This window comes from Eulemur rufifrons, chromosome 3 (assembly GCF_041146395.1).
Source record: "Eulemur rufifrons isolate Redbay chromosome 3, OSU_ERuf_1, whole genome shotgun sequence".
Taxonomy (NCBI): domain Eukaryota; kingdom Metazoa; phylum Chordata; class Mammalia; order Primates; family Lemuridae; genus Eulemur; species Eulemur rufifrons.
The window spans coordinates 24,675,907-24,811,721 of record NC_090985.1 but is presented as its reverse complement, the minus strand read 5'-3'; the positions used below and the strand labels follow the sequence as shown (position 1 = coordinate 24,811,721).

The window sequence follows — 135,815 nt, the reverse complement described above, 5'->3', positions numbered from 1 at the left end:
GAAGACCCCTCCCCTAATGCCTCACTTTGGTTACAATGGCAGGAGCTTCCGCTTACTGGGGGCGACTGCCAGCCACGGGGCAAGCACCGCACCCTGGGGCTCCACTGCAGGAAGCTGTTCTGGAATTGGGATTTGTCAGGGCAGGGCTCCCCTGTGTCAGTGGCACCCGGAGGTGACATGGACCCACTGCCCTCCACGTGCACACATGACCGCTCCTGCCCGGTTTCCCTGGGCCCCCGCCACACACCAGCCTTCTCCCAGCCGTAGGCCCTTTGTCCTGGTTGGCCCTGTCCCTGGAAGCTCCCTCAGCCCTCATCGTCACCAGCTTGGCTTCTTGCTGTCATTCATGTGACCTTAAGGGTCACCTCCCTGACCATCCCAGCTAAAGGCACCTCCCTGCCCTCCCCACCCTAATAACTTTCTGTCAAAGTCTCTGTTCTGTTTCCTTGATACTCTTGGTTATTTATGGTCTTCCAAAATGTTTCAATGTGAGTGTTGTTTTTAACTTGAGTGCTCACTTGTGTACCGCCTGCCTTCCTCAGGAGACTGTGAGCTCTTTGAGGGCAGGGAGGCTGACCGCTGGTTCACTAAAGGGCTCCTGAATGAATGGATTGTGGCGCTTCAAAGGTGTCACTCAGGCTGAGTGCCTAGTACATAGCAGGTGCCCCCAAATATGCATACAATGCATCAGTGGACTTTTGGGGCGCCCCTACCATGTGCCAAGGCAGCATGGGTGGGTCCTGCCACACACATCAGTTCATTCGAACTTTCTAAACAGCCCTGTGGGACAGGAATCATCATGTCCATTTCACGTATCTGGAAACTGAGGCTCGCAAAGGTTGAGACCTGGAGGAAGGCACTCAGCTAGCAGGAGTCAGAGGTGGAAGAGCCAGGCTCTGCCACATGCACCTGTGCTCAGGCATAGGTAGGGGCCACGTGTCCGTGCTCCAGTGCACAGTCCCAGGTGAGTTCGGCATTGGGGTCATCCAGTGGTGTGCCAGGCTTGTGAGTGAAGGTGCCCCCAGATGATCCTGGCAGCCCACTATCATGTCATCCTGGCCTTCGAGTCTGCCCAGCTGAGACTTTGTGGACAGTGTCCTGTGTATCAGCCCCAGTGTGTCCTGCCCCAGTTCCTGAGCCACTCCCAGGGAGCTCAGTTCGCAGACCCAGAGAGGAACTCTGCACACGGAGGCATGGACACTGCCGCTCCTAGGGACTGGACAGTCCCCAGGTGGCAGGCGGGATAGGTCTGCGCAAACAGGGAACAGGTACTCTGAGGGAGGACGTGCGCTGGCAAAAGCATAAACTGCTGCTCAGACATCTAGCACCACCCACTTTCCAGGGACCCTCAGACTCCCAGAGCTCCTTCTCTGGCCAACTGGGACAGGTAGGGTGGGGGTGGGGTGCAGAGAGGAGGGAAGGACCCGGCTGTGGTCCTGGCTTGGTGTTCCTGCTGGACCTGGGGTCCCTAGGTCCGTTCTGAAGGGTCCCTGGGATAGGCTGACCCTTGCCAGCAGCTGGCCCTCTCAGAGTCCCCCAGGCTGGAGCGTCCCTGCTGGCTGTCTCATGTTCTGGGGGCTTCCACATTCACATGTTCTCGGGATGGCCGGCGCCCCTGCTGGAGTCTTCTCAGGCGTTCACCTGCGGGACGCCTTTGTGCACCCACTGGGCCTCTGGGAGAGGCTTAGCAAGTTGATGGCCGGAAGCAGCTGGAAGGTGGCGGTGCCAACTTTTCCTGGACACATGGGGAGGGCACACAGGGGGCCGATACCGCATCTGGAGGTAGGCCATGCCCAGGCTGAGAAAGAGGTGGCCCAGGCAGCGCAATGCTTTCCTGTTCGGAGTCCCCGCTGGCAGCCGGGCAGCGCGCGGGCCAGGCTGTGCTGATGCCGTGGGAGGTGGGGCGCAGAGCGGGCCGGGGGTAGGTGGGAGCCCGCTCGCACCCACCCGCCACCAAGGAGCATCGCAGGGTGATTGGGCGTGCAGAGGCTGCCCTCCGGTGGAGGGGATCAGACTGGGCCCAGAGCCCTCGTGCCTTGGCCTGCTAGCCCGGCCCCTTCCGAATCGGGGATCTGGGGGTGGTAGGGCACACCTGATTCCCCAACCCAGGCTTCTGAGTCCAACTTCAGGGGAGCGCGCCCCCTTCTGCGGAGCTGCTGGCCGAGCGGGTGTAACTGGCTCAGACTATTCCTGCCCACCCATGTCGATTCGAGGGGCCCGGGCAGCCTCTTCTAGGGTCCTTCTGTCAGCCGGCGACCGGAGTGGGCCGAGGCCGGGTTGCCTGCGCAGCGCAGCCATGGGATATCCGAGCGCCCAGTATGCGGGCGCCGCGGCCTCTCCAGCGCGCTCGCGGCGACACCAAGCGGGCGTGGCGGATGGTGCAGCTCCACCTCGTTCCCGGGAAGGACCGCTCACAAGCATGGCTGACCAAGATGCTGACCTCTTCCTTTGATGGACACCCGGTCCAGTGAGCTGGGGGTATCGGACTGGGCTCCAGGTGGGAGGTGGGCGCTGGAGGACAGAGCAGAAAACTCAGGCTCAGGCCACCTGAGCAGCACAGGGAGGCTGGGGAAGGGTCTGTGCCGGGTGCCTAGTGCTGACTTACAGCTGTTGGGGTGGAACTAAGTCTTCCGACACTTTGCAGGGCTTGGTTAGCCCTGGCTTGGGGTCTAAGAGTGTGGCCCCCATGGGTGATCAGGGCACAGGGAGGCAGGGCCATTGTGCCAGACGTCAGCCATTTGCCCCCAAGATCTGCCCACCACCCTGCTCCAGCCTGCTGTGTGTCTGGGGAGGTGGCCTGTATGGCTGCGTCACTGGACTCCCTTACCCTCTGGCTTCTGTTAGGTCTGGTCAGTGGCAGGATACAGAGTGAGGGAGAGAGATGTTAGGGTACTTAGTCTCCCAGCTCCCTCCCTCAGGGTCACCTGGGCTGGCTGCATGCCTGGACCACAGGTGACAGCTCCTGTCAGGAGTCCTCTCCACACAGCTGTCTCTGGAAACCGTCCCCTCTTCCCACGCCCTTCAGGACTAGGGCGGTAGTGAAGGAGTCCCTGCTTTTGCTTGCGTGGGGAGCTGCCCCGTCCTTTGAGGTTTCCCTGCTTCTGCCCATACTTTTTTAAAGTGCTCCTGTGTTAAGCCCTCTTCAAATGACAGGGGTGTCCCCAGGGTGCTGGCTGCTCCACTCCCCCAGAACCGCAGGCCAGGGAAATTGGAAAGGGACACTGGAGGAGGGCAGCAGGGCCCGACTCGAACTTTGTCCAGAGCCCGACTCGATCTTCTCACCCTTGATTTCTCAGGGGGACAAGCGTGGCCTTCTCCCTCCAGAAGCACAGGCAGAGGGCAGGAAGCCCAGCCAGGCCTGGGAGATTTGTCTCCTGAAAGGGCGGCCCACCTGGGCTTTGAGGGTCACAGCACCGGACACCAGAGCAGGGGCTGCAGACTGGAGCACCCACGGGGGGCACACAGGTGGGACTGGGGACCATTTGTGGGTCTAAAAGGGACAGCAGCCCTGGCTCCCACCCTCACTGTCCTGCTAGCATGTGGCCCAGAGAGGCAGCCCTCCCCAGAGGAGCCAGAAAGCCCGACTTTTGCATGAAATCCCTCAGTTTCTAAATACTGGGATTGGTTCAAAGAGTAAATTCTTTTTAATATAGATTTAGGGGCACAAGTCCAGTGTCATTACATGGATGTGCTGTGTAGGGGTGAAGCCTGGGCTGTTAGTGTGGCCATCACCCAAACAGCGTGCACTGTACCCATTAAGTAATTTCTCACCCCTAACCCCCTCACCCTCCTGCCCTTCTGCATCTCCAGTGTCTATTGTCGCACGCTCTATGTCCCCGTGTACCCACTATGTAGCTCCCACTTATACGTGAGAACACGCAGCATTTGCCTTTCTGTTTCTGGGTTATGAATTATTTCACTTAAGATAACGGCCTCCAGTTCCATCCATGTTGCTGCAAATGACAGGATTTCATTCCTTTTTCTGGCCGAGTAGTATTCCATGGTGTATACGCACCACGTTTTCTTTACCAATCTTCCATTGATGGGCAATTAGGCTGATTCCAAATCTTTGCTATTGTGACTAGTGCTGTGACAAACATATGAGCGTGTGCAGGTATCGTTTTGATACAATGATTTCTTTTCCTTTGCGTAGATACCCAGTGGTGGGATGGCTGGATCCGAATGGTTGTTCTATTTTTAGTTCTTTGAGAAATCTCCTTACTAGAACAGTAAGTGTTAAACACTGTTTCAGCCAGATCTGAGTCCCTGGCCACCACTCTGTGACCTGGAAAATATAAGTCCCCTGACATTGTTTCTGATCTTGTTTTCTTGTGGGGTTCCCTCCTCAGAGCGTGAGCTGAGAGCCCTAAGGAGACAGTGAGTGTCACAGCCCAGAGTCCAGGTTCACCTGGGGGATTTAGAATCCCTCTGGCACCTGTGGGAACTCCCAGGTGATAATCAGCCAAACGACTGCTTTTCCAGATTTCTCCACCCTTTCAGGCTCTGTGCTGGGCTCTCCCCTGCCCAGGCTTATTCAATCCTCTCATTAGGGGATCAGAGAGGTGAGGCACCTGGCCAGTGTCACACAGCCAGTATGTGGGCAAGCCAGGCTCAGACCTGGCAGACTTGGGGACAGGGCTCTTCCTCTTCCTCCACCAGCGGCCAAGCCAGTGTCGCATCTTGTCTTTGGGTGAAGTTGAGAAAGACAGAACATCAAAAACAGTATGAGATTCACCCCCGAATTACCAAATTAAGTATTTCTTAACACAAAGACTTATGGGAACAGCAGAGGGGTGTGTGTGTGCGTGTGTGTGTAGACTCTTTCATTGTGCTTATATTTATTGAGCACCTACATTGTGCCAGGCCCCGGGGACATAGCAGTGACTGAGGCAGACATAGTCCAAGCTGTCAGGGAGGCGTTGGGGTGGGTACCTGGGGCAAGGTCTTACACACAGGTCTGTACAAACACACACATACGCGTGCATTAGTGTTCCACACTGATGGGAGACTAGACGCGTTTGCCTAGCACAGACACACAGACACACGCCCCCAGGGCTCACACACGTGCATACGCGTACCCCCCATGCATGTATTCACCCACAGGGTTCAGACCGACTTCCAGCGGGAACTGAGGAAAGGAAACCGGGCCTTCAGCCCCATACAGTAACCAGGAGGGTGCGACGTGCCTCCCGCCCGATCTCACCGTAAAGACCAGCACAGGGCCTGAATCCCGGCTCTTCCCCCAACCTGCCGGCCAGGGGCGGAGCTCCCAGAGTTAGATGGTGCGGATGGCAGCTGCGCCCAAAGACTCTGCTAATAGTCACTGCCACCATCTATTAAACACAAGCCAGGCACTTGTCACGCATTGTCTCCTTCACATATACACTGGCTCTGGAGGTGGGTCTGGCATCATCCCCATTTTACAAATGAGGAGACTGAGGCTCACAGAGCTGGGATGTCTCACCTGGAGCCTCACACAGCTCACAAGTGGCAGAGCCCGGGTTTGAACCCTGATCTCCTCTGTTGGAAACAGCATCCCAGTGCTGGTGCTGATCAGATGTCCCTGTCCCCGGAGCCACCTGGGACGGTGGAGTCCTCAGGTCTTTCCTGCTACTTGCTGACAAGCTGAGGGCCCAGCGCTGGTTCCCAGGGTCATCGCCAACTTTTCTCCCAGCCTGGCCTCTCTGGGCAGTGACCTGTCAGGTGGGAAGAGAGAAGGACTTGGAGCCTGACAGAGGGGCAAGGAGATTACTGCTTGGGGCAGGGGGGTGAACAGGCAGCTCTGGAGCCTCCACCCTGGCTCCAGTCTCTCCACCTGTAAACTGGGTGATAACAGCCCACGAGGAGTTCTGTTGTGTGTTCAATGAGAGCACGTGGAACATGCTTGGCCTGGAGCCCGGCACATTGGCTGGTCCTGTTGCTGCCGTTGTCTCGTTACTGTTAACACCTGCCCATCCACCCGTCGGCGACTTCCTGAGGGCCTGTCTGCTGAGGGAGTGAGTGTGCTGAGCCCTAGAGATATGGCATGGGCTCGTGTTCTAGTGGGAGAGATGGAAGTATCAGTAAATAAGGATGCTTTGGTGCAGGGGATGCCTGGAAACAGGTCTGTACTGGGCACAGGGGGGACACAGAAGGCTGTGGTCCATTCTGTCAAGATGCAGCCAGAGCACTGGAGTGGAGTCTCGTAAGAGGGAGTGTTTGCCAGTCAGACAGGGTGAAAAGGGCATTCCAGGAGGAGGCATCAGCAGCAGCACAGACCTCAGGACAAGAACAGCCGAGTGCACTGGAGAAACTGTACATGGGGCGGGGGAGCAGGATCTAAAATCCACAGGGCCCAGGCACATGAGCTATGTGAGAAGAGCAGGCTGGGTGTGAGCAATATGGAGTGGTGGAGACTGCAGCCAACTGGAAAGTGCTTTGATGGCTCTAAAGGGAAGTAGAACTCAGCTCCATGCAATTGCTGCTGTGAAGGAAAGCTGGCCTAGTGTTGCCAGGTCTTCCAAGTTTTCAAGAGATGCCTGGGACCCAGGATTTCAGGTGGTATCTTCCTGACTTTGAAACACTGGGCCTGGCCAGGCACGGTGGCTCACGCCTGTAATCCTAGCACTCTGGGAGGCTGAGGCAGGTGGATTGTTTGAGCTCAGGAGTTCGAGACCAGCCTGAGTGAGAGCAAGACCCCATTTCTACTAAAAAATAGAAAGAAATTAGCTGGACAACTAAAAATATATAGAAAAAATTAGCTGGGCATGGTGGTGCATGCCTGTAGTCCCAGCTACTTGGGAAGCTGAAGCATTAGGATTGTTTGAGCCCAGGAGTTTGAGGTTGCTGTGAGCTAGGCTGATGCCATGAGACTCTGTCTAAAAAAAAAAAAAAAAAAAGAAGGAAAGAAACAAACAGTGGGCCAACACTGGGAAACCCAAGCAAACAGACCTGGGCACTGCCAGTTTGCAAACTCTGGTTTAAGCCCTAACAGTGGGGCGGGCGGTGGCGGTTGGCATGAGGGGGGATGAAGCCGTGGATTCCAGATGATGCTCCTCCATGCAGGCAGCCTGGGTCTGACAGTTGGGGCCAGGACGTGCCCAATCCATACTTGCTCTGCAGATGAGTTGGGGAGTTTGAACTTCATCTGGAAGGTCAGGGGAGACTGTGAGCTTTCGGGCAGAGCAGTGAAATAACGGGAAGTAAGTTGCATGACTTTCACCCCACCTGCCGAGTGGAGGCTGGCTTGAGAAGGGAGCTGGGGGGCCAGGAGGTGGCCACAAGGCTTAACAGGGCCCAGGCAGGAGCTAACGGTAGCTCCGGCCAAGACTGTGGGGTAGGAGGAGAGGAGGACTCGAGAGGGTCATATCTGTGCAGAGATGGACTTGCAGAGCATGGGAGAGGGGAGAGCAGGGAGCCCGCCCACCCCCTGACCCCCGGGGGGCAGCTCAGCGGTGCTTCTCCCCAAGGCGGGGAGAGAGGGATGAGGGGTGGGCAGGGAGGTGATGACTCTCTCGTGGGCCGTGTTAACTGTAGATGCCCGTGGGACACCCAAGGAAGGCGTGCCACCAGGCCTAACACGCAGCTCTCAGGAGAGGGAGGGCTGAAGACACAGGGCGACACCTCCGCCTGGACGGGACCCCTCCGTCTCTCCAGGGGCCCCTAAGATGTTCGTTCTCTTTGTGGTTGCCCTGTGCTCTGAGAGTTAATTTGACCTCTTGGGCTTAGATTTGAGTTTTGTTCCTAGAGAGTCTGAAGGGGGGGGAGATGAGGCCGAGACTCAATGCCCGAACACAGATCAGCGAGCACCTCGCTCTGATGGGTTCCTCCCGCCCCCACGGGTGACCACCCCGGGATTCCCCCCGCAGATGCCTCCTCTTGACTCACTGTTTGGTCTCCTGGATCTTGCCGACTATGCCAGGGCCCCCAGCCTGCTCTGTCCTTGGTGTGTCCATGACACCCTCAGTGCCTTTTCACAATCAGGGCTGTGTGGAAAAATCTGTGTATGACAAAACTCCATGAAAAGAAGAGAGGAAACAAATTTTTTAAAAATCACGGTAGCTTATGTCTGTAATCCCAGCAGTTTGGGAGGCCAAGGCAGGAGGGTCACTTGAGGCCAGGAGTTCAAGACAAGCCTGGGCAATGCAGCAAGATCCTATCTCTCAAAAAATAAAAATAAAAATAAAATAATAAATCAGCCAGGCATAGTGGCATGTGCCTATGGTCTCAGCTACTCAGGAGGCTGAGGCAGGAAGATCCCTTGAGCCTAGGAGTTGGAGGTTGCAGTGAACTATGATGACACCACTGCACTCCAGCCTGGGTGACAGACCAAGACTCTTTCTCTATAAAAAAACTAAAAAGCAGGCTGGGCACAGTGGCTCATGCTTGAAATCTCAGCCCTCTGGGAGGCCAAGGTGGGAGGATCACTCAAGGTCAGGAGTTCAAGACCAGCCTGAGCAAGAATGAGACCCCATCTCTACTAAAAATAGAAATTAGCTGGACAACTAAAAATATATAGAAAAAATTAGCCGGGCATGGTGGCGCATGCCTGTAGTCCCAGCTACTCGGGAGGCTGAGGTAGGAGGATTGCTTGAGCCCAGGAGTTTGAGGTTGCTGTGAGCTAGGCTGATGCCACAGCACTCTAGCCAGGACAATAGAGTGAGACTCTGTCTCAAATAAATAAAATAAAATAAAAAGCAAACAGGTAGTTTAATTTCAACATCTGTTGAACAGACGCTGGTGGAAGCAGCAGCCCTTACTCCAGCCATGGGCATCTCTGCACCACAGGACATGCTCCTCCATGTCTGTCCAGCAGCCCAGCTGGCTGCGGCCTACACCCTGTCATGCCTGAGCTCGAAGTTTCCTAAAGTGGCCTGAGGCCTCTCGCCTGGACACACGACTCAAGGGAGAGGAAGCAAGGCTCAGATGACTTATAAATTGGACGGAGGAGAGAGATCTCAAGGGAAACACCATGAAGTATTCTGGGCCACATCTTTGTTCACCTTCCATGGCAACTTCTTAATGAAGCTGACAGTGAGCATCTACTTCGTTCTTTAGGGCAGCTCCCCCTGGACAAATACGCATCTAGTCCTACTATTTTCCTGATTCAGTTTTGTCCCCTAATTCTACAAATAGAGCCCAGCCCTTTGGCATTTGTTACAGACACGGTGATGCACCACTTAAGTTCCCCTACGGGTCTGCCCTCCTGGCAGCTGATCAGTGTTGTGTCTAGCATTCCTACCATCATGAGGGACAGGATGCTGGGAATGATGTACATCCAGTATATGGTGAAAAAGGACTTCTGCTCCTGGGAGTTCTTGGCCTTCAGGGCCTGCTCCATTACCAGGTGTGTGATGAAGGCTGCCATCTCGGGGCCAGGGACTGTGTCTAGGTCCATGTCCTCCGCCTCAAGGCCCCTGCACCCCCTGGGGTGCATCACCACCGACATGCCCACTACATTGCTGGCAGGGTCAGCTGGTCTGATGCTGTGACTCTACCAGGGAATACATGGGGACAAAGGAAGCACTCTAGCCACCAGCTTCTGGGCCATTGGCCCCGGGCTGCCTTGGAACCGACCGGGACACAGTATAGGCCATTCAGGGCTGCCACATAGCTCAGCCGCACTGAGCTGCTGCTGTGACAGGGATCAGGTGCCCTCCTGCTGGTTTCAGAGCAGCAAGCCCCACTTCTGAACTGGGCATTGCCATTGATCTCAAACAAGTGCTCCAGCAGCAGCCCCGATAGGCCATAGCCCTGGCCCTCTCGGCTTTCCATCTGGTCTCCTGCACAGTGGCCTGAGAGCTATGGTAAGAATATTTTCTCCATAGCAGATTTCCTGATTTTGGTCATGGTACTGTGGTAACGAAGGAAACTGTCCTTCTGATCAGGAAATACACACTGAAGTAGGGGGTAAGGGGCACAATCACGCCAACCTAATCAGTCTCAAAGGGCCTAGAAAAATAATGCACATGCACACAGACAAAACACACAGGGTGAAATGTAAGCTGTTAGTGCATCTGGATAAGCAGCATATGGGAGTTCCCTGTGTTATTCCTGCAACTTTCCCTAAGTCGGAAATTTGAATATAAAAATTACCCCAAAACCCCCAGTAGTTTAAACGTAAAGCCTCCCTGAGGCACCGAGAACAAAACCCATGTGTGCTACCTGGCCCTGTGGGACACAGCAGCTCCTTCTACGCTACCTGTCTCTGCTGCCAAACTTCAGTTCCTCAAGGACAGGCCGCCAGAATTGCCAGCGTCCCCTACCCCTGCAGGCTCAGGCTGGGGGCTGCTGTCCTGCCAGCACTGACAGTCCCAGAGGACACACGGGGAAAGGAGGCAGCAAGCTCCCTTCTTGCTAACTGGAAACATGAATGAGGGGCCCCTGAAGACTGGACAAGCTAGGTCACATCTTTATTAACAATTGCAGCCACCTAGTAAGCGTCCTGCACCAGCCTCGCCCACCCGAGCCTCTTTGGCCTTCCTTGCTGTTATCAGGCTCTCCCCGAGGAGGCTTCTGCGGCAGTGTCAGTGTTCACGCCTTCCTCTGACTGTGGAGTGAGAACCTGATCACGGGACAGACCCGAGGGAGTCTTGGGGACAGACTTCGCGGAGGGGAGGGTATCCTGCGAGGCCACACGCAATGAGGACTGAGAAGACATCCTAGAGCCCTCGCCTGACTGCCCCACCGAGAGGGTCCGGGAGCTTCCACGAGATGGGGTCAGGGATGGAACCCGGGAGCCCGCCTTCGAAGTGGCCAGCGATGGCATCCTGGAGCCCACGTGCGATGGGACCAAGGATGGAACCTGGGAGGCCATGCGCGACAAAACCATAGGTGCGTCCCTGGAGGCCATGTGCGAAGTAATCACAGATGGGACCCGAGAGGTTGTGCGCGACCAGACCACAGATGGGGCCTGGGAGGCCGCGCGGGACTGGACCACAGACCGGGCCCGGGAAGCTGCGCGTGACGGGACCACAGACCCGGCCTGGGAAGAAGCGCACGCCGAGCCTGTGGGGGCGGCTAGCGAACCCGGGCGCGAAGCGGGCTGCGGGGAGTCCGGCGGCTGCCAGAGCAGCGGGCCACCTGGGCCCCTGCGCAGCCAGCCGTGCACGCGCACTAAATCCCGCGTGTGCTCGTGCTCGCGCCGCAGCTGTTCGCGCTGTTCTAGCAGCTGGCGCCGCGTGTGGTGCAACAGCTGGGCCCGGCGGAGCAGCCGTAGCAGCTCCTGCCGAAGGCGCCCGTTGTCCACCTTTATGGCCTGAGTGTGCGCGATGAGCGCGCGCGCCGCCTCCCGCTCCGCGCGCCGCGCCAGGGACTGCACACACTGACGCGCCTCGCGCTCGAAAGCTGCCTTGTCCTCCAGGAAGCGCCGCTTCACACGGTGGAGCAGCTGCGTGTGCTCCACGCGCATGTGCAGCAGCTCGCGCTCCAGCGCCCGGATCCGAGCCAGCTGCTCCATCTGTAGCTCCTGCGGGTCGGGGGGAGGCGGCGCGGGTCAACGCTGGACTCGGGGCGACCCCATGGGCCCCGCCACCCGCGCCGTTCCGCCCTGTCCGCGGGAGCGCGCACTGGCCTTGAAGGGCTGCAGCTCCTGCACCTGCTGCGCCATCTGCGCCGCACGCGCCTCCATCTCCAGCAGCTGCGCGCGCACCCCGTCCTCGCGCCCGTGGTAGAGCGACGCCAACTCCGCACGCTGCCAATGAATTTGCGCCAGGTCCAAGCGGTTCTGCTCGTCCAGCCGGACGATGGCGTTGGCGCAGCGCTGGGCGCGCGTGCTCACATAGCTGGCATAGAGCCGGTTCTCCTCGCGCAAGCGCTCTGCCTCGCGGTCCAGGAAGGTGTTCTCCCGCAGCACCTTGTCCACGCGGTCCTCGCAGGCGTCCAGCTCCTCCGAGAGCGCCGCATATTCGCGCTGCAGGTACTGCGCACGCTCCGACAGCGGCGGCTCGGCACCCTCGCGGCGCCCAGCGCTCGCCCCGCGTTTCTTCTTGGGCGCCATGGATTGGGGCCTGGGGCACCGGGACTCGTGAGGGCAACGACCCCTTCCGCTCCCCCAGCTTAGTCCCTCCTCTTTCCCAGCCCAAATACGCGTCTTAGGGTAAGGAGGTTTGGGAGAGGCAGAATCAAGGGTATAGGGTCTTGGGGGTCAGGGCAGCATCGCCAACCTTTACTCGTGGGCTCCGTCGGGGTGCACCCAACATTAGTGATGTTGATGCTCAGCGCGCACAGTCTCCATGGAGACAGAACTTAGTCGCCCTCCCCCAGCCCTACTCCGTTGCTTGGACAACGCCTGGCTGCTCCCCACAACTCCTTCCCTCTTACGATGCGCCCCCAGGGGTAGGGCCTGAGACCTGCTGGACTTCCGTTTCGGGAGGACGACTCTGGACTTGGTTCTGAATCTAACAGCCTCGAGCAACAGCCTGAGCGGCCCCAGCTCTCCACGTGCTGGGGACTTAGTGCCCTTCGCCTTTCGTACACCAATGGGCTCTTATCCGTTTGCCCCCCATATAAGGAGAGGCTTCACGGTTCCTCTCCAGCCTCGAGCAAGCCCCTCCCCACCCGTCCGTGTGAACCCTGTGGTATCCGGGCGCTGCGCTTCCCTGGGGCTTCTTCACTGGGAAGTGTCGAGTCCATTCGGATGTTAAGAGATTAGCCCGCGTACAGAGCATTTCTCTCCGGTTCCTAAGCCCACACGTGCCGCACCTCCTCTGCTCAGCCCATGGGTCCGCACCGGGCTGGCCGCTTCCCTTTCCGGTTTGCCCGGTGGCTGGAGGGGATAGGGATCCATTAGGGATTTGGCCGTTTCTCTTTTTGCCGTAGACTTTATTTAACTCAATCTTGACTAGAAAATGGGAGTGGGGCTTCCTGCGGTGTCCGGCTCCGGCCCCTGTTAGGTCAGAGGTTACCTCTGGTTCATACCTACACCTGCTTTGTGTCCTGTCATCATAGAGTTGAGTTTCTGCCTAGGTTTGTCCCCATTGCTGGGATATGGGCAGACCTGAGGATCCTTGACTGGTACTTTGTGAGGGGCACGGTTTAAGAAACCACATTTGTAGAAGGTCTGTGTTGGAAGGGTCTTAGAAGGTTGATTTTAGAATGTTGGCGATTCACTGGCCTCGCTGGACCTGCTCTGATTAGCTAATCTGCCCGAAAGGTGTGGCAGGGCCTCTTAAAATTAGGAACACAAATGAGGCTTTTTCCACCTTGTAAAAATGTAATTTGTAAGTAAAAATAAAATGATACGAACTGCAGACAATGCAGAATCTGTGTTAGCATTAAACCCTTAAAGACATTTTGATTTATAAATTCCTAAAACAGCATCTTAATGTTGGCCTTAAAATATGGGCTTTTAACATGAAACTGGTGCCTAACTTCTCACAGAAAACTGAGAAAAGACCAGGTAGAATCCCAGGAACACATCACCCTGCACCCCTGCAGTGGGGGCTCATTTGCAGGGGCTTTCCAGCTCCTCCCCAGGTCCCCATGCTGCCACACTCCACCTGCTGCCCTCAGGGCTCCCCTAGCCTCACTGTCTTCATTTGACAGATTGGGAAACTGAGGCAGCAAGAGGCGGAGGCCTGCCCACATGAGCCAGTCTGGTCCCCCTCAGTCTTGGACCCTGTGCTGTCCCAGGCCATGGCACAGCTTGGCTCTGGCTCACTCTGGCCCTCCCCAGACCCCCTATCCAGGCTCAGCCCCAGCCCCGCCCTTGCACTGGCCTCAGCCCAGCTGACCCACCCACTCCCTCAGGCCTCTGCCCAGACCAGTGCTTCAACCTCTGCCCCCTACCCGAGTCCTGGCCTCCAGCTGCCAGGCTTGGCCTCTGACTCGAGAGGATTAGAGGCAGGAGGGGACCTTGCCCTTTGCCTGCTGGGGCTTGCCCTGCATCACTGGCCTCAGAGCGCAGAATGATTCCTGGAGGTGGGCTGAGATGCCTCCCCAGGACCGCCCCCAAGCCCTTTCTCCCATTGTGTTAGGAAGGGGTGCCCCTAGTGTCCATGGGAGACAGAACTCACCTGTGAGGCTTCAGGATTCAAAGCCAGGTATTACCTGTGATATTTCTCCCACCCTTGAGGGCTTCCCTTTCCCTCTCTGAACAGGGTGGTGGCCTTTGTCCACCTGGGGCCAAAAGCCACGCCTCCCTTAGACTCAAGCTGGGGAAGATCTCAGGGGTCACTCACCGGCCCCACAGCTGGCAATGCACTGGAGGAGGGTGAACACTGTCTGCTCAGGGGCTACCCAGCCAGCCCACCATGCTGGCACCTGCTTGGACCCTGAAGGCTGCATCCCTGTGTCACTCTTGGCCTCTCCCTGGGAAACTGCTCGCTGCTCTCAGCCTTCCTGTGGGTGCACCCTCCATGGCCCTGGCTTGCTGTTCCTGCTGCCTTGAATGTCCTTCCCTCCTTGTCTCCAAAGACTTGGCGTGAGCTCCCCTCCTCTAAAAGTAGCTAGTGGGGCCGGGCTGTGTGCCTGACCCTGGGCAGAGCTCTCCCAGCAGTCTCTGCTTCCACTTCACAGATGGAGAAATCGAGGTGCACAGCAACTCGTCCTAGGCCCCGTGGAAGCGTTGGGGCTGTGACTGGGACCTTGGAGGGCTCTTCCTGCTTCCCTGTGCTTGCTGTCTGTTTTAGAGTCCTCTCCTGATCCCTGCCATGTGCCCTGGGGTAAGGGGCAAAGCATTCTGGGCCATCTGTGACCAGTGCCTGACAGCCCTTCCACCTGCCCACAGGTGGAGTTGGGCGTGGGTTCAGGTGTTGTCAGAGATCCTGTCCCTGGAGCTCAGCCTTGGGCAGGACTCTGAGAACCACGGGGCGGCCAGATGCTGACCAGTGGTCAGACAAAAGGACCCCCGGAGGCCTGGTGGGAGGAAATGCCCCAGCTCCACCCTGAGTGACTTGTCCCCTGATCAGAAGCACAGAGCTGATGGCGATCACCACGGCAAAAGGGACGACAGGCAAGAACATGAGTGAGATCCAGCAACGCCTGGTATCTAGTGTGTCCTCTGGTTGGGTCAAGTGCTAGAGACCCCAGTCCTGTTTGTTTTCTGTGTCCCAGGTCCAGCCTGAGCTTGTTCCCTTCCCCTATCCCTGCAGGCCTGACCCCCGCCCCCAACCTTGGCTGGCTTAGGGAGGAGCGCTGGGGTAAGGACCCTCCCCTCCATGGCCAGGTACCTCAGAGCTGATGCCAGGTCCACATGAGGTTCATGGTCAGCCCCACTTGGAACATCCAGACCCAGGCCACAGTATGCATTAACTCCTGCAGCCACGGCTGCCTCTGGAGGGCGCAGTGTGCCGTCCCCAGCACAGTACAGTGAGGGCCATGAGCCACCCCCCTCCCAGGTGTAAGGACCAGGCCTGTGCCCGCAGGAGCCCTGCCCAGGCCATTCCTGGTCCTCCCTGACTGGGGTAGCTCGGGGTTGAGGTATGGTCGGGGTGGGCCTGCATGGGCCCCAGGGTGCTGCCCCACCTCTGTTTGTGAGGAAGAGGATGGCCATCAAGAGGCGGCCCAGGTCCAGAGCCCCACACAGGTGGCCTTGAAGATGTCCACCCCCAGCTGGGCACCTCCGTGGACCCTCACTTTTGAGTCTGTGCCTCTGGACCCATGATCTCAGAGACCACCCTCCCGGGAGAGGCCCAAGTAAGTGACTGCAGGAGCAGGGTGGTGGGGCCTGAGGCACCTGAGTCCATAGCTCACGCTGGCAGCAGGAGGGGAGAGGACGACATTGGAACCAGTGCTGGAGGAGCCCACTAGGTCCCCCAACTAGAGCAAGGAAAGGCTGTGCATGAGATGGGGGATGGTGGCTGAGACTCTGACACAGGGGGGCAGAGTTATGACATCTTCTCTGGCTGTGATGCCCAGGGACAAGGTGGGGCCTCGGTCCACACAATAGCAGATGGACGGTGACACCCATGGCAGGGGCTGGGCCCATTCAGTGGACTGTGGCTGCCGGGAGGTGGGGGCCATGGAAGTTTGGTCTCCTGGGTTACAAAGAGGCTAGGGCCACACTGCACTGCTCCAGCCTGGGGGATTTGGACGGCTGCAGGCCCACTCCCCAGACTCTGGGTCTCCTGGACGTGCCTCCCAGAACCACCCATGACTCCGGAATGGATTGGCTAAAAATTAAATACAAGTAAATACAAAGTCTGGGTCAATGCACTCAAAATAAAGCTGAAGGTTACAACTGTATGCAACAAAATTTATTGTTGACTGACAATTGATTGGAAAATAAGATCATCTTAACAAAATTTGTACCTGCAAGGATATTTGGACAGGGAAAGCTGGATTTGGTAGAAATAGTGGTCCCAAGAGAAAATGCATAATAGCAGATTTAAAAAAAACAACAGTAAATCAAAGATCCACTGAAAAGAGTAAATAGGAAAGAACAAATCCAAGTGAAACTAACTGCAGTAAAATGAAAAAGGGAAACAGAAAAAGTTGGAAATGGTTTAATGTTGCCATGTAGAAAACTGATTTAATAATGAAGTTCACTGTGAAGAATTCTTTTTTGCTGATGTTTGTATAATTTGTATAATTCTGCTTATCGGCCACATTCTCAGGGGCAGAATTGAGATAGTGTATGAGGTGGACTTTGGCTGCCTGCCTATCTTGAGCGAAAGCGTAAGTCTGCTTACGATATTGAACAAAAGCTTTGAAAATGATTAATACCCAGCTTCAATAGAAGGCAGTTCTGCTTTTTTTTTTTTTTTTTTTTTGAGACAGGGTCTCACTCTGTCCCCAGGCTGGAGGGCAGTGGCATCATCATAGCTCACTGCAGCCTCCAACTCCTGGGCTCAAGTGATCCTTCTGACTTGGCCTCCCAGAGTGCTGGGATTACAGGCGTGCCCACCACCAGTCCTGCTTTCTTTAACAGGACGTGGCAACCATTGGAGCAGGGGTCTGCCAGCCCCCAGTCAAAGCCAGCACAAACTGGGTGCTGCCAAGATGAAGCCTAAAGTTGACTGCTCATAAACCTTTTCCCTCATTTTAATGCTAGAAATCACGCCCAAGGGTGGAGATTTAACATGGTAATAACACAGGCCATGTATGAAGCACCACGACCACCGGAAGGGCAGCTGCCAACAAAACTCCACCTCTGCATGCTGTGATTTCAGTCCTGGTGTTCAACTTTCTCTCTCTCTCTCCCCTTTAAAAGTTCCCCAGCGCTCTGTTCAGATGGCCGGGCTGGTTGCTCTTAACCAGCACTGTCTCCCTTGTGTTTGAACCTGAGCCCAGTGAACAGGTGTGACTCCCTTTGGGCCTCTGGCAAATTCCTGTTGCATGGAGAGCCCAGGGGCTTGCGCAGTGACACAGTGGCAAGACCTCCTCTCCCTGAGGTGCATGGGGAAAGGTGAGGAATGGAGGGGGCTGCCCTGCCAGTGGTCACTCTCTTCCCGGTTCTCCTTGATCAGGTTTACTAAGGCTCCTGCTGTCCGCTGGAAGTTCCTGCTGCCCAGGGCGGCGGGGCCTGGGGGTGTCTAGCTGCAGCATTCTAGGTCAAGAGTGATGACTTTCCTGGCCTCTCCGGCTCAGACCCTTCATGTCCTGCTCTGATTTCCTTCAGCCTGCCCAAGCCGTTATCATCCCCCTCCATTTCTATGTGTTCTCTACTCCTCTCTTTGTCCCTGTGGGCACATAGCTTTTCAATTCATATCTCTATTGATTATATTTCGGGGCTACTCCCACTTGTTCAGTAAACTTGCCATTTCATCTAAGTTGTCAAATTTATTGGTGTAAAGTTGTTCATAATCTCTTATTATATTTTAGTGTTTGAAGGATTTGGTAAGGATACACTGTCTTTCATTCCTGACACTGACTGGCTCTTTTAGCCTTAATGACTAAAGACCCTTATTAAGACTAAGAGAGTCTTAATGAGTCTAGCTAGATTTTACTCCATTTAATCAAAGAATCAGCTTTTAGTTGGTTTTCTTCTTTGCTTGTCTGTCTTTCATTTCAATTATTTGTACTCATCTTTATTATTTCCTTCTTTCTACCTATTTTGGGTTTAATTAACTCTTCTTTTTCTAGCTTTCTAAGGTGGAAACTTAAAAACTCTCCTCTGTTCTAATACAAGCAGTTAGAACTACAAATTTCCGGCCGGGCGAGGTGGCTCACGCCTGTAATCCTAGCACTCTGGGAGGCCGAGGTGGGCGGATCGTTTGAGCTCAGGAGTTCGAGACCAGCCTGAGCAAGAGCGAGACCCCACCTCTACTAAAAATAGAAAGAAATTATATGGACAGCTAAAAATATATATACAAAAAATTAGCCGGGCATGGTGGCGCATGCCTGTAGTCCCAGCTACTCGGGAGGCTGAGGCAGGAGGATCGCTTGAGCCCAGGAGTTTGAGGTTGCTGTGAGCTAGGCTGACGCCACGGCACTCACTCTAGCCCGGGCAACAGAGCGAGACTCTGTCTCAAAAAAAAAAAAAAAAAAAAAAGAACTACAAATTTCCCTCTAAGCACTGCTTTAGCAGCAACCCCACAATTCTCATACGTTATGTTTTCATCATCTTTCAGTACAAAATAGTTTCTAATTTACCTTGTGATTTCTTTGCCCCATTGTTTATTTAGAAGTGTGCCATTTAATCTCAAAATCTTTGGGGATTTTTCTAAATGTCTTTCTGTTACTTATTTCTAATCCAATTCTGTGGGATCAGAGAACATAATTTGTATGTGTGTATTCTTTTAAATTTATTAAGCTTTGTTTTATGGTACTTAGAATATGTTTTATCTTGTTCATACACCCTTGAAAAGAACGTGTATTCTGCTTTTATTCAGAGCATTGTCCTCTAAATGTCAACTAGGTCGAGTTGGATGACGTTCAGTTCTCCTACATTTTTATCTTCTGCTTACTTGTTCTATCAATTATTGACAGAGGGGTGTCTCCACCTGTAATTGTGGGTTTATTTTGCATTTCAGTTATGTCAGGTTTTGCTTTATGTATCTCAAGTCTTTGTTATTAGGTGCATACACTCTGAGAATTACAATATCTTCTTGATAAATTGACATTTTTATTATAATGAACTATTCTTCTTTATCTGTGGTAATATCCCATGGCCTGAAGTCTACTTTGATATTCATGTAACTACTAAAGTTGTCTTATCATTAGTGTTTACATGACATATATTTTTCCATCCTTTTAACTATGTCTTTATAATTAAGGTACTTTTCTTAATTGTAACATATATTTAATATATGTATTGTTTATAATTTGTATGATTTGTATAATTAAAACATTTCTTGGATTTTACTTTTTTAAAATAAAGTCATACAATCTCTGCCTGTTAATTGGGGTATCTAGACCATTTGTATATAATGTAATTATTGATATGGTTAGGTTTAAGTCTACTATCTCACTATTTGTTTTCTATTGGTCTCATCCATTCCTTGTTCTTTTTGCTTCTTTTTCTGCCGTTTTTTTTTTTCTTTTTTTTTTGAGACAGAGTCTCACTCTGTTGCCCGGGCTAGAGTGCCATGGTGTCGGCCTAGCTCACAGCAACCTCAAACTCCTGGGCTCAAGCAATCCTCCTGCCTCAGCCTCCCGAGTAGCTGGGACTACAGGCATGTGCCACCAGGCCTGGCTAATTCTTTTTCTATATATTTTTAGTTGTTTAGATAATTTCTTTCTACTTTTTAGTAGAGACAGGGTCTCACTCTTGCTCAGGCTGGTCTTGAACTTCTGAGCTCAAACGATCCTCCCACCTCGGCCTCCCAGAGTGCTAGGATTACAGGCGTGAGCCACCTCGCCCGGCCTTCTGTTCATTTTTGAGGGATATGGTCTCTGTGTAGACAACTCTAGATTGGCAGAGGGTTCTCCCCACCTTTTTTTTTTATTTTTGTACATTAATGATGTCATTGCTTTGTCTTCTGGCTTGAAATTTTTTCTGACAAGAACTCTGAAGTTATATGCTGATTTTTGTTCCTCTGTAAGTTCCTTTGGTTGCCTTTGACATCTTTTCTTTATCACTATTTTTCAGTAATTTAGTTATTACTTGTTACAGCTTCCTCTGTGTTTACCCTGCCCACACCTCCTTTAAATTCTTGGATCTGTCAGTATATTTTTTTCTTCAAATTTGAAAAAATTTCAGCCATTACTTTCTCCAGTATACTTTCTACACCACTACCCAGTTGTTGAAACTGTCCCACAGGTTGTTGAGTATTTTTTCTCTGTGTGTTTCAATATGGATAGTTTCTATTGCTGTGTCTTCAAGCTCACTGACCATCTCTTCTTTTTCAAAAAACTTTTTTAAACAAAGAGCTTTTTGTCGCCCACATTTTTTTTTAAAAAAAAACTGACCATCTCTTCTGCTGTTAAGTCTATGCAATGAGTTTTTCATTCCAGATATTTTATTTTTAAGCTTTTGACATTTTATTTGGTTCTTATTAATACATTACCTTTCTCATCTCACTATATTCATGCTTGTCTTTAAATCCATCAGCACATTTATAATAGGTGTTTCTAAAGTCACCACTAGTCCCACCGTCTCCCTAATATCTGGGTCTTTTTTCCTCAATAGGTGTTTCTCTGGGTTACAGCTTATACTTTCCTGATTCTTCACAGCCCAGTAATTTTTTTATTGAGGCAAAATTCACATAACAGAAAATTAACCATTCATTTGGGTTGTTTTCACCTTTTGGCGTTTGTGACTAGTGCTGCTTTGTGTACTCCTGTACAAGGATTTGTTTGAATACCTGTTTTCAATTCTCTTGTGCATAAACTTAGGTGTGGAATTGCTAGCTCATACCGTAATTCCACGTTTAACCTTTTGAGGCATTGCCAAATCATTTTCTACAACAGCGGCACCATTTCACATTCCTACCAGCAGTGTACAAGGGTTCCAGTTTCTCCACATCCTTGCCAAGATTTTTAAGAAAATTATAACCATCCCAGTGAGTGTGAAATGGTATCTCTTGTGTCTTTGACCTGCATTCCCTAATGACAGTGCCACTCAACATCTACTCACGTGCTGTCGGCTATTCATATATCTTCTTTGGAGAAATGTCTACTCACATGCCTTTGCCCATATTTTTAATTGCTGGATATTGTGAATTTTATGTTATTAAGTGTTGTTTTGTTGTTGTTTCCCCTTAAAGAGTATGGAAGTTTGCTTTGGTAGGCAGTTAAACTATTTTTGTATCATCTTATTCCTTTCAATGCTTGTTGTCGACACCCAGGGTGGGGGTAGAGTAGCCTTTACTCTAGAGCTAGTTCAACAGATCCCTGAGGTGGGACCTGTTGGGGTCTCTCCTGAATATTCTGGTGTTCAGCAAGGTCTCTCCATCCTGGCTCTTGGCATGTAAAGGTCCCCTCCCGATGTGATCTCTGGGAATTGTCCAGGTTGCACCCTGGCCTCACGATGGCTGTTCTTTGCCTGGCCTCAGGAAATGCCTCCGACTCCTCCCTGACCTGATACTCAGCAGCAGGGCCAAGAGGACTGTCACCCAGCCGTGTGGCTTGTGTTCTGACATGGCAGTCCTGCACTGTTTCATGTCTAGTGTTTGTAGATGTGACTTTTGTCACATATTTGTCCATTTTTCTAGCTGCTCATGGAAGGGGGTCATGTCCAGCACCAGCCACCCCATCGTGACCAGAAGTCTCTCGTTCCTTCCTCTTTTATTTCACTTATTTATCCCCATTCCTCCACCTCTATACGGAGGACTAACCAGAGTACCATAAACTTCACATATTCAAAGTGCATGATTTAAACAGTTTTGACATAAGTATACACCCCTGAAACCCTCACCCCAATTGGGACATTTCCATCACTTACAAAAGTGTTTTCCTACCACTCACAATCGTCTCTGCCTCCACCCACCCTCAGGCCACCACTGATCTGTGGTTGGCATTTTCTAGAATTTTGTATAAATGGCATCATACAGGGTACTCTTGTGAAGGGGGGTGTGTGGCTTTTTCCCGTCAGCATGATGATGCCACCCGTATCCATAGTTTCTTCCTTTTTATTGCTGAACAGCGGTCCATTGTGTGGATGGGCCACAATTTGTTTAGCCATTTCCCTGTTTCAAATGTTGAAAGCAACATCTGGGTTGTTTCCTGCTTGGGGCTGTTACAAATAAAGCTGCTATGAACATTCACACCCACTTTTTTGTGTGGATGTTTTCATTTCTCTTGGGTAAGTTCCTTAGAGTAGAATGTCTGGGTGACAAGGCCTATTTATGTCCAATATTTTGAGAAACTGCCAAATTGTTTTCCAAGGTGGTTGTAGCATTTTATACCTCCATGGACAGAGCAGGAGCATTCTGGCCCCTGCACACCCTCACCACACTAGGCGAGTAGCCATCCCAGCAGGCACTAGTGGGATCTCAGGCTCAGACTCTTGCTCTCATTCCCTGCACACCTGCTTCGTAACCCACGATGTGTTACGGGTCCACGGTGTGGAAAGTCAGAAATCTAGGGGAAGAGTTAAGAAACTTACAGCTGTGGCACAGGGTAATTTTATGATTGCTGAATCTAATAAAAAATTCGGGCTTTATTTTGTATATCTATGGCTTTTAACCTTTTTCTAGTAATTCATTTTTACTGCATTTTACAAAATTATCGATCTGCAACAGATTTAAAACTTTTAAAGATGATGGTTCTTGGGCAGTTCCAAAAGCTCACTCTGAATGCCCAGGCGCAGGGATCTGCACACACCGGTAGCTGCTGCTTTAAATGACACCGGACACCGACACCCAGTGTCTGTCACCTCGTGCCTCCAAAGTCACGTCTAAGACTTCCACTTGGATATCTAAACAGCATCTTAAACTTAACATGTACTAATTCTAGAGTTTCTTCGCTAAACCTGCTCTATCCATCGCCTTCCCCACCGCAGCCCTGTCCCTCCAGAACCCACCACGAACCTGGGGCAGCCGACATTCCTGTCTCATGACTACAGCCCATCCTGCAGTAAATCCAAGGGCTGTGCTACAGCCAGGTGCAGCCCTCACGCCTCCCACGTGGTCTGCCCTCTCCTGCTTCCCCTGCCCCACGACCCCCAGTCCACAGCGACAGCCCTAGGTCCCGGGCCCAGAGCTCCAGCCCCGCAGACCCCACTTTGCCGCAGAGGCGCCAGGCACACTCCCACCTCGGGGCCTCTGCCTGGCCGCCCGCCCGCCCAGTCTCTTCGTCCAGCGTCCAAAGCGTGGCTCCACTTCCCTCCCTGGGCGCCCCCGCCCCGCAGCCCCCTCACCTCGCTTCCTCTTCCCGAGGTGCTGCCCACCGTCTGGCACGCCTTGCCCAGACCCCTCCAGCTTGCCCTCCCGGCCTCCTCACGCGGGACCCCGACCCCGGGCTTCCGCGCTCAGGCTCCCGCCGCGCCCCGGGACCTGCCCGCCGCAGGCGCTCGCACGCGCTGGGTAGCAGCGGTGGGCGCGCGCAGCCCCGGCCCCAAAGCTCGGGACCGAGTCGTCGTCTGTGCGCGACACCCCCGCCCCCGGGACCACTCATAGAGCCCCAAGCACCCAGGAGAGGCGGAGCGCGGAGAGGGGCCCCAGAGAAGCTGGCGCAGGCGACCCGGGCGGACCGGGGCCTCAAAGGGCCGGGAGAGCCCCGGGGCGGCGCCAACACAGCGGGACAGAGTAGAGGACTCTCCGCGCGGCCCGGAGAGGGCGGGGCTTGGGCCACAGCCCGTCTCCGCCCCTGGCGCAGGCGCGGCGCCGCCGTCGGGTCGGTTCCCGAGGCAACAGCGCCCAACAGGTCCAGGCCAGCGGAACCCAGGCCACCCTCTGAGCCGGTTGCCTCCGCCGCCATGTGCGCCGCCGAGGTGGACCACCACGTAGCCCGGAGATACCTGCTCAAGCGGCGGCTCGGGAAGGGGGTGAGCGCCGGGGAAGCGTCGGGCGTTCACTCGGGGGTCTGCTTTGTCCGACGCCAGCGCCCTGCTTCCTCCACAGACTAGGGGGTGGCCTTGAGCAAGCCGTTGAGCCCTCTGTGCCTCAGTCTCCTCTCGAGGTAACAGGACCCTGACAGTGGCCACACCAGGGCCCTGGCTCCTGGAGGCAAGTGACAGCCAGGGCCCCATCCGCCCACAGATCCCTGCTTCCAGGGCCGCCTTTCCAATGGCCCACAGGACACCGGGGTCAGCTTCAGTCGCTAAGGGAAAGGACCCAGGCTGGCCCACAGGCTCTCCAGCCCACCAGCATGGGCCAGGCCCAAGAGAGGCTCAGCGGGGAAACGGGTGGGCATGGAGGGAAGGCTGGAACCATGTGTGAGCCGTGTGTATTTGCGATTGTGTGTGTGAGCACGTGAGGCTGTGTATATGAAAGTGTGTGACTGTGTGAGTGTGTTTGGGTGTGCAATGGGGGCAGGGAGGAAAAGAAGTCCAGGTGGTGCACACGGCATGTGCAAAGGCCCTGAGGCAAGGCCTGCCTGTCCTTGGAGAAACCACAGAGTTGTGTGTGTCTGGATAGGAGTGAACTGGGGGCGGGGGGGGGGGGAGGAGAGAAGGGGGAAAAGGGAGAGATGTGTGTCCGATTGTGTGGGGGGCTTTGGGGAACTTCAAGGACTTTGGCTTTTACTGTTATTGACACTGGGAGCTGTAGCAGCCGTTGGTACCACTTTACAAGGCTCACCCTGCCCCCTCTGTTGAGGGCCCATCGTGGGGGTGGGCAGAAGTGGCAGAGGGAGATCAGCTAAGAGAGTAGCGTTGCTGCCCAGCGAGAGATGCTGGAGGCTCAGACCAGGATGGTAGAAAGTGGTGAGGTTCTGGATGAATCTGAAGGTGGAGCCAGCAGGTTTACTGGCAGGCTGGATGTGGTGTGTGTGAGAGAGAGAGGGATTGAGAATGCCCGGGCAGCTGGAAAGATGGAAGGCCATGCCTGAGAGGGGCAGGCTTCAGTTCCTGCCCAGAAGTTCCCTTCTGTGACCTCACCTCCTCCAGGGGCCTCTCCAACTCTCCTCTGGAGGGTGCGGAGTCCCACGCAGCAGCTGGGCAGCCTGCAGGTGCAGGGTCCAGAGTGCCAGGCCTCGCCACACTCCTGTCCCCTCCTAGGACCCAGCATGGGAGTGAGTGGCCTCTGTGTGGAGGGGCAATCTGGGGGGGGGGGTGCAGGGCATGGCTGGGCAGGCTGACCGGACTCCTCCCCAGGCCTACGGCATTGTGTGGAAGGCAGTGGACCGGAGGACTGGTGAGGTCGTTGCCATCAAGAAAATCTTTGATGCCTTTAGAGATAAGACAGATGCCCAGGTAAGGGCGGAGGGCAGGGGTGGGACTGACGTTGCTGGGTGCCTGGAAGCCCAGGTATACAGTTGACACCCAATCGCAGCAGGTTTCCTGGTATTTCCCGTAGCACACCCCCTTTGTGACCCATGGTCCAGTGGGTGTTTGGGTGACGGGCACCAGCCCCTTTGGGACCTTTCAGGACTTGGGCTTCTTGCTTGCTCTGTCCACCCCACACCTGTTTCTGTCTCTTCCAGAGAACATTCCGGGAAATCACGCTCCTCCAGGTGAGTGGCCTAGGCTGTCCTGCTTGCTCCCCTTCCCCAGGTCCGGGTCTCTCCAGACAAGGGGAAAGCTGGCCCTCAACCCCCAGGGCACAGCCCTGGCCTCGCAGCAGCAGCAGCCAACTCTCTCCCTAGGAGTTTGGGGACCATCCCAATATCATCCGCCTCCTTGACCTGATGCGGGCAGAGAATGACAGGGACATTTACCTGGTGTTGGAGTCTATGGGTGAGTTAGGCCTCACTCAGCCCCCAGCCCCACCTCTGTCCTGGCCTTTGGACCCCACCTGGTGGCCTGACTCCCTCTTTATGTCCCTTTGCTGCCTGGGTCCCTGTAGTGGGTTGTACCTTCACCTGTACCCTGTACCCAAGGACAAACAGCTGACAAGTGTCAGCCTCCAGAGCCTGGCAGTGACCACCTTGATCCCACCTGCACGAGGCTCCTGCTTTGTCCATGGTTTGCACCTGCATTTTCCTTTTCCTACTCATTTTATAAAACAAAGGCAACATGAAATAAAGTATGAAAACAATTCCATGAACTTTTCTTGTTGTACCAACAAAGATAGTGGGCAGGACTGAGAAGCCTGAAGGGTGGCCAGGCACTGCAGGCCATGGGCAGATTCAAAGTGGGACAGACCTGCCGGCTCTCCCCAGGTGCCCCTCGTCTGGCCCCAGACTGACCTGCATGTCCTTCCCTGGTCCCCACACCCCCAGACTGATGTGCATGCCTTGTTCCCAGACACTGACCTGGATGCCGTCATCAGGAAGGGCGGGCTGCTGAGGGATGTCCACAAGCGCTATATCTTCTACCAGCTCCTGCGGGCCACCAAGTTCATCCACTCAGGCCGAGTCATCCACCGGGACCTGAAGGTGCAGCCCCACACTGCCTCTGCACAGCCCTCAGTCCCCATCCCCCAATGGCCTGCTCAGCCCTCAGCCCACCTCCTCTTCCAGCCGTCCAATGTCCTCCTGAACGCCAACTGCATGGTGAAGCTCTGTGACTTCGGCCTGGCCCGCTCTGTGAGCAACCTCCCTGAGGGGCCCGAGGGCCAAGCCCTGACCCAGTATGTGGCCACACGCTGGTACCGAGCTCCGGAAGTGCTACTGTCCTCGAGCTGGTAACAGTGAGACACCCTCAAGTCCCCTTGTCCCTGCAGGACCCCAGGGATGCCCTCCTGCCCCCTTAGGGCTCCCAGGCCTTCCTGTGCCCTGGGCCTGCCTTGGTCCCCACCCCCACTGTGCCCTCACCTTACTCTCCCAGCACCCCCCACCCCCGTCTCTGGGTCTCCCTCATGCCTACACCCCTTCCTGCCCCAGGTACACCCCTGGGGTGGACATGTGGAGTCTGGGCTGCATCCTGGGGGAGATGCTTCGAGGGCGGCCCCTGTTCCAGGGGACATCCACGCTCCACCAGCTGGAGCTGATCCTGGAGACCATCCCGCCTCCATCCGAGGGGGGTGAGCATGTGTGCAGGGGTCCCAACCTCAGCAGCCTGGCGCTGGGCACCAGGGATGCTGAGGGCCAGAGGATGCAGCTGTGGGGAGACAGCACCTGACAGGCCAGGGCAGCGCAGAGAGGAGGGATGGGCAAGGGAGGAGGTGGGGGCAACTGCACAGAGGCTGCAAGGGAGGCAGCACCTGGCCACGGGGACCATGAGGGCCACACAGTGACCATGGAGGGCCAGCCAGGTCAGAACAAGGTCCCTGAGGGTTGCAGTCTGGCAGGGCCAAGGATTGTCACTGTGCTGGGAGCTGGGCAGGGCAGATTGGGGTGCTGAGCCCTGCCAGACAGCAGAAGCCCAGAAGGGATGGCTGGCCCAGACTCCCCACCTGCCCAGGCCCCTGATCCCGACACCCTCTGCCACCCACCGCCAGACCTCCTGGCCCTCGGCTCAGGCTACAGCACCTCCATTCTGCATGGCTTGGGGTCCCGGTGAGTGGGGGCACTTTGGTTCAGGGCAGGGGAAGCCTATCTTGGGGGGGCCTTCCTGCCATGTTGCTGGGGCCAGTCTGCTGGGTGACACCCTGCCCTGCTTTTGTGATAGGTCATGCCAAAAGCCAGGAGTCCCCAGTGCTGGCACCAGGGGCTGTGGGACAGCACCCTGGCCTGGATGGCTGGAAGGAGGCCTGGAGGAGGGTCCAGAGGGCAGGCAGGGGTCTCCCACCCTCCCAGGTGTCTGCAAATCAGGGATGGGGGTCCACAGAGACAGGAAAGTGGGGTGGGGCCAAGGGTTGGAAGCTGTGCCCCAGGCCACGGACACGGATCTGACGAGGGGCCCGCAGGCCCTGGAGAGGAGATGACGGGTGGCGCCCACAGGCCACGGCAGATGCTAGATGCCATCCTGCCACCAGACACACCCCCAGAGGCCCTGGACCTCCTCAGGCTTCTCCTGGTGTTTGCCCCTGACAAGCGGCTCAGCGCTGCCCAGGCACTGCAGCACCCCTATGTGCAGAGGTGGGGGCGGGCCCCCAAAGCGCGCGGGTGGGGTGGAAGCTGCAGGGGCTGCTGACCTCAGCCAGCTCTCACCTCTCCTGCATGGGCCTCCCTGGCCCTCCACAGGTTCCACTGCCCTGGCCGAGAGAGGACTCCGGAGGCGGATGTGCAGCTCCCGGTGCACGAAGGAGTCCAGCTCTCCGCAACTGAGTATCGCAACCGCCTCTATCAGGTGCTCCAGCCTGAGACCTTCCTCATTCCCTATCCATGCATACCCTTGAGGCCTTCTCCTACCTCAGTGACCCCCAAAGCCTCCCGCCATACACCTCTGAGCTCCCTCCCCTCCCGCAGATGATCCTGGAGCGGAGAAGCAACAGCCACATTGGGAAAGAGGAGGGCTTGGGGGATGCCGCTCTGCCAACAAAGCCCAGGGCCTCCGGGCCTCAGGTGCACCCGCTCAAGCCCAGAGCAGGCACCCAGCTCCTCTCAAGGGCGCCTGCACAGAACCCTGGACTCAGGCCTCAGAATAGCCCCGGTCCTCATCTGGAGCATGGTGTGTGGTCTTTGTCCCCCACAGAGCATGGCCTGGCCTCTTCTGTGCAGGGCCCCCGACTACGCACAGCTCAGGACTTCTAACCCCAGGGTTGATCTTCCCACCCCATAGATGCCCCCAGCACAGCCAGGAACATTTCCAGGCAGAATTCGGCCCCCCTGCCCCAACCTGTGCCCCCTGGGACAGAGGCAAAGCCCCCCTTGGCACCCTCTCGGGTAAGCTGTGGTGAGGTGGGCACAGGAGGAACCCTTCTTCTATACCTTTCAGTGACCCTATCATGCGCCCCTTTCCAGGTGAAGCCCAGTGTGAGAGGGGCGGTGCCTTCCCTGACCTGGCAGTCTGCAGCCCAGGTAGCCAACCAAGCCCTGATGCGCAGTGACTGGACCCGGTCCTGTGGGGTGAGGGCAGCTGGCGTGCCACTGGTGAGCCCCAGCCCCAGTCCAGCCCCCTCCCGTCCCTGGCCTTCCCATTCCCCCCAACCCCTCAAGGGCTTCCCTTCCTCTTCTCCCCCTAGCCTGCTCCCCCTCATGCTGACCCCCAACTGCCTGCAGGTCCCTCCACGGCTGCCCCCGGAGCCCCGGCCTGGCCGGAGGATGTTCAGCTCCTCTGCCTCGCAGGGGGCCCAGGGGGCTGCTCGGGCCACGCTTGGGGGCTACTCCCAAGCCTATGGTACCATCTGCCACTCGGCACTGGGCCACCTGCCCCTGCTCCCAGGACCACACGCCTGAGCTGCTCTACCCGCCTTGGCCCCAGCCTCTTCAGTCCCCTCCCTCTCTTGGGGAGATTGGACCTCTTTGGGGGAGTAGATGAGGACCCCACCCCTGCCCCAATGACTTCCTCCAATAAAAGCTGTCTGTCCCCCACCTAACCATCCATCTTTTCATCCACCCCCTTCTGAAGGGCTCCCTCTAGGGCCACATCACTTCCACCCCTTTCCTGGAGCCCACCTTCTTCTGAGGACCCCGCTACCCCTGAGCCCAGTGGGAAGCTGCATTGGCTACCATCTGCTATCACCCTGTGGCTCCTGCCACCCCCCACCCCCGCCCACTGGCACCTAGCACAGGGCTTTTCTCCAGGCTAATGCCACCAAAGGCCAGCCTGGGGGAGCACCTTGGCTCTGGCTTCCTGTCTTCTGTCCACAGTGCCTTGCTGCCTGCACCATCAGACTCCAGCCTGGGGCTGCTACAGGGTCCAGGCTGCACCCAGGGTGGGCCCACCGTTGCCTGGGTGCAAGCCACCACAGAACCACATTTGTGACCCTACGCCAGAGCCCTGCTCCTGCCCCAGCCCCCAGATTCCCCCTGCCCTTTCTCCACTTTTGGTGGCCACAGCCTGTGCCCTGCCATCACAGTGACTGCACCGGGCTTGTCTCCAGGTCTTGGTAGGGGAGGGCGGGGAACGAGGTGTCTTGTGGGGCTCAAGGCTACCTCCTCTGGTCCCCCACCAGGCAAAGGACCTGGTGTGAGTTCAGGCCAGGGGTATGGTGGGCTGAAGAGATGAAAGGGGCCCAGTGGACACAAAGCTGTGTCCCATGGTGCCATGGGTGCCCCCAACCGCACCTGACCCTGGGCTGGAGCCAGAACGCAGCAGGGCCACATCCCAGCTGCCTGGCAGGAAAGCTCGAAGTCCAACAGGTGCAGGTGCTGCGGTAGGAGTGGGGCTGCCAGGAGCAGAGAGTCCTTCTCTATGATAAAAGCCACTGGCCACGCTGGGGAAGCCAAAGGACAAGGTGTGGGCAGTGGGAGCTGAGCAGAGGGTGGGAGCTTGCACCACAATATGCTGGGTCCAGACTGGGTGACCAAGAGAGATTTGGGAAGCAGAGAGAACTGGGCGTGGGGATGATTTTGAGGAGGCAGAGGGAGAAGGAGGGCCCAAGGGTGAGCCAGAGGTGGGGCCAAGGGGCTTGTTCCTGATGGGCAGCTGAGGGGGTTGAGCTTCTAGAGCCTGAGGCATAACCCCATGGTGACCGACAAGCAGGACAGAAGAGGCCAGGGAGGGACTCAGGCTGGACATGAGGCTGGGATGGGCCAGCTGGACTTGGTGTGCAGGGGGCCCCAGGTGAGTGCCCACACTGAGGGCTGAGCATTGTGAGGAGGGGCACAGGCACGCAGTAGGCAGGGGCAGGCGGCAGAAGATGCGGGTGGAGGTGTTGGAAGGACACATGCGGAGGGGTCTGTAGTGTTCCGACAGGGATGGGCGGTGCTGTCCACAAGGGACATTGGGAAGGTCACCAATTTAGCTGAAGGTTAAAGGCTGTGACATATAATTAGGTGATTATATATATTTGGGAATACATTGGAATAATTTGTGTACTGTGTTTTATTGTTAACACCAAAATGTGCCAGATCATGTTTTGGGAGACGTCTTACTCAGCAAGATGTGGAGGGTGCAGGCAGGAGCCTCTGAGGGCCCCGGCTGGGCGACCAGCCTCTGGCCTCCCCATGGGCAGAATGCTGCCCTTCCTCTGGGGGCCCGTCTGTTCAGAACAGTGACACACCAGGCAGTACCGAGACAAACCTGTTAGTACATGGGCAGACCTTTTCCACCCAGTAAAAGTCCTTGCTGTCACCCGCACATTGATGATGGCTTTAGTGAACTGTCAGGGAGTGAAAGTGGGCTCATTTCCCTTCCTTCTCCAGCTGCTGGAGTAGGAAATACTTTTTAAATTTTTTTTTTTCTTTAGAGACAGGGTCTTGCTCTATTGCCTAGGCTGGAGTGCAGTGGCACAATCATATTAAAATAGCTCACTGTAACCTTAAACTCCTGGGCTCAAGCAATCCTCCTGAGTAGCTGGGACTACAGGTGTGCACCACCAATGTCCAGCTAATTTTTCTTATTTTTTTGTGGAGATGGGGTCTTGCTATGTTGTCCAGGCTGGTCTCACACTCCCAGCCTCAATTGATCCTTCTGTCTCGGGCTCCCAGAGTGCTGAGATTACAGGCATGAGCCACCTCGCCCAGCCAAAACAAAAACAAAAACATCTATTTGAAGAAAAATAGTAAATTACAGAAACTAATTTCACAATGCTAACATCTAACAATGGGGGACTTTATAAGTATTTGGTACCAAAATGTATCATTCCAAGTCAATTAAAATTACTCTCTGAAGGTACAAAAAGATGTAAGATAGGTAAGCCAGGAACCCTGAACACATCCTGTATGTTGGTGACAAAGAGGAAAGGATCCAAGGACAGGGTGGAGTCAGGGTCTGCTGGGCACCTACAGGGCAAGGACCACTCCAGCCTGCAGGACCTGTGCCTCCTGGGGTGGTGGTGGGACCCAAGCTCTACCACAGCTTGTCCCCTTGCCCTCACCTGGCCCAATACCCGTCAAGGACAGTGCTTTGCATCCAGCCTCTCTCTGGGATATGGCTTGCGATGGCACCTATGCAGGGGACACTTCATGAAGCTGGGCCACAGGTCATCTGTCCAGACTATGTTTTATTGTGCTGCAAAGCCCAGTGCTGACCAGGGCCTTGTTGCAGGAGTGGTTGGGCCTGGCCCAGGCAGCTTTGGTTTGGGCTGGCAGGGCAGCCCCTCGGGGTCCCCTGGATTCCCCTTCTCAGTAGCCCACCCTATCCAGCCTGTCCCTCTGAGAAAGGTTTCCTTTGGGTCCAGCTCCACCCCTCCCTCTCAAATTGCCTGCAGTCAGCCCAGCCCTCCCTGCAGCAAGAGGACAGGCCACCTAGAAAGAAGCCAGGAGAACACATGCCGGGAAGGAAGCAAGCCGCAGCACTCGCGATGGAGTCGAGAGCGATGACTGCCAAGCGAGAGGCCCTGAGAGAGGGAGGGTGGGGCAGTCAGGAAACAGTAAAGAGGATGGAGCCAGGGGGCCGTGCCTGAGGAGAGGGAACCCTGAGAACAGAAGCCCTGAGGAAACAAAAAGCTCCAGAAAGAATGGGGAGTTAAGGCACAAAGAGATGGGTCCCTGAGGTGAATGAAGGCCCAAAGAGGACGTGAGCCCAAAGAGGTGGCGGAGGCAGGTGCATGAGCCTGGGAGGCTGAGGATCCTGAGAGAAGGGAGCTGGGGAGAAGCACCGCAGTAAGGAGCTGGAGCCCCAAGGTTGGGGAGGCCAGCAGGTGAGCCCCAAGGGAAGCCCCGCTCTGGCAGCACTCACCCCAAACTGCCCTGGCACGAGGGCCTGGCAGCCGCCACTCAAGCACAAAAGCATGGCTCTCCTTGCCCAGCCATGCTCTGGACGATGGTGGCAGTGATTTGGCCACCCCAGCCTGGGCTGCTGGGCTAGGAAACTCATTTCTTGCCTTTGAATGTGCCCAGGATCTTGGGCACGAACTTGCCAACCTTGCTGTCCCTGGTGCCCTCCTCCGCCAGGTTCTCCCCTGACCCAGGCCCGCCAGCCTCCTCTTTTTTGCAGAAGACCTCGAAGCGGCTGTACACGCGCTTCTCCTTGCGCATGCTCTCCATGCGGCGCAGCAGCCGGTCGCGCTCCTCCGCGCTGGCTGGCAGAGTGCGGCTCAGCCGGCCTTGGGTCCCCAGGCTGTCCGAGCGGAAGATGGCTGAACACTTGTCCTTGTCGGACATATCTGGGGCCAGGCCGCCAGCAGCTGTTGGATGGCCTAGTTCAGGGCTGCTGTGGGCCGGGCTGGGGCCTGGGGGAGGGACCCCACGGTGCTTCTGGCCGTGGGCGCTGATCTGCTCCAGAATTGCCTTCGTGTCATCCCGCAGGTTGCTGCTATACAAGGCATTGGCCGTGGCTGAGGCCAGGCGCGCCCGTGGACCCCGCTCATCTCCTGTGGCAGCCTCTGCGCTGTCACCTCGGCCCAGCGACCGCCTCCGGGGACTCTCCGGCTGCCCGTTCTCCTGCGGCACTGGGAAACCACCCTCATCCTCCGAGCGCCGCTCACCCTTGGGGCTCAGCAGCTGCCTGAGGCGCAGGGAGCCCTTGCGCAGGACTTCCATGGGGCCGCCCACGGTCTCCTCCGTTGGCCCGGTCTTCGGAGACTCCCCGGAGAAGGTGAGGGTGAGGCTGCCCCTGCGCTCAGGCACTGGGGGCACGGGACTGCCCCTGCGCTCGGGCACGGGGGGCACCGGACTACCCCTGCGCTCGGGCACTGGGCTGCCCCTGCGATCGGCCACAGGGGGGACTGGGCTGACCCTGCGCTCGGGCACCGGGCTGCCCCTGTGCTCTGGGTAGGCTGAGGTGGGGCTCCCTTTCTGCTCAAATCCTGCAGTTGGGCTGCTTCTCCGAGTGGAAAACCCAGGTGTAGGGCTCCCCTTCCGCTCAGGGTAAGCTGAGGTAGGGCTCCCTTTTGGCTCAGAATGGGGCACATGTTGTGCCCCGGTCCCCTCCAGCGTCAGGGGCTTGTCCGGCCCTTGCGGGGAGGTGGAGCTGCCCTGGGCAGAGAGGAAGCGGGAGGGCAGGCGGTCAATGCCACCCCGGCCCAGCGTGTCGAGCAGCTGTGCAGCAGTGACCGTGGCGGCTCCTGGCTGCCGCTCGGCCTCCTGGTGCAGTCGCTGCGCAAAGGAGTCACGCAGGTCTAGCAAGCAGCTCTCGAGGCTGCGGCGCTCACCCCCCGCGCCACCTGCTGCGGGTACTTCTTCCCGCCACGCCTGCGACACGACAGCCTTACTGTGGCTGGAGACAGTGACGGCACCCCCAGCGCCATTGGAGTCACGGGCCGGGCCCTTGTACTTCTCCAGTAGCTCCGCCACTTTGGCGGAGGCCGAGGAGCGCACAGCTTCTCCTCCGGGACCCAGCGTCTCGCTGACGGTCTGTTCTTTGTGCAGCAGCTGCACTTTTTCAGTGGTGGTCGCTGCGGCCCCGCCCGCGCCCTCGGCCTGTGACGCGCTAAAGATGAGAGAGGAGCGCAGCCTTGAGCTTCGCTGGATGACTGGGTTCAGGCGCGAGCGGAAAGAGTCCTGCTTGACCAGGCCTGCCTCCTCTGGGACCTCGCCGCCACCGCTGCCTGAGCCTGGCAGCGGGCCCTTGGTAGGGAAGGCTGTGGGGACGCGGAAGGCCGAAGGGAGCAGGTCCCCGGCGGCTGCCCGGCCCCCAGAAGCCAGCACGTCGTCTTCATAGACCTCGGCTTCCATGGGCACCGGCAGGCCCTCGTCGCCCGCATCTTCACCGTGGCAACCGCTCAGGTAGGAGGCCAGGCGCCAGTGCCGCAGCCCTGCCCGCCCCTCGGGCCCGCCCCTGCGCTCTGGCTCTGCCTCTGCCGCGTGGTCTGGGCCGGCCCTCGCCGCAGCCTGGCACGGGAAGCGCTGGCCCAGGTTGGGGCGCAGGGCCCCGCCAGGTTCCAGGGCACGGAGGCCAGGCCCAAAGGCGGGGTCCGAACCGTGGCGCACCTCTCGCGACGCGCTAGACGGCACGTAGTCCAGCCGCTGGTGCCCGTCGGGACCGAGCTCTGGGAAGCGCGACCCAGCGCCCAGTGCAAAGTCATCCGGGTCGGCAAAGCCTGGACGGCCACCGCGAAGCTTCTCGAACAGGCCCTGCGGGCGCGCAGGCGCAAGCTGCGGGTCCCACTGGTAATGCTGCTGGTAGAGCTGGTCGCGGTGGAAGTGGCTGGTCTGGAAGCGGAAGTCGTCCCCGTGGCTGAGGAACGTCTGCCGTGACACCTGCCGCGCAGCGGCAAAGTTCTCCACTGCGCCCGCGCCGTCCGCGGTGGCGTAGCTGTGCCGCTTGAAGGCGTCCATCTCCAGGTGCCGCGCCTGGAATAAGCCCCGCGGGCCCGCGAACTCCCCAGACGGCCCGGCCTCAGCATCCAGCCGCCGCGACAGCGGCCGCAGCCCTGCGTGCGGCTCCAGGGCGCCCCCCGGCATCCGCGGCTCCTCCCGGCGGAAGGCAGACAGGAAATGGCGGTCGGGGTCGAGAAAGGCGGGGAAGCCCAGACCCTCTTCCCGGGGTGGTGGAAACAGGAGGTGTGCTCGTTTCGGGAAGGAGAAAGGGGTTGACGCCCCGACCCCAGGGACACCCACCAGGGGCCCGGCCCCTGCGTACGGAGCCATGGCGTAGGCGTCCATGCGGGCCAGAGCCCCAGCGGAGGGCACCAGCGGCTCAGACTGTGCGAAGAGGATGCGGAACTCCTCGTCGAAGCTGGAGACCAGCTCTCCCTGGAACACGTGTGCCAGGCTGCGGTGGATCTTCTCGAATGACCACATGAAGCTGTGGACGGGTCGGGCCAGAGTCAAGACAAGGGAGTGGGCCAAGTGGGCCGGGACGGGCTCGGGGGATGTGAGGTCTGCAAGGACCAGGGCGGGACAAGCCCGGCTATGCTAGGGCTGCAGCAGAGGATGGCCCTGGTGGGGTGCTGGGGCTCCAGGAGGCAGCCCTCGAGGAGGGGCTGGGGGCAGCGGGTTGGGCATACCTGTAGCTCCCACTCATCACCACAGCACAGTCCACCAGCAGGAACTTCTCCTTCACGTGGCCCTTGAAAGACTTCCCAGTGCGGCAGTAGTAGGTGGGGCCTGCCACAGTGCGCACACGCAGGAACTAGGGAGGGAGGGGAGTTAGGTCTCTGCCTGGGGTCTTTCCCCTTTCCCCTAACCTCCCCTCCGCCGGTTACTCACATCCACGTGGTGCAGGTTGACTCGGCACTTGTCGGCCATGTCCAGGAAGTGCTGCGCGTTCATCTCATCCAGTAGGATGTAGACTGGGACCCGGCGGGCAGCAGCCTCCAGCACTTCACTGAGCAAGTCCACATCGGTAAACATGTCCATCACCACAGCCACTACCTGGGAGCGGGGGCAGGTCAGGACAGAGGGCCAGACGCCCCTGCTGTCCCTATGCCATTCTCCAGCCTTACCTCCAGGCCCCTGGATCACCCACAAACACCGTATGACGGCTACTCGCCCCTCCAACGGGAGAGTGGGGCCATGTCTGTGAAGGTGGGTGAGGAGGAAGGAACCCAACAGAGGGGGTGTGGGGCTGCTGCCTGGGTTGGTGGTCCATAAGGGAGCCCAAGGCAGAGCAGGGTCTGTAGGCTCACCCCTGGGCACAGAACCCTGGTTGGGGATGGCCAAGGCAGGGGGAGTCTTGAAACACCTGTGCCCTACAGATGGCCAGGCTGCCCCAGCCTCAGTTCTGCCCTGTGAGTGGCTCACTGCTCACTGCTCGGGGCAGGGGGCAGAGGCAGGGGTCTTTAGCATCTGGCCCTGCTGCCTCAGTCTCCATGGTTTAACAGGCTTCCTCCACTGTTTGCCAACTACCAAGGGCCATCCAGGCTGGGAGGGTGCCCCTCCCTCCCAAAGCACCTGAGTTTCCAGGGACTGGCTGTCACCATGGGCAAGCAAACCTGTGTGGAACTTGCAGCCTGCGATGGCCACTCCCTTGGCGGCCCTGGAAGAATTCTGCCAGGGAGCCCCTGCTGCAGCTTGAGCCCTGGGCTCACTCCACCACAAGCTGGTCATGCTTTGTGGCCCCCCCCTCACTCCACTCCTGCGTGCCCTCAGGCCGCCCTTCCCCACTGCCTGCCCGCCACGCTGGCACACCTGCTGGGCGGAACGGATCATCCTGCGAGCCTCCTCCTTGATGCTGGGGCTGTCAGGTGGTGGTGGCTGCACCAGTGTGGTTACCTCTGTGCCCTGGAAGCCGAAGGTCAGGGGCCAGCCCAGGTCAAGTTCAGGCACGGCCTGGTCTGAATTCACTGGCCAGTAGGTGCCTGAGGAGCCATCCATATCCACATCAGGAGGGCTGCCTTCAGGGGGCTCTCGGGCCACATACTGTGGGGGCCGCAGGTGGCGGCTCACATGTTCCAGCTCCTCAGGGCACAGGAAGTCAGGTGCCCCCTCAGATGCCAGGAAGCGGCTGTAGGCCTCTGACCCACCCTCAGCCAGCGCGTCCACTGCCAGGCGGTAGTACTCTTTGTAGTGAGGGGGCAGGTACCCGGGTGCCAGCGGGTTGTCCCCCTGTGAGGAGCTCTGGGAGCGACGGGCCATGTTGGGGCCAGGGGCCTGGAGGGGCAAGGAGACGAGTTACCAGGGGCACTGGGGACTGCATCGCCTACCCCCTCAAGTGGACACACACTGTAGGGGGGCTGTCGGTGACCTTGGGTGGGCTGGAGTTTAGCCCCTGCCTGGGAGGCCTTCCAGGGGACCAGCCAAGCCAGGCTCACAAACAGCGCCCCAGATCCTAGTATACCCTCTAGCCGGGGGGCATCAGCAGAGTGCCAGGGCACAGGTACCCCAGTCCTGTCTCCCTTTCCTCAGGCCTCGCTGGCTGGGCCCTGGCTCTCACCAGCACCCAGGGGCTGCCCACCTCACCCTTTATGACTTTTGTGACCCCAGATGTTTTTGCTTTGTTTGTCTCTTCCTCCATAGATATATTTAAAATATTTTATGACTGTTGCTTTAAACACAAATATAATCCAGGTTGGGGCCACTGTTACGATATTCACTTTTTTCTTCCTATTTTGAGACATTAACATTTTCATGGGCCCCTGGCACTACGTCTGCAGGACAAGTTGGTGCTGCCCACACCGCCTGTGTGTCTGTCCCAGACCACCTCAGACACCTGGGCAGGTCAATGTTCCTCTCTGGCCTGTTACCTCCACTGTATAATGTAGTTGAGGGGTGGCACGACACCACACCTGGCCTAGGTGAACGGTGAGTGCAGCACACAGGGCTACGGGATGGCAGCCTTCGGCCCCACCCACAGCTCCTCCCCATCCTCAGGGTCTCACACTCTGACCTCCTGGCCCTCAGAAGGCTGATCCCTAGACCTTGTCCCTGTCCATCAGCCCCCTTTCCTTTGCCCCACTCCTTGACCTCTCTCTTGCCACTGTCCCATCCTACAGAAAACCTCCCTGGGCCCCACCCCTCCTGCCCTGGTGTCTACAGGTCCCTGCAGGGCCTGCACTTCACATCCTCCCAGATGTGGCTCTCCATGTGCTCAGAGTCCTGTTCCTGCCAGGCCCAGCCCTCTCCAAGTCCTGGGGCCACCGCCCTGCCCCTCGCTGCACTCAAAAAGAAGGCAGAGCCTTTCGCTGTGGCTGTGGGGCTTGTCCTGGGCTCCCCACCCTCATGCCATCATCCATGCCCCCCAGCCCACCCTGTTCTCCAAAGGGCCTCTGTGGGGGTCTGGTCTCTATTGGGCTCCTAGAGCTCATCAGCACAGGATCACTTAACTACCTGGATACCTGCCCAGCACCAGCCCAGGAAGGAGAGTCCTAGGGATTGCTCACCCCATTTCCACTGCTCCTCAAGTTGGGGCAGGGCCCAGCGACACCTGTCCTGCCTAGCACACGGGCTCCCAAATGTTGGTCCTGGCTGGGGAACGAAAGTGGTTCTGCCCAGATGGAGGTGTGTGTCCCTGACGTGCAGCCGTGTGTGGCTGACAGGGGCGCTGGCCTGCTGGACTGCACCAGGGTTGGAAGGAGACATTTGCCTGAGCATGCTGGGCTCGGGAGCCTACAGTATACGACCGAGGCAGCTGTCCTGTCTGGTTTCCCTGGGGGGTAACACACTAACTGGACACTGAACATGACATGGGGACGGGAGGTGGGGGACTCCCTTGTGTACCACTCAGTCCACCAGGCCTGGAGATGCTGCCAGGCCCAGTTGTCTTAGGAAAAGCTATCCCAACATTTCTTGACTGCACCCACTTCCCCTTTGTGTCTGACGTATGGGGGCAGGGCACACTGTCCAGGTTGTCCCAGGAGCAGACTGAGGCAGACCACGTGGGGGTGAGAGGTGCAGGCCTGTCTATGCTGGGGTCTCACTGTCCCTTCTGACTTCACTGTTGAGGGGAATCCACATACGCTGTCCAGGCTGTGCGAACAGGGGCGGGCCCCTGTGGTGAGAAGCCCTCGCAGCAGACATTACTGGTCAGCAAGGGGAGCCCCAGGCCTCAGGGGCCCCACCAAGTGCCCACTCAGCCTCCAGCAGCAATACCCACAACCTCCAATGACTTCACTCCTTGCCTGTTTCCTTTCATGGGTCCTCCCACCCCTGGACTGTGCACTGGAGACCCCCAACAGCCTGTTCCCCACACATTTGCCTACCAATGCCTGCCCTAAGGGAGAGAGAGGGTTATCCCACCCTGTCCAGTGACTCAGCAGGAACCAGCTCCTCTGCCGCTGACCTCTGCCCTGAAGCCAGACAATGTCTCTAGGGCCTCACCTCAGACTTCAAGGGCCCTATCCTTCTCACCCTGGCAGGAAGTGGGGTGCCTAAGTGCCTGGAAGGAGGATCTCATGAAAACAATCTGGAGGTCCTACACAAAGTGGGATGACCCTGTGCCAAGTACCCGTGGGGGAGGAGGGGGTAGAGGCATTAGGCAGCGGGGAGGTGGACCGAAAAGCGGGATTCAGGCATATGGGGTTCACAGACCGGAAGTCGGAGTTACAGCTTGCGGGTGGTCACCAAAGAGCCGAAGGAGGTTAGTGTACTCCAGCAAATTAGCGGCTGCACGAGGTGTATATCCCATCCGCCCACCCCAGTCCAGGAATGTGGGCCAAGAAACAGGGGCGCCTTGCCCTCCACGCGGGACTACAGGCCGCGCCCTGCCCACCCCAGCCCATGGCGATCTGGGCAGGGCGTCCCCAGGGAAGGGTACAGGCCATGCCCAGCACCATCTCCGTTCTCTAGCTAGGCCGCAAGGGCGGGAGCAGGTTAAGACGGTCGGCAGGCCCTAGCTGGGCCTGGGGCCCCTTCCTTCTCGGCTCTTCCTGGGCCAGCGTCGTGCGAGGACGCTCACGTCCATATCAGCACCGCGGCGCCCCGCGCGCCCAGCCCCCACGCACGCGGCCACGCCCCACTCCCACCGCCCCTCTCGGGGTCGCACGGCCCCGGCCCAGGTGCGAGCGGGGTGCTGCCCAGGTGGGGCCGCGCCGAGGGGCACCCGCCCCAGCCTCCGCCTCCCGCGCGCTCCGCCCCGCCCTACTCGGGCCGGGGGAGGGGGCCCTACCTGGCCAGGTGCGCGGGGTCTCGGCACAGGGGCAGCAGGAGCCGACCGCCGCCCAGCGGCCTCGCGGTCCGGTCGGTCCGGCAGCCACTCCCTGCCGCGGCCCGCCTGCCCGCCCGGCCTGATTCACGCGCCCGCCCCCGCCCCGCCCGCCGCTCCTGCCTCCTGCCTGCCCGGGCAGCACCTGGGGGCGGGGCGGCCGCACCTGGGGGCGGGGCGGCCCCACCCGCGGCGCGCCTGCATTCCTGCGCCCGGCGCCCGCCGCAGCCCCCAGCCACCGCCACCGGCCCCAGGCCTGCCCCTGGACCTCGCCCCCGGTCCCTGGACCCCAGCCCGCCCCCGGACCCCAGCCCGCGTCCCCGGACCCCGGCCCTCCGCCCGGACCCGTCGGTGCCCTGAAGCCGCGCGCCCTGGGACCCTGGCCCCGCGCTGCCGAGACCACCAAGGCCCCTACTTCCAGGAGCCCGAGACCCCAGGAGCCCCATCTGTTAACCGAGGCTCAAAGTCCCTAGCCTGACCCCTGACCCTCGCCCCGGAAGTCGGGGTGACTCGGAAGTTCCGGCTCAGTCGCTAGGAAACAGGCCAGCCCGACGCGAGGGGCGGGGCTTCTGGCCTCCTTGGCAAGTTAGGGGATACAGGTGAGGCAGGTGAGGCCGCGGGGACGGAGCCCAGCCCGGGGCGGGACCAAGCCTGGAGATCCCAGGAGCATAGAAGACCCCCTTACCACTCACCTGCCCCCTGCCACACCGAGGCTGACACGTATAGGGGATCCCGCCCACACAGAGGACCCCTAAACACCGACTCCTCCATGCCCATACCCATGCCCACAAGTATCTGGGACCTCAGAGACACATAGGGACACTGCGAGCACAGGCCCCCACCGACCCCTGATCATCCTCTCCCAGCCTCCCACACCGACGCCCACACTTACAGGGGACCCTGCACACACTGACCTCCCATACACACCAACCTCACAAGCACAGGAGCCCTCTCAGGAACACAGAACCCGGCAAGCACACCAAGCCCTGCACGTGCCAGTCACTCACAGACACACATCTACACATACAGGGGACCCCACCTGCACACAGGGATCCCTCAGGCACTGACCCAACACAAAGAGGATGCCACATCCGACAATCCCCTATACATACTGACTCTGAAAACTCAGGGACCTTCCCTCACATATATAGGATCCCATGTGTACATGGAGAGCACCCCACCCACATAGGGACCCAGCATGCCACCGAGCCCCACATACTGACATGCTCCCCCCATGCACATATTGACCTGTGCACACACCACCCCCAGCTGCCCTTCGGGCTCTGGCTTAGCGCCCATCCCCCCAATAAGGCCCTGCCCTGCACTGAGCCATCTGTCCAATCCAGCCCCTGCTGCCCTGCTACTCCCGCCCCAGTGCTAGCCCTGCCGGAACCCTTTCTGCCAGGCTTCAGTCACCTCATTCTTCCTTGTCCGTCTCATCATGTGATCCTATTTTCTCTCTTTTCAGGGTCACTCCCAGTTTCATTAGTTCCTTCCCCCACTCAGCGACACCCACTGGTGCCAGCATGGTGGGAACATGGGATGGGTCAGACCAACACCCAGGCAACTGCACTGCAGTGGGTGCAGGGCTCTGGGGTACCAGGAAGGACCCTTAACAAGCTAGAGCAGGCAGGAGAGGCCTCCCAGGGGCAGTGAACTTGGGGGCCAGCTGCATGAACTAGAGAATGGGGTGTTGCTCCCAGCACCTGACAACAGTATCTGCTAAGGCCAGGACAACAGAATATCTGAGGGTGGGGAGGGGTCAGTGTCTCGGGGGTACTGGGGACTAGGCTCACAGTCAACTTGGTTCTGAGGGCAGAGAAGAGGCATGGTGGCTTCAGCAGAGGGGGTTTCACACATACCTGGACATTAGGACAAAGGCCATCCAGCTGGAAGCCCCGCAGCAGGAACAGGGAGAAGGCTACTAGACACTAGACCCTGGGGCCCAGCAGGATGGGCTGAGCCAGGGGTGGAGAGAGCAGGCAAGTGAGGGTCGGGGGGCACAGCTGTGGCCAGATGCTCTTGCCTTGCTCAAGCTGCTGGGCACACACTCGGATAACCAGGGGCAGGCAGGCAGACCAGGAAGCCACTCAGGAAGCTGTGCTGGGGGAGCCCACGTTCCTGCAGTCTGTCCACCCAGGCCCATGGCAGTGTGCGATGTTGTTCCCCACTGCCCTGCCCTTGCCACTCTGAACATACCCTCCCTGCACCTTTCCTACCCACCTCCCAGGAGAATGAACAGTAAGAAGAGTGCGCCCAAAGCTGCATCAGGGAAGTTGCAGGCATCCCTCCCAGGTCCCAAGCCGAAAGCCACTGCTGGTGAGTGTGCTCCCCGGCCTCCAGGGCACTGCTACCCAAACATTGACCTGGGAGACCCTCTATGCAGCCACCTAGGGACCCTCCCCCCTGGGAAGTGTGGCCTTCAGGGGATCTCCAAGTTGGACTTGTGGGTGACATTCATCCTAGACCCTGGCCCTGAGTCCTGTATCCCTGGAGCTGGGGCGGGGGCCGGGGGGCAGTGCTCAGAGGAGCACAGCTTTAGAACATATAGAGATGGGAGTGGGCAGGAGTGAATGGGAGGAGCCCAGGTGGCAGAAACTGGGTTTTGAAACAGGAACAGGGCTAAATCCAAGTTCAGGGTTCTCAGGCTAAGTATGTGGTCCACTCTGACTTTCTGCTCCTTTTGGGCCATCTTGTGCTTTTCTCTGCCTGCTTCTTTGCTACCAGGCCATCCTCTCCATAGCCACTTCCACGATGAATAGTGACAGCTCTCCTGGGCTCCATCTTGCTGTGGGTCCGGAAGGGGACCTTCGCCCATGCCCACCCCCTTCACCAGTTATCATGCCCCTCCGAGCCGCATTTATTCTCTGTCATGGCTGCAAATACCTTCCAGGCTGTAGCTCTAGGGCCCTCCATCACCCAGGCCTGCAATGGGGTCTGTGCTTGCTAAGAGAGCACCCCACCCTGCTCCCTAGACACAGCTCCTCTGTTCAGAGCAGGCCTGGCCCACGCTCCTGGACACCAGAGAGCTCCCAGATTCACAGGATCTGGTGGGATGGGATGGTGGTGACTACTCCTCGGCACCACGCTGGGTTTAAATCCTCATTCCTCAAAATAACCCCAGCTGCGTCTGAAGCCTGCAGCTCTCCTGGAATGAGGATAATGGGCACAGGCCCCGCATGCTGCTGCGTGATCTCAAGCCCTGAGTACACGCCTCCAATAAACAGGGGCAGGGCAGACGGGCCAGCAAGCTGGCCAGGACACTGTGTTGGGGGGGCCCGTGAGCCTCAATTATGCTACCTGCTGACTGTGCACCTAGGCCCTCACCCCACAGGTCAGCCCATACACTGCCCTGGACAGCTCCTGCAGCTGCCTGCCCTCGCCGACACCTCTGTCCCTGGACAATTACCCACCCTCCACCTGTGAAGCATTGGGCCAGGCTGGGTGTGCTTGCTGTTGCTTGGTTTGCAGTGCCTTGTGCAGTGGGCACCAGCCTCACTTGGCAAATGTAAAGATGGACCCACAGATGTCCCACAGCCAGCCTGGCCCCCTGGCCCTCCACAGGCATCTGTAGATTGCTCAAGTGGCCACCACACCAACACAGACGTCTGGAGCCCCCTCTCCCGCCCCATCCAGGCCTTACCTGGCCTTGGGTCTGCAGTACCTCGAGGCCCTCGTTGTGGAGCTGCTCCAGGGCCATGGCCAGTTGCAGCCCCTCCAGGTGCACCCAGGCCTGTTCCTCCTGCAGCTGCTGCAGCCAGGCCTGCTCCTCCTGCCACATCTGCATCTGCAGCTGGACCTGCCGCTGCCGGTCCTCCAGCAGCAGCTGCTCCTGGGCCAGGCACAGCTGGACCTCATGGAGCCTCAGCAGTTCGGGGCCCAAGGTGGGCATGAGAGCCCCTGCCCCACAGTGCTCCATGTGCCCAGTGAGGACTAGCACCGGCTCAGACCCCGGAGCGGTGGCCTGCTCTGGCCTTGAGGCTGCCTGTGGCTGCTCTGGCCTGGCTGCCCTAGGGTGTCCCTGGGTAGCCGGCTTGGTGCTGGTCACGTGCCCTGTAGGGGCCACCCCCGTCTCACCCTGAGGGCCCCCTGTGTCGGGAGGCGGGGGCTCAGCCTCAGGGCCCTGCTCAGCCACCTGCTGGGCCCTGCCAGCCTTCCTGGCTCTGGATTTGGATTTGCGAGCTCGACCTCGTTTCCCAGACATGGCCCTGGATGCCTGCGGCGCCTCTTTCACCTGGCGTCTGCTCCCTGGGGGCCCTGGCTCCTTAGCTGGGCGACCTCAGTCAGACCAGCTCAGAGGGATCCATGGGAGGCCACAGTGGCTGCTTGCCCCATGCCACGCTCGGCCCCTGCTCCTGTACTCCTGGGTGCCTGCCCTGCCCCTTGGCTGGTGCTCGCAGCACTGCGGCTTCGGTCCTGGCTCTGCCTACGGGCCTCACAGGCCCCACTCGGTGGGGCTGGGCCACGCCAGGGAGTTTATAGGGACTCGGCGGCGCAGTGGCTCACCCAGGCCGAGAAGGCTGACTAATGTGCTGACACAGGGCGCAGGACTTTACGGGCCACGGGCCTTGTTGGCCAGACTGGGAGGGAGACTGAGAGAAACTGGAGGAGGCAGCTCTCAGCAGCTAGACTGCCGGCTGTGTACTGCAGCTGGCTTGCCTGGTCCTGCCCTGGGCGGATACTGAGGTCCCCCCACCCGCTCCACCCCAGCTCCCACATCCCACTGCTGGTCGCGGGAAACTCAAACTGCAGGCCACAGGCCCAGGAGCTGCATCCTGGCCTCACTGACTGTTGGGATCCAGGCCCTCACTGGCCACAGAAACCCCAACTCAACTGGCCATGGGAGCCCCCGCCCCAGCCCACCCTGAGCACTCCCATGGGCCCAAACCACCCTCAGAGTTAGCGTGCTCAGGGAGCCCCGCTGGGCTTTGAGCTTGCTTGGGGTGCTCTGTGGAGACGAAAGACCCAGTATACCCAGCATGGTGGACTCCTGCTGAGGAGGAGCTCTGCTGCTGGGGGCTGGTGGAAGAGAATGGGCCTTCAAAGGCCCAGATGGCATTTTGTGGACTGAAATGGGGCAGAAAGAAAGAGTCCTGCCTGCCCCTGGGGGCAGGGTGGGGGCTACTAATGCCATCCTAGTTGGGGGTCCAACTGCCCTGCTCACTGAAACCAGGGCCTGCCTCTGGGCCTATGGGGCGGGGGTGCAGGGCCAGCCTCAAATGCTGGTTCCCTGGACTTCTTGTGGGAGGGCGGGCTCCAGATGGCCTCCTCCCTAGCGTTTCCCCAGCCCGGGGCCGCTGACTCACACCCACGCCCAGGGCCCCCATCACAGCCACAGCCGGCTCTGCCACACTGGCTAGACTGGTTTGCCTGGTGCAGCCTGCTCAGGGCACCCCCCTCCTGGTCAGCCCTTGCCCTGTAGGCTTCAGGAGGAGATGGACAGCCACTACCAGAGGAGCACTGAGTTGGACACACAGAGATGGGGAAGGGCCTGGGAGGAAGTGACACAAGTCCAGGGTCGGGGACAGTGTTGGTGGGGGCAGGACCAACAGGCAGGACTGCCTAGGATCAGCTGGTGAGGTCCTCCTACCGGAGGCTGCATCATATCCATCCTGGGCTCACAAGAGCCTGGGGCTTCAGGACCCAAGTGCAGGTGCATTTCTGCCTGCTGGGCCCCCCAGCACTGTCCCTCCCCGCCCCCCAACCCAGGGCAGCGTAGTATTTGCTGTTGGAGGACGCTGCCTAGCTGCTCATTAAAGCTGTTGCGTGGGCTCGCCTCATGCGGAGGCTGCGGTGGGAGCACCCTAATAGGCAGGACGCATCGGCCCTTCCGGTGCCCCATAAATGCCTCCGGAGATTGAAGGGGGATCTCACACCAACCGCACTGACTGCCCCCTTTCCCCAGGGAAGCCCAGAGAGAACCGCCAGCCAGAGAGGAAGACAGGCGAGCAGGCAAGGGAGGCGGCGTCCCCCGAGAGCCCCACGGCCCCAGCAGGTGAGAGTCCAGTGCCCCTGGGGATGGGACCGGTGAACCGGACTTGCGCGGCTCTGGACAGCCACTGGACACGCTCGGCGTGGGCGCGCATGCGTGTGAACGCGGATGGGTACTCTCGGTCAGGCCCTCGCTGCCTTCGCCGGCCGCCTCCCCGCGCTCTCCGTGCCCCAGGCCGCCCGGGGCGCGGCCCCTCGGGGCTACCCTGCCCTCCGCGCCTCAGGCCCTCGCGGTGGTCGGGCCGCCTCCCGCGGTTCCCACGGTGTCCGCGCTCTGAGTGCGGAGCCCTCTGGTGGCAGGAAAGGGAGCCGCCGGGGCGGGCGGACTGGATGTCCCCGCCGAGCCCCTGGGCCTGCATTCCCGGCCCTGTCCTCTCCTCAGTTCTCCGTGGCTCCCACTGCAGCCTTCTCGCTGCTCCCAGACCAGGATCTTCAGCTCACACTGCCCCTTCTCCCCCGCCCCCGTGCCCCTTCTCCCCCCTCAGTGACCCCATGTCCTGCCTCCTCCCACACGCAGATCTTTCTGTTCTCGCTCTGCCCTGGTGCCACCAGCTCCTCTTCCCCCATTCCATCCTGCCCTCAACTGGCCTCCGCCTTCCACTCTGCTTCTCTTAGTCTGTTCTCCACATGGGGTCAGTCTCCCGTCCCACACTCTCTGCAGCGTCCCTGCTTAGCGCTGTGCCATCCTGGCTTACCCTCCAGATAAAGTTCCAGCACCACCAGTCACCTGTGCAGCCCCAGTACCTCCAGTCCTCTGTGTATCCCAGCACCTGTAGTCACCTGCGCACCCCCAGCACCTTCAGTCACCTGCATACCCCCAGCACCAAAAGTCACCTGTGCCCCCCACAGCACCTCCAATCACTTGCACACCCCCAGCACTTCCAGTCACTAGTGCACCCCCAGCACCTCCAGACGCTTGTGCACCTCCCAGCACTTCCAGTCACCTGCGCACCCCCAGCACCTTCAGTCACCTGCATACCCCCAGCACCAAAAGTCACCTGTGCCCCCCACAGCACCTCCAATCACTTGCACACTCCCAGCACCTCCAGTCACTAGTGCACCCCCAGCATCTCCAGATGCTTGTGCGCCTCCCAGCACCTCCAGTCACCTGCACACCCTCAGCACCTCCAGTCACCTGCATACCCCAGCACCGAAAGTCACCTGTGCACCCCACAGCACCACCAGTCACCTGTACAGCCCCAGCACCTCCAGTCACCTGTGTACACCAGCACCTGAAGTCACCTGTGCACCCCTGGCACCTCCAGTCGCGTGTGCACCCCACAGCACCTTCAGTCGCTTGTGTGCCTCCCAGCACCTCCAGGTACCTGTGCACTGCCCGCCAGGTGCCAGGATGAGAAGCCTAACCCTTGTCCTAAGGACAGGAGTGGACCACTGAAGATGTGTAAAGTACTGATATTGCTTTATGAAAGTTGTATATGACCTGGATTTTGCACAGTAGAAACAGACTCTATGAAATTCAAGCAGAATAGAATGTATTGGAATGATATCCAGTAGCTGGAGCTGTGGGCTTAGAAGAGAGGCAGAAATGAAAGAGGAAGCAGAAAACACAGGCAAGGCTTGGCGCTAGGCAAAGTCTGGTGATGGCATCTCTGTCCCTGAAGGCCAGCACCTCTGCTGGCCTCTCTGCTGCAGCTCCACCAGGAACCATCTCTAATTCTGCCCCTGTCTTGGTTTCACCTGCTCCACATCCAGACTCCTGGTGAGAAACTGAGAGGTCCTGGTCTTGCATATGGTGTCGGGAAGCAGGTGTGGATGCCCTGTTTTTCTCCCTGTGGTGCGAGTGGGCTCCTGTCACTTTCTCCAGAATGGCCCCCACGCTCACAGCACAGGAGTTCCCAAGCCTTCCACAGGCTGTTCCACTCCAAGGCTGGCTGCTCTGGGATGTGGGGTAAAACATGACCAGTGAGCACACCTCGACCCTGCTGTGCTGTCTCCTTTTGCTACAAGAGGTGTTCCCAGCTCAGAAGCAATGCCTCATGGGTGCTGGGACTGCATGGGGGAGTGGACAGGAAGGGCTATCTACACCCAAGAGAAACGTGTATTTCAGCCAGAATAGACGGTGCACCCTTCACATGGAGGATCTCAAATAAAAGTGCTCTGCCAGCCAGGCCTTGGTGGCTCATGCCTGTAATCCCAGCACTCTGGGAGGCTGAGGCGAGAGGAGCGCTTGAGCTCAGGAGTTCGAGACCAGCCTGAGGAAGAGGGAGACCCTGTCTCTACCAAAAAACTCCGGGAGGTTGAGGCAGGAGGGTCCCTTGAGCCCAGGAATCAGAGGTTGCAGTGAGCTAGGCTGACGCCACTGCACTCTAACCTGGGTGACAGAGTGAGACTCTGTCTCAGAAAATAAATAAAATAAAATAAAAAGAAATCCATTCCATTTCATGATGATAGAAGTTTAAAAAAAGAAGGCAAAAAAGAGCTCTGCCTCCAGGTGGCGGACTCAGGGATGGGACTTAGGGTTGAGAATGTGTGTAGGCTCTGCCCCGTGGCCGTGGCCATTGCCATGGGGCTCACGTGCCCTCAGCACCAGTCTTTCTGACTCAGAGGCTTCTTTGATGGGACACCTGGTCACCATCACACGGACACATTATTTTTACACTCTGGGGCTATTCCAAGAAGTCCATCCTGACAGCATCTTCCCCCAGCCTCCTCGTCACTGCCTCAGCCCTGCTCTCTCCAGGTTTCTGCTGATCTGTCCAAACCATCGGCCAGAGCATGCGAATCATAAGGAAGGTTTGTCCAGAAACGTCTGATCTAGATCAGTCTGGAAAAGAGGGGCTTATGGTGTTGGGGTAGCCACCATCCCTGCCACCATGGCCACTCTGTCCCAGGGCCTTCTTCTGGCTGCCGTCCACAGAACAGTCATGATATGATGTCCACATCTTCTCTGCAATGGACTCTTTCTGGGTGAATCATTATGAGGCCCAGAGCCAGCCCCAGGAGCATGGTGCCCCTACATCCCTGATGGGCCCATCCCCAAATCTTTTAAATTTTTTTTTTCTTTTTTAGAGGCAGGTCTCTCCCTGTCACCCAGGCTGCAGTGCAGTGGTATGATCATAGCTCACTACAGCCTCAGCCTCCTGGGCCCAAGGGATCCTCCTACTTCAGCTGGGACTACAGGTGTGCACCACGACTCCCACTGACCCCAACCTTCCCCAGGTTCCCACATCCTGGTTATCTGGAGCTTGTCCATTTCAGGCTCCTGATGAGCCAGCCCAGTCCCTTGCAGTGCCCAAGTCAGATACAGTACTCAGGCGACCCTTCCCAGCCATAGGAAGTGGGTGGCCAGGTGCCCAGTGGGGGGCTGTCCTTCACTGCTCCCTATCAGGCCCTCCCCACAACACAGGGGCTGCCGTGTGGTTTGCAGTCAAGCTAGAATTAACGCCAACTGTGCACCAGCCCTGATGCCTTTCCCCCACCATTCATGCAGCTCCCAGGAGGTGTCACTGCTACGAGAGAGAGAGAGAGAGAGAGAGAGAGAGGTTGGGGGGGTGAGGTGGATGCAGGGCCATGGGATTCACCCATGCCATCTGGGCTGAAGCCAGGGCACAGCACTTCTACCATGCAGTGGACTGCGGCTGTGCAGCCCAGAGTCATGAGTGAGTGGAGCTCAGGAAACCCAGCTCATGACGGCTGCCTCCAGCGGCATGCTCTATTAGGGCGAGGTGGCATGCCAGGAGCTGTTTTCCAAATGAAGAATAGTTTTCTACCATGGAAGGCATGGCCTGGCTCCAGCACTGCAGAGGTCTGCGCTGTGACTCTCCCAGGGGTGCCAGAGGCTGTGTTGATCTGCCCCAGTGAAGAGACCACTTCTAGCATGACAGCCCTCACTGGTTCTGCCTCCTGTTCAAGTTTACAGTAGTCCCTCATCTCCCACCATTATTAGTTTGTTTTTGGCTAAGGCCAGACAGGTGAATTTAATGGAGATGTGACAGGGACAGCCACTCCTGCTTCCCTTGTCTTTGGTGTTGGTATTAATCCCCACAGTCCCTCCAGGAAAGCACGATTTCCCTCTAGTTCACTATCTTGCTGGAGGGAGGAAGTATCATGGACTCCCACTTGGCTCTTCCTACCATAATGACCCTTGCTCCTCTGGCCAGGGAGCCCATGTAGATTCTGCTAGCAGCTAAGTCTGTCTATCCAAATTCACAGGACAGATCCACAGACCCACCAGACCCACTAGAGAGGCCGCCACTCTGTAAACAGAGGCCCATCATGACATTGCAATAGTCTTGGCATCAGTATCAGTTTATTTTTTTATTTTTTATTTTAGAGAGGGGGTCTTGCTCTGTTACCCAGGCTATAGTTCAGTGACACGATCACAGCTCACTACAGCCTCCAACTCCTGGGCTCAAGTGATCCTTCCACCTCAGCTATAGCTGGGACTACAGGTGCATGCCACCACACCTGGCTAATTTTTTTTTTTTCTTTTTTTGTAGAGATGGGGTCTTGCTGTGTTGCTCAGCCTGGTCTTGAACTCCTGGGCTCAAGTGATCCTCCCTCCTTGGCCTCCCAAAGTGCTGGGATTACAGGTGTGAGCCACCACACCTGGCCTAGAATATTTACTATTGGAAGAGTATTTATGGAGGCATCTGGCTTCCTCATCAGTGTGAGAGCTGTGAGGATTTGAACTTGACTTATATCTGAAAACTGGGTGGGAGACTATGGTGGTTGTTGTCAGATTTCTGATTGGCAGAGCCTGGTGGTTTTTTCCTGATTATACAGATTGAGCAACGCCCCATTGACTGCTTTCTGTGTCACCCTCAGGCCACAACAACCTGCTGCCTGTTGTGTTCACCTTGCCTCTGACAGCTATTAGGTCATTAAATATGAAATGTCCGATTTCAAATCAAAAGTTCATTTATTATATCTCAAACAAGAAGCAGTATAAGTAATCAAAGTATGTGCCTAAACTAGCAACACAGTTTTGCCATCTTAAGGGTAGCTTGTTTATGCCAGCAGCAATGAAATTGCGAAAGGCGTTTTCCAGAGCTTGTTGAGAATTGAATACTTTTTCTTGCAAGAAGTGGTCCAAAGCCTGGAAGAAATGGTAGTCAGCTGGTGCAAGTTCTGGTGAATACGGTGATGACAGAGAGTCTCCAAGTCCAGTCTCTGAAGTTTTGAGCAGTGTTGTTTGTGCCACCTGTGGTCTTGTAAGAGGATTGGCCTGTCTCTATTGATCAATTTCAGCTGCTTAATCACAAGCATCCTCATCATTTCGTCCAATGGTTGCAGTAGACATCCACTGTAATCAATTGACCAGGTTGCATGAAGCTGTGGTGGATAGCACCAGTCCTGGACCACCAAACAGATACCATTAGGTTTTTTGGATGAATATTTGGTTTTGAACTGTGTTTCAGCACTTCATCTTTATCCAACCATTGTGCTGAACACTTGCAATTGCCAAAAAGAATCCATTTTTCATCACACATAACAATACGGTGTAGAAATGGTTTGCCTTTATGTTGTGACGGCAAAGAAAGGCAAGCTTTGAGACGATTTCTCTCCTGACACTCATTTAATTCACGTGGAACCCATCTATCCAGCTTCTTTACCTTGTTCATTTGTTCCAAAGGGTCCAATATTGTTGGAATAGTGACATGAAACCTTGGTGCTAATTCATTTTCAAGATTAAAATCACCAGAATGGAACTTCTCAAACCATCGACGTACTGTGCGTTCATTAGCCACATCCTTCCCAACACTTTCGAGCCGTCTGTGCTGCATTGGTTCCACGACGAAACTCATATTCGGAAATAACACGAATTTTTGACATAACCATGGTTTCACAAAAACTGCTGCAAAAATTTTTTTGAAAGATGATCACAAGCCAAACTGTGCGTTTGAAAGAATGAGGATGTACCTTCACAATAAAAATAAAACAAGAAGTGTCAAAGTGAAATGTCAGTGATATCAACTGTCAAATTTATACTTAAGGAAATCAGACATTTCATACTTAATGACCTAATAAACAACTTCTGTTCTAAAATCCATCACGTCCACAGATGTTAGGGCAGGCAATTCCACAGCCGTTTCCTCCAATATCAACTCCAGCCTACAGAGCACAGTTACCACAGGACTCCTCAGAGGTGTTGACGGTTCACTCATATGTGTATTTCTTGTTCTAGTGAAGGGAGTGTCCTCTGAGCCTTTCCAGGGATCCTAGTCAGGTGGTGGTTTCACAGGTTAATATTAGCCAGTTCCTGCATTTTTTTAAAAGTAGGCTATTGCTTCCTGAGCAGAGTTGTACTTCTTTGCCAATCTGGTCTGACACTGGATTCTGTCTGATTATTGGCCTAGGTGCAATGCGGGGTGATGGGGATGTCATCTTTCATGGCACCTCCTTCATGTGAGGTCTGTACATGGTCTTCAGAAGGGAAGACCGCCGTCCTCTGGCCAAGGGGAAGGGGCTCTTCTCCTGGCATGGAGCCAGCTGCTAGTGCTGGGGTGAATGCTGGGGCACCGCCAGTGGGAACGTTGGGCACACAGGAAAGAGTAAGTCCTTCTCCTTCCTCCTGGCTCCCAGTCTCCTTCTCATGCCCCCTGTGGACAGAATAAAAGGAAGCCAGCTGGCAAAGGAAAACTGGGATTTGCAGAGTCCTGGTCCCAGCACTACAAAGCCAATAAAGAGGGACAGGCTGAGAGATACCAGCTGATGACGGACACGGTGCACCCTGTGGCTCCGGGTATGCACACATACCATCTATGTTTGTAGAAGCACTCTGTGATGTTCACACAGTAACGAAAGCATTTCTCAGAACATATAGTCATTAAGCAATGCATGACTGCATTCTCTCTGTCTCTTCTCTTTCTGAGACTCTCAAAATGCATATGTTGGTCTATTTGATGGTGTCCTACAGGTCCCTTAGGCTCTGTTCACTTTTTTTTTTTTTTTTTTGAGACAGAGTCTCGCTCTGTTGCCCAGGCTAGAGTGAGTGCCGTGGCGTCAGCCTAGCTCACAGCAACCTCAAACTCCTGGGCTCAAGCAATCCTCCTGTCTCAGCCTCCCGAGTAGCTGGGACTACAGGCATGCGCCACCATGCCCGGCTAATTTTTTCTATATATTTTTAGCTGTCCATATAAATTCTTTCTATTTGTAGTAGAGATGGGGTCTCGCTCTTGCTCAGGCTGGTCTCGAACTCCTGAGCTCAAACGATCCGCCCACCTCGGCCTCCCAGAGTGCTAGGATTACAGGCGTGAGCCACCTCTGTTCACTTTTGTTAATTACTTTTTCTTTCTGTTCCTCAGATTCAATAATTTCCATTGTCCTGTCTTCAAGATTGCTGATTTTTTCTTCTGCTTGCTCAAATCTCTCTTTGAATCCCTCTAGTGTATTTTTCATTTCAGTGATTGTAATTTTCAGCTCCAGAATTTCTTGTTGGTTTCTTTTTTCGGTTTTCTATCTCTTTGTTGATATTTCTATTTTGTTTTTACATCATTTTTGTGACTTATCTACATCTTCCTTTAGTTCTTTGAGCATCTTTAAGATAATTATTTTAAAGTCTTTGTCTAGTAGATGTACCATCAGGTCTTTTTCAGGGACAGTTTCTGCTGATTTATTTTTTTCCTTTGAATAGACTATATTTTCCTGGTTTTTTGTATGCCTTGTGACTTTTTTTTAAAACTGGACATTTGAATCTAATAATACGGTAACTCTAGAAATCAGATTCTCTTCCTTCATTATCTCCCTGTTTCTGTGGGTCAGGAGTCCAGCCCAGCATCACTGGATCTCTGGCTCTGCGTCTCTTGCTGATGTCGAGGTGTAAGCCAGGGCTGCAGTCTCATTTCAAGGCTTGACTGGGGAAGGATGGATGTACAAGCTCACATGTTCATGGGTGGAATTCAGTTCCCTATGAGACGTTGGACAAGGGCCTCCATGTCTTGCTGGTGTCAGTCTTGCCACATGGGTTTCTCCACAGGGTGTCTTACAGCATGGCAGCTTAATTCATCACAGCCTACAGGGAAGCGAGTCCGCTTGTCCCAAGACAAAAGTAGCAACCTTATGTAACATGACTATGAAGTGGCACCCCATCACCTTTATTGTGTTCTGTTGGTTAGAAGCAACAGGTCCCACCTACACTCAAGGGGAAAGGACCCCATAAGGCATGAATGCCTGGAGCAAGGTGTAACTGGGGACTGTTTTAGAGTCTTTCCCCTACAGTACCATAAATCAGTCACTGATTGGAAGTATATACTGCATCTCATAAGACAGAATGATAAATTTTCAGGATATAATCTCCCAGCTGGCACTGTAGCCATGTCTTTAGTAGGCTGTTAAACCATTTTATCAGGTCAGCTGCTTCTTGGGACAGTGCACATAGTAAGACCAGTGAATTCCATGGACATGAAGTTAGCTGAGAAATAAGTTCCTTAGTCAGCAGCAATGTTGTGTATATTACCATGATGTGGAATACATATTTTATAAGCCTGTAGTGACACTGGCAAAATCATTGCAGGCAAAAAGGACAAAATATCCAGAATACATTGCTCCAGTGAGCATATATAGTGCCCTTTCATGATGGAAAGGGTCTGGTGTGGATAACCTGCCACTAGATGGCTAGCTGGCCCCCTGGGGAGTGGGGCCACCTGGGGGCTCAGTGTTGGTCTCTGCTTTTAGAAGGTTAGGCATTTTGTGGTGACAGTAGCAAAATTAGCCTGGAGGGGAGGGAATCCATGTTATAGAGCCCAGGGAAAGCCTCCATCTCTGCTGCTGTGTCTGCTCGTTACCTGGGTGCATCAATAAAGCGTCAGGGTGGCTGGAAGGAAGTGATGGCCACCCACTGCACACGGCCTCCTGTCCTCCTACTGCACCTTTCCAAATGCCTGTATTTGGGGAACACTCACAAAAGAGCACATCTTCGTGTTTTGTGACGCCAACCACACCCTCTTTCCCAGATGTCCTTACCAGTCTCCGACCCTGGTCTTTCTTGCCATCCCAGCCACCCATTAACTACCACCTTGAACAGTGGCAGTGTTTTCTTCTGCAGTCTCATAGTCCAGACAAAATGGGCAAGAAATCCACAGCTCAAAGTGTTTCTTACTGCCAGGGGCATCCTGACTGAGGGTTGAAGCCACAGCACACTGTGCAGCCTATCCAGGAGCCAGGTGGTCATGAGAAACTTCCTGTGATGCTGTTGGCAGGGGGTGGGGCAATGTTGGAGGACTGGCTGCCAAGGGCATCTGAGCCACCTGCTCCTTGTACCTTCAGGTCCTTCTCAAACCCAGTTTCTAGTATTTTATCTCCACTGGATGACAAGTTGCCAGTGCACATGCCCAGTCTCATGGCTCAGTGGATCCAGTGCTACCCAGTTCACAATGGCTACCCCAAATTGTGTAGTTATTTGATGCACTGTGGCCAGGCATCCAGGGTCTACCAGGGCCCCACAGCAAGCCAGGGTTTGTTTCTCAAAAGAAGAACAGTTTTACACAGAAGAGAGCATGGCTTTGCTCTGAAACTCTAGGGTTCCGTGCTGTTATTTTCTTACTGGGTTTCCCCAGATGCTCCAAACAGCATTCCTGTGTGCAACAGCCAGTTTGAGTGTCCCTGGACCTCCTGGGCCACAAGGCTCACGTGGCAATGCAGCTTCCACCAGAGGCTGGTCTTGCCTTCTCTTCTCTTGTTCTAGAGCCCACTCAGAGCTGACAGCCTATGAGTTACTCAGCAAATGGGTTGAAGCATGCAAATGTGACATATTTTTTTTGTGCTGGCAACACTCAGATGTTGTCTCCAAAAAAGCACACAGGCCTGCCAAATGTGCCTCTTTTGTAATGTTAGGTAGTACAAGGTAGAGCAACTTGTCTTTCATCTTTTAGGGGCTAATCTAACATGCCCCAGGCCCCTGGATCCCAGAAACTTCACTGACATTGTAGGACCCTGGAGTCTTCACAGCTTTCGTGTATCTCACTGAGGCATCCAAGAAATCTGCTACTTTCTGTTCATTAGGTCCTTTCAGCAGAAAGTCATCAACATAGTACACAGTGTGTCATCATGAAACTTGCGGGATGGCAGGACAACAATGATCTCCAGACTAGATTATGGCAGAGAGGAGGGCATTGACCCAGCATTGAGACCAGAATGTAAGGGCATTTTCCTGGTCCTATTAAGTAAAAGCAAAGTGCTTCTGGTAATACTTGCAAATTATTACAGGGAGGAAAGCATTTTCCAGGTCAATGGCCCATTACAGGTGCCAGGGTGGTGTCAATTAGATTCAGAAAAGATATCACATCTGGAACAGCAGATACAATTGGAGTTGCCATCTGATTGAGTTTACAGTAATCCGCAGACGTTCTCCAAGACCCACCCACCTTCTGCCCAGTCCAAATCAGTGAGTTAAGGGGGTTGGGGGTGAGATATCACTAGCTCTGTGTCTTTCAAATCTTTTAGGGTAGCACTAATCCCTGTATTTTACCAGATATGCAGTGTGGATTTTAGTTCATTGACCTGGTAGGAAAGAGAAATTATGGGGCTTCCATTTAACTTTTTGTACCACAATAGCCCTAACGCCATGGGCCATCGTGCTAATGTGAGGATTTTGCCGGTTTCCGAGTATGTCTTTTGTAGTTACATGTTCAAGAACTTGGGAAATAACCATAGGATGTGTCTGCAGAACTACCAGGCCCAACATGAGATGAACTTGGGCCAAAATTCCATTATCTTCTGACCATAAGCCCCCACCTAGACTGGTGGACCATAGTGTTCTGGGGCCCCGGGAATTTAGCATTAATCAGAATCAGTGTTTTGTAGTTCCCAAAAGGTCTGGATTTGCCCTTCGTTGGAGCACAGTCACCCAGCGGCTCCTGGGGAAAGTTTGGAGGAAAATTCACTGCACACACTGTGGCAGCGCTGTGTGGTCCTTCCTGAAGGGGACCAGGCCTCCTTTGCAACTGCAGGTGATAATTTAATTGATTGTGGTACTGCTTCTTGCCATGGATTACGGGCACCTCACTTCCCGTTGGCAAAGAGCTTGGCACCATGTCAAGGAGAAGAACACACCCAGATCAGCTGCACAACCATACCTTTTAGGGTCTGTTTCCTGGCACGTTCTGGTACCAAGTACTTGTCTATCAGGGCACAGTCAGGAAAACAGAAAACTCGCTCCAGTTAAATATGGAACGTTAATGTGAAGAATTGGTTAAACAGCGGTTGAAATCTAAAATAGCAAGAGGAGACCTGGAGCTACCACGAGGATGCTCAGCAGCAGCTCATCCCCTAAGTGGGCACTAGGAGCCTCTGGAGTTGGCAGAACTGGGCGCTGGGACCCCCCCAGGGGCGGCTGTCACCTGGCTCAGCCTCAGGAGCTCAGAGGCGGCCCCAAGAGCCGGCACTTGGCTGTTTCTGTTACCTCTGCCTCCTCCAGAGTGCAGAAAGGAAGTGGCGACTGCATGCAGCCCGGGTGGTGGCGGTGGTGGCGCAGAGCTAGCAGGAGCCCTGGGGACAGCAGGGGCGGTTCGAGCTGCACCTGGGGCCAGCTTGGCGGCGGTGCTAGAGGATGAGTGCAGCTAGTCTGAGGCCGAGTGGAGGAGGATGGGTTGGAGCGGAGAGGCGGTGACAAGCCCCCACCGGCCAGCAAAGGGGTCCTCCTGGCTTTCGGGAGGGTGGGCAGCCAGGAGCCGGCTCACGCAGGCTTTCTGGAGCGCTGCTGGCGCCCACGGTGCTAGCTCCGGTTCCTGGGAAAACAGCCTGAGCCAAGGTTTCGTCCCAGACCAGTGAGCCGAGGGGCGAGGAGCGCGCGGCAGAGACTGACCGGCAGACACAAAGTGAGGCCGGCGCGGCCTTGCAGGACCGCCTTGCGGAGGACGCGGCCACCGCTGGTGCCCTCTGTGTCCCGCCCCCACCCGCCGCGCTCACCCCGCGGGGTCTGCGGCACCCCCACTTCAGGGCGGCTCCATCAGTCTCCTCGTCTCCTCGCCAGGCCCCGCCAGGGTGGCCCAGGAACCTGGGAGTGAGGTGGTCGGATTCAAACCGCATCTATCTTACGATCATTTGCCTTTCTGACACAGCTTTTGTTTTTTATGCTTAATAATTATATATTCAATTCTTGTATATATTTATCTTATTTCAAACAATTGCATACTAACAGCGATAGTAATGACAACTCCAGAATTTTAAAAAAAATGTAAAGCAAAAGAAAAATCAACAAATAACAAGTCATTCAATATCCCACTATTCAGAAATAACAAATGTGCAAACATTTAATGAACATTCCAGATGTCTCTCTCTCCATGTTTACAGGGATAAATTTCCATAATTACACAGAGGGGCAGAAAGAGGTGGAGAAAATAATTTATAATGGCAGAGATATTTTATACATCTCATTTTAAAAATAAAATGTTAAATTTAACAAATGAAAATAAACTAGTGAAGCTCAAGGAATGGCTGGATGCATAAAAACCTCTTTTCAAAAATGTGTACAAAGTATATACACAAGGACATGTGACCTATACATTTGCCTTAGTCAGGATAATGAACTGTACTAGCTGGCATGTCATGAGCAGGGCTGCATCCCTGTCCCAGCTCCACACCTGCCCCCACAGATGAACCCACTGTGACAAACGGTTTCATCATTCCCTTACTTTTAAAATATAATTCTAAAACATCACATCTCTATGCATAAATAATATATCCTTCAGATTTTCTTGTCTTCAACTTTGCAAAAATGTTGCCATGGTATATGTAATCTTCTGAGACCAGCTTTTGCATTTATAATTTTGTTCCTAACGTTAATCCACGCCGCCGTTTTGCTCATTGTGAGGTGTTCATTTTCACAGCTCTGTAATATTCCACAGTGTGAAAATGCTATCATTTGTTTACCTGTTCTACTTCTGATGTACACTTGATTGTGTTCAGGCACAAACGTTCTTGTGTATGTCTTTTGGTGCACACGTACAAGAATTTCTCAAATGTACGCAGGAGTGGGAAAGCTAAACCACGGGGCAAGGGAATGTCTCCCTTGTGGGAAGGACACGCCAAATTGTTTTCAGTGTTGTTTGCTGCTGCTGCTTCCAACAGCCATGTGTTAGCCCTCCCATTCTCACATCCTTACCTACTCTGGGAATTGTCTGTCTTTACATTTTGCAAAATTATTGGATATAAAATGATCCTCCATGGTGGTTTTGGTTTGCATTGCATGGAATGTGTTTTCAAAGGTTTTAATCCTTTTTCCTCTTCTAGGAAATGCTTGTTTATCTCTTTTGACCACGTTTCCATAGATTCTTAACCTTTTCTTAAAGATTTGCAGGAGTTCTTTATCATCTTTTATGTGTTGCAAATTTCTTTCTCCATTTAGAGAAAGGGGCACGGAGGCCCAGAGAGGCTGACGGGTGCCTGACTCCACCTGGCCGCTGAGGCACAGGGCGGGCGTGAAGGCCTCTGCCACTGCACAGCTGGCCCTCCCTGCCCTCCTCCCTGCAAGCTGCCACCAGGCTGAGCACTGTAGACTTCTCCTTTGCCCCAAGTGGGCATGTCTGGCGAGAATGGTGCTCAGCTGGGGCCTGGGGCTCCACTCCCTCTTCTGGGTCCAGTGGGGCTGTGCTTGAGACCCTCCCCAGGCTTGGACAGTCCCCACTTAGCCCAGTGCCCAGCCTGTGGGTGCTCCGGGGCTGAAGACAGGAGGGGAGTCCTGGGGGTTGGGGGTTCTCCGCCGGAGGCCATCTCTCATCTTTCCTCAGGGTTTCCTACCAACTTCAAGGTGCTGACTAAGTAGGGATTTTCAGGGTCCCCAGAGGTGGGAGGGAGACTTTCTGCCCCTCTCTGCCACCTTGGGTGCCACTCCGAAAACCCCCTTCTGGTCTCTGCTGGTGGATTAGTCTGGCTTGGCTTGTTTGTGGGTTTTGAGAAGAGTTTTGGTTCTTTTGTAGGGCATGGGGGAGTCTTTGTGCTGGCTTCACCTGGTGCTCAGGGCATACCTGGCTTGGTTAGAGCTCTCCCCGCCTCACCCCGCCCCTACCCCCCATAGCTGCGTGAATGGCAATTTGGAGGGGAGAACGGGGATTCATATGAGCCCTCTCCCCACCCCCAGGGCCAACTGTGGAGGACCAAGCGGCCACTGTCATCCAGTGTGCCTTCCGGAAGCTCCTGGCCAAAAAGGAGCTGGCTCGCCGCCGGCAGGAGCACCAGGAGTACCTGGAGCAGATGGAGAAGCTGCAGAGGGAGGTGAGGCCAGGGACAGGGCTGGAGGAAGAGGAAATCAAGAGTCAGGTTTGTGGGTGGGAGTTCAGGATGTGGGGCCATGACCTCAGCAAGGGGCCAGTGTTTCAGAACTGCAGTGATGACCTCAGCTCTGGGGAGCCAGTGACCTCAGACTGGGGACGGTGACCTCGGGGTTGGGGGGCAGTGACTTCAGGGCTGAGGGACACTGACCTCGGGCCTCGCAGGCCTTCCTTGTCCTGGTGCGCCGGGAGCAGGAGGCGGCGCGGCGGCAGCGCGAGCAGGAGGAAGCGGCGCGGCGGGAGCGGCAGGAGGAGCTGCAGCGCCGCCGTCGGCTGCTGGACGCCGCCTTCGAAGGGGACCTGGGCGAGATCCGGGCGGTCCTGAAAGAGGTCAGTGGGCTGGCCGGGCAGGGCCGAGTAGGCGCGGGCCCGGGACAGGATGGGGCGGGCCCAAGGCCGGGTGTGGGCGTGGCCAGGCCGGGTAGGGCGGGGCGGGCCGGTTGGGGGAGGGGAGGGGCCAGGATGGGGTGGGCGGGGCCGGACCGAGGTGACCCTGGCTGGGCTACGTAGGTGGAACAGCTGCTGACCCGCGAGGGCGTGGGCCACGACGAGGCCGGCCAGGCGCGGCGGCTGCAGCGGCGCGTGGCCATGGTGGAGTGCGAGGACAGCCACGGGAACACGCCGCTGTCCGAGGCGGCCGCGGGCGGGCAGCCCCTGGCCATCCAGCTGCTGGCGGAGCTCGGCGCCAGCCCCAACAGCAAGGTGGGCACCGTGAGCTCCGGGCCGAGAGTGCCGAGGGGCGCGGTCAAAGGGCAGGCGGGTGGCCTCCTCCTGGCAGGGCGGGGCTGGGGTCTGGCTCAGGGAGCCCCTCCCGCAGGGCGCCTACGGTCGGACGCCGCTGTACCGAGCAGCCTTTAGGGGCCACCTGGAAGCTGTGGAGGTGCTTCTGAAGCTCGGAGCAGACCCCCGGGTGTATGCGGAGGACGGGAGCACTCCAGAGCAGGTGCGGGGCCAGCCGGTGCGGGGCGGAGCAGGGGCGGGGCGGGGCGCGGCGGTGCAGTTGCGAGCCAGGCAGGTGTCGGCCGGGCAGACACACACCCGAGCAGGTCACTGCTCATCCCCTCCATCTCCCTTGTCAGGAGCCTGGGCAGCCCTGCGCCAGAGCTGGTCCCCAGCCTTGCCGCGCCCCATTCCCTTCCCAGAAGTCCTGACTTGAAAGCTCTCATTGTCAGCCCGCAATCGAGGAAGTGTCTCATTGTTTGAGTGCCTTCTGTGCCAAGTTTTCCGTCATCTCCTTCAATGCCCTTGTCCACCTGAGGAAGTAGTGTTACTGTTGTAGATGGGGAAACTGCGGCTGGCTACCCCAGGGGTTGGCGGAGACCTCACCCTGCAAGGGCAGCAGCTGGCCCATCCACCTGGCCTCTGACTCTCAGCACTCTTCCTGTTTCTCTACGGACCTTGTGCCCTCGTCCCTAGAGCCTTGGAACTGTGTAGGAAGTGACTACTCATCTGTCCTGGGCCGGGCTGGAGACGTGGGTGCCTGGACTTGCCGGGGCCCAGGAGGCAGGGTCAGGTGAAGCTGATGCATCCTGTGGGAGCAGCAGCTGGGAAACTGGGTCACAAAATGCCTCTGCCTTAGTTTCCTCTAAAACAACTTAATTTGAACCCCAGTCCCTCACCCTTCTCAGTCATTGTGTCCCCCACCCCCACTGCCTCCCACATCCCATCCAAATCTATAAAGCTGAGATGCTGCCTGGAAATTGTGGGGCCTGCTTCAGGCCTGTGGCAGATCCCTGCTTCCCACATCTGGCACCAGAGGCTTTGCCCAGCTGAGTACTCTGTGGCCTGGGCATTGCACCCCCCCCCCCCCAGACTCTCCTCCTGTGGATGCTGCCCTGAGGCCTGTCCAGCTCCCTTCTCTCCGCCTGTCTGCAATGGGTAGTCCCTCCTGGGCTGGCAGGTTGGCAGGGCAATGTGGTGGCATAGTGAATGTGGGGAGGCACAGGTAGGAATCTGAGGGTGCTGACATCTTCCAGCAGATCTGGGGTCCAGGAGGGCTGGTGGCTCAGTCACAGGGACAGAGACTTGAGAGGAGCAGCAGAGTTGGGAGGTGGTGCTCACACCTCACCCAGGGAGGGTGGTCTCTTCAACACCTGGTGCTCGGGCAGTTGGATACCCATAGGCAAAGAGATGGACCTTGACCTAAACCTCACACCCCATAAAAAATTAACTGAAAATGGATTGCAGATTTAAATATAAAGTGCAAAACTTTTAGAAGAACACATAGGAGAAAAGTTTTGGGGCCTAGGGCTTGATGAAGAATTCTTAGACATGACATCAAAAGCACCATCCAAAAAGAAAAACAAATCAATGAACTTCATCAAAATGTAAAAATCTTGCCTGCAAAAGACCTTGGCAAGTAGAAGGAAAGACAAGCCACCAACATGGAATAAATATTTGTGAACCACATATCTGACAAAGGACACACATCTAGAATGTATAAGCACCTCTCAAATCTCAACAGTAAATAAAACATACAATCCAGTTATAAAACGAGCAAAGGACATGAAGAAAACTTCACTGAAGATATAACTACAGCAAATAAACACACGAGGACGTGTTTATTCAACATCATCACACACTATCAGAACAGCTGCAATGAAGAATAGTGACTATACTGAATGCTGGCAAGGACACAGAGAAACTGGATCTCTCACACCTTGCTGGTAGGATGTAAAACAGTACAGCCACTCTGGCAAATAATGTGGCAGTTTCTCAAAAAACCTAAGCATATATTTATTATGTAACTCAGCAGTCACACTCCCGGACGTTTATTCCAGTAAGATGAAAACTATGTTCACACAAAAATGAGCACAGAAATGTTCATAGCAGCCTTATTTGTAGTAGCCAAAAACTGGAAGCATCCCAGATGTCCTTCAGTGGGTGATGTTTAAACAAACCATGGTACATCCCTACCATGGGACACTTCCCAGCAGTGAAAAGGAACAATCTAGTGACATGTGCCATGCCTAACAACTTGGATAAATCTCAGGAGAATTATGTTGGGGGGGGGAAGCCAATCTCAAAAGGTCATATACTGTGTGATTCCATTTATATAACATTCTCAAAATGACAAGATTGTAGAGAAGGAGAAGAGATTCGTGGTTTACAGGGTTACAAATGGGAGCCTGGGTCAGAGAAGGGGACAGAGATGGGCCTTGGCATGGAGAGCAGCTCAGGGATGTTTGTGGTGAGGAAGCTGTCTTGATTATGGTGGTGGTCACACCAATCTGCACACGTGAGAAAGTTGTACTTGACTATGTACACACACACACACACACACGCACACATGACTATATTTAACTCTGTTGAAATTGAATATGAGGTCTGTGGATTGCACTGTGTCAATATCCTGGTTTGTGTATTGTGCTACAGTTACATAAGAGTCATCACTGGGAGCACTAGTTAAGGGTATATGGAAACTCTGGACTATTTTTGCAACTTCATGTAAATCTCTATTTCAAAATAAAAATGTAGGCCAGGCGCGGTGGCTCACACCTGTAATCCTAGCACTCTGGGAGGCTGAGGGGGGTGGATTGTTTGAGCTCAGGAGTTCGAGACAAGTCTGAGCAAGAGCGAGACCCCGTCTCTACTAAAAAAAATAGAAAGAAATTATATGGACAACTAAAAATATATATAGAAAAAATTAGCCGGGCGTGGTGGCACATGCCTGTAGTCCCAGCTACTCGGGAGGCTGAGGCAGTTGGATTGCTTGAGCCCAGGAGTTTGAGGTTGCTGTGAGCTAGGCTGACACCATGGCACTCTAGCCCGGGCAACAGAGTGAGACTCTGTCTCAAAAAAAAAGAAAAAAATTAATAAAATTACCAAGCATGCAAAAAGAAAAAAAAAAGCAGGAAAGATAATCCAGAATGAAGAGAAAAATCAGTCAAAGCTGACTTGTAAGTGACAGAGATGATAGAATTAGTAGACAAGGACATTAAAAGACATTATAGCTATAATAAACACACATACATACACACACACACATCCTAAACTTCCAGAGATGAAAACGACAATATCTGAGCTGAATAATACATTAATACACTGGATGGGATTAATAGAAGGTGCATATTAGACACTGAGAAAAATATTAGTTAATTTGAAGACACTGCACTAGAAACTATCCAAAAGGAAACACAGAGGGAAAAAAGATTGAAAAAATGAGCAGAAATTTCTGCTTTCAAGATGAAGTAAGAAGAACCTCTCTCAATAATTGATGAAACAAGTTGACAGAATATCAGTAATGATATAGAAGCATTAAACCACTCTCTCGATCGTCTGTCCATCCATTCATCATCCGTCTATCATTCGTCTATCATTGTTTTCATAAATTTGTCCATTCGGTCTTTTCCCCCAGTAGTTGATTTACTCTTTCATCAATTCATGCATTCTCTCATTAATTTATGAGTCATTTATTCATAAACTTACTAGTCTATCCACTCATTAATGTACCCATTCTACCCTTAATACCATCTTAAAATCATTCCTCCTTTATTAATATATCTATCTACTATTAATTCCGACATCCCCCCATCCACTCATACACACATTCATGCTGTTTACTTGACAAAAGTTCTGAAAAAGCAGGGACCATTCCTAATTTTTCTTCAGTTTACCCCACAATTCTCCAATGTCACACATATTGGTTGGCACATGACAGGCACTCAAAAATTTTGTTAAATGATGAATTCATCCATCCATTTGCTCAACTAACCATTTGCTTATCTCATTTATCCATGCATTAAATTCATTCATCTATTAATTTTTTGGTATCAGTTCATTATTTTATCTATTCATTCAATTAATCTAATCTTTATTCTTTTATCATGTAATTAAGTCATTAATTTATTCATCAATTTATCATTTATTGTCTATTTAATAAAATGTAAGTTCACTCATTATATTATTCATATATTTTATCTCTTCATTCATTTAGTTTTCCATTTATTCCAGTTCTTCCACTTACAAACTGATAAGTTCTTAAGCTTCTTTGAATTCTCAGTTTCCATATATTCAGAAATGGGGCTAATCGTCTATTTTTTGAAGATTAATGACATAATGAAATACACTGGCACAGTTCCTGGCATATAGTGAGTTCTCAATAAATGATAGCTATTATTCTTTAAAATAAATGTTCACAATTTCTAAGTTACTAATGCATTGCCTCATTCATATGTCTGTTCACCCTCCCATACTATTTATCTAATCATCCATTCATCCCTTCTCTCATATTTCTGGCTCTCTATTCCTTTAGCCACCCCTTGATTTTACACGTTTGAACTTTCTTTTGTGAAATGTAAAGCACATACCGAATATTGCGCAAATCAATGTTGTGAGACTCAGTGATTTACCACAAAGCAAATAGCCAAGTAGTAACCATCTGAGTCAAGAAATAAAATATTGCCAGAACCCCATACCTCTCCTCAAATAACCATATCTTGCATTTTACAGTGATTACTTTCTTGCTTTTCTTTATCTACCCTACCCTTTATTTCATCTTTAAATCATCCCTCATTATTCATCCATTTAGACATCCATTTATTTTTTCTTTTTCTTTTTTATTGCCCCGTCACCCACCCCATAGCCCCATTTATTTTTTCATTCATTCCTAAGCCAGAATGTCTAAACACTATAGTTAGGTTCACTGTTTTTGGACTTTATGTAAAGGAATTTATATGGCATATATCTGGCTGCTTCTATCACAAATTTTGTTTGTGAGATTCAGTCTTGCTGCCTATAGCTGCAGTATGTCCATTTTCATTGCTATAGACAGTTCCATTATATGAATGTCCCGAATATATTTTGTCCATTTTACTGCGGATGAGCATTCAGTTTGTTCCCAGGTTTTGGCTATAATGGTGGTGCTGCTATAAACGTTCTTGTGCATGTCTCCGGGTGCACATGGGCACAGTTTTCCAAAATGGTTGACCAGTTTATCCCATCCCACTATCAGTATATTATAGTCCCATTGTTCCATATCCTCATGAATGTTGTTACTTTCAGTATTTTTTTTAATGAAGACTTTATGGTGAATGTGTAATAGTATCTCACTGTGGTTTCACCTTGCATTCCTTGTTAATTGATGAAGGTGAGAACTCCATCTTACGCTTATTGGCCATTAAGACATCTCCTTTTAAGAAATGCCTGTTTAGTGACCGCTCTCTCTTGGGTTGTCTGATTTATTTCCTTATTGACCTGTAGGCACTGTTTATATATTCTAGATCAAGCACTTTCTCAGTTATATGTATTATAGATGTCTCTGTCTAACTTGCTTTTTCACTCTCTTAATGTTATAATTTTGTGGAAAATTTTGTTTTATTATAGTAAATTTTATCCATTTTCCTCTATGGTTTGTGCCTTTGGTGTCAGTTTAAGGCATCTCTCCATACTCCCAAGGACATAAATATTTTTCTTATACAATCTTCTAGATCTTTCATATTTAGATCTACAATCCACTCAAATTTATTTTTCTGTGTTATTTTGGTCTGTCTTGTGCAAAGTGGTAATTAATCTTGTTTGTTTCTCATATAGATGTACAGTTGTCCTAAGAACATGCATCGTCTTTGTGAAAGACTCCTTGTTCTACGTTGCCACCTGTACCCTAAATTGAGTATCTATTTGCATGTAGGTCCATTCCAGGACCTCTGTTCTATTCCATGGGTCTATTTGTCCTCGTATCAATACCAGTGTCTTGATTACAGTAGCTTTATAACAAGTCTTACACCAAATAAAGCAAGTCTTTCTACCTTGTTTTTCTTCAAGAGAGAGTTTTAAAAAGTTCTTAGTCATTACTTCTTTACTGTTTCTGCCTTTATTCTCACTCTCCAAATATATGTTTGGTAGATCTTCTCACCATAGCCTCCACATTTCTGTATCTTTCAGGATAGAGGAGGATATACTGTGGAACAAGCAATCCCCAAATCCCAATGGCTTAAAACAAAATGAGTTTATTTCTTGCTTATGTTATATGTCCATTGAGGGTTAGCAGGGGGCTTCTGCTTATCTTAGTCTTTTAGGGATTCAGGCTGACAGAGCAACCACCATCTTGAATATTGCTGGTCACTATACCAGAAGGAAAGAGAGCTCTTGAGGGTCTGGCACAAATACTTCTATTTACAGGTCATTTGCCAAACCTAGTCATTTGGCTCCACCTAACCACAAGTTGGTCAGGAAGTGTAATTCTATCCTGTGTCTAGAAGGTGGAAGGATCAAAATATTTCATGACCAGCACTAATAACTACCACAGTTTTTTTTACTCTCTATTCTATATTTTCCATCCTTTTGTTTCAGTTTATTCTGGATATTTTCTTGTGGCATGTCTTCCAGATCACTAATTCTCTCTTCAGCTATATCTAGCCAATTATCAAATCTATGCACTTTATTCTTAATTTTGGTTATTTTAATTTTCCCTTCTATAAATTTTATTTGGATCCAGCTCTCTGCCAAAATTCACAATCTAGGCCGGGCGCGGTGGCTCACGCCTGTAATCCTAGCACTCTGGGAGGCCGAGGTGGGCGGATCGTTTGAGCTCAGGAGTTCGAGACCAGCCTGAGCAAGAGCGAGACCCCATCTCTACTAAAAATATAAAAGAAACTATATGGACAGCTAAAATATATATATAGAAAAAATTAGCCGGGCATGGTGGTGCATGCCTGTAGTCCCAGCTACTCAGGAGGCTGAGACAGGAGGATCACTTGAGCCCAGGAGTTTGAGGTTGCTGTGAGCTAGGCTGACACCACGGCACTCACTCTAGCCTGGGCAACAGAGTAAGACTCTGTCTCAAAAAAAAAAAAAAAAAAAAAAAAATTCACAATCTAGTCTTCATCTCCTCATAGTATATGTAGTTAGTTATTTTAAAGTCTATAGCTGATGACTCCAATATCTGGATCCCTTATGGATCTATTTCTATCACCTGTAGTTTCTGCAGAGTTTCATTTATATTATCTTGTCTTTTCCTATGCCTTTTTGTTGTGTCATATATTTTATTTATAGAAATAATTTGAAGCCTAGCAAGATATTATCTTCTTTCACTGAGTATTTAGCATGGCTTTTGCCATGTATCTGGGGACACTAACAGTCTGGAGTCACCCTACCAATTTCAGGGATTGAGATGATTTGAAGCTGAGCTTAAGTCCCTGTGAGGGTCTAATTCAGGGTCACCCTTACTCTGAGGGTACAATTCTTAGGACTCCATCCTATGTAAGGATTAAATTCATATATTCCTAAGTTCCTTCAGTTGTCCATCCATGCATTCACTCATCCATCCATCTGGATGCATTTCTCTGTACATTCATTTATCCATGTATCTGTCCATATCTGCATCTCTCCTATCTATCTTTTGCCTATTTATTTATTCATTCATCAATACAATCAGGTATACATTATGCATTCATTTATTCTTTCACTCATTAGCCCAGCCATGGGATTAATTGACAAAATATCTGTGCCAGGCACTGTTCTAGGTGCTTGGGCACATCCTTGAACAAAACAAAGTTCCTTCTATCACAGAGTTCACACCGTAGTGGGGTCAACCAATCACCAGTATGACAAGTGCTATGGGAAATGTAAAAAGTAGGGCAGTAAGAAGGGGTCAGTTTACTAGAGTGGGCAGGGCTGAGGTTGTGATTTTAAGAAACGTGGCCAAAGTGGGCCTCACTGAGGAGGTGACGTGCTAGGGATTACTTGGAGCTGAGGGAGTGAGAACTGTGAGTGTCTGAGGAACTTCCAGATGGAGTGGCCAGTGACAGGCCTTGGGGGGTACAAAGGAGGAGACCCTGTGGCTGAAGGGGACAGATGGAGCAGCAGGTATGGACAGTTGGAGGGTCTGGGGCTGATCAAAGACCTTTATTCTGGTGGCACTTGGACAGGTTTTTGGGCAGGAGGCTTAGCAGCTGGGTGATGCCATTCAGTAGCAAGATGGGAACTACAGGGCTCTGAGGGCACCAGCCCCTCAGGCTGATCTCGCCTATGGCTGGCAGGTGTTGGGTACAGTTTTGCAAGGTATGCAAGGCAGGCCGTCTCTAAATGTCTAAAAATATGCTTCATTGGGCTATATTTAAAGCAATTAGATGTGTAAAATTTTGATTTTGGCCCTGGTGGCTTTGAGCAACTGGTGCTAGGTGCTGTGAAGCAGACAGCATGGGGCCCAGCCTACAGGGCCGGCGTCAAGCCGTGGGTAGCTCATGAACATATCCACAGCCCCCCACGGACCTGCAGGCCCCATGTGCCCCTTCTCCCTGCCTCTGCCTTCCCCATCTGCAGACCAATTGCCATGTCAGCACGTGCTCAGCAGGGCTTCTGGGATGCAGCTACCTGAGGTCACGCTGAGCACCCTGCCACTTCTTTCTCTCTCTCTCTCCCTCTCCCCTCTCCTCCGGCACATCCTGAATTCTTCCCCCTTCCGCCCAGCTCAGTCCCCTGAGGGTCTCTCCCCACCCCCAGCCGGCCAGTCTGCCTGGAAGGGCCACAGGAAACTAGTTCCTCCCCGTTTCCCTCATTCTGTCTTCATCCCTTCCACACCGCTCTGCAGGGACCACCCTCCCCCCCCCGCCCCGCACCTGCCCCTCGCAGCATCGCCCCGACTTTTGTCCATCCACGCAGCTCCGTGCGCAGACACCTTGGCGTTCCAGGTGCTCACCTGTCGCTGTTGCCCAAACCCTGTGTCTGCCTCTCCTCGCCCACCCCAAACACAGTGCCCCTTCATCCACCTCACACCACCGCCCGGTCATCCATCCACCGTCCACCTGTCTTGCCACTGGCCCACACGTCCATGCGCCTGTTGGCCGTTTCCCCGCCACCCTCAGGCGCCTACTTTCTCCTGGGCCCGCTCCTCCAGCGCACAGGTGCGCCTCGCCCCTGGTGTTTGCCAGGCCAATTCCTTCCCTCTGTACTGTCACCTAGCTGTGGGGGAGCCAGCCACACCCTGCCCTCTGGACAGCAGGCACCTGTCAGCTTGTCCCCAGAGCAGACACTGGCAAGTGGTATTCAGAGACGGAGCCCACCCACTAACAAACAGCTTGTTGGTCAAGGGCGAGGTGCGACTGGCCTGCGGTGAGGGAGTGTGCAGACCCCTCCATGCTCCCGCCAGGTTATTCCCCGCGCCTCACCCCTGCTCCACAGACAAGACTCGCCCAGGGCCTGGGCTCTGAACAAGCTGTCTGCAGACCCCGTGGTGTTGCCTTAAATCCCTTCCCGGTGAGTGACACAGTTTTGTGTTGTATCTTTGCTTCTTCCCAGTGAAACAAATCAGGCACAGCAAGTACCCTCGCCATGCGCTGTCTGTGGTGCAACTGGTGTTGTGCTAGTGGTCTGGCAGTTCCGCACTGGGCGGGATTTGAGCACTACCGTTGGCTAAAGAGCACTGCAGCACAGCCCAAGCAGCTCCGAAGCAGTCAGGGCCAGTCTGAGCTGGCCATGTCAAGGCAAGAAAGTGCTGAGGCACCCAAGAAAGTGCTGGGCACCTTTCCCGGGCCCGGTAGTTATCTTGATACTTGTCTAGTCAACTTCGTAACAGTTTTGCTGAGCACTCCAGGCTAGCACAGTGTGTCTGTTGTGTGGTGAGAAACCTGCATTTTCCCCTTAATCCACCTTGTTCCCAGCTCTTACAATCTTTCCACCCATTCTTCCGCAATATTCCCTGAGCGGGAAACGAGGGCATATTACATCTATCATTTTTACATTGATTTATATCTCATGGCAGTAACTTGTGCATGTAACCCACATCCGCAGTCTAGGCAACAATAAAAGCAAGTATTAAATACAACCATTATGCCAGTTAATAAAATATAGTTCCAATGCACAGGCAGAGTGTAACCACTCAGAAAAAGAATCAAAGACTCCTCATTTTTCTGCGTTGTTGATACGGGCACCTAAATGAGTCAAAGCATCGGTAACATCATCTTCTTCATCTGGAATCTACGTGCAACAGGTGGTGCCCAGCAAGGCGCAGATCCCACCTCAGCTGCAGTGAGTGCATCCAGGGTCATTCTGTTTTGTAAAACCACTTTTCTCATTTGGGTAGTTTCTTGGCTTAAGGGGTACACAGCATTTTTTTGTGTGGTTTCGTGCTTCAGCAGTGAATTGGGCAGAGCATCAACTGGGTGAGAGCATCTAATGCTCCTGCCGCAGGGACAGGGGAATATTTAGGGGCCATTCCCACCAAGCCAAAGACCTAGGGAGACGAGCTCTCAGGCCTTGATATTATTAGGTACCGTGGGCAGAGTTTGATGTATAATACCTGGCAGGAAAGGCCACCTCATGGTACAACTCCCAGTCCAATTGTGGGGGAGGTGTGCCCACAAGTGTATGCTGCACGGCCACCCAGCCCCCAAAGGGGCAATATAAGCTCCAGCCCTGATGAAGCAGCCCCCCCACCCCGCCCCGAGCTGTCGGATGCCCCCAGGCTGACAGTGTGGATGCTTGCTGAAGGGGGCGGCCCGCCGGTCAGCCCAGGGCGAGGGGAGGAATTTGCAGTCGGATTGCGTCTTTCTATGCATAGAGGGGCCTCTGAGTATAACAGTCCATGTTCAGTGTCATCCATGTTAATCCATCCCAAGTGTTATGCGTTGGCCGTGAGACATTTATGTGCTGTCTCCCCAATGTAAAGGCACATCTTTTAGTTTCATCAACAGTTGGCAGGTGGGAAGTATTCTCAGGTGTAGGTAGCTGTCTATGACAAATGGTGGAGTTGATGTCATCTGCGTGGGGAGAGCGCATCCTGTCACTCTGATTCTGGATGTCACGGGCAGTACGTCCCACGGCCTCCCACCCCCACTGGACAACGGTAGGTATCCACGTACCCAACATCTGGACTGGTTGCTGACCGCTGCCGTTGTTGCAGCCCAACCTGAAGACATCGCTGCTTGCCACGGACAGCAGGAGCAACAGCCCATGGGCGCAGACACACATTTTTGGAGAGACTCTCAGAGGTGACTCCATTCCCTGTGACATTATTGCTGATGCAATTTCTCCCATAGGCCCTATCAGGGAGGCTGCTGCAGGCTTCGAGCCTGGTTTATAGCGCCATGAGAGGCTCCCCTCCCAGGATCGGGCACAACAGCCTTGCCCGTGCCACTCGCCGTGGTAGCTCCAGCTGGTATCGATGTCTTCATGTGGTGGTATCGCAAAGCTTTCAGGCCTCCATCCAGGGGCACCACTGGGGGTCACCTCACCCTTAGGTGCCCTTGCAACGCCCTCCAGCACCATAAAACCAGCCGAGGGTGGAGGCACCTTCCAGCTCAGCGGCAGCCCCTTGGTGTGCTCAGGAGCATGGTCTGGCCTCCTGCTGTGGGGCCCGGGCTCAGCGCCTGGAGAGTTTGCGGGGCCTGTTCCACAGGCCTTGCCAACCATTCACAGGGAGTGATGCCATGTGTGGTAGCGGGTGGCCCACTCAAAACCTGTAGAGCCCCCGGGGCCTCAAGGAGCCATGCTTGGACAGTGCACACATTTGAGTTTTTAACAGACCATTTTTTCTTTCTGTTAGACCTGCCCCTGTTGGATCATGTGGCAGGTGAAATCTCCAGTCTATGTTTTGTTGTGATGTCACGATTCTTTGCTGAATGTCATGACTTGTAAAATGAGGACCTTGGTCACTACCCACCCTCCTGGGTACAGCACACGTGACACTAAGCGTGTGGTGAGACACTTGGTGGTTTCCACCTGGTGGATGCTTTGTGGGGAAGGCCTGTAAAACCCTCCATGGTGCCTGCACCGGTTACGGCAGAGCTTTGCCTTCACACCGGGACACGGGGCCAATACAGTCAACTTGCCAGTCCTGGACAGGTTGTATGGCTCGATGTACAGGACCCTGAGTGGAGGGGACCCTTCTAGGTCACAGCCAGGAACAGGCCTCACAATTCTGAACAGCTGCTAGAACATCTGTGCGGTGGACAGGGATGCTATCGTCCCCTGCCCCGTGGCTGCCCCCCTGGTGGCTGCTCTTACGGTGTTTCCATGTAGCAGCCTCCGCTGGTGGGCCTGGGCAGATGGCCCTGACATGAGCAAGGGCGTCAGCCTCCTGGTGTCCAGGAGGTGACTCGGGGCTGTGGACATCCACATGGCACACTGTAAGGTGTGCATCCTTTTCTTGTCATCTGTGACGGGTGTCTTGCCACACACATTCCCCAAAGGGGCCTGCCTGGAACCTGCCAACCATCACCAGCCTGTGCTTGATCCACATTGTGAGACTGATCCTCCCTAAACTGCCCAGCTGTCTGCACAAATGACCAGTGGCCAGGGCGCATGGGTGACTAGGATCCAAACTACTTGTAGCTCAGCCCATTGGCTACTGTGTCCCAATCCCCATCCTATCCACGGACTGTCAGTATCCACTTGCACTGCTACTGCCACCATGGGTGTCGAGTGGCCTGCCTAGACCCATCTGTGTACCAGGCCGTAGCAGGTATTAGTGGGGTCCCTCGTACACTGCAGCTGGTCTAGTGGGTGGCTCTGTTGCCACGTCAGCCTCTCCCCTTGTTCACAGCGGATGGGTCCGAGCACCCGCTGCAGTGCCTGGCTTCAAGGGCTAGTGAGTAAGACAGCTCTTTGCTGCAGATAGGGGCGCCATTTCTGCAGGTGTGTAATTGCACCACCCTGGCAGAGGGTTTGGCTCAAAGGCCTCCACCCACCCTTTCATGGGGTGAGCAGTCTTTACTGTAACCGTTTGTCCTCCAGTTATGGCCTCTACTTGCTGCAATGCCCTGCGTGTCCAGCGGCGGTTGCTTCAGTACGACAGGGTAACGGGATTCTGCTCCCCTCCACAGCTGAGACCAGACCCCACAGGCACCAATCCTGTTGCTTTTTCCACAGACCTCAGCTCGTCCCCACAGGATCCCTGGTAACTTCCAATACACAAAGGTCTTGTGGCTCTGGGGCTGGTTGCCCCAGTGCCTTTGCCCATCAAATGCTTCTTGCTCTGTCTGGTCACCCTTCTTTCTCAGGGTGTACAGTGGGGGAGAGTTTATGCCAGATGAGGAGTAAATATTCTCCAATAACCTAATAAACCTAAGAAAACCTGGAGTTGCCTTACGGATTGGGGAACAGGTTGCTGTGCTATTTTGTCAATAATAGCGCCGGGTATATCATGTGTCTTATCTGACCAAGACACTCCCAGGAATTTGACAGCCACACTAGGCCCCTGCATCTTTTGGGGGTTGACTTCCTATCCCCTCTCCTTCAAGCTGTCCAAGACAGTCTGTAGAACAATCTCCAAATCAGTGAGAGACTCTAAGGTTAGGAAAATATCATCAATTTAGTGAAACAAGGAGACAGAGGGAGACAAAGAGAGTCTAGACAGGTCCTGTGCGACCACACTGTGACAGATGATGGAGCTGTGCAGGCACCTTGTGGTAGCACCTGGAAAGTCCATGGTTGGCCTTCCCAGCATGCACACTGGTCCTGGGAATGTTCTGCTAGGGAAACATGAAGAAGGCATCAGCCAAACCAGCACAGCAAGAACAGTTCCTAATTCAAGGGCCTTCTTGTTCTATCAGCTGAGCGTTAATTACACCTACACGTACAGGGGACATTACTTTGTTTAGTTTACAGTAGTCGACTGTCATTCTCCATGTGCCACCCGTCTTCTTCACCAGCCATACAAGGCTGTTACAGGGGCTCTGGGCTGGCACACTATTTGTACCTTATATAACTCCTGCACAGGCTGGGCACGATGGCTCACACCTGTAATCCTAGCACTCTGGAAGGCCGAGGCAGGAGGATCACTTGAGGTCAGGAGTTCGAGACCAGCCTGAGCAAGAGCGAGACCCCATCTCTACTAAAAATAGAAAAATTAGCTGGGCATGGTGGTGCGCGCCTATAATCCCAGCTACTCAGGAGGCTGAGGCAGGAGGATCACCTGAGCCCAGGACTTTGAGGTTGCTGTGAGCTAGGCTGACACCACGGCACTCTAGCCCAGGTATCAGAGCGAGACTGCCTCTTGTACATCCGTTTCCAGTCATAATTCCTCCTCCAGTTGTCGCACCATATTCTGCAGTCCCAACATTCTGTCGGGGGCCAGCTCACACAGCTATCACCGTTTGCCATCTTTACCATACTGAAGCATTTTCCCTTCTTGTAGCAAAGGCTCAATTCCTGACCAGCATTTTTGGGGCATCCCTGTGCTCACGCAGCAGCCCACACTGATCAAGTAACCCAGCGACTCCACAGGGAAGGCTCTGGCCACCCCGGGATTGTCCCCGGAGAAGATGGTATTAGCCCCTGCAAATGTCTCCTCTTTACTCATCATTTGGTCTCTTGGATCCTGCTGGCTAAGCCAACTGTTTCAGGAGAATCCTGGGGCAGTATAGAAAAACTACCCCTAAAACTGAGAGGGAACCAAAGACCAAGGAATGACTCTGACAAGTCCAGCTTGGCAAGTTAGATGAGTTTATTCGAGGTTACTTGCCAGGGCACTTGCTCCTGGGCGGCACAGGAATTTCTTCCACAGGAGCTTCTTGCATGCAAAGTCTGCGTCTGCCTCCCGTCCTTCCCGGTGACCGAAGCAGAGCTTTTGCATCGTGTCTTTGCTTGCTCACAGTGAGACAATCATGCCGTGCAATCCATTTTATGTTAGTGATATTACAGTTCTCCACTGGGCGGGGACTCTAGTATTACAATTCACTAAAGGGCACTCACTGTGGCCCTTTATGGCCAAAGCGGCTCTAAAGCAGTCAGGGCCGGTCTACAATGGCCGCCGGCTGCTTCAAAGCGAGAAAGTGCTGGGCACCTTTCCCTGTAGTAATTATCTTAGTACTTGCTTAATCTACTTACTTTGTAACAATTTTGCTGAGCACTCCAGGCTACACAGTGTTTCTGTTACCTGGTGGGAAACCTGCATTTTTTCCTCAAATACCTCCTTCCTAGGTTGAGCGGAACACTCAGAACATGCACACCCTGAGTGTCCAACAAATGTCACCTGTCATTAGGTGGCCACTCTGGACGCAGTGGCCAGTGTGCTGCAGTCGTGGGATCTGAGCCTCACGGAGGCCATGCTCCAGAACATGGAGGCGGAGCAGCAGCGCCGGGCACAGGAGGCCCAGAGGCACAAGGAGGCCGAGGCTAAGCGGTGCGATGGGCAGGAGGGTGGCGGGGAGCACTGACAGGTAGGTCCTCTGACCCAGCCCTTTCCCTCTCACTCTAGCATGATCCTCAAGGTGCAACAGCTAGCCAAGGAGCAGCAGCGGTGTCAAAAGGAGGTGAGCTCAGGGAGGAGCCAGGGGAGGAGGGGAGCTGGGTGAGGAGGAGGAGACAGGTCTGGAGGAGGAGGGGGAGCTGGTTAGGGAGGAGGGGGAGCCAGGTGGGGAGAAGGAAGAGAGCCAGGTGGGAAGGAGGAGGAGGAGCCGAGGAAGGCGCTGGGAAGGCGGAGGAAGAGCTAGGAAGGGAGGCACCCTGGAGGTTCTGGACCTGGCCAGAGCCTGCCCGCCCTGCCACCCAGCTGCAGCAGGCCTACTGCGAGCTCAACCGGAGGATCACAGAGCACGACAAGTGTGAGCGGAAGCTCACAGGCAAGACTGAGCTCACGCTGCAGGTGTGGACCTCCAGGCTTTGCTGGCCCCTGCTTTCTGGACGCCCCTCCTTGCTCTGCATCAGCCCAGGGTTTCTCTCCCGCAGGCCTGGGGTTCTGGGGCACATCTTTCATTCCCAAACTTGGGCAGCAGTGGCCTCCTTGGGGTGGGGTGGGGTGGGGCAGAAAGGAAGCCCAGCAGGTGACCTCCTGAGACCAAACGTGGGGCAGGTTTGTGGAGGTCAGCGTGGCCCCTTCCTTCAGGCCATCAAGGACGCAGAGGCCCAAGTGGACAGGCTGCGGCAGGAGGCCCAGAAGGCCGAGGAGACACTGGCCATGGCCAGGCTGGAGCTGCGCGAGCAGACGCAGGAGGGTGGGTGGCTTCGGGCCGGGGTCGGGGGGCTGGAGAGGCAGGCCCAGGGAGGGGGTCGGCGCTGGGATCTCCAGGCGGCTGCACACTAACATCCCCACAGAGGAGGAGGAGGTGCCTGGGCTAAGGTGCCAGGTCACTGAGCTGCACGACGTGCTGATGAAGGACGTGGGCGACCGCATCCGCGCAGATGGCAGGTCAGTGCTGTGGGCCGGGCATGGGGCAGTCGGGGGTTCCAGCTTACAGTGGTGACCTGACAGCCGCCCCCAGGTGGCCTCTTGTCATCGACCCTTCGGGCCAAGCAGCCACCTTCCTGCGCTACCAGGACACCAACTACGTGGACACGCTGAACCCAGAGCACCTGAGGCCGGAGAGGGTGCGGCTGGCTCTGCTGGGGGCGCTCAGGTGAGGCGCGTGGGCCAGGGCATGCCCCCGCCGGCTTGGCCCGTCCTCACCGCCTGGCCACGCAGGTACGGGAAGCCGCTGGTGTTCGACCTGCGCGAGGTGGACCTGTTCCCCACTGTGCAGCAGCAGCTGGAGGCGGTGCGGCCCGGCCTGGCGCAGGAGCTGCTGAGCCGCACGCTGCTGCAGGAGGAGCGATACCTGTCGCTGCTGCGGCCAGCTGATGGCCCCGAGTACGACCCCATGCAGTTCCAAGAGGCGCGCCTGGAGCACTTCCGCCTCTTCTTCGTCACCAGGGTTCGGTGGCCGCCGGCCGAGCAGCTGCAATTGCTGCTCCCCGTGCGCGTGCAGCTGCCCAGCACAGGAATCTAGTGCCTGGCCCCAATAAAGTGCGCACCTGGCGCTGCGTCCCGATAGTGTGCGCTTGTCAGCGTTGCGTTGTCAGTGTTGCGTGCGCATGTCCGTGCCGTGGGGAGGGGCTGCGTGCATGTGTCCACCTCCTCTGGTTCGGAGCTTGGGGGTGGCCCCCGCAGGGGCGTGAGAGAGGCGCGGTGGCAGGGCAGGGAGGATGGGCTGGTGGGCAGACCCCGGCCAGCTTTAGAGGGCAGGAAGGGTTAGTCTGGGGAGGCCGATGGAGGGACAGACAGGCAGAGGTAAAACGTAGTTAACTTTATTCTCCTTAAACCACAAAATAGAGTCTTTGGTTGTACAAACATCACTAGTTACAGTCTTGCCAAGAGGTCCTGGCTGAGGGGAGAGGGGGAGGCAGTTAGTCAGAGACCAGAACTCCTGAGGGGGCTCTGTAAAATGCTAACATCCAAGTTAAAAGACTTGGGGCAAGGGTGGGGTTGGAGCTGGCAGGGCCCCCACCCCAAGTCAGGGGAGGTACCCACCCCTCTAGGAGGGCACAGGGCCCAGGCCGCGGCGCCCCGGCCGCATGGGGCGACGGCTGCTGCACAGCCTCACGTCTTCGGGGCCCACTGCCCCGGGCGAGGGCCTGCCCAGAAGCACCAGGGCCACCTCTCCATCCTCCTCCTGTGGGCCTGGTTGGTGGGGACAGGGCAGCAGTGAGCGGAGGGCTTCCAGGCTCCAGGGTGCTCACCCCCAGCTGGGCTCCAACTCACCAGGGCTGGGAGATGGTTCCAGGGACCTCAGCTCTTCAGCAAAGTCCGGTGACTACGATGGGGAGAGGGGCTGCTCAGGGCTATGCCAGACCAGCCGGAAGCCACCCTAGGGGACTTGCCGGCTCCCTAGCTGGGGCCACAGAGCCTGGGTAGGATCAGGGCAGGAGGAGGGGAGCTGGGTGGGGAGGTCCCACACCCGAGGGACAGAGTGGGGTAGCAGGCAGGAAGGGGAGGACTGCAGGCATGGACAGGCTGGGTGACAGGCACAGGCGAGGGTCGCGAGCAGAAGGGCCTGGAGGGCCGAGGTACCTGGATGTCACAGATAGGTCTGGAAGAAGGGAGGGCTGCAAACGCCCTGTAGTCAAACTTCTTTCCAGACAAGGGCTTGAAAGGACAGCGTGAGCACGAGAGGCAGAGAGGGAGAGGAAGAGGTGAGGGCCCCAGGGGTGGGGGAGTCAGAACCACCCCCAGGCCTCAGGGGTGTGGGGGAGGGCGACAGCCACTGGCTTCTCACCAGGCGTCCAGGGGAGGTGCTGGTCTGGGGACCGAGGTCTGGGGGGACAAGAAGCGGGCGTTGGGAGAGGTCCATGCGGCAGGCTGAACCCCCCTCCTGTCCCTGTCACACAGACCTTCCAAGGGGGTGGGTGACGGGGTGGGCGCAGGAGAAGGGGCCTCGGCCAGCCGCTCCAAGGGCCCCCGCTTGCTCCGGCCCTCCTGGGACTTGCTGAGAACCATCTGTGCCCGGAGAGCATCCTGCTCCAAGGACTTCATCCTGCAGAGAACAGGAGGCAGGGCGGGTGACCCCAGGCTGGACGACCCCAGGGCGGGCAGGTTGGCAACCCATGGCAGGGCCTCACCTGGCCGCCCTCCACAGCGCCCGCTTCTCAGCCTCCAGGGCACGGCGCTCGGCAGGGGACAGGGCTCGCTCAGGCAGCAGTGGCTCAGGGCTCTGCACTCGCAGCCGCTCCTGGTGGCGCCGCTCAGCTTTGGCTGTCCGCACTGGGACGCTGCCTCCCAGGGGTTGGGGGGACACTGGGCTGTGCCTAGGGAAGGGGACAGGATGTGTTGTGGGGGAGGACAAGGGCACACCAGGGCAAGCTGGGGACGTTGGGCCAGGGACTTTGGGCAGGTGCTCACCCTCTGGCAGGGTCCTGGGCCAGGCTGTCCTCCTGCTCCTCCTCGTCAGGGGCCTCCCCATCCAGGGCCAGCCACGCCTCCGGCCCAGCTGCCACCGCCTCCCGCAGCATCTGCGCTCTCTTCTGCTGCAGTTTGCGGGCTGGGGGGTGCAGGGCAGGTCAGATCGGGCCAGGGGAACCCAGGGCCCTCCCTCCACCATGCATCCTCACCTTCTTCCTCCTGCATCTTCCGCAGGTCATCAGCACCAACCAGGGACACGCGCTTGGGGGGGCCCTCAGCCTGAGGCACCCGCACCTCCAGCTCAAAGTACTTCTGCCGCTCGCGGAAGGACAGCTGCTCTGGGGAGGCCGCAGGCCCAGGCGACGGGGTCTGGGGGTAGCGGGGAGGAGACTTGGCAGCGCTCCTCCGCATACCAGCCCCTCTGTGCACCCACCACAGCACGAGGCAGGGAGGGTGGCCGCCCCCCACGTACCTGGGCAGAGGCGTCCTGGGGAGGGTGCGGGGCGGGCACTGCAGCAAAGGCCCTGTAGGCCTGTTTCACGCTGGTGGGTAGCTCATCCAGGGATGGCGGGGAGGGCGGCTGGGGGGCCGGGTGCGCGTGAGCTGCAGAGTAGCTGTAGCACAGCCGCCACCCACCCAGCCACCGGCTGTCCCCACCGCTGCCTCTGACCCCCACCCGCCATCCAGCCGAGGAAGGGGGCTCTGCCACCCCCACCCCAGCGGGACCGGGCACTCACGCAGTGGGGACCACCTCTGCCCCTGGGGGCCGGGGAGCCCCTTGGCCAGGCCTGAGCCAATGGCTGTATCACCCCCGGTTTTGTCTGCAGAGGGCAGGGGTGGACCAGAGAACAGGATCAGGGGTTCAGGTAGGGGTGGGGTGGGATGGTGGGGGGAGAGACAGAGAGATGGAGCCCAGGTGGGCAGCCTGGGTGGGGCTGATGTCCTCCTGCCTGTCAGGGGTCAAAGCTGAGAGCCGGGCTCCAAGTAGAAACTGCCCACCCCCACCCCCACCCTGCAGTGTGTTGACAGTGACGCCGAAGGACCCACAGACAAAGAAGAGGGGTAGGAGTGAGGCCAGAAGCCCTGGGTGGTGTTGGGACTGAGACCTCATTGGGTCTCACAGGCCTGGAACCCCCCCCCAGGAACAGCAGCAGCTCAAGCCTCCCCACCCGTTGCCAGCCAGCTCTGGCCGGGAAGGTGTCCATGACTGTCCTCACAGAGGCCTCCACGTTACCACAAGGAAAGGCAGAGTCAGCCCCAAACCTGTAGGGCAGCTGGGAAGGAGGCCCTGTCTCCCGACACCCACCACCCAAACGAGGGGCCTGCAGTCTGGCACCTTGTCCTCCGCTCCCACCCAGACAGGCACCTGTGACTTGGCACACTCACCTGCTGGCCACTGGGGGAGCAGGGGTCCTCGGCCATCTTCCCCCCAGCTGTCCCAGACAGCACCTGGAGGAGTGGGCAGAGGGAAGGGTGAGGGCCAGGCAGGGCTGTGGCTCCTCAAGGAGAAGGAGCTGGGGGGAGCTGGACGCTTGCCCTGGCGGCACAGAGGCTGCTCCTCACTTCTCTGACCCGATCACAGCCCGGGGATATCCCCACATGGGCTTGGAAGACCACTCAGCCAGCACAAAGGGGTTCTCCCCAAAAGGCTGTGGCCTGGTGTCCACCAGGCTCTGCCCCTCCCCCCACAATGCTGGGGGGACAAGGGGAGGCCTGGGGCTGGGGCTTGGCCTGAGCAGCCAGCTGTCTGTCCATGGCAGTGGGCTGACCGGAGATTTGCAGAGAGAGATGGGCCAGACCCAGACGAGACAGTGAGAGCCGGGGATCACCAGGGACAGTGGCGGGGAGCCCACAGTCTGCTGCTCAGACCAGAGGGAGCTAGGCTGGCTGCGAAAGCCACCCGGCCCCAGCCACCCTCCTGTGTAGCTCAACGTTGCTCAAGCCAGGGAGGCCTGACCCCACCGGCCGCCCACAGCCACACCCCTTCCTGATCAGAGGATGCTGCCCCCCCACCCACGCCTGGGGCTTCCCTCTCTGGGCTGCCTATGGCCAGAGGAGAGAGGGTTGGTGCCCCAAAGCCCCTGAGTGGGCCTCCTTAGCCCCCAGCCCTGCCCAGGTCCTCCTCGCCTCTCTGCTGCTCAGGCAGCGGCTGGGCTGAGCCCACCCTCAACCACTCACCTTCCTGCGGGGTCTCCCAGTGGCGGCTGACTGGGCACCCCTCTGGGGAGGGTTATTTATATCTCTTGGGGGAGGAATGGAGACTGAATGTCCCTCCTGCCTGTCCCCAGGCCCACAACTGTCCTGGTGTCCATGCCCTGCCCAGCTGTCAGGGCTGGGCCTCTCCCCAACCCCCTTTGGGTCCCCATGGCCCCCTGCAGCTGCTCTGGCCTGTCACCCCACAGCGGCTCACACACCCCCACACCCACCAGGAGCCCTGCTGGCTCCAGCTGCCTTTGCCTCTCTCCTGCCTGCACCCTCAGGGCCAGGAGCCCCTTCGCCTGCAGCAGGCAAGGAAGGTGTGGGGGGCCACGGGCCTCCGAGGGATCAGGCCCCTCCCTGGTTGGGTCCCGCTCCTGTGCCTCCTGTCCTCAGCAAAGAGCAGGGGGCACAACAGCAGCTGCCTCACTGCCTGGGCCAAGAGCCAAGGGGACGAGACACACCAGGCTGGGCGGCTGCGCTCTCGCCAGGGTGGCCTGTAGGCCCAGAGGCAGCCTCCGCCAATTCCCAACCCCACCCAAAGGCTCCCTTCTCGACAGCTTTGGCACGCATCTTAGGGTGGGCAGATGAACAGGACAGGGGGGCCACTCTGCACATTGGACACTGACCCTTTGCATGCTGCCAGTGTTGGGCACGGCGGCCAGGGCACGGTAGTCCAGCTTCAGGGGCTCCAGACTCTGGTCCTGGAGAGCAGAAGGGACGTGGTGCTAGCAGGGCATGTCCACAGCCAAGCAGGGGCGGCACTGCAGGCAGCGCACGTCCGGCCAGAAGGAATAGATGCTGCAGGGGTGGGCAGGGGCCTGGACACGGCTACCACTACCCCGGTGGGCTGTGTCACCCACTGCAGTGCCCCCATGGGACGGGCAGCCCAGAGTTCAGAGCCAGGGACCCTTGTCAGGGCAGGAACGACTCAACACTCACTGCAGCCTCCATGGCCTCTGGCCCCCAGTGCAGGCTCTGTCCAGGCAGCTCCTTCTCCTGCGAGCAGAGCAGACGGGAGTCAGGAACCGACAGCCTCAGGCTCCCCGGCCCAGGGGCTGCCAGCCACAGGCAGTTCTGACCTTGCCCGGGCCCTCGGGGCTCAGTTCCCGGTCAATGGATGAGATGCTTTCCAGGCTATTCCGGTGGCCGATGCCTGCCGCAAAGGGGTTGGCAATGACGCCTGGGGATACCTGAGAGGAGGGTAGTGGGCTGAGGGTCAGGGCTCTGGCCATGCGGTCCCACCTCCAGGACCAGGCTGGAGCCCTTGCCCATGGTAAGCCAGTGACACACAGTGGACGCTGGGCAGGCTGACCACGTGGCTACAGTGGCCTCTGGAGCATTCTGTGGGGCTTCCCAGGACAGTGCACTATTATCTCCTCCTGAGTCCGTCAAGGACACCTAGCTCCTGACGCTGCTGCGCACACGGGTCATGCCTGCACACGGCAGGGCTGTGAGGCTGCAGCGCTTTGCCACCTTGCTTGTCCCAGAGAGCTGACAGCCACCAAGACGGAGTGGTGCTCACGGACAGACACGCTGCCTCGACTCTTCAGTGTGAGTGCTGAGTAAAGACTCTTAAACAGCAGACATGCTACAAGACAAAAACCACTAGCTCTGAACCTAAAAGAACTAAATCATCTGTGAAAACCACGTGACTGGCAGGGAGAGCCAGAAAGAGTGTCCAGAAAGGGAAGGCACCTGGGCTGCACAGGCGAGGCCTGCAGTCCGGGCGCAGGAGGCACCTGGAGCTGAGCGTCAAAAGAGAACACAGGCAGAGGGCCCAGCTCACTTCCAACCCCACAACGGACAAAAGGGACCGCCTCAGGCCTCTAGCACCAGCAGGGACTAGGAGAGACAGCAGTGGCAGCAGCACAGTGGAAAAAGACATCGGCATCACCCTCGCCCTCTCCACAAGTGAGTCTCCCCTAGAGGAGAGCACTGTGTGGGCTGGGACACAGGGCCAGCTGCACGTCCCTTTACAAAATACAAGTGAAGTGACAAGTAAAGGGGAGGGCAGAGAGACACCAGGCAGGCAGAGAGCACGAGTAGCTGCTTGGCCCAGAGAAGACAGAATCTCAGGTTCAAAGTGTCCAGCAGGCACTGAGGGACACTGTCACACAGAAGGTACCATTGACAAAGATGATACCGTGATCATAAACTGTGGCGCCAAGCAGGTGAATGTCTACATATAGAAAGCAAAGACCAACAGAAATGTGAGAGCTTGGCCGGGCGCGGTGGCTCACGCCTGTAATCCTAGCACTCTGGGAGGCCGAGGTGGGCGGATCGTTTGAGCTCAGGAGTTCGAGACCAGCCTGAGCAAGAGCGAGACCCCATCTCTACTAAAAATAGAAAGAAACTATATGGACAGCTAAAAATATATATAGAAAAAATTAGCCGGGCATGGTGGTGCATGCCTGTAGTCCCAGCTACTTGGGAGGCTGAGACAGGAGGATCCCTTGAGCTCAGGAGTTTGAGGTTGCTGTGAGCTAGGCTGACGCCATGGCACTCACTCTAGCCTGGGCAACAGAGTGAGACTCTGTCTCCAAAAAAAAAAAAAGAAATGTGAGAGCTTGATAAAAACACAGTTACAAAGGGCGACTTAAATATGTCTTTCAGAGTCTGACACAACTAGTAGAACAAACCACTACTACCACGGTGCCAACCTTCTCGATTTCTGGAATAACTTAGTCAAAAAGCCCCTGGGCAGGCCTGAGAGCGGCAGGGGGCCTGGCAGGGTGGGAAGGACGGTCACATACACAGAGGGGCCACAAGGAAGTGAGAGTGTGAGGACACAGCAGCCTGGGTGCGCGGTGGAGAATGTGGGAAAGGCTGACCTGTGGTGCTGACTGGTGTAGCCACGGTGTGAACTCACGCTGGTCTGCAGTTCGGAAGTGAGCTGCATGCTCCCTAGCTCTGGCCACTGGTATGTCCTGAGACAAGGACACCCTGACAGCACTGGGCACACCCAGCACCCAGATCTGGGCTTCTAAATACCACTCTGCACTAGAAGGAACCAGTGCTCCCTGCAGAGATGGCCAACTCCAGGGCTGGGCAGGGAAAATGTGGAATGAGCCCAGAACGTCCTGGTGTGCGGAGTGAGGACGATGACCCAGCGCCAGCTTGACAGCCCTTCTGTGAGCACCAAAACAGGTAACGATAGTCACAGACTGTCAACCATGAAATAAAACGAAAACCCACGAGTCCACACTAACAGATAAGTAGACAACACACAAACCGGGAGAAGGGAAGCTTGTTTTTAAGCAGAAAGGCAATTGATGAACCCAGAGTGACGGTTAGGACACTGTTCAGCAGCCACTGCAAGGACGCATCAGGAGCCATCAACAGGTGCCAGTGCCAGTGGGCAGGAGTGTGGCGAGGAAGGAGACACTCACACACTCTTAAAGCACCTCCCACAAAAACTTATCAATTTCAATAGGGAAAGAGTAACTCCGCAGCGGCAGAACCTGGCCGTCATCACAGTTAAGATCATAAGTAGCGGGACACCCGCCACACCATGCATGGCCCCTGAGGAAAAGCAGTGTTGCTTCAGTGACAGCCTGGCAAAGATGCGCACGCTGGGACTCATCATGCTTGAGCATCAGACAAACACAGATCACACCCAGCCTACAAGCACGGTATTGTGGCCATGCATCCTAGCTGGATAAATCCTAAGAACAAAGGAACTATAAAGAACTCTTAGCCTGTTTTCAGTGCTCTTATCTTAATACTATTAGCATTGCATTTTTTAAATCAGAGAGATGGGGGCCGGGAGTAGTGGCTCACACCTGTAATCCCAGCATTTTGGGAGGCTGAGGCAGGGGGCTCACTTGAGGCCAGACTGAAACCAACCTGGGCAACACAGTGAGACCCCATCTCTACAAAAAAATAAAAAATTAGCTGGGCATGGTGGTGTGCACCTCTAGTCCCAGCTATTGGGAGGCTAAGGCAGGAGGATCACCTGAGCCCAGGAATTCAAGGTGGCAATGACCTATGATTGCACCACTGCACTCCAGCCTGGGTGACAGTGAGAGCCTATTAAAAAAAAAAAAAAAAAAAGAGGAGTCTTGTTACGTTGCCCAGGCTGGCCTCAAACTCCTGGGCTCAAACAGTCCTCCCACCTCAGCCTCCCAAGTTGCTGGAATTACAGGCACACACCACCATGCCTGGCTGCATTTTGAAATTATTAAGGAATTAAGAAAAGATATTATGTATAAGAAAAAGATGACTGTGAAATCAAAAAAGTCAATAAAAAGCCTGTAATCTTAAGTGAGTTAAATATAACAGTACAAACTCATGATTTTTCTCTTTCTAAAAGTACCCACCTCCCAGCCTCAATCTGCTACAAAGGCCAGAAGCAATGACAGCCCAGAAGCCATGAACACTCCTGGCCACAGTTATGGGCTCTAAACACCATTCTCATGGAGAGGAACCAGGACTCCCCACAGAAACTGCTGAATCCAGGGCTGACTCAGGAAATTCACAGGATGTTCATCATAGTGGCTACTGAATGACAAGTGTCACACTGAAAGGACCTGGGATTTCAATGCCCGATTATCAAGGGGGTATCAATAAAATGATGGGTTGAAATACATCAAGAAAATAAAGACCCTTGAGTTCACAGTAACACTAAAAACAGAAAGACACCCCAGTAGCCATCTTTGGAAGCTTCCAGGGCACTGGCTTGTTATTCTGAAGACTGACAGATGAAAGGATCAAGCATTTATCACAGCTTTTCTGTATAAACTCATATCAGCATAAAAAACAGCTGATAACCTCTTCTTTACAGACAGATCTGTAGAAAAAGTAAAAGCAACAGAAAAAGGAATGCCTGAAGTACTCTTCCTTAAAGCATACGTCAAGGAAATGTTAAAAAGAAAGGTAGTTTTTTTAAAGTTTTATTTCTAATTGACAAATAATAATAATAAGAGAAAATCTTCATCAATATTCAAAAGCTGGCTCTTGCATGAGGCTATTAAAATATATAAAATTTGGTCAGTATGATCAGGAGGGGAAGACGCAACAGACAACAGGATCAAGGAGGAGGAGGTAACTCCAGGAGAGGAGAAAAGTAACACCAAACCCTGTGGAAAATCAGAGTGAAAAGTTCTCTTGGAAAGTACACATTAACCCAGATGTGCTCAGGGGTTTTGGTGCTGCTGGTGGTGAGGCAGGTGCACGCTGTACCATCTGCTTTCCTGAATCCTCGGAACAGCCCTAAGAAGCAGGCACTGCTGCTATTCTGTTGTACACACGGGAGAGTGAGGAGTGGAGAAGTCACGCTCCTGCCCAAGGCCTCCCGCAAATGAGGGCCCAGGTGTATGAGAACCACGCAGGAGCCTCAAGACACACCAGGCCTAGAACGCAGAACAGGTGGGCTGACACTACTCTGGAGAGCTGGGGAGATGGAGAGGCTGCCAGCCCGGGAGCTGAGGCCAAGACTGGTGCAGAGAATGAAAAGACAGGTACAGAATCCAATTGGCAAACCCTGACGCTAGCATGGCAGGGCTGAGTTTAAGAACAATGGGGTGGGGGTCAGAGCCGTGAGCACTCCCCACCCACTGGAGAGGTCAGAAACACAGATGGTCCTGCAGGGACGAGGCCCAGCCAGCCATGTCCTGCTTCTTTGTGAGAAGCCAGGAATCTGGATACCACTGTGAAGGGTCAATGTAAGTGCCACGCTCGCTGGCGAAACCTCTACGGGCTGAAGCAACCCCACTCAGCACAGGGATGTAAAAACCAGAGAGAAAAGCACTCCAGAAAACCTAACACCTGCTTCAGATAATTCTTATAGGTGATAAATAGAAATAGCCCCCAAATTTAAAAAATATAAAAGAAACTGCAGAAAATATCACACTGTAAGATGAAAGTCTCTTAAAGCTGAGCACAAAGCCAGGCCTCTGGCTGCCACTGCGCCGGGGCCCAGCAAGGGAACACGGGATGGGCCCGACAGCAGGAAGGAGGGGCCACTGCCATTGCTGCGGACAGTAGGGCTCTGCCAGATTAGGATTTATCAGGATTCATAAGAAAACAAGAGCAACCTGGGAACATACTTGAGAAAAACTTATCATAAAGACAACCCCAGTGCCCTGACACTTTGGCAGGGCCATCTGGAAGAGAAAACACATGACAATAGAAACTTTTCAAAAGAAGAAGAAAGAGTGGGTGACTCGACCGATTAGGATTAGGTATTAACACATGCTATAAAGTGACAGTACTTAAAACAGTGTGGCATTGGGACCAAGTCCAGAAACAAACCCCGGAGCATATTTGAAATGAACGCACAATGAAGTCACATCTACCCCAAATCAGTGGGGAACGACAGATTATTCAATAAATACTGTTGGGACAACTATATACCCCTTCACCTGAAAAACAATTCCAGCTGGACTGTAAAGGTCTATGTTTTTGAAAAATTATAGAAACACTGGAAGCAAACACTGGACAATGTTTTTATAATTTGCAATAGGCAAGGTTTTCCTAAGGAAAAACCAGAATCCAGAAGTCATAAAGGAAAAGATTTCATTCACAAAAATTTAGATTTTTGCAACTCAAAAGACACCATCTTAAAATGGAAAAGCTAAGTGACAGATGGGAAAAAACACACATGTCCCCACAAAACAAAAGATCAGCTGCAGGCCCTACTTGACACAAAACCAGTGCCTGTGACACAAAAGCAACCAGCGTCCTGAGGTGGGAAGAGGCAGTGACAGGCAGAAGAGGGGCTCAGCCACAGGCTCCTGCACCTGCCAGACCCGGCTAATGACAGTGTAAGCTCCCCAACTCCAGGGAGGATCAAGACGTGGTACTAGGCCGGGCATTGTGGCTCACGCCTGTAATCCCAGCACTCTGGGAGGCCGAGGCCGGCGGATCATTTGAGCTCAGGAGTTCGAGACCAGCCTGAGCAAGAGCGAGACCCCGTCTCTACTAAAAAAAATAGAAAGAAATTATATAGACAACTAAAAATATATATAGAAAAAATTAGCCAGGCATGGTGGCACATGCCTGTAGTCCCAGCTACTCGGGAGGCTGAGGCAGGAGGATCGCTTGAACCCAGGAGTTTGAGGTTGCTCTGAGCTAGGCTTACGCCACAGCACTCTGGCCGGGGCAACAGAGTGAGACTCTGTCTCAAAAAAAAAACCAAAAAGAAGTGGTACTAATACGGTCTGGGACAGGGTCAGCGGCCTGGCCAGCGTTTCAGGTTTCAGGCCTGCACTCGCCGTGGAGGGCCAACCAGATGCAGTAAGGACACCTGCATCACGCAGCATGCGGCCATATGGGAGAGCAAAGGGGACACACACTCAGCTGCAACTCAGGGCCCACCAGCCCCTCTGGATGTTGGAGCCGTTCCCCAAGTGATATTCTCTGAGTAAAAAGTTTAAAATAAGTAAATGTATTGAATAAAACATTTCTACATATATACTTTAAATAAGTAAACAATGGAATCTCGTTTCCCATCAGAGTGGCCCCGCACTGGAGTGTGGGTCGGGGCTGTCTGCGGCTGTCAGCCTTGGGGCATCTTTCTGGCTGGCACCCAACAGCAAGTCACCATCCCAGAAATGTACTGCAAAAGAGCCAGGGTGAGGTGGCCGCCCATCCCCAAAGCTGTTGCAAGCAGCAGAAGCCTCGTGTGTGCTGTTGGGGAGCAGTGACACAGCTGCCCGCACCCCGGGGAACAGCGTGACTGGGGCACCCTCTTGGTGGAGCAGCAACCACTACAGGTGAAGAGCCCCGAGAGGCCCTTTGGGCCAACAGTGCCGACAGGCCCCAGGCACAGCAGCGGGGAGGAGACGGGAGAGGCAGGATGAGCCTGGAGAGAGGAGAGGCTGCATCCAGTCTTGGCTTCTGCTCCAGGGTCCAGGGAGTAAAGGACCAGCATGGACATTAGGTCATGGGGAGAGAGCTCTCTGCTGGGGGCCCAGTGGAGAGGCACCCTGGGGTCAAGCAGGGAGAAACAGGATGCCACCAAGGCACAGGGCAGGGACATCTGCAGGCAAAGTCCTGAGCAATCTCTGCCTGGCCAATGGGCTCTGGACAGGGGTCCGAGCCATCCCCATCCCAGCCAGTGGCCACCCATGCTGCCCACCTGAAGGCCAGTGACTCTGCCTCTTCTCTTAGGACCACACCATGCTGGGCCCCAGACATGCCCCGTCTGCTCACACACCTCTTCCTACCTGGGCCAGGGCCTCTAGACAGCACGATGCCTGGAGCTCAGGAGGAAAGGCAGCTGCATGGGCCATGCCTCCTGGCTCCTGCCCAGGGCTGCCTCAGGATCATCAAGCACTTCCCACTCGGAAGGGTAAAGGATCCGCTGCCCAACCCACCTGGGGGTCAGCTCATGACACCTGGGTGCTTTGCTGGGGGCAAGACCTGGTCCAGGGGTGGGGCACTGACCTCCAGGGCTGGCGTGGTGCTGGTGTCGAAGCCGTCACAGACCAGTACAGTAAGGGTGTCCCCCACGCTGCGCAGCAGCTGCACGGCCTCCCCATGTGTCAGGCCCAGCAGGCTCTGCTGGTTCACCTCCAGCAGCCGTAGTCCCACACGCAGCCGGCCATCACGCCCCGCTGCCCCCGTGGGGCTCACCTGTGGGGAGAGTCAGTGTGGGAGAGGCCTGGTGGGGTGTGCAGGCTCAGGGCCAGCTGAGGCAGGTCCCTCACCTTGGAGATGAAGATGCCTTCATCCGTGGGGTCACAAGGGTTCCCTGCATGGCCCTTGGCACCCCCACGAATGCTGATGCCCAGCTTCTCCCCTGGGGCCTTCTGGATGCACAGTTCCCGCATGCCCGGGGGTGGTGGGTCTCTCCGCACAAGCAGAGACAGCTCCAGGCAGGGCCGAAGCAGGGCACTGACTGCCTCTTGGTGTGTGGCCTCACGCACATCTTGCCCATTCACTGCCAGGATGCGGTCCCCAACCCGCAGGCCACTGCGAGCAGCAAGACCCCGCGGGAGCACCTGTTGGGGAGGAGGGCAGTGTCCAGCAGGCTGGGGCTCTAGTAACCCATGCCCAGGACAGCCAGGATGGTCCTTCATGCACAGAGCTGCCCAGCCAGGCCCACTCTACCTTGGAGATGAACACACCAGGCTCCTGGATGCCAAACGGGTGGCTGGAGTGGTCAGACCCGCCAACAATGCTAAGCCCCAGTGGGCCCCCAGCTCTTGGCAGACAGACCTCCTGGGAACAAGACCAAGGCCTCAGTCAGGGCAGCGAAAGGGACACCAGGAGGTAGGGTGGTTACTGGTGGACTCCCCAGAGTGCAGCCGGGTCCTCAGGGATAAGGGTGGGGGGCCCTGCTGGCCGCTGTGGGGTCGCCATGCCGGGGGACATGGGGGAACCACACCAAGCAGTCTGTCTGAATCAAAACCCCGGTCTCACAGGGCCCAAGTGGAAAGGGAGTGCATGCTGGTGTTCCCAGCAGAGTGGGCTGTGGGGCCACAGTGGGGTCCTGGAGCCAGTGCCCCACACCTGGAGCTAAGTGGGTGTCCGGGTGGGGTAGGGTTCTCACCTCCACTGGGTATGGCCCCTCCAGTGCAGTGGCCAGCAGGCTGGGGGCCAGCCGCGGCAACCCAGGCTCCCCAGGGATAGTGGCGACAGCAGCAGTAGGGGGTGGGGAGGAATGTGGTGTGGGGCTGGGGGGAAGGGGTCCCCCGTTCTCACGCTCCAGTAGCAGGGCGATGGTGGGGGAGGCAGCAGTCAGCAGAGAGACAGCATGGTCATGTCGGGCCTCGGTCACGTCCACTCCGTTGATCTGTGAGAGTGCCCCAGGGTCAGGGAGGCTGAGGCCTGGATCAGACAAAGGGTGCCAGCTGGCCCCACCACCCCCACTCACCGAGAGGACGCGGTCGCCAACCTGCAGCGTGCCAGCCCGGTGGGCAGCACCCCCCTCTGCGATGCGGGAGATGAAGATGCCCTGCAGGGGGTGGGGAGGAGGGCTGTGGCCACTGGTGAGGCTGACAGTGTGGACGCCGAGGGCGGCTCCTGCTCCCGGCTCCAGAGAGCCCCTCCCCAGGCCAGGCCCCAAGCCTCACCCCATCGCCAGCCCGATAGGGCGTAGAGCCTTTCCCACCAGCGATGCTGAAGCCCAGCCCCTTCTCGCTACGCACGAGGCAGGCCACATGGCGCTGGCGGGGGGGCCCAGGGGTCTCCGGCTGGAGCAGGGGCAGGCGTAAGCTCCCTCCTCGCCGCTCTCGGGGGCTGTAGTCATCCTCAGGCCGCAGAGGCGTGATGGTGACTGCATTCTCAGGCTCCACCATGCGCTCCCGCCACACGCGCATCTGCACAGCGGTGCCAGCCCCCCGGAGCGCCTCCACAGCCTCATGGTGCTCGGCATCCTGCAAGGCCACGCCATTCACCTGGGGGCGGCAGGGGACAGAGACAACATTGCACTTCAGGACCCAGCCATGGCCACCCTGATAGCCAAAAGCTGAGGGCTCAGGAGGGCTCCATGCCGCCCCTCTGTGTACACGGAGCCTGAGGCCCAGGGTGAGGGTGCCTGAGCTGGGAACACCCCCCTGCCTCCAGCTGCAGGCTCCTGGTGAGTCTGAGCTCCTCACCTGACCCCCAGAAATGCCTGTGTGCAGCCCCAGGGCCAGGACACAGCTTGGCCATGAGAGGCAGGCGGACACCTCTGCAGCCAGTCTGCACCTGTGGCCATACTCCTGGAAACATCCTGCCCCCATCTGGGCCATCCAGTGGAGAACACCTGGGGTCATTAGGTTACTGACCTCTACCCCTGACCATGACCACCCGGGGACAGGAGTTTCCATCCAAAGGTCTGGGCAAGGGCTAAGCCAGAGAATGTGGGTACACACGCCATCAGCTCCCCAGGTGAACACCACCCTGGCCTAGGCCCCAGGCCTGCCCTCACACGGCCTCCCCAGGCCCCTGCACAGGTGGGGTCTGGCCACCTTTCCAGCCAGCCCCAGAACAGCCCCTCCTGGAGAGGCCTCTGCCCCTGGAGCAGCCCGTACCTGACCCCAGTGGGCCTCCCAGGCCTCACCCAGGGGCTGGGGTCCTGTGCTTGGAGCTCTGAGGGAGAAGGGGCCCTCCTGAAGGGAAGGCAGCCAAACACCCCAATAGCAAGACTATGTGCAGTTCCAGGGAGCACAGCTGCTACTTGGTGACTCACCTCAAGGAGCTTGTCACCCACTCGGACCCCGGCGCGGGCTGCAGGGCCTTCCTCAGACACCCGAGAGATGAATATGCCCTGGGGAAAGTGGCAGAGCCTGGGCCCTCGGTCGCAGCCCTTCTGGGAGGAGCCCGTGGTGGCCACGGAAAGCCCAGACACCCCAAGCAAAGAGAGGGCAGGGGACAGCGGGCCTGGGCTCAGGCCACCATGGGGTCTTGAGAGCCTGGGAGCTGGAAGGTGTAGGTCAACCCCAGAAAAAGCTTCTGATCCAAACCTGGCACAGAGACACCAGGAGAAATGGAAGACTCCAAGAGGGGAGTGCAGACCCGGACACCCTACGGCTGCTCTCAGGTCTTAAAGTCCTGCATAAAAGCACTTGTGGGCTGGCTTGGTTTTTAAAACAGTCAGGTTCTTGGGCCTGATCCCTGTGTCTAAGAACATCCAAGAACAGGTGCGTTCTGAGGGCTAGGGGCCCAAGGGCAAGTGAAGCATCCAGAAAAAGCAAGCTTCGAAGTCTGAAGCGCCAACCCAACAGCCCCTAAAGCCATGAGAAGCCTCAGAGAGAAAAAGGCAACAGAAGAGACAGAGTCGAGGGTGAGGCAGGCAGGCATGGGCTGGGAGGGGCCCACAGGGGCCTCGACCTGGCAGCAGGTGCTCACCTCATCGTCCCCCTTGTAGGGCGTGGAGCCCCTGCCCCCTGCGATGCTGATGCCCAGGCCCCCGGTCTGCCGCACGATGGTGAGGTTCAGCTGAGAACAGAATAGACAGGGCATGTCTGAGAGGGCCGGAGGGCCAGGGAGCTGCCTGGTTGCCCAGCAGGAAGTGGCCAGTGTTGCAGACGGCCACCTACAGCTCTTCCCTGAGCAGCCACACCGGGTCTCGAGCCCGTCTGCCAGGGCCCACACAGACAGCACAGGGCCAGCTGGAGAGAGGCTGGAGACCCCAGCGGGTGTGCACCACGACAGCACAGCGTGGTCAGTCCAGGGCTTGCCTGCCTCCGGGCAATGGAGGCTTGAGGTCCCACTGCCCGCCCCCCAGTGAGGGCGGATCCCGCTTCTCCAGACCAGGTGACCTGGAGGTTCATAGAACCACATCAGGTGGGGAAACGGGAAAGGCCCAGCACTGCCACTTGGCCCTACTGGAAGGAGCTGCCCCTCCAGAGGCCAGCAGGCCCCGTGGGACTGTGCCCCAGGCCCCCAGGTCTGAGGTGGCTGCTGGAACTCTTTGGGGATGGGGTCTGCACTCAAGTGATGGGAGTAGGGAGAGGTGAGAGCCTGCAGCCCAGGAAGCAAGGTCAGGAGCGGCCCCAGGACCAGAGTGCAAGCAGCAGCGAGCAGTACAGACCTCTTCCTCCTCAATGCGAGCAGGCTCTATCAGCAGGTTATTGGCCTGGTCAAACGACACCCCCTGTCAGGACAGGACCAGCGAGGCATGCAGGTTAGCCACCGCCGGGGACCACCACCACCTCGCCCGACCCCCGCCACGAGCACAAAGGACAGAAGGAAGACCACACCAAGCTCCTGCAGCCGAGCGGACCCCTCCCTGCTGGGGCCTGGCACTACCCCGGTGTGGGTGCACCCTGTTCTGGAGGTGTGAGTGATGCCACACACCTGCTGGCACAGGCAGGGCTCAGCTGGGGGGCACTCCAGGGCAGAGCTGAGCCCAGGCATAGCTGTCCTGCTCTGACCCTCAGCTGTCACACCATTGGCCCATGCTCAGAGTACGGGCATAGTGGGGACCAGAGAGAGTGGGACCTCAGAGTAGCCCAGGGCTTTCCCTAGCACCATGAGTGTGCCCAGTGAGCAGAGGGGAGGGACTCTTTGTGAGCTGTTGAGAGAAAACTTAAGGACCAAGAAGGGACATGCCAGTGCCCCACAGGTCTGCTGGAGCCTGGGGAGGGTCCGACAAGGCAGAAAGGCCAGGCAGGCCAGCAGGAGGGCAGCCGCCAGACCCACAGATGAGGACACAAGGCCAGCTGAAGGGCCTCAAGCCCGGATTCAGTGCCCAATGCAGGGAAGATCCTGGGAGAGTCAGCAGCTCTCAGGAGGAGAGGACCCTGCGCCTGGCCCACTGCACACACAGGAGGGCTGGGGAGCACACCCCTGGTGCTGCTGAGCTGCCTGTGCCTGCAGGTGCGTCAGGCAGACGCTGGCCCACACAGCTGCCCTGAGTATGGACCAAGACCAGTGCCAGGGCCTACAGGAGAACATTGGGCACCACTGCCCTCCATGGTGCCCCACGCACCCGCTACCTTCTCCAGGCAGCCAGGAGCCAGCAGGCCAAGGCTCAACCTGAGGGCTCGGTTGGGTCTCGAGGCTGGGCTGGCCTCCAGCTGCTCCCTGCCATGGCCCTGGTGCCCACGAGGGCAAGGGAGCCTGGGTCACACAAGGGTGTGGCTGGGACCCACCTTGACGGAGGGTGCAGAGGCCACGGCCTCCTCCTTGTCCTCCTCCTCAGTGGTGGCCTCGCCCTCCTCTTCGACCTGGTCCTCCTCCTCCTCTTCCTCAGCCCTGTCCTCCTCCTCCTCCTCTTCCTCCTGGGCCTGAGGAGCCCAGGACGTGGGGGGGCCGTTGTGCCAGCCTCCAGGCACCGCAGGGCCCTCCCCATCCGGCTGCTTCCCCTGCAGCAGGGCCACAACCGCCTCCGGCTGGGGAAGCTTGGAGATCTTGAAGTGCTTTTTGTAGTGGGGCGTGTCCTTACGGATGAGCCGCTGCCTCCCACCTGGCAGGGCCCAGGGGGCCTCGAGTCGCCCCTCCTCACTCTCCCTGTCTTCCTCAGGCAGGAGCGTGTCCTCTGCGAAGTGCACTGTGGGCTGGGTGGGCATGAAGGTGAGGGTGGCAGTGGCCGCCGGCCCCACCCTCCGTCAGGGGCACCAGATTGTGTGACTGGGTGCCCACATGGGCCCAGGGAAACCCTGCTGAGCAGGGCTGGTGACAAACAGAAACTTTCAAAGGCTCCCTGTTGTAACGAGAACAAGGACTCAGGACATCTGCCCAGTGAGGGGCACAAAAAATCTGTCCTGAGAAGGCCGGAGGGCCAGTGGGGCTCTTCCTGGAGACAAGTAGCACCAGGTAGAAATGCAGGGACCAGCAAGGGCCTGACACTGGGGGACACCCACGTGGTCAGAAAGGTCCAGGGCAGGGTTTGTGGTCTGCGGATAGCACGCCAGTGACAGGTCTGACTGTACTACGTCTGGCAGAGGGTAAAGACTGTCACTCCTGCTGGGGGTAGCACCTCTTAGGCGTGTCCAGCAGCATGGCCCCTACAGGGCCTGCCCTTGCCAATGAAGCATTCCATACCACCCAATGGCCACCCATGCTGACACTAACCCCACTGTGCGCCTGCTCGGGAGGGTGCAGGGCCAGTGGCAACCACAGCCCACCTTTTCCCTTCTCCCTGCCCCCTGCCTGTCCTTACCTCCTCGTAATCCTCCTCTGTGCCTTCCTCCTGGCCAGCTAGTGTGGCCTCCTGCTGGCTCAGCCCTGGTGCCTCAGCCACTGGGTCCGTGGGCTCGCCTGTGGAGGCTGTGCTAGCAGACGGCTGAGAGTCTCCACTCAGGCCAGACTCGGTGCTCAGCCTCTTTCCCTGCGGCAGGCAGGGGTGTCAGGCTGTGGGGGGGCTTGGCTGGCCACATGCAGTCCTCCCTGGGCTTCCCACTGCCCCAAACACAGTACAGTGACAGGCTCACCTCTCATGGCCACGCCCCACCCTAGCCCCTGAGGAGCAGGCTGCCTCAGAGCCTCGGGCACGCACAGCCCCTAGAAAAGCCTCTCCCAGACAGGGGAAGGAAAAAAACCACACCAGTTCCCAGGAAAAGGCCTGCTCAATGGGAGCCTCCTCCCCAGACAGGTGGGTAGCCCTGCATAGCCCAAAGCCCGCCCTGCCCCAGCCCAGGTCACTGGTCCCGCTGTAACAGGAGGCCCTGACATCAGAAGCTTCCAAGTGAGCAAACTCAGGCCTGCCCTGCTCCGGCCCCAAGCCCTTCCCAGAAGCTGATGATGCTGAGGCATGGGCTCCTGGGGAAGGTGCTGGAGGCCCTAGGGAGCATCACCCTCCCCATGCCACCAGGGCAGGCCAACTACATGCTCCCGTGTGCCCAATCTGCTCCTCTTGCCCTCCAGCCCCAGCCCCAGCACCCTTTGCCCAGCATGGCCCTGTAGCTGCCACTGTGGCCTTCCCGGCAGCCTGGTCCCCACCCCCTTTCTCGTGGCACCCCAGCTCTCATGGCCCCACTCCCAGGACAGACGAGAGAAGTGGGAGCGTAAGTGGCTCTCCAGCCTGCTGAGGCTTCTTGCCCACCTCCTCTGGGGGCGAGGGCGGCCTGGGCTCTGGCTTGCCAGGGCAGGCCTCGCTCCGACGCCCCTCAACGCTCCTCTTCATCACTTTGAGCTCGCTGGGGTGAGGCGTGGCCCGGCGCTGCAGGCCCTACATTGGGGACAGGGATGAGAGACAAGCAGGGTACGGGTCAGGCGGGAAGGGCGGAGGTGCCCCCCAGGGTCCCCACCCTCCCATACCCGCTTCTCGGCAGCAGCCTCCTCAGCGTCGTCATCGCCTGTGGGGGCCTCGAGAAACTGGATGACGCTGACACGGCTCAGAGGAGCATCGCTCCAGCTCTCGGAGGGGCTCCCCTGCTGCCCAGGGTCCTCTGCGGGAGGCAAGTGTCAGCGGCCCAGCCCAGTCCCTGGCCTCGCCTAAAGCCACGCCCACCCTGGGTCAAGGATGCCGGTTGCCAGCAACCTACCGAGGCTGGGCAGGGGCTGCTGGGGCAGCAGGTAGCAGGTGAGCACCTTCTCGCCCGTCTGGGCATCGTCCTCAGTCTGGAACCGGAGCATGGGCTGTGCCTGGTTCTCTGCCAACCACAGCGCCTTGAGGTTGAGGTGGGTGAGTGCAAACGGCAGACTCCGCAGCCTAGGGGCCAGGGTGGGCACAGTCAGTGGGCGCCGGGGACATCCCAGGTCTGCCAGGACTGGGCAGGCACTCACCGGTTCCCGGCCACATCTAACACATGCAGCTCAGCTGTGTGGGCCAGCTCGGGTGGCAGGATGGCCAGGCGATTGTCCCTCAAAGAGAGCACACTGAGTGCCACGCAGCCTCCAATCTCGGGTGGCAACACCTCCAGGTGGTTCCGGTCCACGTTTAGGTTGGTCAGCTTGGTCAGCTTCCCCAGAGAGCGGGGCAGGGCCTGGCAGGGGGGAAGGCAGAGGTTGGCAGAAGCTGCTAGGGGTTGGGGGAGGGAAAGGAGATCCCCAAGGGGCAGATGAGGGCGACAAACACAGTGGGCCAGCTCCAGCCAGGGCCTGCCACATCCCTTAGAGACCTGGGCCAGGACGTGAGAGTGGGAGCTGACTCCACCACCTAAACACCCGTCAGGTCATCTAAGACCAGTGACTTTATTGGCTCCGGCCCTGCCCCACGGGTGCCCTGGTTTTGACCTGCTGAGGCTGCACTCTGCAATCCTGTCTGACACCCCAGCTGGCTTCTCCCTCTGTTCACCTCTCAGTCCCTAGGGCTCCTGTGGGCCCCAAGCCCAGCCTGCCTGCTCAGGGATACCCCCTTCCCAGGACCCCACAACCAGGTTCCCCTCTCTGAGCTTCTTGATGGGGTACCTCCCACAGAGACATGTTCTGTAAATACCCTGCCCACAGGTGGGTCCTGGCTTTCCAGCCTGGGGACAGCATCCCCACCACACCCCACCCAGTCCCCAGGGCCTCGGCCTTGCTTCCTGCCCTGACTTAGCCTCCCCAAGTGCAAATTCACCCTCTTTCTTGCCTTACCACCACATGTCACAAAAACCAAAACCTGAGTTATCTACACCAACAGCAACGACCCCTGCCCTGGCCCCACTTTGTCCCCTGCCAGTGCACTTCCTGCCCTGACCTAAAGGGTGTCCTTCCTGAGCAGCTCCCATGAGCCAGGCCACAACCAGCACCCCCTACAGGCACCTCCCACCCCACCCCACCCCCCGACCCTGCAGGCGCCCAGTTACACATTGGAACCCCCACCCTCGATCTACATGCCTCAACATCCCCCTTCCTCTCTGCCTCCTGAGCTAACTCTGAAACCAGCTCCTGCTAGGCCTAATGTCTCCAGGGCCGGGCCCCACCGTGAGCAGGTTCTCCGTGAGGATCAGCTCAGAGAGGTTCTCGCAGTCCCCAATGGCCTCGGGCACCTCGCACAGCCGGTTCTGGTCCACCTTCAGGATAGACAGCTGCTTCAACTGACCTGGTGTCAGGGGGACACAGCAACGGAGCTGAGTAGGACTGAGAGCATACCCCTGAGTGCCAACCCACTCTCACAGCAGATGGGCCCTCAGGGTGGCCACAGCCCTCCCTGTTCCTCTCCAAATATCACCCCTTTTGGGGAGGACCTGCTCCTCCCACCTTCCCCCCGCAAACCTAAAAACCCAGCCCCACCTACCCCATCTCCCTGCAGAAACACACCAGGCTCCTCCACTGGCTCCGCCCACCCACCCACCTCTGGTAGACTTGATGCCCACTCAGACCTCGGCCTGCCTGCCTCTCCTCAGGGGTGTCTCCCTGAGCCTGCTGAAATCAGGGGCCTCACCTCATTCTCCTATAGTACCTTGATCCAACATCACACAGAGCCACCTGACAAGGGTGTCCGGGCCCCCATGCTCCTCCCGGGGCCAGGCTCTGTGTGCACCCCACCCCACACTCCTCTGGGTGCACTGACCAATGCCATCAGGCAGCCGCTGCAGCAGGTTCTGGGAGAGCAGTAGGTCAGTGAGAAGCACCAGCCCGCCAAGTTCCGCAGGCAGCTCTTCCAGCCGGTTTTCCGACACATCCAGGCATACCAGGCGCCGCAGGTTCCCAAGCTCCTGAGGGCAGGCAGAGGGTCAGAGAGCGGATGGGCACCAGGCGAGAGGCCTGCCCCACCCTCACTCACTGGGGGCAGCGCCGACAGCTGGTTCCGGTCCAGCCACAGCTCCCGAAGGTTGGGCAGAGCCCCCAGAGTGTCAGGCTGCAAGAAGGAACAGGGAGGGAGTGTCCACCAGAGACACTCCTGCTCTGTCCTGCCCAGGACAGCCTACCCACAGGCCCCGCCCTGTGCCCTGCCCCTACGCGCACCAGTACTTCCAGATCATTGCCTCCCAGATCCAGCTGTTCCAGCTTGACCAGAAACGACAATGACCTGCAGACGAAACAGAGTTGTGGTAGAGCCACAGGCCACAGGCCACAGGCCCCCAGGTGGCAGCTCCGCCCCAGCACACTCACGCGGGCAAGGACTTGAGCAGGTTCTCCCGGAGCTCCAGCGTCACCAAGTTGGCGAGGCTGAAAGACAAACCAGGGGCCTGAGCAAGGCAGGGACAGGGCCAACCTGAGCCTCTCTCCCTGCCCACTTCACCCAAGAGGACTCACTTGCCCACATCCCCAGGCAGCGCCTGCAGGGACACATCATTCAGGGCCAGGTGAGCCAAGCTGCGTAGCTGAGTGAAGCCATCAGGGAGCCTGCAAAGAGAGGACCCTCAGACACCAGACCAGGGCTGCAGGACTTCTACAGCCCACTGTCAACCCCTACCATAGGCTGCCACCCACCTGGACAGGGGATTGCCGCTGAAGTCCGCGATCTCCAGAGCCTTGCAGAACTTGATGCTCTCGGGTATCTCAGGGATGTCTGTGACAGACAACCACGGTGGAGAGATGCTCGTGGCCTCCAGGAAGCTTCCAGCCCCACCAGGCGTGCCCCAGGCTCCACCCCAGCCCCACCCAAGGTCCCCACCATTCCGGGACACGTCCAGTTCCACCAGCTGCATGAAGTTAGCCACCTCGGGAGGCAACCGCTGGATCTCGTTGTCACTCAGGCCCAACTTTCGCAGGTTCAGCAGCCGGAAGAAGGGCTGTGAGCAGAGGATGTGGGAAGAGGGAACAGGCTCTGGACCAGGGGTCCCTCCAAACAGAGAAGAGCTCCCGGAAACAGGGGCTCATAGTCACGGGTCCCTGGGCCTCTGCCTGTTCCAGGGCACACATGGTCCTGAGGTCCAGCCATGACAACGCCCTTTCAAGGAAAGCAAAGAAGCACACAGCACACGCACCTGCTGCACCCAACTCCTAACCTGAAACCTCATCCGTGCTTCCCGTCACTGCTGAACTGCCTGCCTCCAGCTAAGAAGCAGCCTCCCTGTGCCTAGACAAGGCATTCCCTGCCCAGTGTCAACTCAGGACTCCACCCACCCTGAGCTGCTGTGTCTGCCCCGCAGAAGAACCCTCCAGGGGCCATGCTGGCTCCTGCTACTGCACCCAGCAAGGAGCCTAGCTTGGGCCCAAGGTGAGAGTTCAGCCAACAATCACCAAAAACCCTGTAATAAAAATAGCAAGGTAACGCAGACATGTATGGTGCTGTGTTCCGAAAAGGAACGTGAAACTTATAGATGACCGTAGTGGACAAGGATGTTAACCAAGCCCATGCAGGGCCACAGCGTTTACCAAACATAGGCTCCAGATATCACACTACTCAACACCTTGTCTTCAAAAAACGAATGCTTCTTATAACTTGCTTTCTCTAGCTTCCTCTCTGGAGTAGCCTTGGAGAAAGGAAAACCAATTCACCAGAAAGACCAAGAGCAAAGAAAAGCAGATACAGAGAGGTACAGTGAGCTGCACAGGGCTGGGCACCTCAAAAGGGCTCCCCTACCCAACCCCTGCACCCAGGAAGAGGAGGAGAGCAGCCTGGGGAGCAGGCCAAGCTCCCCACCTTCAGAGCAGCCCCGCAGTGAGTGCCTGCCAGCCATGGCAGGCCCACCTTCCACCCTGATCCCACCCACCTCCCCGAAGTCCCACAGGTCTCACTCTGAGGCTCCTCCTCCAGGCTCAGCGACTACCCCATCCCCAGGCAGGAGGAACCTGATGACCGCTACTACCAGGTGCCAGCTGAAGCCGTCTGGTGGAGGGGCAGAGGGTGGGGCTGGCCAGGGTGGGGCTCTGGCCAGTAGAAACCAGCAGGGCCGGCTAAGAGCTGCGGTGGCTCGCCCAGGCCAACTTCGCCGATCACGGGGCTGAGGGCTGGGCCCACGCCGTCGGCGCGCAGGTGCGGGCGCCGCTCACCTTGGGCAGCTCGCGCAGCTGGTTGGCGTCGAGCAGCAACTCCTCCAGGCTGCGGCTGTAGCGGTAGATCTCCTCGGGCACGGCCTGTAGTGAGCAGTGCCGTTTGTCCACCGACTCCACGTGCCGATTGCAACGCCACAGAGGGATGCACTTGAGCATGGTGCGGGCGGGCGGGCGCGGGCTCAGGCGGCGGCGCTCGGCGGGCTCGGGGCCGGGGGGCGGGGTTCGGCCCGCATGAGCGCCGGGCGGAGGAGGGAACGCGGGCAGGGAGCGGGCCGCCCAGGACGGAGCCGGGGGCCGGCGCTGGGCCCGGCCCGCGCTCGGAACGCGCGGAACGCTCGGACTGCGGGCCTGGGCGGGGGGCGCGGCCGGGCCGGCGCTCAGACTCTCAAGAGAAGGCGGGAGAGCAGCGGCGGCGGCTCGGCATCCCGCCCGGCTCCGCTCAGCTCGGCCTGCCCGTTCGTCCGCCCAGCCGCCCGCTGTGCCGCAGCCGGAACCGCCGCCGCTGCCCGCCCGACTGCCCCGCCGACAACCGCCCGACCGCCGCGCAGCCCGCCGGGAAGCCGAGTCCCGCCCTCACCGCTGGAACTACAGTCCCCAGAAGGCCCCGCGGCGCCGGCGCCTCCGAGGATCCGTAGCGGCCTGGCGCACGGCCTGCCGGGAAGCCCGGCTCCCATCCTCACCACAAAACACCATGGGATTTGGAGTCCACGGCGGCCCGGCGCGGCCCGGCGCGGCCCGGCCCGGCCCGGCCCGGCCGGCCCGCCCGTTCCCCCCGCCCCCCCGCCCCCGGATCCCCGGGACGCTCAGCTGCGCATTTCAACTTGCAGCCTCCTCGCAGGATGTTATGACGTCCACCTGCTTCCTCGCCTGGGAAGGCCGGCTCCCCAGAGCACCACGACAGCGCCTGCAGCAGCGACACTCCGTCCAGGGGTCGTGCCCCAGGACTGGCTACCCTGCGCCAGCCTCCTCCCCACCACCCATGCAGGCTACTGAGCGAAGCGGCCAGCCCACTCCCACAAACCTCCTGGCGGAGCAGGAAGCCATCCCCACCAGACCGATTAAGGTCCAGTCAGGCAAGGGTCCCCCAGCTGGGGCAGCTCTTCCTCTCTCCACACACTCGGAGACCACTCCCCCTGCCTGTGTGGCAGCAGGAGCCACCACTGCCTCCTTGCCTTGCACCACTACAGGAGGGAGGGAGGGAGGAACCGGGACGGGGACGGGGACACGGACACGGACAGATGGACAGACGGATGGACGGACACACACACACACACACACGCCCATGCACCAGGCCCCACAGGACCACTGTCAGACAGGGACGTTCAGGGCCAACAGCATCTGCACCTTTATGCACACTATAGGCTGGGCTGGGCAGAGGGCGCCTGGCCCCAAGGACACCACTGTATCACTATAAAACCCAAAGGAAACAAGGAGTAAGTGCAAGTTCAGGGAATGGAGCCAAAGTCACGCAGAAAGGTCACTGTTATCAAAACGCTCCTGGTCATACACTTCAGCCACCACCTTGCGGCCTGCAAACCAGCGACCATTGAGAGCCTGGATGGCCTTATGAGTCTCTGAGGCTATGGAAAACTCCACAAAGATCTTGACAATGATTTCTGCATCCTCCTCCTCGCCCTGCTTCTCTTGGTAGATGATGACACGGTTGACAGCACCAAACTTGCCACACTCCTCTGTCACCTCCCCCTCCAGGTCATCATCGATGTCTTTGGGGTCCACCATGTTGCGGAGAACCATCACTGTGGACTGTGGTGGAGGAGACAGCTGAGAACTGTGGCCTACCTGATCACCCCCACTCCCCCCACCATACCAGGACCTGGCTGCCCACCTCCTGCTTGCGGAGGAGCTTCTGCATCACCATGTGGCGGGCGCTGCTGCCCGAGATGCTCATGTGCTCCTGCTCACTCAGCATCTCTGGCCGCTCTGACTCGGGAAACAGCTCCTCTTCTTCCTTCTCCTTCTTGGGCTCCAGGAGACCCAGGGTTGGAGGGCTGGCCAGGATGGGGTTCACCACTCCCACAGAGGGGATGGTGACCGGAATGGGAGGACGGGCTGGGGTCACACCTGCAGCAAAACCAACCAGGTCCAGCGGTCACTCCTTCTCCCTTCCCCACCAACCCCCCCTCCTCAGGAACAGACAGATGGTCAGCCATGGCTGTCCTGGGCTCAGAGGGTGACGCCTGGAGCAAGAGGGCCCAGAAGCTGAAGACAGCATGCCTGGAGATGACAAGGCAGGAAAGGAGGGGGCAGGGACCCACTCAGACTCACCTGTGATGACTCCAGGCGCCTGGGCAGCCATGACGGCCTGGGGCAAAGCCCCCAGGGGCTGGGCCAGGGTCAGTGCTGGGGACACCAGTCCAGGCGTGGCCAGGGTACCCAGCACCGCTGCTCCGGCCACTGCTTCCTGCAATCCAAAAGGCTACCACACTGAGCTCCTGGTCTGACTACTTAAGATGACTTAAAGAGCCAGTCCCCAAAGGATCAGGAGCCCATCCACCCACTCTCAAGCCCACCCAGCTGTAAGTGTCCTCACCTGAGCAGTAATCTTGGCTGTGGCTGCAGCTGCAGCCACAGCAGCAGCAGGTGGGAGACCTCCAGGCGTGGCAGGTGTAAGCAGAGGCATGGGGGGTGTGACAGCCTTGCCAACCCGCAAGTACTGACCACCCAGGTCAAAGAGGTTCATGGAGGACACAGCATCTTGGGACGACTGAGCCTTCTCGTACTCTGTAGGGCAGGAGTAGCAGTGAGGAGGGCCAATCCCAGCACCGGGTGGCCCCTCCCCTGCCTCAGCCACCCCAAGCTCACCAATGAAACCGTAGCCCTTGTGCTTGCCAGTCGTGGGGTCCCGGGCTAGCGTGCAAGACTTGATCTTGCCAAAGGCCTCAAACACACTCTTGATGTCATCATCTGAGAGGTCTTGGTGCACAGAGGCCACATAGATGCGATTGAAGGCCCGCGCCTCCTCAGCCAGCTGATCTATGATGGGCTGGGCCTGTCCGATGTTGCTGGGCCTGCCCACCTGGGGAAACGCAGGGAAACAGAGAGCCACTGGTCAGCCCAGGCCCAGTCACGTCAGGCTGCTGCAAAGCGGCTACTTTGTGGGTCTGAGGGGGATGGAGAGAGACCCAAGACCCAAGGCCCAGCCCCTTGCCCTCACCTTGATGTTCCTGCCCCCCAGCATCACCGAGTTCATCTGCTCCAAGGCCAGCTGTGCAGCTTCAGGGACCTCGTATTCCACAAAAGCAAAGCCCTAGACACAGGGACGCACCTGTTAGGCTGGGAGAGCCCAGTGAGGGAGGCAAACCCCAGGGAGGCAGGCAGGCAACCAGCTTGCTCACCTTGTGCTTCATGGTGACGGAGTCCCAGGACATGTCAATGCTCTTGATGGGGCCGAAGGGGGCAAAGGCCTGGCGAATGGTGTCCTCCCCCAGCTCGTAGTAGATGGAGCCCACGTAGACCCGGCACATGATGGCCAGCGCCCGCTGCCGCTGAGCAGCCATCTGTAGCAGGACAGAGGGGGAGAGAACCACTGGCCAGTCAGGGGTGGCAGGAGGCTGGGCAGCCCATTCCTCTACTGGCCCACCCGCCCAGCTCCACTGTGGGGAGGGCTCCCCACACGGCAGCAGGTGCAGGCTTGGCCCCTACAGTCTGGGTGCAGGGGTCAGCAGGACCCTGCCCCAGGAAGGCAGGCCAGGCCCAGCAGCAGGACGCAGACGCACCCCAGCCCGCCCAGGTCCTTGGCAGACTGCGGCGGCAAAGCTGACAAGTGGTCCAGAGGCAGGGCCATGTGCCCTCTCACCAAGTCCACCCCCCCAGTCCAGAGGCTGGGCTGGGAGATCCTCCCACTGTCCCAGTCAAGTGCTACGACCGAAGAGGGAAGGAGGAGCCGTCCAAGCTGGAGGGACCCACTGGTTTGGAGGCCAGAAGAGAGGGCAGAAGACGGGGCAGCCACCGCCCAGAAGAGATCCCAGGGGAGGAGTTCAGGAGCCCAGCCAGGGGCTCCCAGGAGAGAGAATGAGGAGCAGCTGCTCATGTGGGGCCAACTCAGGTGGGGACTCAGTGCTTTGCACCCTCCTAGTCCCCTGAAACCTCTCACAAAAAAAGAGCTGCCTGGAGCCCATGCCACAGCCAAGAGAGCTGGCCTAGCCTAGGCAAGACCTGCTGGCCTGCCCCCGGGCATCACAAAGTAGCAGAGACCCTAAAAGGAGAAGCCCCAGGACTCCCTGAAGCTGGGGAGGTGACAGGCCCAGCAAGTCCAGGGCCTTGGTTGTGAGCTTAGCTGTATGTGCTGAGGGACCTCCCCATGCCCTCAGGGACAAGGTTCCCTCCCCTGCCAGCTCACAGGAGAGACATGCCAGGAAGGGGAATTCTAGAGCCAAATGCAATGGGCCACAGGGAGACCATGGGCCTGACCCTCTCTACTTCACGAAGGTCCCAAAGGCCAGAGACCGGCTTCCTTCTTTAGACATCGGCTGGCATAGTACAGGTAGAGCCTTCCCCACCCTCAGAGAGGGGCCTAAAAGGTCCACATCTCCTTGAAGTATGGGACTCCCCAAGGTGGGATATCTATCTTCCCCCAAACTAGGAATTCCTTGAAAATGAAACTGTTCTCTCCTCAAACTGGACCCCCCCCAACAAAGAGGCCTCAGACTCCCTGCACAGACCAAGGACCCTCAAACGTGGAACCATGTCCCCCTTTCACAGCAGGCTCCCCAGAAATAAAACCAGATCTGTCCCTCAGGTCTAAGTTCCCCCAAGACAGGGCCACGTCTGCTCATCAGTGTGGGCTCCCCAACCACAGGCAGGCAGACAGCTCCCTCCCTGACCTCATCTCCCCACAGCCCAGGCTTCCCAGAGGGTCGATGGCTCCCTTCCAGACGCTTTCCAAAAAGGACAGTGGGTGCGTCTCCCCATGATAGCAGTATGCCCAGGAATGGCCCTGCTGAGTAGAAGTCTCCAGAGAAAGGGCCACATCTTCCCCTCAGGCTCTCCCAAATGGGGCCTTGGCCTCCTCCTCAGCCTGCCTCTGGGGGGAAGGGAGGGGCATCTCCTTCCCCAGGCTCCTGCCCACCACAGCCAGGGCACAGCCAAAGGCCTCTGCCTCTTCTTCCCTGGCTGCGGGGCCTGCCCCTTGCTGACAGCCAGGCCAAAGGCCCAAGCCCTTGCCCTTCCCTCTCTCGCTTGCTGGTGTCCTCCCAGCCTCCCACCCCATCCATCCGTCCATCCATCCTCCCTCCAGGGTCTGATGGGGCCATGAATTAGGACCCCTCTCTCCTCAGGGGCCTGACCCCAACCCAAGAGCTCAGGCAGCCTGGAGGCTGACAGAGCTGGAGGCCCGTGAGTGCACCCCATGTGTGCAGGTGGCATGGGTGCAGACGGGCCTGGTGCTGGCAGTGCCCCGCCCTGGCCGGCTGCCCTCCGCAGTTACCTGGCCGGTTAGTTTTAAGGCGGGCCCTCAGAGCAGATGGAGGCCTCCCCAGGGGCGGTCCCAGGGTGGATGCCCACACCACTGGCCCCGCCATGCCTGGCGCTCTGCTGCGCTCGTCCAGAGCTGGCGGGCAGGGCCGGCTAGGGGAGCAAGGTCCCCAGCGCGTGGGCTGTACTGCCCCCCTCTAGCCCTGACTAAGGACATGAGCCCCAGAAGAAGTGAGCATTTCTATTGACCGATTGCAAAGGTGAGAGAGGATCTCCAAAGCCCATTGTCACTGCTGCCATCTGAAAGACAGTAAAGACAGAGTTCAGTCTGTTGGAGCTGAGCAGTCTCCCGCTCGTCAACACCTCACGCAGACAGCGGCAAGGCCCGGAGTCCCCGCCCTGCCAGGGAGGCCTGCCTGCCTTCCCACACTGCTGGCTGACTGGCTGCCAGCACCTGCCCAGGGGGGCCTCAGAGACCCAGGTGTCCTGCCCTGCAGCCTTTGCAGCTGGGCCAGCTGGGGCAGAAGGGAGGGAGGAGGAGGAGGAGGGACGGATAGCAGCTCCCAGCATTGTGAATGTCTGAGGGCTGGGCAGGGACAAGAGGCTCGAGGCCCAGGAACCTGCTGGCCTCACACTGGCCTCTTCCCACACAGTGAAGCCTCCAGCCACGGGCCTACAGCAGGGTCCAGTGGAGGCACCCCCGACTGTCCCCTCAGTCCTGGGCCCCATGCCAGGTGGTCTGGACTCACTGCAGGGGTGGGGACAGAGAGGAACACACCCTACATGCAGCCACCATCAGCTGCACACTGAGGGTGGAGGGGATTGGAGGAGGCACCAGTGTGAAGACCAAGAAGGGGAGGGGGCAGAGCCACAGAGAAGGGGCAGGGAAAGGGCCACGGGCCTTTAGGGGCTCTAACAAGCAACAGCTGGGAAAGGCTGGGCCACTCGTGCCTCAGGGAGGACCCTGGGGGTCCCAAGAATGAGTCCTTGAGAATCTGAGAACCATAACACCTTCTGGGGACAGCCACAGGCATAGGAGGAGGAAGAGGACGAGGAGGAGGACGAGATGGTGGAGGTGGCAGGGAGGGGTGGCCTCCAGCAGAGCCAGCCCTGGGGTGGCGGTGGCAAGAGGTGGGGAGGGGCGGCTCACCTGCAGGTTGGTGAGCTGCTGCTGCTGGTGCGCGATGGTCTGCTTCACCAGCACGCTCTTGATACTCTGCTCCATGGCGTATTTCTTAGCCTGCGAGAGACGGTGGTGAGGAGCGCTGGGGGCCCTGGCCTGCAGGGAGACGGGCCTTACCCCGCCCCTCCCTGGCCCCAGCTTAACCAGCCCCTACCCACAGTGCCCCAGGAGGTACACTCTCACCTTCTGGAGGGCCTCCTGCTGCTCGGGCGTCAGGGGAGGCAGCCCCAGCTTGGCGGCTGTGCTCTGCCCGTTCTCCATCTTGATAGAGTCTGTGCCCTGGCGGGAGGAACGGGAGATCATTAAGCAGCAAGCCCAAGTCCTCCCTCATGTGGCATCAGAAACCCCACCCCATCTGTCTCTCCCACAGCTGCACATGGCCTCTGGCTCAGCCCCTTCCCAGGTAGACCCATGGCTGGCCCGGATTTGAGCCTGCCCTTCTGACATTGCTGTCCCCAGCCCAGGCCCTCGTCTCCCCTAGGACCCATGGGTAGGACAGAGACTGAGGCAGGCAAGTACCCTGGGGGCCCCAGGCCAAACTCAAGCAGTTGTGCAGCCCAGGCCACAATGGCCTTCTCAGGAGCCACCAGGATAGGCAGCAGGTGGCAGGAGAGGGGCCCAGCCCTGACTCCAGAGCCTCAATCCCATGCCCTGCAGGGCAGCCAGGCTCCGCTGTCCTCCAAGGCAGGGAGAGAAGGGCCAAGGCTCTCTGGATGTCCTGGGACTCCATGCTTCCAGGCTGCCTGGCACCAAGGCCTCTCTGGGCCGCTGCCATGGATACAAACTTGACTTCCCTGCACTTCCAGAGTTACCCAAGTATGGGTAAAAGACTTCTCTCCTGGCAGTGCCCCACTCCCAACCTTACAGACACCCCACACCTCCTGGAGAGCCCAACAGAGGGCTCCAACCCACCCCTACCACACTCCTGCATGGGCATAGGGAGACAGAAGTGGACACCTGCCAGCACCCTAGCCAGGCAAGCCCAGGGACCAGGCAGTGCTTGGACCGCAGTCACAGCTGGCTGCAGATCCAAGCTGATGCTACTAGGATTATGTTCGCATCCCTTCTGATCCGTTTCTATGCTTTTTGCAAAGGGAAGAACATAGTGTGTGAACAGAGAGGGAAGCACGGCTATCAGGCCGAGCAGGGCCTGTGGTATGGGTAGACAGAGCACGCCTGCCTGTCTACCAGCTCAGAAAGACAACCGGCCAGCCCCTTCCAGACTTCCAGAGGCAGCCTTCAGAGGGATGATAGAGAAGAGGGGAAGGTCCCCAGCACAGGAGCACTGAGCAAGGACAGAGACACAAAGGAGGCAGAAAGGCACTGGCTGACCCAAACCCTGAGAACCCCCATCCTGGCTAGCCCCAGTGCTGGGTTTCTGGCACAGGTTCAAAGAGCAAGCAGCCTTGGAGGCCCCTCCACAGGCAACCAGGGCCCCAACCAGGCCCCAAAGGTCAAAGGCTGGCTGTGGTGGGACCAGGTGCCCCAGTCCGGCTCATGCTAGGCCTGTCCTCTCCACCCTCCCAGCTGGCCACAATCCCGTTCCTCCCCAGGGGGAGAAAGGGCCCAGCAGCCAGAGGCTGCGACTCCAGAGCAGCTGTCACCATGGTAATCAATGCCAATCCTCCTCCAGCCCCCTAGAAACTTTTCAATCTCCTCTTTGTCTTGGTGAACAAAAGGCCCTTCTCCAACCAACCAAGAGCCAGCTGGACAGCCAGCCAAGGGCCGTGAGCTTCAGTCCCCATGACTTCCCAGGATCCAGGCTGCATACCACCTCCCAGTCCCACCCCCGTGTGCCTGGGGGACCAAGAGCAGGGCCCAGCCCCAAGAGGCCCCCAAGCCACCTCATTGAGGCCCAACTGGAACCTTCTGGAGGCAGGCGCTACCATGGAGAAACACAAAGAACCAGATCACCCAGAGACAAGGCCCAGCTCCATCTCCAGTAGGACCCACTCCCAAGGGCTGGGCGACTAGACCAAGGTGCACCTGCACCCACCCTGGAGCCTGGGGCCAGGAAAAGATGCAAAGGGCTGAGTCTGAACCAGACCTGTGCTCTGACTTACATGTTGTTTTGTTGTTTTACTTAAATTAAAACATACAGATCTGAAATAAAAATCTGTATCTCTGGCTCTTAAAACATTGCACATTCTAACACAGTGGGCCACCCTTCTGCACGATGCTGATGGCTAGGAGTGAACACTGGCCGAACTCCAGTCCCCAGGACCCCCACCAGGCCCTGCCTGGTGCCTGAAGCAGGATGGACACAGAGGGGAGAGGCCGGCACGGAGGCTGGGTGGGAGGGGCAGGACAGCACAGGATTTGGGCCAGGGTCCAGCGAGCAGCTGTCTGCCCAGAAAGCAGAAAGGGTCCCTGGGGCTCCTCTGACCCACCCCTGGCCAGGCCTCTGGGCCCAGGGACATGCAGGCGGGCGGGCAGGCAGGTGGGTGGGCCTGAGGGAGAGGAGGCTTAAGGTCAGTACCTGTGGAGGTTTCCATTTGTCTCCTGCTGCCACCACTGCTGCCGCTGCCGCCGCTGCCGCCGCCGGCTCAGACCCCCCTCCTTGCTGGCCATTGACCTGCTACAGGCAGGAAGGAGACGTTGTAACGGACAGTCGCACGGCCCCACCCTCCCAGACCTCCTCTCCACTTTCCAAGCTGAGGGCTGAGCTCCCCATGGGTGAGCAAGGAAAAGCTGAGCAGGACACAGGAAGGGACCAGCTCCAGCTTGGCCCCTCAACATTTCCAACACTACCCAGCCCATACTGCCCATGCCTCAGATCTGCCAGCACACCTGCAGCTGCCCAGGGCCTGAGCAAGGAGTGGAGCAGAGCGGAGTCAGGGGAGGCCCAAGGGACCCGAGGAAGGGACAGGGAAGAAAGGGTAGAGAACAAGCTGTGCAACTCCTGCTCCAGGACAGGGAAAGCCGCCCTCTCCCATAGTGTGCTGGAGGCTGAGGTAAACAGCCAGCTGTCTCCCCCACCCCTCCTGAAGCAGCATCTGTCCCAGTGCCTTCCACAGGCTCTGGCCAAGCCCAGCCCCAGGTCCCTTGTGAGGACGCCTCTGAGCAGCCTACTAGGAGAGAAGCTAAGAACCTGGCCCACTGCACTCCAAGGGACCCACACCCAGAGAAGCCTGAAAGGAAGGAGCAGTGCCCACCACGGCCTGGTGGGGTGGTGGGGCAGAGATAGGCCACAGGCAGGAGATGGGCAATGTTGTGGGGCTGGAGGACTTTGAAGGGCCCTGAAACCTACTCTACCCTTTCAGAGGCTGCACAGCAGAGACGGAGGGCAGAATGCATTCACCCTACTCCCAGCTAAAAGACAACACCTACAAATGTCTAAGAACATGAAGGGACAGTTGTGTCCACCCTAGGAGCCATGTGCACAAAGTTAACGGCTGGGCTGACTCCACCAGCGAGTGTCTCAGGTACCCTGACCCCCAGAGGAGGGACAGCAGCACAAGCCCAGCTGTGCCAGACAAAGCAACAATGGGCCTGGACACTGAAGTCCCTCTGCATGCTGCCAGCACAGCTGTGCCCCACTCAGCCCCACCTGCTTAGAAACTGTGCCCCAGAGAGAGCAAAAGGAGAAAGGGGCCCCTCTGACATGGGCCCAACCCACTGCGAGCGCACCCAGAGCAGAGGCTGCCTCTCAGTGCCCACAGCAAGAGATCCTGGCAGGTCCAGCCAGACACTTGTGAAAGGGTGAACTCAGGGGCACTTTCATAACTTCCTGCTCCCCAAATTAAGCACTAGCCAACACGTGGGCCAGGACAGTGCTGAGAGCAAGACACAGCTCAGAAGAGATTTTGTGGGAAAAGTCAGTCCACTAGGGTGTCGTGCTAACCAGACCCTGGAGGAAATGGTCATTTGGGGTCACAGCTAGTTATGCGCCATCACCCTAAAGATGCCCCCAGCACCAGGCAGTGCAGCCCTGCCACGCCTCAACAGTCAGAACACAGAGGAGCACTTCCCACTGGAAGACAGGAAAGTAACTTGGGACAGGATCATATGAGGTCTCTAGGCCTCAGGCTCCTCAGCTACGAAGGGGGATGATCTCTCTCCCAGGGCTGCCATAAAGATTTAGTGAAACACCCTCCGTGAAGTACCGAAGTTGTGGGAAGCAAGCCCCAAGTTCTAGCAAGTTTTAGTATCGCTAAATCTCATCCAGCATCAGATTCCCAGAGCAGGGCTGGCTGCAGGATGCTGCCTTCTATCTGCTCAGTTCCCTTCATGTGATGCAACGCTGCTTACTGTGTGGCTGGGCTCCATGCTGCCTGGAGATACTGCAGATGCAGGAAAAACAAGATGAGAGAGGCCGGGCGCGGTGGCTCACGCCTGTAATCCTAGCACTCTGGGAGGCCGAGGCGGGTGGATTGCTCAAGGTCAGGAGTTCGAGACCAGCCTGAGCGAGACCCCGTCTCTACTAAAAATAGAAAGACATTATATGGACAACTAAAAATCTATATAGAAAAAATTAGCCGGGCATAGTGGCGCATGCCTGTAGTCCCAGCTACTTGGGAGGCTGAGGCAGTAGGATCGCTTAAGCCCAGGAGTCTGAGGTTGCTGTGAGCTAAGCTGACGCCACGGCACTCACTCTAGCCTGGGCAACAAAGTGAGACTCTGTCTCAACAGGAAAAAAAAAAAAAAAAAAAAAAAAAAAAAAAAAAGATGAGAGAGAAAGATGCTCTCTCAGGAGCCTCACAGGCAACTGCTGACAAAGAATGTACCGACCAGCACCTGGTATGACTCTTGTAGTTAAAACAGTGCTAAGAATAAAATAAAGCACAGGACGAGAAGAGAGTGACTATGAGGAATATGAGATTGTGGCAGCCAGGGACAGCCTCTTTGTGAAGTGACACTGCAGGCTGGGACCCACAGAAGAAAGTGGCTACATCCATGGGGAGGGCAGAGGATCCCAATGCTCCTGCCTGAAAAAACCCAAGGGGGTGGCTCCAAGTGGGAGCTGGTCCGGCTGTCAGAGAAGGGAAGAACACAGCAATGAGTCAAAGTGGAGCAGTGTGGCCAGGAGACTGCACCCCTTCCGGGAAGGGGCTGCCTGCCTGTTTCTGCAGCCACCAGGCAGGAGGCAAACCTGAGTGAGAGGAGGCACCTCTGCACCCTCCTGCACTCCCCACCAGACCACAGTCAGCCAAGGTCAGCTGCTTCATTTGCTTTCCCACAAGGGCTATAGCAGTATGAGACGGGGAGCAGGCTCACTCCTGTGTCAACCACAACAGCGGGGAATGAGCAACCCTTCTAGAAGTCTTTCCATTCAAAATATTAAAAGAGGAATGAGTTAGACCACAGGCTAGAGCTCACTCTTGGAGCCTGCTGCAGCAAGCCTGAGCCTTGATAATTAAAACACATGTATTAACTCAAGAGGATTAAGATGGCAACGAACACCGGTACTGAAAACCCCTGCTTCAAGGGTCAGATTTATTGCCCATGTCCACCTCAACTACACCACCACCTGTCTGGCACTGTGCCACAGCAGACCTGAGCCCCAATTTACCCTCGACCCCTGAGCACAGGGCACTGCTCTGCGGGGGCTTGGGGAGATAAAGCATTCACTCTCCTCCATCTTTGTGAGTGTCTCATCCTTGTCTCTGAGCCTCCCTCTCTTTCACCACCAACTCTCTGCTGCCCAGGGACAGTCACCAAGTCCTCGACTCTCACCTCTTTTCTTTCTGGCTTTCTCCTCACAAAAATCACTTGCTCCTGTGGCTTCACGAGAAAACAGGACATGATAGAGTTAGCCAGACCTGACAATCACACACTGGGCTATCCCTTACAAGCTGAGGAATCTTGTGCAAATGCCTCCCTCCTCTGGGAGTTGGTTTTCACCCCAATGGAACAGGATCCAGCCCCCAGCTCAAGGCCTGGCAATGGAAGTCTAAGAACACTCCCTACCCCTATCAGTACAGCGTCCAGCCACCTGCCCAAGTTGCCTTCTCAAACAGACCTTATCCCATCCCTCTGGGTGTGGGTTGGGGGAGGGTGGCAGGTAATAAAGGGATGAACTTCAGCTGAGAAAGGTCTGGGAGGAGGGGGCTAATGGGATAAGTCCCATAAGCTAAGTGTGGACAAAGACAGGCAAGAGAGACTTCACCATGGAGATGCTTTCTGCACAGATGTTAGTCACTCACTGTGCACCCCTCCCTCTCCCTGGGAGGTGGGCAATGAGCAGGGAGGGGCTCCTTCCTTTGGGTTCCCACACCACCCTGATCACAGCTCCCTCGGGCACCCTGCATGTGACATACTCGGTAGGAACTGGTTCATGGTACCCACCACACCTCTGAACAAGCCAGGGGCTGCCTCTGTTTGGGTCCCCACTGTGCCCCAAAGCCCTCCCATAAAGCCTGGGACAAAGCGATTGCTAAAAAAACGTGTGATGAGAGAGCACGTCCTTATCTCCCTGAGTGGGGATTAACAGGATGGAGATAACCACTTCCCTGTAAAGCCCCAGCAAAGAGAGGATTCACGGCCGCGGGCGCAGGGAGCCAAGGCCACCCCGTCGTCACTGAGCAGTGGGTTCTTTTCTACAGGGCCGGTCCCCTTTTGGTCCCACCGACCCAGAGGCCCACTAAGACAAGCCAGCAGATGCCGTCACCCCAGGACCCCGCCTTCTGTCGGGACCACGACGCATAGCCACGGCAGCAGAGGAAAGACGGCGACGTCCGCCTATCGCCCAGCTCGGCCGAGGGGCCGCTCGCTGGAGCCGGTCGGCCAGAGCGCGAACTCGCCAGGCCCCCGACACGCGCCCCCGCGCCCCCACGCCCCCGCCGTGCCCGGGCTGGCCTACCCTGCCGGAAACTAGAGTCCGCGGGCCGGAAGCTACGGCCGAGGGCTGGCCGTCTGCGCGCGCCCGCTCCGCCCCCGCCTCGCGCGACCCAGGACCGCGGGGACGGTCTGCGCAGGCTGGGGAAAACCGCCGCGCCCCCGGAGGCCCTCCACGCTCGGGCTGGGCCAACGACCCCTTCCCGCCAGCTGCAGACCGCCCATGGCCAGGGGGGGCTCACTTACGAGAGCTATGGTCGCCGTCGCCATCTTGCGTCCGTCGCGGCCGCTGCGCGCGCCACACACTTCTCCTCCCTCCCCGGTCTCGCGCGATCTGGGTACCGGCGGACGGAACTCTCGCGAGAAAAGGCCTTTTGGCCTTCGACGTGGAAGAGAAGAACGCGCTTCCGGGATGGGGAGGGACAGTTAACGCCCCTGGGAGGGGAGAGCGGAAGGGGCAGGACCAGAGCCAGCAGGGGGTGGGGCCGGCCGCTCTTTTCTCTTAGACTTTGTGGCTGCTGCCACTCCTCCTGCGGCCACTGTTCCGTTTTTCTGCGTGTTTTACAAAAAACTTGCCTCAGGCGTAGTCCGCTAGAGCTCACCAAGGATGCAGGGAAAACAGCGGCCATCCGCCGCCCAGCGCTGAGGGAGTCTGCGTAGACACCGAGTCCCGTCTACGCAAATTATCCGGTATTACAGGTGACAAAAGGACCTCGCCTCTTCAGACTCAGATTGGAAATGCAGCGTCTTTGCATTGTGACATCCCTGAAGTCAGCAATCCTTATTTAATTGGCAGCATTTTCTCATTACTAGTGAGATTCCTAAAACAGCGGTGCATCTGACGTCCCTGAACTGGTTTTCAAGGCTAGAGGTGTCCATCCGTGCTGTTGGAAGAACTGCCCTAGACGTTTGCCATATGCTGCACCCAGTCCTAAGATCCCAACTCAGTCACCGCCCCCCTACCACCACCAGGAAGAAAGCGCCTCTGTACACTCAGGCACCCTGTGCTGCCTCAGGCAACAAAGCATCTTCTCTGTCTAGCCGGGCAGATCTCTTTCAACCTGGGCAAGTTTAGAATTCAATCTAGACATCTCTAGTTAAATATGGCAGTGAATTTTCCCCCTCTTCCTCCTGAAACCCCTCTAAAATGATAGGAAAGTTTTATAAAAGCAAAACCCGTGAGGGCAAAGAGGTGGAAAATTGTGGAGCTGGAGGAAGGTGGGCGGTGGTAGCTGCTTTAGCCCTGTGGAGCGGAGGTCAGTGTCTGAGGGGTGGTGCATGAAAGTGCACCTGGAAAAAAGGAGACCCCAAACTTCTATCCCTACCTGCTGGGGCTGGCAGGCACTGCCACTGTTCAGGAGAGGAGCTCTGAGGCCTGGCTCATGGGCAAGGCCCTGTTTGAAATTGGAAGAGTAGGTGAGACTCTTGCTGGTTCCCCCACTTCTGTCGCTGGCTGAGTCTGGCCTCTCCCAGGTGTTACCCAATTCTTCAGAGAAGAGGGCTTCTGCAGCAGCTAGCAACTCAAAAGACTAGCAGCTGGGGGCAGAGGCAGGGGGTGCCTATTAGAATGGCCTGGCCTCAAAGCTCACCAGCCCATAAGCCCCAGGCCCTAAGAGCATCTCACTTGTAAATGCAACTGGATGGCCCAGGATCACCAGACAACTGAGGAAGAAGAAAAGGGACTCAGAGGCTGGGCACAGTGGCTCACACCTGTAATCCTAGCACCTTTTGGCAGGCTGAGGCAGGAAGATTGCTTGGGGTCAGGAGTCTGAGACCAGCCTGAGCAAGAGCAAGACCCTGTCTCTACAAAAAATAGAAAAATTCAGCTGGGTGCAGTGGCTCACACCTGTAATCCTAGCACTCTGGGAGGCTGAGGTGGGAGGATTGTTTTAACTCAGGAGTTCGAGACCAGCCTGAGCAAGAGTGAGAACCCATCTCTATTTAAAAAATAAATAAATGAATGGAAAAAAAGAAAAAGAAAAATTAACCAGGCATGGTGGGACGCACCTGTAGTGCCAGCTACTCAGGAGGTTGAGGCAAGAGGATGGCTTAAGCCCAGGAGTTGGAGGTTGCAGCGAGCTGTGATTGTGCCACTGCACTCACCCAGGTGACAGAGCAAGGCCTGTCTCAATAAAAAGAAAGGGACTCAAAGGAACAGAGACAATAAAGGAAGCAGAAAGGTGTGGAGGGGTAGCTAAAATGATATCCTTAGCTATATTAGAGGTGTTGCATCCAAAACACAAGAACAGGAGGCTATAGAGAAAGAACATTCAGGGAATGAGAAAGAGCTCTTACAAATGAAAAATATGAGAGGAAAACGAACGATTCAATAGTCTTGAAAAATAATCGAAATCTTACAGAATGTGTAATAACAAAATCAGATAGCTAAAAAATAGAAAATGTAATCGTTATCACATGAGTCAGTACTCTCTGGTGTTCGAAACTGGCTTGGCACACCCGAGGTCTCCACATAGAAGGGGATGGATGGGAGGGGTGGGCTGTCTTACTATAGCTGCCACCAGAGGGGCCATCAGCACCACCCTCTGCTGGCCACTTCCTCTTGACAATGATGTGTAATACTACACTCAGAGTACTTGGTGCCAGGCACTGTTACTTCACACATGTTAACTCAGGCAATCCTTCCAACAACCCTACGCTATGCAGTGGCTACTGTTTTATCTCCATTTTTACAGATGAGGACATGCAACACCACACAGCAGGGGAGTGGCAGAAAGGCTTCAGAGCCTTGCTAAGGAGCACATCATTGCACCTCTCAAAGGATAAGTCCAACATCCAAATAAATTGTCCAGAAAATAAGGAAAGGGGAGAAATCGCCAAGGAAATAATTCAAGAAAATTTCCTAGAACTGAAGGGTCAGGGTTTCTGGACAATGGATGAAAAAGAAGTTGTACATCAAGACATGTCATTGAGAATTTCCTTAAGAGAGATCATAGACAAAGGGTCAGAATTCAGAAAGACATGAGAGTTCTTGGGACTAGAAGAAAATTATGTGATACCCTCAAAATTCTGGGGAGAAATGATTTCCAACCAAGCCAAGCTTTTTGTACCTAGTTACACTTCAAGCACAGGTGAGATTAGAATAAGGACAAACAGGCAAAGACTCCATAACTTCCCATGCATCCTCTCTCAGGAAACTTGGGGGATGTTCCTCCTAAAATGGGCAGATGAAGGAAGAGGAAAGCATGAGATTGAGAGACAAAAGAAAGGAAGTGCTCCAGGACTCTGGGGAAGGAGGGACCCAGGCTGACATCTAGGCCACAAGTACAAGAACAAGCAGACTGGAGCAGAGGAATCTCATGTTGGGGGCTTCAGGAAAAGAAGAAACTGAGCATCGAATTATGTGACGTGTCCTTAAATATTGAGAGGAAATGGACACTTTTGCAGTGACATCTAACAATGAATTAATAACAGACATATAGAAAACTAAGCAAACAAACAAAAAAAGAGGCAATTATTAACTCCAGGCAAAACAAAAAATTGTACAAGAAAGAAAATATCCTAGGACACCTTGTTCCCTGCTGAGGCATGTGGTGATGAATCTGTAATAATACCTGTGCAGCTGTGATGTCCATCACAGTTGGGACTATCGATATTGGGTGAGAGAATCGAGGCAGGTGACCCCACCCCCAGAGGATGCCAGCTGGGGTCGCCTAATGTAGAAAAACTCATAAACTGGGCTAAAAACACACATGTGACTTTGAGAAACATGGACTTCAAATGCCTGAAGAAACAGCTAAGAGAGTTGAATTTAGGGAGGATCAGAGTAGGAGACTGCATTTATTATTTATTAGCCTAAAAAAAAAAACCATTCCACTTTCAAAACAATATGGATAAAATTCTGAAAGGATAAAACTTAAAATGACAAACTCAACACAGTCATGATTAAGTGCAGCAATGATAGTACTGATGGTTTTAATTTCAGTTTAATCACTGGTACAATGTTATGAATTTGCCAAACTGTTTAAGACCATGCAAAATTAGGCAGCTTAGCATCAGCTTTTCCATCTAGAATGTGTAAATTATTTTAGATTTGTAATTTTAAGTTGAAAGGCATAAGAATTTGAATAATTCTGTAACTTGTATTGGAATGTTTAAGGTAACTTGAGATTCCCCATATTTGTACATTTATTTAATATGCTTTGGTAAATTTTGTTTTAGTTTTTGGCTTTTGGTTAGGGTGGTGTGGTAGGCAGGATGCCATCCGTCCTCCACAAAAGGTGTCCATTCCTTTAATCCCCAGGGAACCAATGAATGTTAGTTTACATGGCAAAAGGTATTTTGCAGATGTGATTAATATTAAAAACCTTGGGAGGGGGAGATTATCCTATACTATGTGGGCGGGCCCCAAGCTAATCTCCAGAGTCCTTAAGGAGAACCTTTCCCAGCCAGGCACAGAGAACCAGAGACAAAAACTCAACTTGCTGTTGCTAGCTTTGAAGACGGAAGAAGGGGCCAAGAGCCAGGGGATGTGGGCAGCCTCTAAAGGGGAGAGTGGCCCTCAGCAGACAGCCAGCAAGGAATGGGGGCCTTGGCCCCACTGCTGCGTGGAAGTGAGTGCTGCCCACAGCCTGGCTAAGCAGTAAAGGGGTTCTTCACTAGAACCTCCAGAAAGGACTGCAGCCCGCTCACCTTGATTTTAGTCTGGGGAGAACCCATCTGGCTTCCAATCTACAGAATTAATAGTAAGCTTGTGTCATTTTAAGCCACTAAGTTTGTGGTAAATTTTACAGCAGCAATATCGAACTAATACAGTGGTGAGCCTTCCTAGTTTGACATCTGAAATGCTTAAAAAGAAATCTAAATGCACTAAATTTATACATACAGTTTAAAATGGGAAGAGGCAGTCCAAGAACTAAGAGGCCAGAGAGGTGGGGCAGAATCCAGGAGGATACTGGAACCTCTGAGATGCAAGTTGGGAGGGAGACAAACAGGGACTAGGAGTGACATCCTCAGGGCCCAGGGAGCAGCTGCCCAGGGAGGAGGTGCAGGAGGTAACACAGAGGGGTATGAGTTTGAGGAGCAGGGAGGATGCCTGGCTGCCGACCCCTCCAGGCCAGGGTATGCAGGAGAGAAACTGGCCACTGAGGGAGCTGCAGGGGTGAGCAGAGCAGAGTCTGCAGAAGGCTCCAGGGCTGGTCTCAGAGTGGGTGGAGGACCAGAGAGGGGGTCCAGGCCTGGTCTGTGCAGGACCAGAGGCTTTGCTGACAATAGCCTCAGCTCCAGGGCTTTGTACCGTCTGTTTCTCTCATCACCTCACAGCCCTGCCCAGTGCCCAGCGCCATGCCTGACATCTGTAGGTGCTCCACCACTGTCTTGAGATCCAGGTTCCTTGTGTGGGTCCACAGTGCCAATCAGGAATGGCCACTCTCCCAAGAGAATGGAGCAATTCCTGAGCAGAGGTCTGTCCAGGGCTGACCCCCACTCCACCTCACCTCACCCATGAGATGGGCACGGTGGGCAGTGGGGCTCCTTGCAGGGCAGCCTCCCAGTGCTGAGGACTCAGAGGCGCTGGTGGGGCGGTGGGGTAGTGGATCAGGGCCTCACGGTCAGGAGAATGGAGGATATGGGACAGGGCTGCCTTGTGGAAGTCAGGGTGGGCAGGGCACTCCTGACCCTAAGGACTTGCAGGGCCTAGCCACTCCCCCACCGGGGCTCCCTCACCCCCCCGCCCATCAGCCCCACCCCCGGGCGCCTAGGAGGCCGGCTTCAGCCCCACTCTGCAGGCCGGGTTCTCACGAGTTCCGGGGCACACAGGCGGACACAGCTCTGTGACGCTGGGCTCTTCTCCACGTGGAGGCCCCCAGCTGGGGCGCGGGTCAGGGCTGGGCCCCGCGGTACTTGAGGAAGGTGCTCTCCAGGAAGGCCGCCAGCTTCATCCGGTCGTCCTGCAGGTGGGGAGGGAGACATGGGGGGATGGAGGGGCGCGGCGCACCCCGCGCACCCTGTTGCCCGGCTGCGCACACCTGCGCACCTCGTGGACGAAGCCGTAGTGCACGAGCTCCGCGGCAAGGTCCTGGGCGCTGTCGGCTGCAGCAACAGTAACGGCGTGGGGCGACGCATGAGTGAGGCCACCGCGCCGCCCGCCGCCCTGGGTCGCCGCCCGCCGCCCGCCGCCGGGGCCCCGCGCGGCCTACTTGGAAGCAGGTCGTAGGTCAGCTGCCGGTGCAGCCGGTCCTCCAGCACCAGAAGCAGAGTGAGCTGGGGCGGGGGAAGGCAGGGCGGGGTCGGTGGGGCGGTGCCACGAGTCTGCCCGCCACCCCCCCACCCCCGCTGCCGTCTTCCTCGTCCCTCAGCCCGGCGCTCATGCCCGCCCAGACCAGGGCCCAGCTCACATGCCAGCGAGACTTGTCCTCGGTTCTCTCCAGGTTGCACTGCATCTGGACCACCTGCGGCGGATGTGCGGGGTGGGGGGGATGGGTTACCCAGAAAAGCTGGGGCTCAGTGACTGAGCAAATGCTGCCTCAGAGGGCCCCACAGGGACAGCAGAGATTGACATGGGAAACATCTCTGGGAGGAGCCCAGAAAGCATATCTCACTGCTAGTGGCCTGACAACTTAAGGAAAACTTCCAGGCTGGGCACAGTGGGTCACGCCTATAATCCTAGCACTCTGGGAGGTCGAGGCGGGAGGATCGCTCAAGGTCAGGAGTTTGAGACCAGCCCGAGCAAGAGCAAGACCCCGTCTCTACTAAAAAATCGAAAGAAATTATCTGGACAACTAAAAATATATAGAAAAAATATTAGCCGGGCACAGTGGCGCATGCCTGTAGTCCCAGCTACTCGGGAGGCTGAGGCAGAAGGATTGCTTAAGCCCAGGAGTCTGAGGTTGCTGTGAGCTAGGCTGGCACTCTAGCCAGGGCAACAGAGCAAGACTCTGTCTCCAAAAAAAAAAAAAAGGAAAACTTTCAGAAGAGTAGACCTTGGGGCTGTGGGCTAGGTATTGAAGGATGAATAGGAGCTTTCACAGGTGGAGAGGACACCTGAACAAAGAGAGGACTGTGGGAAGCAAGGGAGGGGAGATCAGGCAGGTGTGACAGCACCAAAATGTGGGGCTCCAGTGGGACGAGGTCAAGGGCTCCCACAATCTCTGCAGACAGCCAGGAGCCAGGCAGCTTTGACTATTAGGACAGGATTTTGGCTGCACTGTGGAAGGCCAGGCCAGTGGCTGGTGCAGCATCCAGGTGGAGAATGGGGACGGCCCAGATCGGGGCAGTGGCCATGGGGACACACCCGGGGCCAAAGCCAGGTCCTCTGGAGCCCAGTGGGTATGGACAGGAAAAGGGAGAGAGAGTGGCAAGGCTAACCGAGAGAGGCCCCTGGTGGGAGGAGAAGTCCAGGGAAACACCAAGACACCACCACCAAGGGACCAGCAAGCTGATGGGTGGGACTGGAGGAGGCTCCGGAGAAAGGCTGCATGGGGCACAGAAGGATGGGGGCAGCAGGAGTGGTAGAGAGGGTCTTCAGGGGCAAGGGGCCTCTGGGAAGTGGAGTGTCCCAGCTTGTCCTGTGATGCCCACAACCCCACATGGGGTCAGCCTGGTGGAGAGCTGGGCTAGGAGCACTTGGGCACCAAGAGAAGGGTGCCCACTCTCTGGCTGGTGGGAGGTCTGAGGGATGGCATAGAGCAGCAGGAGCGGGACTTGCCTTTCTGGTCTCAGAGTCAAAGGGTTCTGGCGTCGGGGTCTTGGCCTTCTGGGCCTCCTCAGGGGGTGGGGCCAGCACTCGGGGCAGCCCCAGGGGTCGAGCAGCTGCAAAGTTCATCAGTGGGTAGATCCCATTCCTGGGAACACATGAATATGGCTGGGGGCTCAGGCCTGACAGCTGCCTGGTCCCCAACCTCACGCCAGCTCTCACCTGACATCCTCCAAGAATTTGTCCAGCTCCAAGAAGGAGACCTCCGAGTACCTGGCATGGGGTGGAAGGCACATGAGGGCCCAGGGGAGTTGAGAGGGGAGGCTTCTAGGTGCTGGCTGCTCACCGCCACTGCAGTGGGGGCCGGCGGGGCCGGGGAAGCTCCGCCAAGACTGCATGCAGGTCCATGGCCTTGGTCTTTTCCTCCACCACGTTCTCAGGCATGAGGTCTATGGCCACAGGAGCACCAAGGTGGTGGCTCAAGTCTCAAGTCCTACAGGGACCCTTCCACATCAGGACCCCGGCCCCCGGCCCACCCCCTGGGCTGGCCTGTTCCTCACACTGGTGCTGGATGAAGCAGTGAGCTGCCAGGAGCTTTAGCGAGTGCACCTCAAAGAGCACGCGGTGGAAGAGGAGGCTGTGGGCAGAGGGCCGGCAGGCAGGGTCCCGGGCCAGGCAGGAGAGGATGAACTCCTGGGCATGGAGAGGAGAGGCTGGCGGTGGATGAAGGTGCTCTGCTCTACCCCCCCAGTCCTCCCTCCTCAGAGACACCACAGGACACACATAGGGGAAGGCCAGGCCAGGACCTGATCATGTGAGCTTGAGGACAGTCAGGTCCTGAGCTCTGAGCATCCCTGCTGTACTACCCTAGCCCTCAAAAAATCATGGGGAGCAGGTGCTATTGTCCCCAAGTCACAGATGAGAGCCCTCCTACCCACAGCCTGCCCCCATTTGGTTGCCTCAGTTCAGGTTCGACTCCAGAGCTGACCTTGATACATCCCCACCTGCTCCACATCTGTGCCCTCCTTGTCTCTCATGCTCCTCATGCCCTTCCAGGTACCCCTGTCTTCTGAGTTTATAGAGTTAAGCTGCTGGCCTCCCACCAGAGAGGCTGTGGATGGAGCTTCCATCCTGTACTCCCCACCAATGCCTACCATGTCCCCCTGACAAGCTGGGGCCTCCTCACCTCCTGGAAGTTTAAAGGCAAGGACTTGGAGTCAGGCAGACCCAGGTGGAAATGCTGGTTCCACCACTCACTCTAAAGCCCTGAGCAAAGTACTTAGCTTTGTGAACCTCAGTTTCTTTATCTATAAAATGGGCATAGTAATAGTGCCCACACAGGGAGTATCTCTCTGGTCTCCTATTTAGAACATGCTGATCCCTTAGGGCCTTCATGCTGGGAATGTGTCCCTGTGATGTCCTCCAGCTGGCACACCCCCCAGCTGCACTGGCCCCACTATACCCTGGGCCTGCCCACAGCACTCACTGGCCCTGCCTGAGCACCTTGAACCAGCCTGGGAGGGGCAGGGAAAGCTGCTTACCTGCATGTTGGGGTCACTCAGTGAGTGCCTGGCACGAGCAATGGCCTCCTCAGTGACACGGGTGTCCCCGTTGGACTGGATCTCTAGCACAGCCATCTAGGGTGCAGGGCCAGATCAGGCATGGGGAAGGGGCACAAGTGAGATGGGGTTGAGCCCAGCTGGGAAGGGGCCAGGAGGCCAGAGCCAGTACCTCCAGTGCACACATGCCAAAGGAGAAGATGTCCACCGCGGTCCCATCAGCAACCTCTGAAAAGGAGAGAGCAAGGAAAGGCGGGTAGGACAGATGCGCAGGACAGGGTCTGGTGCCGGGACTGAACTCACCGCCATACTCTGGTGGGAAGAAGTGCAGGTTCCGCAGTTCCTCTTGCTCAGCGCGGATGGGGCTTCGAAGATCGTCCGGAAGTGCTATAGAAGAGCGCGGGGCTGAGCGGACCAGACCCCTCCAGGACCCCATCCACCCAGGGTTCCCACGCACCATTGGAGAAGATGCGGTGCCACACTGCGCGGGCCAGGGCGGGGAGAAAGAGCCGAGTCAGCGAGCTGGGGCGTTGGGCGTCCTCTGCCCTCGGCTCCCCCGCACGTCCCCCAGCCCTGCGCCCCCCAGCCCCGCCCCGCCAGCACCAGAGCCGATCTTGACGAGGCCGTTGTGCTGAATGAAGATGGTGTCACTGGTCAGGTTCCCGTGGATGATGGGCGGGCTGCAGGCATGCAGAAAGCTGCAGGTGTGCAGAGGGGAGAGCAGGCGGAGCCGGGTCAGAGGTGCAGAGAGGTAGGGGGCGGCAGGGCAGGCGCGTGGGCAAGCCAGGGGGCTCTCACCTGAGCGCGGACAGGATCTGCGTACACCAGCGCTTCCAGGCCTAGCGGCGGACGCACGACTCCGTCGGGTGGGCGCGGGAGAGGCAGCTGGGCCTGTGGAGCCCACCCTGCGCCCTCGCCCAGCCCATCCAAGGCTGCCCCTGTCCCTGAAGCCACCCCCAGCCCTGTCCTCTCCCTGGTGCTGCCCCAGCCTACTCCCCATACCCGGGCGTTCATGGCCTTGTGGTTCTTCTTGGTCTTTTTGAGAAATTGCTTGAGGCTGCCCGATGACACATACTCCGTGATGAAGATGACCTGTGGGGGGCAGGGGCTCAGAGGTTCCAGCAGCTGCGTGTCCCACGGCTGCCCCACCCAGCTTGTGGCCTCACTCTGCCTAGTGGCCTTGCCCGCTCACCCTTGCACGGGCCTCAGAGGCATCCAGCCAGTACTTGTGCAACTTGACGATGTTAGGGTGGTCCACCAGAGCCAGTTGCTCAAACATGGTCTGGATCTTCTCCTGGGGAGGGCGGGGGCGGTCACCGGGTGGTCAAGGGGATAGGATGAGGAGGGAGCAGTGGGCCTCACCTCATGGGCCGCGAAGGCCTTCCTGTCTCCGAAGTGGAGTTCATTCCACACCACTTCTACCCCCTCCTCCGTGTCCATGGCCAGGAAGGTGCTCTGGACCCCCGGCATATTCCCCTGGTTCACCTGGGGGTGGGGGGTGGGGGTTATGTGTGCCTTGGGGTGTCAGGGTTGAGGGTGAGGACTTACTCCCTGTGCACACCCTTCCTGCAGCCTGAGCATGTGCTACAGGCCCTGACCCCCTCTGTGGGTGAGCTGGGGTCCTGGGGGTTGCCTGGTGGGGTGGGGGGCCTACCCAGGGGCTAGGCTAAGGGGATTTGGATCAGGTTTCAGGGCGTTTAGCAGCAGATCCCATAGGCATGGGGAGGTGGTCCTGGAAGACTAGTGTCTTCCAGAATGGAGAGTTTCTCAGTTTCTCACCAGGGCGTGGGCGCCGGGCGAAAGGGGTCCAAGGGCTGGCCAAGTCGCTGGACGCCTGAGACAGGCCGTGAAGAGGTATCCAGCCCCTGTGCTCCCCCAGCGCCTCATGACCCCGCGTGGCCTCCGGGCCCCACCGGCTCCTGGAGGGCGATGTCACCCCTGCTCCCCGCCCATGCCCACCTGCTCCCGCCGCTTCTGCCACCGGCCACATGGGCTTTCCTCCAGGATGTCACTCTCGTCCTCGCTCTCGTCCTCCCGTTCCCGCTCCCGGCCCCGCCTCGGCGCCGGCTCTGGGGCCGCCATGGCTCGGCGGACCCGGGCCACCGCCCTCCGCGCAATCCGCCGCCTGGCCCCGCCGCGGCTCCCGGCCCGCCCTGGCCCTGCACCCAGCCGCCCAGCCCGGAGCCGCAGCCGCCTCGAGCCCCCACCCCGGCTCCGGGACTGGGAGGTGCGAGCGCGCGGCGGGCCGGGAGAGGGACCCGGGGTGGAGCCGGCCCGCCCCTCCGGAGCCGCCTCTGCGGGCGGGAGCCGGAGCGGAGCTTCCAGGCGGGCGACCGATTCCCCGCCCCGCCCCGCCCCGTCGAGTACCGTGCCCCGCGTAGAGGCTCCGCCCTTTCCCGGCTGAGGTCCCGCCCGCTCCCATCCGAGGCCCCGCCCACGCCCACCCGAGGCCCGCCCACTCTGTTCCTGGGCCCGCCTGGCTCCTGCAGAGGCAGCTCAAGCTTTGGGGAGAGAAGACCACTGGACCATCCTGAGCCGTGTACGTCGGGGCCTCCCTGGGTACGCTGCGGCCTTCGCAGCCAGGGCGTGGGGGGTGGGTCTGGGATCTGCCTCTGTCCAGTTCTAGGAGAGGGATCCCGCCCCCCTTCCCTCCCGACTCCGACCACGCACATTCGGAACCGGCCTGCGGCCAGCTGGACGTACAGCCAGGGCCTGGAGCAGCCCACTTTGCGCGCGGTTGCACCCCTGAGGGCCCGGGGCAGGGGCATTGGGGGCCCACCCAGGCTACGGCCTGCTCCAGCTGCAGGAGGACCTCAGAAGCCGAGTGGCGCTCCTGGCCTGCATGTCCCCAGCCTAGCCCCAAGGAACACGCGGGAGGGCCGCTGGAGGTGGAGGTCCGTACACAGGCAGGCTGACCCGGTTGACTAATTCGTAGCTAACCCTAGCTGCAGATCTCTCACTGCCGGCAATTCTGTGCTTCCCTTTCACGCCCACACGCCCATCTTCCCACCTTCCAGGAGGGCGCCCCACTCCAACTTGCAAGCAGCCCCCTCCCCCAGGAGGCTGCCTTCTGGCATCTCAGCTAAGATCACCCTGTACCCCGAAGCCCACTCCCTTCCCACGGTCTCCTCCCTCTCCCACCTGTCGGTTCCTGGCCCCTTCTTCACCTCTTTCTAGAGACAAATGTGCCTGCCCACTCTCAAATGTGGACTGCAGCTGAACTCCTACTCCTACCAGCCCCACTCGGTGCACTCAGCCCTGTGAGTCTCTGAGACCCTGGGATGCCTCTTTCTGTCCTAGCCTTTGGCATAGCCGCATCTGACCCTTCCCTGTGTCCACTGCTGTCACTCTTCTCTGACCAGCAATGCTCCCCATTCTCCTGGCTTCCACCAGTACCAGGTGATCCTGCTCAGAACCCCCGTGCAGTGGAGGTTAAGGGTATTCAAATCCCACATCTTCCAGAGAAACTAGCCCTTGACCAGCTCCTGGGAGACAACCTCTAAGCTCTTGGAATATGCTGCCTGATTCAAGCATCCATGTTTGCTGGGGCCTTGGGCCACACCAGAGTCTGTGCTGACAATATGAGCTGTTGGGGCCTGGGGCCACTCAGCATCAGTGTGACCGCTGGAGGATGGGAGACTGAGGTCAGCCCCATGGGAGGTCAGCAGTGCCTATGTGACCTACCCAATAAAATGCCTGGACTCCATGGCTTGGGCCTTCCCTGGTGGGTAGTACCCCAGGCATACCATCACACACACTGCTGGGTGAGCTGAGCGTTATTCATGTGACTCCACTGGAGAGGACAACTGGAGGCTGGTGCTGGGTCTCTCCTGGACTCTCCCATGAGCCTTTGCTCTGCCAATTTTAATCTGTATTCTTTGCTGCAATAAATAGTATCCGTGAGTATAACCATCTTCCTAGGGAGTCACTGAACCTAAGGTGGTCCCTTTTCATTCAGCATGAGGACTACACCCTAACCACAAAGGCCCTGCAGTGGTCACATCACCTTGAACTCATTCCACCACCCTCTCCAGTTGAGCCGCTCCAGGCACATGGGCCCCATGGTGTCTGTTACATATGACAGGCACCTCGCTGCAGGCTCTTCACCCTGGCTGTGCCCTCTGCCTCCGAGTCCACTTCCTGCAGGTCCTGGTCACCCATCACACATCACAGCCTGTACCCTCTTCCCCTGCTGGACTTGGCTTCTTCCTTGGCGTCCATACATACCCAACTGGCACGTGTGCTTTTCTCGTCTCTTTTCACTCTCTGTGTCTCTTTTGGGATCCTAGCTCCAGGGGGCAGGGGTGTCTGCTCACTGTTCCTGCTCTTCTTGTGATGCTGAGGACAGTGGCTGGCATAGCAGATGTTTGTCGAATGGATGTGTGGGCTGATGGGGTGTTTTAGGTGGGGTCTAAGGAAGAGGTAACATTTCAGCAGAATCTCAATGAATTTCCTTCTCTTTCTGCCCCCATAACTAGACACATGCTCTGTGGTGGGTGAAAGAGAGCCCCCCAGAAGATATGTCCATGTCCCAACCCCTAGTCCCTAGGAACATGGCCTTATTTGGAAAAAGGGTATTTGCAGATGCAAGTAAGTTTAGGATCTTGAGATAAGGTCATTCCGGATTTAGGGTAGGCCCTAAATCCAATGTTTGGTGTCCTTTTAAGAGAAAGAAAAGGGATATTTGAGGCCCAGAGAAACAGGGGAGATGGCCACATGAAGAGAGAGGCAGATACTGGAAGGAGGTATCTAGGGGCCAAGGAGTGCCCAGGGTCACCAGAGCCACTAGCAGTGAGGAGAAAGGCCTGGTATAGAATCTCCCCAGAGCCTCAAGAAGGAACCAACCCTGCTGACACCTTCATTTTGCACTTCTAGCCCCAGAACCATGAGAGAGTAAATTTGTATTGTTTTAAGCCACCCCATTGAGGGCAGCAGCCTCAGGAGACTAGTGCAAGCTCTCAGCATGCCCTCCACACATTGGAACAAAGATACACGAGAGTAACACGTATTCACATGCAAGAATGGGTGGGCAGGTGGTCTTTAGCCATTTATCGCTGCTACCCCACACAGTGGGTCTGACTGTTGCCCACTAGCTCAAAGAGGAGGTGGCTTCCTTGGGCCTGTGCTCCAGAACTGGGGCCACCTTCTCCCCTGCCTCTGTGCTTGCCCATCCACAGATTCTGCCCAGCCCTTTGTTATTTATTAGGCATCATTTGGTGCCATGCTTGTTCTCAGGAGCCATCGTTGGCACTAGTAGACAGCCCATCCTCTTGTAGTGGCACATAGCGCCAGCTGCAGTGTTGCTGCTCACTGCCGCCTCCTCCTCCTCCCCCACATTGTGGACCCCTTGGGGTCTTTCCAAGCCTCCCCCTCCCATGAGGCAAGCAGGTGACGTGCTCTCTGAATTCCTGCCCATTTCTTTCCCACTGCAGTAGGATGACTCCCCAGCTCAGGGGCTCAGGACTGGTGTCCTAGATACCAGGAATCCTGGGGTGGGAGAAAGCCAGGTGGTCCCAGTCAGGGGTTGGAGGAGCACCAGGGGACCCCTCCCAATTTCTTCACCCAATCCCGTCTCCTGGTTTCACACTCGTGTACAGTTCCCTCTTGGGAGCGTGGACTGCCTTTGGGGACTTGCTACTAAGAACTCAGCAGAGGCAACAGGCTGGCACCTCTGAGACCAGGTAGCAGAGACGCCCTCATCCGCTCCAAGGAAGTTGCTGCCATCCTGTGAGCTGCCCTGAGAAGAGGCCCATGTGTCAAGAAACTGGCGTGTCTGAATGATAGCCACTGACGACCCATGTCAGGCAACAGCCAGTTTGGAAGTGGGCACCGGTGAGTGTGTGTGTGTGTGTGTGTGTGTGTGTGTTTAGAAGTACTAATTGGAAATAAATTCTCAATTCTTTCAAAAAAGATTTCAGGAGGATAGCAATATATTTAATCATAAATTATTTATAAGAAATAGAGGCATAGGCCAGGCATGGTGGCTTACACCTGTAATCCCAGAGTTTTGGGAGGTGAAGGTGGGAGGATCACTTGAGGCCAGGAATTTGAGACCAGCCTGGGCAACATAACAAGACCCCATCTCTGCAAGAAAATTGAACAATTGGCTGGGCGTGGTTGGTGTGTAGCTGTAGTCCTAACTACTCAGGAGGCTGAGGCAGGAGATCACATGAGCTCAGGAGTTCAAAGCTTCATTGAACACACAACTGCACTGCAGCCTGGGCAACAGAGCAAGACCCTGTCTCAAAAAAAAAAAAAAAAAAAAAGAAAAGAAAAGAAAGAGAGGTATATATACAGCAATGTCTAAATAGAAGATAACTGATGCCTACAGCAGGTAATTCTAAGTATAAAGGCCTTTCATGGTGGAATCTTTTTTTTTTTTTTTTTTTGAGACAGAGTCTCACTTTGTTGCCCAGGCTAGAGTGAGTGCCGTGGCGTCAGCTTAGCTCACAGCAACCTCAGACTCCTCGGCTTAAGCGATCCTACTGCCTCAGCCTCCCGAGTAGCTGGGACTACAGGTATGTGCCACTATGCCCGGCTAATATTTTCTATATAGATTTTTAGTTGTCCGTATAATGTCTTTCTATTTTTAGTAGAGACGGGGTCTCACTCTTGCTCAGGCTGCTCTCGAACTCCTGACCTCGAGCGATCCACCCGCCTCGGCCTCCCAGAGTGCTAGGATTACAGGCGTGAGCCACCGTGCCCGGCCTAGAATCTTAACATGTACATCAAATTGCCTTAAAGGACTATGTGGACATTTTTAGTCATTTAAAAAACTTGCTGAAAAGATTGAATATCACTTTGTCAAAAGAGCAGTAGAGACGAGTATGAAGTCTGCTGTGTCATGTATGTTAGGCTCTGGGCTGTAATAACCACAGGTATTCAGCATTGCAAAGTGCATAGGGCCATCACAAGTGTAAGGCTGAACTTAATTTTTTAAATTAAAAACATTTTTTTAATAGAGACAGGGTCTAGCTCTGTCATCCAGGCTGGAGTGCAGTGGCGCGATCAGAGCTCACTGCAGCCTGCAACTGCTGGACTCACGTGATCTCCCACCTCAGCCTCCTGAGTAGCTGGGACTCCAGGTGCTGCCACTGCACCCGGCTGTGAGGCTGAATTAAGATGAGGAAAATAAAGAAATGTCTGCCCTGCAATAACCAAAATAAAAAGATATGAATATTTCTCTTGTTGAGATGATTTACGATAGATGCCATAGGGAAGTTTTGTTTATTTTTCATTAATCATAGTGACTACAAATTAGAGATGGAACATAAAAAATTAACTTGCATAATAACTAATACAATGTCATATTTTATTTTATTTTTATTTTATTTATTTATTTATTTTTGAGACAGAGTCTCACTTTGTTGCCCCAGTTAGAGTGCCAGGGCGTCAGCCTAGCTCACAGCAACCTCACACTCCTGGGCTCAAGCAATCCTTCTGCCTCAGCCTACTATAGGCATGTGCCACCATGCCTGGCCAATTTTTTTTTTATGTATATATTTTTAGCTGTCTATATAATTTCTTTCTATTTTTTAGTAGAGATGGGGTCTCGCTCTTGCTCAGGCTGGTCTCGAACTCCTGAGCTCAAACGATCCGCCCACCTCGGCCTCCCAGAGTGCTAGGATTACAGGCGTGAGCCACTGCGCCTGGCCAGTTTTTTCTTAAAAATAAAATCGGCTGAGCGCGGTGGCTCACGCCTGTAATCCTAGCACTCTGGGAGGGCGAGGTGGGCGGATCGTTTGAGCTCAGGAGTTCGAGACCAGCCTGAGCAAGAGCGAGACCCCATCTCTACTAAAAATAGAAAGAAATTATATGGACAGCTAAAAATATATAGAAAAAATTAGCCGGGCATGGTGGTGCATGCCTGTAGTCCCAGCTACTCGGGAGGCTGAGACAGGAGGATCCCTTGAGCTCAGGAGATTGAGGTTGCTGTGAGCTAGGCTGACGCCACGGCACTCACTCTAGCCTGGGCAACAGAGCGAGACTTTGTCTCAAAATAAATAAATAAATAAATAAATAAAAATAAAAATAAAATCAACATTAAATCCATACCCAAGGTAGGAGATCCTGGCTTTTTTCAAAAAATAAAAGGAAAAATCATAATTGAATCAACAATTATGGTAATCACTTTGTTGGACATTAACTATTTTTTTTCTTTTTATTCTATCTGTCAAATAGCCACTATGTTGGACATTAACTAGGTATAAAATGCACCCCCTCCTTTGTGCAATCTAGCTATTGTCAGAGTTCACCAGAATATCTATTTGCACCACAGGGTGGCTCATACTCTTTGCATAACGTTAAGCACCTCAGGGAACGGCACTGTTAGCCTCCCTAACACATTCGCTATGAAGGATGTGCAGCCACACTGTGTGCGAATCCCCCAAATGCCTGCACAACCATGAGGTGTGCTTTGAGAATATGCATGGAATAAGGCTGAACAAATCTCCCAGAAATCTAAGAGCAGGACCTGTGTCAGGGCAGCCCGGTGGGCTGGAGCCTGGGGTCTGTTCTGGGCCCGCTGCTGTCTGGGCTGTTTCTCCCTGTGTCTAGGCTTCCTCCTCTCAAGCTCCACTTCCTCACCTTGCTCCTCTCTCTGCCTTGGGGTCATTGTAGTGCAGAGGACAAGAAGGCATTTCTGTGACTGAATTGGCTATACTCAGGAGCCTCACCCTGGGCCAGCAGGGACAAAAGCGAGCTCTGCCCTAGTTCCTTGCAATAATTAAAACCAGTCCTGTTAGGTGATGCTAGTGTCCTCAAATCTAGGGACAGACCTCTTAGATGGCTCAGTCTTCCACAACACGCCCCCGTTCCAGGGTCAGTGTTGAGATGTGTGGGGAGGGGAAGAGTCTGGGTCCCTGGCTGTCTGTGGAAGCTCCTCTGCTTCGTTGCTCCTTAGGGGAGGTCAGTTGTGAGTTTACCTCTTGCTCTGTGGCAATCTGACTTTGCTCTCTGGCTGTGTTTAAGACCTTCTCTTGGCCTTTGGATGTCTGTAGTTTCATTATGACATTGCTAGGAATTTGGGGACTTCTTGAATCTGGACATTAAAATGTCTTTGATCAGATGTGGAAAATTCTCAATGTTCCCTCTGCCCCAGTCTCTATCTCCCTTCCTTCAAGGACTCCCTTTGACATACCTTGGACCATCTTACTGTTCTCTTTGACCTTCTTTCCTGCCCTCTGCAGCTTTTTCCTCCTTGTGCCACATTCTCCATAGTTCCTTCTATCTTCTGGTTCGCCTGCTCCCTCCATGACTGGTCTGATATCCTGGTTAAATCCGCTCATTGAATTATTTTATTACTTTTTCTTTTGTAGAGAGGGTGTCTCACTATGTTGCTCGGGCTGGTCTTGAACTCCTGGGCTCAAAGCCATCTTTCTGCCTTGGTCTCCCAAAGTACTGGGAGTACAGCTGTGAGCCACCACGCCTAGCCTGGATTCTTAATTTTAGTTATTACTGTTTTCAGTTCCAGAATTTTTTATTTTTCAAATCTATGTCTCCTTTTACAGTTTCCAGTTCCTGTGACATTTTCAGGTTTGACTTATTAAACATGGTGACCAGGGATGTTTTACAGTCTTTGTGGGTTTGTTTCTGTGGTTTGTTTTGTTATTTCTGTGAGTTCTTGCTTGTGGAGACTTCGCTCCTGATGTGCTCTGGTTTCTTTGATCGTGTGCTGGACACTATTTTGACAAGGAATAAACTGAAGGCACCACATGATGCATCTTCTTCCAGAGGGTTTTGTTGACTTGTGACAAGATCTGTGGTGTTGTTGGTCCACATTATCCCAAACTCAGGTGTCACCCTAGTGCTCTGCAAGTCTGTACAGGGGGCTGGTTTAGCCTGAGGTTGTGGCCCCTCAGGACTTTTTTTAAAGTAGAAGGGTCTTTGGAGGACCCCAGGTGGTCTGAAGTCCCAGAACCACCAGCTTCCTCTTTGTCTAGAGTGTGGCACTGTGTCCACTGGCCATTGTGTTGAAGCTGGCAGCAGATGAGACACATGGTCAGTGCCCTGGGCTGGTCATGGCTCAGAGTGCTCCCCGACCCTCACAGTCTCTGCCCTGGTGCAGGCTGCCAGCCACGTGTCTGCTGTGAGGTCCCCTGCCCTGTTGTGGGCCCATGGCAGGTGTCACTCCTACCTCAGCCTCCACACTGCCTCAGGGGGTACCTCAGGGGGCTCGATGTAAGTCACTGTGCTGCTCTCGTGCCTTGCCCTTGGAGTTTCCTGTCAGGGTGTTTTTGAAACAACCCCTACTAGTGGTGTCAGGGAAGGGCAAACCCAGGTATCTGACCTCCTCAATACCTGCCTTTTCTTCTCACTGTCCTCCAAGACAAAAGAAGCGAAATCACGCCTGGCCTGCAGGAGCTGAAGAAAAGCAGAAAGCCAGGCACAAACCCGTCTTTCATGGTTACTTGAACATAAAAATCTGTATATTAATTAGTCTTGTCTCTTGTGATTCTTTCTATAACAATCCTAATTTCCTTTCAGCTAGGAGGATGCCTTGGGCTGACTCGGGAGAAAATCTTATATTCAGGCAGGAAGAGAAAAGCCACATGCATGTGAAAAATAACAAAAAGCAACACTCTGCTACTCCTGCTCTCACATTATTGTAGGTTTCTTTGAAACATACAGGATTCAGGTTCTATTAGCACTCACAACCACTGTATGAGTTGGACACTATTATTATGCCCATTTTACAAAAAGGGAAACCGAGGCATCGAGAAATTAAATAGCTTGCAAAGAGTATGCAGTTATTAAGGAGCAGTGTTGGCATGTGAGTGCAAG

The 135,815-nt window shown here is 56.3% G+C and overlaps 7 protein-coding genes across 23 annotated transcripts; 2 read left to right on the top strand and 5 right to left on the bottom strand.

Moving 5' to 3' along the window:
* Positions 1 to 10,471: 10,471 nt before the first annotated feature.
* Positions 10,472 to 11,977, bottom strand: CCDC166 (coiled-coil domain containing 166). The gene is made up of 3 exons (XM_069465892.1): positions 11,552 to 11,977; positions 10,892 to 11,446; positions 10,472 to 10,783 (listed from the first exon to the last, which is right to left on the bottom strand). The coding sequence occupies exons 1-3, from the start codon at positions 11,975 to 11,977 to the stop codon at positions 10,472 to 10,474; spliced, it is 1,293 nt and encodes a 430-aa protein (XP_069321993.1).
* Positions 11,978 to 23,676: 11,699 nt separating this feature from the next.
* On the top strand, positions 23,677 to 29,218 carry MAPK15 (mitogen-activated protein kinase 15). 2 transcript variants are annotated; one of them, XM_069465891.1, is made up of 14 exons: positions 23,677 to 23,788; positions 25,058 to 25,156; positions 25,387 to 25,416; positions 25,549 to 25,639; positions 26,150 to 26,280; positions 26,365 to 26,528; positions 26,728 to 26,867; positions 27,285 to 27,342; positions 27,793 to 27,864; positions 27,970 to 28,075; positions 28,195 to 28,396; positions 28,508 to 28,611; positions 28,690 to 28,818; positions 28,948 to 29,218. In XM_069465891.1, exons 1-14 carry the CDS (start codon positions 23,720 to 23,722, stop codon positions 29,122 to 29,124), a joined length of 1,572 nt encoding a protein of 523 aa, XP_069321992.1. In that variant the 5' UTR covers positions 23,677 to 23,719; the 3' UTR covers positions 29,125 to 29,218. The 2 variants fall into 2 exon arrangements, with proteins under 2 accessions (XP_069321992.1, XP_069321991.1); XM_069465890.1 differs by having other exon boundaries at positions 27,727 to 27,864.
* A 1,594-nt stretch (positions 29,219 to 30,812) lies between these two features.
* On the bottom strand, positions 30,813 to 40,337 carry FAM83H (family with sequence similarity 83 member H). Of its 2 annotated transcripts, none has more exons than XM_069466800.1 (5): positions 40,262 to 40,337; positions 36,847 to 37,308; positions 35,926 to 36,090; positions 35,724 to 35,848; positions 30,813 to 35,521 (listed from the first exon to the last, which is right to left on the bottom strand). In XM_069466800.1, exons 2-5 carry the CDS (start codon positions 37,291 to 37,293, stop codon positions 32,647 to 32,649), a joined length of 3,612 nt encoding a protein of 1,203 aa, XP_069322901.1. In that variant the 5' UTR covers positions 37,294 to 37,308; positions 40,262 to 40,337; the 3' UTR covers positions 30,813 to 32,646. The 2 variants fall into 2 exon arrangements, with proteins under 2 accessions (XP_069322901.1, XP_069322902.1); XM_069466801.1 differs by lacking the exon at positions 40,262 to 40,337 and adding an exon at positions 39,685 to 39,890.
* A 2,194-nt stretch (positions 40,338 to 42,531) lies between these two features.
* Positions 42,532 to 78,175, top strand: IQANK1 (IQ motif and ankyrin repeat containing 1). Its single transcript, XM_069465889.1, has 13 exons — positions 42,532 to 42,616; positions 46,203 to 46,292; positions 60,327 to 60,460; positions 60,682 to 60,846; positions 61,027 to 61,218; positions 61,334 to 61,459; positions 76,437 to 76,585; positions 76,652 to 76,706; positions 76,946 to 77,038; positions 77,279 to 77,387; positions 77,488 to 77,581; positions 77,655 to 77,789; positions 77,855 to 78,175. The coding sequence occupies exons 1-13, from the start codon at positions 42,532 to 42,534 to the stop codon at positions 78,156 to 78,158; spliced, it is 1,731 nt and encodes a 576-aa protein (XP_069321990.1). The 3' UTR covers positions 78,159 to 78,175.
* A 291-nt stretch (positions 78,176 to 78,466) lies between these two features.
* Positions 78,467 to 102,864, bottom strand: SCRIB (scribble planar cell polarity protein). Of its 7 annotated transcripts, XM_069466792.1 has the most exons (38): positions 102,428 to 102,863; positions 101,106 to 101,223; positions 100,922 to 101,000; positions 100,745 to 100,834; positions 100,601 to 100,657; positions 100,454 to 100,517; positions 100,272 to 100,346; positions 100,059 to 100,203; positions 99,469 to 99,587; positions 98,348 to 98,547; positions 98,107 to 98,273; positions 97,880 to 98,010; positions 97,665 to 97,790; positions 96,783 to 96,950; positions 95,773 to 96,177; positions 94,710 to 94,772; positions 94,025 to 94,114; positions 93,366 to 93,443; positions 92,266 to 92,589; positions 92,067 to 92,147; positions 91,743 to 91,985; positions 91,301 to 91,411; positions 90,898 to 91,191; positions 90,635 to 90,823; positions 83,326 to 83,436; positions 83,186 to 83,242; positions 82,873 to 82,947; positions 81,434 to 81,496; positions 80,785 to 80,868; positions 80,520 to 80,627; positions 80,257 to 80,416; positions 80,048 to 80,186; positions 79,768 to 79,953; positions 79,540 to 79,682; positions 79,425 to 79,462; positions 79,220 to 79,294; positions 78,911 to 78,962; positions 78,467 to 78,829 (listed from the first exon to the last, which is right to left on the bottom strand). In XM_069466792.1, exons 1-38 carry the CDS (start codon positions 102,584 to 102,586, stop codon positions 78,684 to 78,686), a joined length of 5,013 nt encoding a protein of 1,670 aa, XP_069322893.1. In that variant the 5' UTR covers positions 102,587 to 102,863; the 3' UTR covers positions 78,467 to 78,683. The 7 variants fall into 7 exon arrangements, with proteins under 7 accessions (XP_069322893.1, XP_069322895.1, XP_069322894.1 ...); XM_069466794.1 differs by lacking the exon at positions 80,785 to 80,868 and having other exon boundaries at positions 79,768 to 80,008; positions 80,073 to 80,186; positions 102,428 to 102,864; XM_069466793.1 differs by lacking the exon at positions 94,710 to 94,772 and having other exon boundaries at positions 102,428 to 102,864.
* Positions 102,865 to 103,726: 862 nt separating this feature from the next.
* On the bottom strand, positions 103,727 to 116,139 carry PUF60 (poly(U) binding splicing factor 60). Of its 8 annotated transcripts, none has more exons than XM_069465883.1 (12): positions 116,070 to 116,139; positions 111,526 to 111,624; positions 109,230 to 109,325; positions 109,014 to 109,103; positions 108,113 to 108,163; positions 105,787 to 105,948; positions 105,606 to 105,698; positions 105,254 to 105,467; positions 104,982 to 105,172; positions 104,717 to 104,852; positions 104,277 to 104,512; positions 103,727 to 104,194 (listed from the first exon to the last, which is right to left on the bottom strand). In XM_069465883.1, the coding sequence occupies exons 1-12, from the start codon at positions 116,091 to 116,093 to the stop codon at positions 103,895 to 103,897; spliced, it is 1,692 nt and encodes a 563-aa protein (XP_069321984.1). In that variant the 5' UTR covers positions 116,094 to 116,139; the 3' UTR covers positions 103,727 to 103,894. The 8 variants fall into 8 exon arrangements, with proteins under 8 accessions (XP_069321984.1, XP_069321985.1, XP_069321982.1 ...); XM_069465884.1 differs by having other exon boundaries at positions 111,526 to 111,621; positions 116,070 to 116,131; XM_069465881.1 differs by lacking the exon at positions 116,070 to 116,139 and adding an exon at positions 114,083 to 114,392.
* Positions 116,140 to 121,599: 5,460 nt separating this feature from the next.
* Positions 121,600 to 127,305, bottom strand: NRBP2 (nuclear receptor binding protein 2). 2 transcript variants are annotated; one of them, XM_069465878.1, is made up of 18 exons: positions 126,993 to 127,305; positions 126,396 to 126,518; positions 126,226 to 126,327; positions 126,036 to 126,125; positions 125,832 to 125,872; positions 125,637 to 125,731; positions 125,491 to 125,514; positions 125,337 to 125,420; positions 125,206 to 125,261; positions 125,016 to 125,111; positions 124,035 to 124,167; positions 123,821 to 123,923; positions 123,697 to 123,747; positions 123,487 to 123,622; positions 122,177 to 122,230; positions 121,979 to 122,042; positions 121,816 to 121,871; positions 121,600 to 121,729 (listed from the first exon to the last, which is right to left on the bottom strand). In XM_069465878.1, the coding sequence occupies exons 1-18, from the start codon at positions 127,113 to 127,115 to the stop codon at positions 121,661 to 121,663; spliced, it is 1,500 nt and encodes a 499-aa protein (XP_069321979.1). In that variant the 5' UTR covers positions 127,116 to 127,305; the 3' UTR covers positions 121,600 to 121,660. The 2 variants fall into 2 exon arrangements, with proteins under 2 accessions (XP_069321979.1, XP_069321980.1); XM_069465879.1 differs by lacking the exon at positions 125,491 to 125,514.
* Between the last annotated feature and the right edge of the window lie 8,510 nt (positions 127,306 to 135,815).

What these genes read in the sequence shown, in the direction of transcription:
- IQANK1 (XM_069465889.1), top strand. Translation starts at nt 42,532, where the DNA reads ATGAACAGTAAGAAGAGTGCGCCCAAAGCTGCATCAGGGAAGTTGCAG. An exon ending in TGGAGAAGCTGCAGAGGGAG is followed by an intron (nt 60,461 to 60,681) that starts GTGAGGCCAGGG and finishes CGGGCCTCGCAG; the next exon opens with GCCTTCCTTGTCCTGGTGCG. An exon ending in GCGCCAGCCCCAACAGCAAG is followed by an intron (nt 61,219 to 61,333) that starts GTGGGCACCGTG and finishes CCCCTCCCGCAG; the next exon opens with GGCGCCTACGGTCGGACGCC.
- PUF60 (XM_069465881.1), bottom strand. Translation starts at nt 114,214, where the DNA reads ATGAAGCAGCTGACCTTGGCTGACTGTGGTCTGGTGGGGAGTGCAGGA. An exon ending in CCGTCACCATGAAGCACAAG is followed by an intron (nt 105,699 to 105,786) that starts GTGAGCAAGCTG and finishes CCCTGTGTCTAG; the next exon opens with GGCTTTGCTTTTGTGGAATA. An exon ending in AGCTCCTCCGCAAGCAGGAG is followed by an intron (nt 104,195 to 104,276) that starts GTGGGCAGCCAG and finishes CCTCCACCACAG; the next exon opens with TCCACAGTGATGGTTCTCCG.
- MAPK15 (XM_069465890.1), top strand. Translation starts at nt 23,720, where the DNA reads ATGTGCGCCGCCGAGGTGGACCACCACGTAGCCCGGAGATACCTGCTC. An exon ending in ATCGCAACCGCCTCTATCAG is followed by an intron (nt 28,076 to 28,194) that starts GTGCTCCAGCCT and finishes CCCCTCCCGCAG; the next exon opens with ATGATCCTGGAGCGGAGAAG. An exon ending in CGGTCCTCATCTGGAGCATG is followed by an intron (nt 28,397 to 28,507) that starts GTGTGTGGTCTT and finishes CCCACCCCATAG; the next exon opens with ATGCCCCCAGCACAGCCAGG.
- SCRIB (XM_069466792.1), bottom strand. Translation starts at nt 102,586, where the DNA reads ATGCTCAAGTGCATCCCTCTGTGGCGTTGCAATCGGCACGTGGAGTCG. An exon ending in GAAGATGCAGGAGGAAGAAG is followed by an intron (nt 80,187 to 80,256) that starts GTGAGGATGCAT and finishes TGCACCCCCCAG; the next exon opens with CCCGCAAACTGCAGCAGAAG. An exon ending in GCACCTCCCCTGGACGCCTG is followed by an intron (nt 79,295 to 79,424) that starts GTGAGAAGCCAG and finishes TGTCCTTTCAAG; the next exon opens with CCCTTGTCTGGAAAGAAGTT.
- FAM83H (XM_069466800.1), bottom strand. Translation starts at nt 37,293, where the DNA reads ATGGCCCGTCGCTCCCAGAGCTCCTCACAGGGGGACAACCCGCTGGCA. An exon ending in TCAACCTGCACCACGTGGAT is followed by an intron (nt 35,849 to 35,925) that starts GTGAGTAACCGG and finishes CTCCCTCCCTAG; the next exon opens with TTCCTGCGTGTGCGCACTGT. An exon ending in GTGATGAGTGGGAGCTACAG is followed by an intron (nt 35,522 to 35,723) that starts GTATGCCCAACC and finishes ACCCGTCCACAG; the next exon opens with CTTCATGTGGTCATTCGAGA.
- CCDC166 (XM_069465892.1), bottom strand. Translation starts at nt 11,977, where the DNA reads ATGGCGCCCAAGAAGAAACGCGGGGCGAGCGCTGGGCGCCGCGAGGGT. An exon ending in AGGAGCTGCAGCCCTTCAAG is followed by an intron (nt 11,447 to 11,551) that starts GCCAGTGCGCGC and finishes CCCGACCCGCAG; the next exon opens with GAGCTACAGATGGAGCAGCT. An exon ending in AGTCCCGCGCGGCCTCCCAG is followed by an intron (nt 10,784 to 10,891) that starts GCCCCATCTGTG and finishes ATGGCCTCCCAG; the next exon opens with GTTCCATCCTTGGTCCCATC.
- NRBP2 (XM_069465878.1), bottom strand. Translation starts at nt 127,115, where the DNA reads ATGGCGGCCCCAGAGCCGGCGCCGAGGCGGGGCCGGGAGCGGGAACGG. An exon ending in CCTCTGAGGCCCGTGCAAGG is followed by an intron (nt 126,126 to 126,225) that starts GTGAGCGGGCAA and finishes TGCCCCCCACAG; the next exon opens with GTCATCTTCATCACGGAGTA. An exon ending in AAATTCTTGGAGGATGTCAG is followed by an intron (nt 123,623 to 123,696) that starts GTGAGAGCTGGC and finishes ATGTGTTCCCAG; the next exon opens with GAATGGGATCTACCCACTGA.